Consider the following 144179-nt stretch of genomic DNA (forward strand, 5'->3'; position numbering starts at 1 on the left):
GGTGCATATGCGGTAAGCAGACAAACCTGCAGCATTTTCGGAGGTTTGGCTGCAAAATATTCTTTGCTGCATCCCACCCTGTGTCTGTGAATTTGATGGAGGCAGAGAGGGACGGAGTCTTAGGTTTATGTTTATGTAGGGGGACATGAGCGTTCTCAGCTTTACTTGTCTTGATGTATTTTTATGACCACATCTCCCTGAACCTCCTTTCACGAGAACGCCCCCCCACACCCTAATTCCACCTCTTCCATTGTAAGTGTAAATGTTCTGCATTGCCATACTGATGTACAACCAATTTCTGATCATACACAATGAAAATATACACAAGATAAGCCATGCAAATGGGCATACGTCTGCTCTGCATCAGCCCCTATATCAGTAAAGGGCAAGGGGTGACCATCTGAGCCTTCACTTGCTGCTCCCAGCTCTTTCCTGCCCTACTGTCATATTTGTTTGTTATAGCTTGTATGCTTACCTGCTGTGTTGCTCCAGATTGGTGTCTCTTCCATTGATGAAATGCATTGGTTTAATCTATTACTGAGAAATAAGCATAATGTTTGACCGTTTTGAAAGTTAGATGGCCATCTATTGTAGGTTCTGAAGTGTATCAGGTTTCCTATCACTGCCTATATCATACAATTGTGTGCAGCTAGGTTGGGATACGGGGTGTGGTGATATTGTGAGGGGATGTCATGGAAAAGCGTTGACTGCTCCTTCACCACCCATTCACCACTGTCTCTACCATGTCGACTGGGCAGTGCCCTCAAATCAGGACTGTCCAACTGAATTTGGGACAGTTGGGATATATGCTTCATGTATAGGTATGTAATTGTGGGAAAAGGAGAACTATAATGTTCTTGTATGTATAGGACAAGTACTGTAAATAGAGTGGTATGGTGAAAAGGTTCCAGGGAATGCCGTGAGAAAGACATTTTGACATAAACGGATCCAGGATGTGTGTGGAACCAGCTTTTTAAAACCAACAGAATTACAAGAATGGTCACTAGAATGCTAAAAGATTTTTATCTTGTGCTAACAAATTATTGCTTTTTTGTTTAAATTTACAGCCAAAGGTAAAACATGATTGCAATATTAACCCTTTAACTGTACACGTAAGTTCTGTTCACACATCTGTGTGTAACTGTATTTTCACTCCATTACATTCACAGTGCAGATGATGCTTGTAACAGAGAGAATGAAGAGCTCCATAGGGATTATTGAAAACAAAGCAATGGGGGAGGTGAGCAATGTGTAAACAGAAGTCTGTGTATTCCATATCGTGCTCTAATGCGCTTTGTATCATATTCAACAGAACTTCTATTTTTTTATTACAATGTGTCGCCTTGGAATACTTATTGGTCATGTATCTATAAAACTGAGACAAGTTTATACGTATATTTCAGTATATTCTTTGCAATGTTTTCAGTTCAAATCTTTAATAATTCATGTATATAGAGCAATAATTATATCATACATATTTTTTATTTATATATTTAGACAAAAAGGTTCTGGTTCAGAACATTTGTAATATCTAAAGTTTATACAATAAATAAACCATCCATTTATATTTGAAAGTGTAAAATTTGCTTTAACATGATGACTGATTGTCATGTACTTGTTTTTCTTTTAACCTGAATGAGATAGGGCTATTTAAATACAATGATCCTATAAACCCCAAAATAATATAGCATTATTACCCACAGAAACCAACCAGCTATTACATTTTATTAGTCTGACTACACTAGACTAAATGTTGATATCTGATTGGTTGTAATGGTTTAAAGTAGCTCATTGGTCTTTGCACCATTGTAGTAAAAAATAGACCCAAATAGATTGCATTTAACCCAGGACTCCAACAGAATTGTAGTTTAACTCTCCAGAGAGGTGAATTCTTCACTCTATCCTATTATGGGCATCTTAAACACTCCTCAGAATTGACTGCTACACTGCAAGAATATGAAAGCTACAGCTCTTGGGAATCAAAAGGCACTGTATCAATATGTATTACAGAACTCATCAAAATATAAAGATAAGGGAAAAGTGATTCTCAGAACACTTAGTAATGCTGAATCACACTGCAGGCGACTTCCCACATCTGTCAAACCGTGTAACACAATAATCAGTTCACTCATTGCATATTTTTAGGGCTTGGATGAAAACTGACTCAGTCTGAAATGATTTAGCTGACTACTAATTGCAGCCTGCTCCTGAAACATAAAAACAAGAAATAAGTGATTTCTTTTGCCAACAAGACTATCTATTTCTTGTTTTTATAATCTTCTAAATGGCAAAAGTTAGTATTCTGTAACTGCATGAGTCAGCACTGGTATTTTTAGGCATGACTTGTCAATGAGCACCCGCTGATCTCATTACTAGTTAGGATGTCCATGGTTTATGTCCTGTTCATTTGTGGGTCATCAAATGAATGGATGAAGTGACTGAATATAGCACCCACTCATGTGGCATAACTCTAGGATGGAATCATTTACATTTGTGGCAGTAAAATAACAAAGCTATATCTGACCAGCAGAAATATTATTCTAGTGTACTGCGTTCAAGGCAAATGCAAGGGCACTTAGTGCACTAGGCACCATCACCCTCTTGACGCCCAGCAGCACCCCCGTTTGTTATATGGTGCGGAGTGGCATCTTCTGTTTTTGGGAGTGTGGAGCTTGGCAGTGGCATCATAGCCAGCCGCCACTCTCCTACAGTATTACTAGCATGGAGAAGCAGCAGCAGGTAGTTGCTGATAACTGTTGCCCAATACCCATTTATGTAAGCGGCTTGCACTCAGCCGTGACAAGACAGTGAATGACTGGCATTATGGAATCAGCTACTGCCATTTCCATTTAAAGGGTCATAATTAATGACCCTTAATTTACATACAGATTATGTTTAACACTGTTCATCTGCTATTTAACAGCAGAAGTGTTAAAATTCACTGAATTTATGTGAGGAATAAGGTGGGTGAGTCATATGGAACCATACTGTTTTAGCACCACCAAGCTATTTTAGTAGTTCTGACCTAAAAAATAAATACAGATTGGTTTGCTATTGGATCACGGTATATTAAATTAAACATATCCACCCATTAATACACAGTTACTATGCTTTTCAATGGGTTAGTCAAATTCCAGTTGTGGATAACTTATCTATTTGATTACTAGGTACAGCTCTGAAAGAGACGCTCTGGTGCTGATCTATATCTGCAATAACAAGTGAATGATTGTTTTATATGCTTTCACAGCAGTTTGAATAAAGCTCTGTGCTACTGACTGTGTCATTGGCTGACCGCCATCAATACATCATCTTTTCAAGTACTTGCTCAAAAATGTTTGATTCACCAAATACTAAAACCCAACTGGTTATAATGTGTATTCTGTGGCTGCATTCGCTGATTGGCTGAGAGTGTCCAACTCTTATCCAATCAGTGCTTCACCTTTGTGTAATGAAGTGACCCACGCGGGAACTGTCAGATGTCAGGTAGCGGGGAACATAGTGTATAGCATGTCTGTGAGCTTGGGTGTTTGTGTTTTTATGTTTTGCCAAGACCATGGACTTCTACCTGGACAAGGGAACCAAGCACACCCAAGGACAAGGTAAGTGTAAAGTGTGAGTGTCTGTAATAAAGTGTTACAACATTTGTGTGTCCTGTTGTTCTTGCAATATTTTCTTTACGGTGTAACTATAGGTGCCAGCGGGTTTTTAATGTCCATATGTGCTGGCAATGGGATTCTCCAAGTGCCTTGCATGTCGGGGCATGCTTGCTGGGAACTGTACTTCCACTGTAAAGAACAATATTAAATCTATATTTTACACAATTACCACCAGGGGTTCCGGGAAGAGTCATGGGCTGCTGGTTTATGCTCAGGAGGAGGACCTCATTTTATTTTTCTGAGGATTTCCAGCCCTGGGCTGACCAGTTTGAGGCTGGTTTTACATTATGGCAGGGGGAAACCACTTTGTGTGTCTCCTTGCTATAGTGTAAGCCCCTGGCTGGTTCAGTCTAGTGCTGGCTACTGGAAAATAGGGGGGATTTTTCAGTACCAGTCTGGGCTCAGAGTTACAGGCCTGGTTATGCTATTTTTTGGGGGTAATTATAACTCTTTATTTAATCATGCTTTGATTTGACATTAGAGTCTATTGTAAAGTGAGCAAATCGACTGATCTTTTACACAACAGAAATCGCTGAGTGTCACCATCAAATGTAATTAGTCACTCAATCAAATCCACTGATTAGTAAATATGGGTTTTTAATGGTAAAACATTCTGGTGATGTCCAGCGATTACGTTTAAGTTAAGCAAGATTCTTATTAAATTTATCCCCTTAAGCTGGCCACACACTAGACCAACTTACATCCAACCATCCAACTAGTTGATTGGTTGGAATGAAATTCTGGTAAGGGATGAAAGCAATTTGCTCCCAAACGCCGGAAAATGGACAAAAACTGTTGTTTGAACAAATTGTTTTGATCAAACATTTAACAAACTTGTCTGACGACCATTTTCATCTGTTTTCTGGCATTTAGGAGCAAATTGCTGATCAACATTTATTCCCATACGTTACCAGATTTTCATTCCAACCAATCAACTAGTTGGCTGGTTGGATGAAAGTTGGTCTAGTGTGTGGCCAGCTTAAGAATCCATTCACAATGTCAGTTGTGTGTATTCTACTTTATATATACAGTATATATGCAGTGCATTTTCAGAGGCATTTTGCATTTTCTTTGTGACAATTGCATGGTTTTCTTTTTAACTTAATATGTGATATGATGTATGCATTAACAATACAAATCATTCAGTGTGAAATTCCCAATAACACCACTGAAATATAACTGCTTTGGGGGGAATTCAATTAAGCATGAGGGTTGCGGTGTGCGGCTGACCATATTGCAGGTAATTATGGGAGTGCTAGCTAAAATGGGGTGCAAGGAAAAATTAGGGTTTCCATCCTGAATAACGCAGGTTATTTTAGCGCACGTTGGAAACTTGCAGCTAATTGAATCCCCCCCTTTATGTCTTATAAAAAAAACAAGACAAGCAAAATAACAAACAAAACATACAAATAGGTAAACAGAAAATTTTTAGGTGCAAAATACAGTGTCTTTTTAGATTATTACTTGGCATGGGTATTTTGAAACCACATTAATAATTAAATAATTGGTCTTAGTAGACTTATCATTGATGAATACACTTGTGTCTGCTGCTTTCTATGTATTTTATCATTTGGAATATTGTTTTATAGATTTTAAAAGTGAAAACTGTGTCCCCCTTCAACTAATATATTCAATATAAATACCTTTTCCCACATAAATCTAGCTTACAGGGATGACTTCGTTCCTGTGATACTGGTGGTTACAATGAACAACTCCTCCAATAATGGATTCTTATTTGACCTCAGAAATCACATCTCATTGACACAAATATGCTTTGCTTTTTGTCTGCATGGGAATCGTTGAGCTCAGTCTTTTACATGACACTGGATATGTTTAATACCTATCTGCTCAGTATTAGAGTTTTCCCTGCAATTGATATCACCTTGCTTTCACCAGCCATGCCGAAGAAACAAAGGTATCCCCCCTTCCACTATAAAATACACTGAATTTGTAGTGAGAACATATTTCTAAAATGTGCTCTCCCAAAATTAGCGTGGCGCCTCACCTGCAGTACTAACTAGGCTTAGTAAGAGATGTTTTTCCATTGTTTTGTAAAGGCCATACTGCTGCATTGATAGCACATTCATAAAATATTTTACAGTCTTTGCTAAAAGGCAGTGATGCAGTTTTGTTGTTTTGGTTATTTATTGTAGCTATGTGCCCATGAACCGCCCACTGACTTGAACAGAGTATATAAAGCAGAATATTCTTTGTATTTTCAAATCAATTTGATTTCTACTTTACAGGTCAGGTTCCAGTTCTGCCATGGTCATTGTATCTACTCATCCTGATATATGACTGTAACATTTCATTCAATATCCTTTCAACCACACTATTCTATGCTATATAAATAATGAAAATATTATAATTAATATTTGAAAAGTGCAGTGGATGCTTCCATAGGTGGATTGTACAGTTGTTTAGCACAAAATTTAAAATATACATGTGATATGGAATATTCCACAGCACTGTACAGTGGAGAACACACACATACAAAATATGAACATACAAGGTAGACAAAGTAAATGCACATATGAAAACAACGGGTGGGGTAGTCCTCTCATGATAGAGCTTACAGTCTAGTGGGAAAACAGCACTGGACATGTGATTGTTTCCTAAGAGTGAAAACTATGACAGGAGGGTGTATTAGTAGTTAAGGGCATTTCAGTACTGGAGGGGTACCAGTAGTGGTGGTATACCAGTAGATAAGGCTGTACCACTACTGGAAGGGGTACCAGTAGTCAAGGGTGTACTTTAGTGAATAGTGTACTAGTAATGGAGGGTATACCAGTAGTAGAAAGTATTCCGGTAGTGGAGGGTATACCAGTAGGTGAGGGTGTACCAGTGCTGTAGGGTATACCAGTAGATGAGGATATTCTAGTAGTGGATGGTGTACCAGTAGATTAGGGCATAGCAGTAGATGAGGGGATACCAGTAGATGAGGGTCGTACCAGTAGATGAGGGGTGTACCAGTAGTGTAGGGTGTACCACTAGATGAGACTGTACCACTACTGAAAGGGGTACCAGTAGTGGAGGATATACTAGTACTGGAGAGTGTAAACAGTGTACTAGTAGTGGAGGGAATACCCGTAGATGAGGGTATATCAGTAGTGGAAAGTATAGCGGTAGTGGAGGGTATACCATAGATGAGGGTGTACCATTGCTGGTGGGTATACTAGTAGATTAGGGTATACCAGTAGTGGACGGTGTACCAGTAGTGAAGGATGTACCGGTAAATGAGGGCATACCTGTAGATGAGGGTTTACCAGTAGATGAGGGTGTATCACTACTGGAAGGGGTACTAGTAGTGGAGGATGTACTAAGTAAGATGAGGGTGTGCCAGTACCAAAGGTTATACTAGATGTGAACGGTGTACTAGTAGTGGAGGGAATACCAGTACATGAGGGTATACCAATAGTGGAAAGTATACCCATAGTGGAGGGTATTCCAGTGCTGGGGGAAATACCAGTATATGAGGGAACCCCAGCAGTGGAGGGTATACAAGTAGATGAGGGTATACCAGTAGTGGACGGTGTACCAGCAGATGAGGGTATACCAGTAGTGGAGTGCATACCAGAAGTGGATGGTATACCAGCTTTTAAATATTTACTTTGGGGAAAGTCTGAGGAGTTGTAAAGAAATGTAAATTGGGTTATGGCATGGGAGAAGTCTTGTAGGTGATAGTCATTAGTGGTTATTCTACCAAAAAGTGTGTTTTATATGTGTATATATGTAGGACAGGATATAATTAACATCTATAAATATCATATCAGCATCTATGTAAAAAGGAATAATGTACATGCAGCTTATCAATACATAAAGCACCCTGCATTGTGCACCGATATAGATACATACTCTTGTACATGTGAATATACTCATTTATTTGTAAAGTGCAATGCATTTTATTTCTATTTCATGGTTAAGTTAGTATGTAGTCAGAACTATAAAAAATAAATACCACACACCTTATCTGTAATAACTTATTGCAGGTTTTTTAGTATAAATGAGCTCTGATGTCAGAACTAAGTTGCAAAAACTTACAGCACATTGTTAATTATATGTAATAGCGTATTGCAGGTTAGTAAAAATAACATTGTTAATTATATGAAATAGCGTATTGCAGGTTAGTGAAAATAATTACTTCAAGCTCTAAAGAGCAAACTAATAACATTTCCATTTTCTCCCAGTTTAGCCCCATTCTTTCTGCTACTGAATATAAAAAAATCACAGGCCCTGTCTGGTACTGTATATATCTGAAAGAACATCTTTTTAAAGGGTACTCTAGCTAAATGAATAACTCTCTCTGGCCCAACATGTTTATAACCTCCTTACAATGGACTTTTTAGTTTTATTAGTATTTGCTGTACCCAACCAGCCATTTCAGTGCTGATCCAGTTCTGTGCAGTCAAACAGAGTGCATGTAAAATATTTGACAAGGTTACAGATTTGCACCTCCATGCTGTACTCCAATACACTGCAATGTGTTATATTTGAGGAATACAGCACATTTCTGAGTGTAAGGGAAACAGGAAAGCCCAGTCAAATTATTTCTATATGGGTTGTAGGCGTGCAGCTGAGCGGTGTAGATACAGTGCTGGAATTACTAGAGAGGTAGGTAGAAAAAGTCCCCTAAAAGTTGGATAATGAATTTAGTTTCATACACAGGAGCATTAGATGCCACAATATTCCTGCACTGACTTAATAGGAGTCTCACATCACTACTCTGTGATATTTGGGACCCTGTTTTTTACTCTCTATCAGGGATTTTCAACTCCAGTTCTCAAGGACTCCAACAAGTCATGTGTTCAGGATTTATGTTCTGTGGAAACAAGTGGGATAATTACTGACCAAACAAATGGATTAACTCATTTTTGCATAATGAAAAGAATCCTGAAAATATGACCTGTTGGGGGGTATTTGAGAATTGGAGTTGAAAACCCTGCACTATATAACTGTGTCTGTCACTTCTGGCTATAGCTCTATCGGTACTTGTGTACTTTACGACTCATTGCAGAGAGAACCAAATGAATGTTTTAAATGGCACTTTTGTACTTTACGTACACAAGTACCGAAAGTTGTCCCCACCTAAAGAAGAAAGTTGTCCCCTGCGCTCGCCACGCTTCGGGCTCAGTGGCTCGCTACAAGGTTATATTCCCCCTCTATGCCCACTTGGATGGTAGGGAATGACGCTGGACTCTGGGAATGCCACTGGACACTGGCTGATGACGTCAGGGTCCTCTCCATGAAGGAAATTTAGACATTACCACTATTGATAATAATGAGTGTAGGACACTTGGGTTCTCTGCAATGAGTACTGCTGTATCTCTTGTAAGCATCATTATACTGTCCCATTTACATCTACACTTTATATGTCAAGGATAGGGTTGGCTACAGGTTTTTTTATCCCAACGCTGTGCCTACAATTACCAACTAACCAGACCCAGGAATTAGCATTGCACCCGTGATCATTAACAACATGGACGTCAGAAACTAGCACCTATATTCACCAACTGTCTGGAAGCCATAATTAGCACTTTGGCTGTATCCCAGACACTGGCGGTTTTAGTGGCGGGCTAACAGGGCCGTCGCCCGGAGCGCCGTCCCCTAGAGGGCGCCACTGAGTCCCCGGAAGGAAAAAAGAAAATCCCATAATAAAAAAAAATAAACCAGCGCCAGTCCCCCCCGCGTTGCCGGGCGCCCACTGATATTTATTATCAGCGGGCACCCGGCTCCCTCCCTGCAGCGGCAGCTGAAGCTCACTCCAGAGCTCCGGCTCCCGCATAGAGCACTATGAGAGGGACGTCATGATGTCTCTCCCATAGATCCGTGGAGCCGGAGCTCACTCCTGAGCTCTGGCTGCAGCAGAGAGCACTATGGGAGGGACGTCATGACGTATCTCCCATAGATCCGTGGTCGGACCGGACGGCAGCGTACGCAGGAGCGGGGCCTAAGGTAAGTATTGTGTTTGTATGTGGGCATTACTACTGGGGGCATATCTATAAGGGGGCATTACTACTTGGGGCATGTCTATAAGGGGGTATTACTACTGGGGGCACGTCTATAAGGGGGTATTACTACTCGGGGCATGTCTATAAGGGGCATTACTACTGGGGGCATGTCTATAGGGGGGCATTACTACTGGGAGCATGTCTATAAGGGGGCATTACTACTGGGGGCATGTCTATAAGGGGCATTACTACTGGGGGCATGTCTATAGGGGGCATGCTATAAGGGGGCATTACTACTGGGGGCATCTCTATAAGGGGCATTGCTACTGGGAGCATGTCTATAAGGGGGCATTACTACTGGGGGCATGTCTATAAGGGGCATTACTACTGGGGGCATGTCTATAGGGGGGCATTAATACTGGGAGCATGTCTATAAGGGGGCATTACTACTGGGGGCATGTCTATAGGGGGCATGCTATAAGGGGGCATTACTACTGGGGGCATCTCTATAAGGGGCATTGCTACTGGGAGCATGTCTATTAGGGGGCATTACTACTGGGGGCATGTCTATAAGGGGGCATTACTACTGGGGGCATGTCTATAAGGGGCATTACTACTGGGGGCATGTCTATAGGGGGGCATTACTACTGGCAACATGTCTATAAGGAGGCATAACTACTGTGGGCATGTCTATAAGGGGGCATTACTACTGGGTGCATGTCTATAGGGGGCATTACTACTGGGGGCATGTCTATAGGGAGACATTACTACTGGGAGCATGTCTATAAGGGCATAACTACTGGGGGCATGTCTATAAAGGGGTATTACTACTGGGGGCATGTCTATAAGGGGGCATTACTACTGGGGGCATGTCTTTAAGGTGCATTACTACTGGGGGCACTACTATAGGGGGCACTAATGGGGCACTCCTACTGTGGGCACTTAGGGGGCATTCCTACTGTGGGCAGTACTATAGGGGGCATTATTACTGGGGGCACTACTATAGGGGGCACTACTACTGTGGGCATTGTATAAGGGGCACTACTAAGTACTGTGGGCCTTGTGTATAAGGGGCACTAATTTGGGCATTGTGTAAAAGGGGCACCACTTTGTGTAATCACATGAATAAGGGACTAATGTTTGGCCTAATTTGAATTGGGGATACTGTATTATAAAGGGAATTACTGTGTGAGGCACAATGTATTATACAGGGCATTACTGCGTATGGCATAATGTGTTATACAGGGCATTACTGCAAGTGGCATAATGTGTTATTCAGGGCATTACTGCGTGTGGCATAATGTGTTATACAGGGCATTACTGCGTGTGGCATAAGGTGTTATACAGGGCATTACTGCGTGTGGCATAATGGGTTATACAGAGCATTACTGCGTGTGGCATAATGCGTTATAAAGGCTATTACTACGTGTGGCATGATGTGTTATACAGGGCATTACTGCTTATGGCATAATGTGTTTATAAAGGACATTACTGCAAGTGGCATAATGTGTTTATAAAGGGCATTACTGTGTAAGGCGCATTACTGCACACGGCAATTATTCGCCACGAGGGGAGAGCTTGGGGGAAGCCCAGCACCTTCATAAGTGCTGGGCACGCCCCACAGTGTGATGAATTGGGAGTGTTCCGCAAGGACACGCCCCTTTCCGGAAGCGCGTGTGCTTTCAGCGCGCGCAGAGGAACGTCATCTAATTTTATTTTTTTTTTGGGGGGGGGGGGAGGCGCAACTGTGAACTCTCGCCCTGAGCTCCACAATGTCTAGAACCGGCCTTGATCCCAGAACATGTACAGTATTCCCACCAACGGCTCCAATTGCTATTCCACAACCTTATACAGGGTGTTTCACTCACTATTGGCCCCAGAGATTTTCTTATAACTTTTAAAGTAATTGACGTAATTTAGTGAAATGTGACTCAGACATACCTTGGTCTATGAGACATATGAGGAAGTTGTAAGTGTTGAAAGTGTTCGCCATTAGCATCCAAACCAGCTGTTCACGCACGCGCGAAGTGAAGGTCAGCTGTTCACCACTCTAGTCAGCAGTGCAGTCCAAAATTCAAATAGGGGAGCCACACCAACTGCCAATGAAGATGACAGTGAGGATGGCAGTTGGTGTGGTTCCCCAATTAGAATTTTGGACTGTGCTGCAACCCCACCTCTGGAGCCGCCACTGATAGTCAGTAAGTATTCCTGCTTCTGACAGTGGTGTTGTGTACTGAGGTGTCCACATTCATCATGTCTGTGTGTTACGTGCAGATATGAACCTTTATGGACTCAGTTTTACAGTACTTCTGTGCATGTGTCAAGGTACAATATCGTAGTCGCTCGCAGCGACTTTTTACTCGCATGTGATTTACAGTCAGGCAGGTATTGTGGTAGGTAATGGGGAGTGGTGGCAAAGAACGCAGGCATGTCACGACCATTTTTTAGGGTGTGTCATAGCCTGCATCAGTGATCCCATACGCAGTGAAAATGGCTTCGGCATCTCAGTTCCCGTGGCCATTCTGAGTAGCTATAGGGTTATATAGGGTTACTCTGAACTGTGGTAATAAAATGCTCTGCGACCAATGCTGCGTCTTTGTACTGTACGCAGATGCTTGGATTTACAAAACCGCGGGTTGGCGTCTCAATACAAATCCCATCGGCTGCGACATTTGCATATTTTCACTAGACATGAGCAGTCTGTGCCTACTCGGTTACGTTCGGAGCTGAAAAATGGCATCTTATTGGCTATCCAACTCTCATGTGTTTTGGACAACCAATCAGATAAATCCGAACTTGTGCCAATTTGGCGAAAAGAACTGATGGCCTGATTCAGAGCCGCTCGGAAGCGGCCGCTCGTTCGCTCTGAGCGATGTTCGCACAACTGCGCATGCGTATGGGTCGTAATGTGCCTGCGCAAACCAGTCATTGCGGTTGGAAATAGTGTGCTCATAAAACAGCAAGGGCCTGCTAATTTGATTGACAGAATGTACCGTTTGTGGGTGGTAACGGGAAGGTGCTTGAAAACGGGGGAGTGGAGATCCGAACGCAGGCGTGCCTAACGGTAAAAAGGGCGTTTAATGGGAGTGCATAATTAGTAAAGGAGCGTCATCGACCACGTCACTTGGTTGTCTTTTAGCCTGAACTGCTCGCAGTGATAGCGGTAAGAAAATCCTACCACAACCACTGCGAGCAGTTCAGATGCCTTTCGATGTTCCCAATTAATCTAATAAATACCGGAGATGACGTGTGATGCGAACGGCAAAGGGGCGTCTTTACAAAATAGCGATCGCATTTTTCGAACGCTCGCTCAGACATAGAGGCGTCAACACACAGCAAAGAGCGAGCGCTCAATTTAAATATCCGGCCCCTTTTTTAGAACGACCGTCCGCAAATAGCGTCCAGCTCTGAATCAGGCCCTGAGTTAGAACCGAACATCTCTAATTTTCCCACAGCATCTTAGTAAGATGTTGATGCTTTATCAATAAAAGATAATAATAATAACAATATAATAGGGAACCTAATCAAATTATCTTATTAGCATTATGCAAGGGAGCCATAAATAGGCCAGGCAGAGGACAAATATTAATTTGGCAAAAGAACCTTTCCAAGACCCTTAAGGGGCCTATCCATTAGGCGACCTGAAAAACTGAATGACTAGCGTTCAGTCCTTCAGGTTGCCTAGGTGCAGTGCCCGCACTGAACGGCTTTCACTGAACGTCATTCAGTGCAGGAGGCCTACCTCCTATCTGAGAACATGCCGTACCTGACGATCGTCGTCAGGTTGACGGGCATGTTCCACAGATAGTCGGCGTCGGCAAGGACCCAGCATGCACCCGCATCACTGGTCCTTGCTGGCTATCCAATAGACGACTTTCTGAACAATCCGTCCAGAACCTCCTGGTTTTGGTCGCATTGTTCAGAAAGTCGTTTAATGTATAGGCCCCTTTATACTCCAGTGTTTCTCTCTGCACCTACAGAATGCAATTTATTTTAAACATCCACATTAATAGGAAGAACAGATTTATACATTGAAAACTAAGGACAGACAACATATATGAAATTATTCATTCTTTGAGAATTAAAGGTATTGCAGTTTACTTTGGCATTTTGAGAGCTTTACATGTACTTTAATTAACTAAGCTTTGTACTGTACTTCAGATCCTGTGAAATTCCTCATAGGGCTCTTTGAGAGTATAAATAAACTATGGGTGGAAGGTCTGGATGCACCATTTACATAAAAGCAAAGATCCATCTGCACATTTGTGTTTCTTCGCTTGTATTTTGAGTTGCATGCTATTCTTGATATGTGCAACCTAAAATGTACCATAAAGATAGGAACAAAGACACGACAACCAGCATTATCAACTCTGAACTTTGCATCCAGTTTTTGTAAGTGCAATATGTATGTTTTGTAGCTGTGCAACTCAGAAAGAGACACTTACAGGGGCGTGCTTTTACTTGCGTCTGTATAAGACTAAATCAAGCCCTATGTAGGTATGAAGGCATATCTTTTCTAACAGTATTGCTAAAAAGCAATTTCTACAGATGTGTCCACATGCATCTTACCTCCTTGATCTACAATCGTATTAAACATAACGTGTGAGCGCTGTGTGACTCTATAGCACCAAGTGTCTTTTTCGTGTGGCTTTTTACCTTCAAATGTGTCTTATTCTCAAAATTATGTAAATAAGATGCACAAGCAGCTTCTGCTGATTAAAATGATATGCGGCATGCCTATATTCTGTGTGCGACTGTGGGTGTATCTTCATAAGAAATGCTACGTTATAGTCTCACAGCCGCTGACACTAAGAACCTCACTTATACTCCATGTTAATTGTAGAGTTTATTAGGAAGATTTTGACTATCATGGTTTTTAGGGCCTGATTCAGCAGCGATCACAACTGCGATTATGCACACAATCAGCCGATAGTTGCGTTCTGCGCATGCATATATATCGCAGTGCTCATGCACGAATACTCCACTGCGTTCGGGACTGCAATCGCAGTGACTACGCAGACCCATGGCAGAGTGATTGACAGGAAGTACCCTTTGGGGGTGGTGACGGGGGGTGGTCGCCGAAATGCAGGCATGCCAGTGCGTTTGAACGCCATTGCAGGGGCATGCATAAATTAGCCACTGTGATGCCATACTCACTGCGTGCGATGAGGTTATCAATATCTGAGTAAGGTCAGACCTTGTGCAAGTGTGCATGAGTCTGTGATTGTACTTGATGTTACCGATGATTTTGCAGTCTTCCTAAGTATTATGGATGTGTGTAAGGAAAGGTGGGCGTCCTTATGTTAGGCTGCGTTTGGCATACCCGATCACAGACATTAGCATATCTTCTCAGTGAGACTGCGTACAATATTGCGATCACAGTTGCAATCCGTACTGATTCAGGCCTTTAGTACTTAAGGCCTGATTCAGAGCCGCTCGTAAGCGGCCGCTCGTTCGCTCCGAGCGATGTTTGCCCAACTGCGCATGCGTACGGATCGTTATACGCATGCGCGAACCAGTCAGTGCGGCCAAAATTCATGTGCTCGCAAAATAGCGAATGCCTGATAATTTGAGTGACAGGATGAGGCGTATGTGGGTGGTAACAGGGGAAGGTGCTTGAAAACGGGGAGTGGAGATCCGATCGCAGACGTGCTTAAAGGTCAAAACGGGCGTTTTATGGGTGTGCATAATTAAAACAGCAGCGTCATTGACCACGTCACTGGGTTATTTTATAGCCAGAACTGCTCGCAAAATTGTGGTAGCAAAAACCAACCACAAGAATAGCGAGCAGCTCATACCCTGTTCGATGTACTCGATTAATCTAATAAATAGCGGACATGACGTAGGATGCGAGCAGCCAGGGGGCGTAGTTTCCCAAAAAACGACCGCAAGTTTTGTTCGCTCGTTCAGACCTAGAGGCGTGAACAGAACGCAAACAGCGAACGGTTCATTTGAATAGCCACCAGCCACCCCTATTTTCTGGACGAGCGAGCGCAAATAGCGACCGGCTCTGAATCAGGCCCTTAGAATTTTCACCTGCATGTACTACAAGTCTCAGCATGGTAGTACCTCTTATTATGTTTAAAATTAGGGTGTGCAGTCCAAGCACCCTCCCCGTTTCCTCTATACTTGTGTATATATTGTACACTTGAAGGCTGAGACTTCTTCTGTTTGGTATTTGCACCCCACCCATCTGCCCTTAGGTGTTTTTAATCAGCACAGGTTCCTACACTGCTGTCTACATATTAGAATGTGCACTATTATAGGCAAGTCCTGGATAAATTGACATAATGTGTTAGTATTAGGGATGTTAGGGACCCTTCTTATAGGGCTCACCTTGACGTGGTGGATGGGCAAACAATATTTGCACATTATTATCTGCAGCTTTTTAGAGAAGACTTCTTTTTGATGACTATCTGAAATCTTGTACTATACACAAATATATTATTAATTCTATACGAACTAATTCATAGGTATAATGAGTATGGCTAATAAACATACATTTTTATAAAGCTAGTATATCCATATAAAAATAACTGAAAAGTTTTTATAGGGAGCTATTTTTGTTCTATACAATCTGTCCCTAGTAATGTATGCACTATGGTATGGGGGTGAGGGAAAATGGTATAGATTAATAATGAACATGCTGCTCAATATAATAACTCATTATTATGATGCGGACCATGCTGTATAGCTTTTTTTATAATGATAGTTGCTAAATATACTGCTTTTAATAAGAATTGTTTCCTCTCCATATATTTTTGGTTATAAAAATTCTATGTTGTATATTGTTACTGAGCTTCTTAATGTTATAACACATTCAAATTAATATGCTTTGTTTTACAGTGATAGATTATATATGCGTAAATCAAGGCCACTTATTAACGTGAAGACTTTGTGCTTTATAATTGAACTCATCCAGCGCCCTGTTCCTTTCCTCGCTCTGTAATGAGCAGTGCACTAGCCTCAGATGTGCACTATGTAACTGCTTCAGGTTTCTCACTCTTTCCTCATTAGCAACAAACATGCTGCATCTTAGTAGCATTCCTGAAGTAACAAGATAATTATCCATTAGCGTAGTAAATATGAGGGGGCCAGCTTTGCTGAAGCTGAGAAACTCTAATAATTTGCCATAATGCTACTGTGCTGTGTGAGCTGCTATAAATATCTGTCTTATCTTTGTCATTAAACAGTCTCACTAGGATGGTAACTTCACAAAGGGCCTGAGTTACATCTCAACATATCTGCTATCTAAGGAAAAAAATTAAACTGTCTTGTTCAGAAATAAAATGTATAAGATTACATGAGGTTTCCTCATTCTGGCCTAAACCTTTTTGTGGGACCCCTCAGCAAAGCATGAGGATCTGTATGGCGACTGCATATGGTAGTGGCCACTTCACCTAGAATTTTTTATCCCTTTCAACACATTCAATTGTCAGCTTTTCAGTCTATAAGTTACCAATATGCCATCTCACAATGGCATAGGATACCCTTTGAAATCCCTTACACAGGAAACAGCACACCAGATGCCAGTGATGCATTGCTCTACAACACATTGCAAGCTGTCCCAGCTGTGACATTGTAGGGGAAATGCTTATAGACAATATCCTACATGCTCTCTGGCGTTAAGGCCACCACAGTATTCTCATGGCTCTCTGTCCCTGAGAGGGAAGCACACTTTATGTCCCTCATACTGACGTCTCTTGTTCGGCTTGCGGTTCATCTTTCTTTGGTTTCATTTTGCAGAACCCATGAAGACCGCAGAAACAGGCAAAGGTAAACTGAGGCATGGAATGTTGGCACTGAGGGTGATGTCCGGGGTACCTACAGTAGAAGAACAAAGTTAGACAATATTTTACTCAACATTCACTTTGTATTTATTTGTGATAGAGTGTTTTGCAAAACTGAACTGTAATACCTACTTATATTGGCATTTACTATTGAATGAATAATCTCCCCAAAATATCCCCACCCTACCACCATAGAGATAGTTAAACTAGGAATTTCCCCACCCTCTGTCTTTTTTGTTGTTGTTGTTTTAACCTAAGAGATTTTCCTCTGTCCCACCTAAAATTTCTTTTCATTCATTAAGCTAGAGTGCAAAATAGTATACATTTTAAAAGTTAATTAAAATTGAAAAGTTAACTGCATTTTAAAAGTTAATTGAAAAAAGTAAACAAAAATAAAAAATGTCAACATAGAAACAAAATTACAAATGACTAGTAATGAGATAACTGCAAATTATACCTCTTAGGAATTGAAATCATGTGATTTCCATTTATTTGCTTCTTGGGGATGTAGTTGGCATCCCAACAGTCAGGATGCCGACGGTCACAATACCGACAGTGGCATGCCGACTGTCAGAATCCTCGAATGTAAGTCTTAGGGTCATGGGGAGACTTAGGGTTAGGGCTAGGAGGAGGGGTTAGGCTGCGGAATGGGAGAGTTGTGGTAGGGTTAGGCTGCAGGAGGGGTGGGTTAGGGGGAGGGTAATTGACTGATGGGATGCCGCTAATACCCCTTTCAGACATCTCGAGAATCCCGGGAATTTGGCCTGCCTCGGCCAAATTCCCGGGTACCCGATTGTTATGTTCTGGGTTGTTTGTGGACCCAGGGTGGTAGCAGGAGCGATCACAGAAGCGGGTTTGAATAAAAAACTAGGTTTTTTAATATGTGCTTGAGTAGACATAAACTATGGCAGTAAATAAAAGTCCAGGAATATATAAATGTGAACAAGAGTTCTGTGGTAGGAGCAATAGGTTAATGTCCAGGTAGAAAAAATTAGAGCTGTCCAGGTGTGCAGGTAGTGAGACTGAAAATGATCAAGCAGGTATGCAGGTAGTGATGCAGGAAATAATAAGCCAGGTATGCAGGTAGTGAACTAAGGCAAATGAGCAGGATGTCAGCAGGCTCAGGCACTCAGGTATGGGCAAGGGTGATGGAGGAAGCGGCGTAGTCCAGCGGAAGCTAGGAGCTGACAGGCAGACTGGCAGACAGAGAAATCACAGGAACAGGATAAGCACAGAGAACTCCCTCTCAGCTAGGCTGAGATACACGTTGCACTGGCAATGCAAGGGAGCTCTGAACTCCCTTAAATCCCCAGTGCTCATCCGTGACTGGTCAGAGAGGAGCATGTGACACAACAGGATAGGGCAACTAGGTCACCTGACCGGAGACAAGATGGCAGCGCCCATGCCAGAACGGAACAGAAGCACCACCAGGCCTAACCAGACCAGAGGGACAGTATGCCCACACGGAACCACGCACAGCCAATGCTCCCCACCAGGCACCAGTGCCACCGCCAGACGCCCCTCGCCATAGTGTCCTCACAGGTATTACCCGTCGACTACCATGCCGAGAAACCCTGGTCGTGACACCGAGTCTGTCTGAAAGGTGCCTACCCGGGAACATGTTCCCGGGTAGCCGCCCCTGCAATCGACCAGGGTTTTTCCCGGGACTTAAGTCCCGGGAAATTACCCTGCTTCTGTCTGAATGGTGCTACCCGGGAATTTCCTACTCCTGGGCAGCACCAAGCAGCTTTTACATTGACAGCGCAGATCATCCTATAGGACGCTCTGCGCTGCTGCTCATTACAATGAGTTGACAGCACTCTGCGCTGCTGCTCATTACAATGAGTTGGCAGTGCAGAGCGTCCTATAGGACGCTCTGCGCTGCTGCTCATCACCCCCCGCACCGGTGGCTGTGGCGCTGACAAACGAGTCAGCGACCATGGCCGGGTCCTCACGCCGGCGCTGGAGACCGCCGGTGGTTTGCAGCCACAGCGGGCCGCCCGCACTCCCGCTGGACCACCAGGGTAGATAGGAGTTATTATATTATAGATAGGAGTTATTATATTAACTATTTAATAGAGGCTGCACTTTGATTGGATGGCTGCCTGCTGCATGATGATGACATCATCAGCGGCAGCCGGAGAGGGGATAGGTTAGCAAGAGCAGAGGAGAGGCAGGTAATATTTAAAACTAAAAAACCTGGCTTATGTCTGAAAGGGGTCTACCTGGGAATTTCCCGGGTAGACACTGCAGTGTGAAAGGGGGGTCTCGACCAAATACCCGGGAATTTGCACAGGAGAAATTCCCGGGTCTGAGCAGGAAATTTCCCGGGTTGTATGTCTGAAAGGGGTATAAATTGTATCTGGAAGTCTCCTTAAACATGCTTGATAATACAGGTGAAATACAAGCAAAGATACATATTTATGATCACATTTTATATACAGGTCTGTTTACTTCTGGCAGCTATAGACCTTATTGTAAACACCTCTTTCATGTTATCCCAAGCATTCTCATCTGGTGGGGGTCCTAAGTCACTCTCCTTCCATTTCTTGTAGATACTGGTTGCATTTGAGCAACTCAAACAGCAAACCTTAATATTGGGAAAGCACACCCTTAAGCTGGGTACACACGTAAAGATTTTCTGTCCAAACATCCAACTAGTTGAGGGGGAGTATTAACATAATAGTTCAAAGTAGGGGTGTGCACCGGACACTTTTCGTGTTTTGTGTTTTGGTTTTGGATCTGGATCTTTCTTCGTGTTTTGGATCTGGATTGGTTTTGCCAAAACCACCCTTCCGTGTTTTGGGTTCTGGGTTTTGTGTTTTGGATCTGGATTTTTTCTTAAAAAATAAAAAAAACCCGCTAAAATCACATAAATGGGCCTTTTTTTGTTCCTACGCTATTAATAACCCCAATAACATTAATTTCCACTCATTTCCACTCTATTCTGAACACCTCACACCTCACAATATTGTTTTTAGGCCAAAAGGTTGTACCGAGGAAGCTGGATGACTATGCTAAGCGACACAAGGGGGCGGCACAAACACGTGGCCCATCTAGGAGTGGCACTGCAGTGGCAGACAGGAAGCCAATCAGCGTTATGGTGCCCATTTGCATGTAGCACGAACCCGGGAGATCCGTGCTACATGCATCTGTGTGATTGGCACAGAGCAATGACAGGTCCGTGAGACCCGTCTGTGCTGCTGTGGTAAAAAAAAAAAAAAAAACCTGTGTAAAAAAAGAAAAAAATGGCGTGCACCCCCCCAAAAAAGAGCAACCAGCCCCGGGCATTAGTAACCCAGTGCTGGGTGTGCTTAAATACAGGGGACAAACGACGTAGGGGTCCCCTGTACTTAAGCACAACCAGCACCGGGCTAGTCAGAACCAGCGCTGGTTGCCAGAATACGGGGGACAAACGACGTAGGGGTCCCCTGTATTCTGCGCAACCAGCTCTGGGCTCTGATCCGGTCCTGGTTCTGGAAATATAGGGGACAAAAAATGAGTAGGGTTCCCCTGTATGTTCCAGAACCAGCACTGGACTTTTTCTAGCGGGGGGCTGATGCCACAGCCAGGGGAGCCCTTTCACCGGGCCCCCCAGCCGCAGCATCAACCCTGACCGCTAGTCAGCCCAGGCCGGGGATCCCTGGAGAGCTGGGGACCCCCCCAATAAAGGGGTCACCCTCTCCAGGGCACCCCAGGCCCAGGCTGATAGCCCGGGGCTATCCCCGCCACCCCTGGTGGCGGTGGGTGGCGGGTTGATTGTGTGGTGTGGTGTAAATAAAGAATATCAAACATTGTCTTTACAAGTAGAACTGCAAGTCCCAGCTAGCCTGCCCCGCATGCTGGTACTTGGAGAACCACAAGTACCAGCATGCAGGGCATTAAGGGCCCACTAGTACCTGTAGTTCACCTGTAAAAAAAATGTTTAAAAAAACACAGGACACACACACCGTGACAGTATAAGTTTATTAAACATACATACACACACACACATGTACACATACTCACCTATGTAACCTGTAGCATCGGTCCACTTGTCCGGTAAAGTATCCCTAGGGGACCTGTGAAAAAAAACATACTCACCATCTCCTATGCGAGGTTCTGTCCTCTTCGTTCCAAAGTAGGCATCCCCGGACTTGGCAAAAAAAAAAAAACGAAAACGCGATCCACGAACTTAGTACCGTTCTATAGAACGGTACTTCCCGAATGAGAGCTTAGCGGCGGGGTATCACCATGGAAACCCCGCTGCTAAGCGTTCATTGGCTGAGAGAGGTCATCTCCCGTCTCTCAGCCAATGAACGGCTCCCTCCATTGTAGTCAATGGTGGGAACCGCAGGGTAAACTTTAATAACCTTGCGGCTCCCAGCATTGACTACAATGGAGGGAGCCGTTCATTGGCTGAGAGAGACGGGAGATGGCCTCTCTCAGCCAATGAACGCTTAGCAGCGGGGTTTCCATGGTGATAACCCGCCGCTAAGCTCTCATTCGGGAAGTACCGTTCTATAGAACGGTACTAAGTTCGTGGATCGCGTTTTCGTTTTTTTTTTTTTGCCAAGTCCGGGGATGCCTACTTTGGAACGAAGAGGACAGAACCTCGCATAGGAGATGGTGAGTATGTTTTTTTTCACAGGTCCCCTATGGATACTTTACCGGACAAGTGGACCGATGCTACAGGGTTACATAGGTGAGTATGTGTACATGTGTGTGTGTGTATGTATGTTTAATAAACTTATACTGTCACGGTGTGTGTGTCCTGTGTTTTTTTTAAACATTTTTTTACAGGTGAACTACAGGTACTAGTGGGCCCTTAATGCCCTGCATGCTGGTACTTGTGGTTCTCCAAGTACCAGCATGCGGGGCAGGCTTGCTGGGACTTGCAGTTCTACTTGTAAAGACAATGTTTGATATTCTTTATTTACACCACACCACACAATCAACCCGCCACCCACCGCCACCAGGGGTGGCGGGGATAGCCCCGGGCTATCAGCCTGGGCCTGGGGTGCCCTGGAGAGGGTGACCCCTTTATTGGGGGGGTCCCCAGCTCTCCAGGGATCCCCGGCCTGGGCTGACTAGCGGTCAGGGCTGATGCTGCGGCTGGGGGGCCCGGTGAAAGGGCTCCCCTGGCTGTGGCATCAGCCCCCCGCTAGAAAAAGTCCAGTGCTGGTTCTGGAACATACAGGGGAACCCTACTCATTTTTTTCCCCTGTATTTCCAGAACCAGGACCGGATCAGAGCCCAGAGCTGGTTGCGCAGAATACGGGGGACCCCTACGTCGTTTGTCCCCCGTATTTTGGCAACCAGCTCTGGTTCTGACTAGCCCGGTGCTGGTTGTGTTTAAGTACAGGGGACCCCTATGTCGTTTGTCCCCTGTATTTAAGCACACCCAGCACTGGGTCACTAATGCCCGGGGCTGGTTGCTCTTTTTTTGGGGGGGAGGACGCCATTTTTTTCTCTTTTTACACAGGTTTTTTTTTTTTTATTTACCACAGCAGCACAGACGGGTCTCACGGACCCGTTAGTGCTCTGTGTCAATGACACAGATGCAAGTAGCACGGATCTCCTGGTCCGTGCGTGCATCTGTGTCATTGAAATACACAGCAGCACAGACGGGTCTCACTGACCCATCTGTGCTCTGTGTCACTGTCAATCACACAGATGCATGTAGCACGGATCTCACGAGTCCGTGCTACATGCAAATGAGCACCATAATGCTGATTGGCTGAGAGCCGTGACAGACGGCTCTGTCAGCCAATCAGCACTTTGCCCATTAAAGGCAAAGGCATTTTTTTTTAAATGGCCGCTCGAGGCAAAACCTCGAGATCCGACAGCAGATCTCGAGGTTTTGCCTCGGGAGAGGGATCCGGGGCAGACAGGGAGATCCGAGCTTGGGCTCGGATCGCCCCGGATCCCCGAAGTTCGGGTGGGTTCGGTTCTCAGGGAACCGAACCCGCTCATCCCTAGTTCAAAGCTGATTTGGAAACACGAAAAGAAAATATTGAATTTGTATACAAATTGTAAATTCAAAAGGTGTATGATAGAAATTTCTGTTGGTGCTCCTCTAGGATGATCAAAGTTGATCCAGCCTAGATTTAAGGAGAGTATGGAGCTGTCAATTAACAGGTGAAAGAGAACTGATCACAGATTCTAATGTTGATGACAGCTGTAGGGGAGATACATGATATTTGTGTAAACCCCAGAAATGTGACAAGCTGAATTTTTCTGAGGGTAAATATTCAATATCATCCCAGGAAACTATTCTAGGGGTAATTTACGAGGCCACAATTTACATCATGGCGGTGCATCATGGTGAGCAGGGGCCTACAGAATCCCCTTACCTCTGGGCCACATGGCGGACTATCCCCATGTTGTTTTACATTGCATATATCTACCAATACTCCTGTATACATAAGTGCTTATACTATGTAAAATATGTTACTTTCACTGTGTATACAACTGATCATTTCAAAATATTCTTGGGAATGAACGATTTATTACAGTTCCAAATGAGGATCATTGATCTCTATGCTATAACCAATCTGTATACAATGATGCTACAGGAAGTCGATGTTGAATAAAGGCCCAGCTCCCACCAGCCTATCCTCTCTCTCAAATGTCCATGTGCATGGTGACTGGCTGGCAATCTCTTCAGACAGGATTAAAAAACAAACTAAATTATTATAGAATAAGTTCTGAGTAGCCAAAACTTGATCAGGACTAAGCAGCACTGTGTTATTTTTATTTTGTGTATATTTGTTGGTCAAAACACTTTGCTGAATGTTTGCATTCATTAAAAAAGATCAAAGCATTGGATTTTTCATATTTAAAGTGCATTTGATAAGGGTTGAACTTCTTCCTGTCTGGAATGTTGTAAGTTTTGAAGTGGACGGGGATAGAGCAACCTGTATTCATAATGTTAGCAGCAGCAAAGGAATAGGCTGATCATTGGTGACCTATACACTTGTGCGATTATGTTATACCCCTTTTACACCAGAGCAAAAACCTGGGTTTTTGCTGGGTCTACCCAGGTCGCAGCTCAGTGTAAAAGGGTCCCTGAAAAATAACCTGGGTCAAGTGACCCTGCAATCCAACCCAGGTAGCTACCAGGGTTGGACCCAGGATGGACCCGGGTAATGGTGCAGTGTAAACGGTGCAACCCGGGTTATCTGACCTGGATCATGCCTAAAATGAGCTGATTGGTGGCTGTGGAGCAGTCACCTCCCACTTTTAATGACCTCACAGGTTTAGCAGGGCAGACCTGAGTTCAGTGTGAACAGGGCTGACCTGGGAGTAACCCAGATGAAAGGTGCAGTGTAAATGGGTCTGACCAGGATTGGAACCATGTCCAAAAACCCAGGTCGGACCTGGGTTTTTGGTGGAAAAGAGGTATTAGTGAGGACAAGGCTGCATGCATGGCATAACTACTGTTTAGTAGGTGCACATGGTGCAATTGCTATGGATCCAGAGGCTTAGGGGCTGGCTCCGGGACCCGGCTCACCTGGACCCAGTTCTTATAGCGGTCTACCAAGTTCCCAGACTAACCCGCCAAGCAATTGGGTCCGGTCTGAAAAGTTAGACTTGTCTGTGCTTGTTTAGGTAGCAGTCTCTCCCTCTCCCTCAGTGAACCATCTCCTGCATTTCCGTTTCACACTTACAGGCACAGCTGAGCTAATCAGTGAGCCTGGTACTGTCGCAAAGTAGGCTTCTCTTTGATTACAGCCTTTGGGAAGTGAACTGGTGTGCAAGGATTGAGTTTTCCTTTTAGGACTGTCTTAAGAAAATACAATGGTGCAGAAATTAAGAAGACCTCTCTTGTCTTTACACTCACTGTAAAGCAGGGCATACATGCACGCAGGGGGGTGTCTCTGAGTACCCAGAAACTCCCCTCTGCCCGCCAATCAGTAAGTGTAGTGCGGACTGCAGTAAGTGTGGTCCGCACTACACAGTAGCAATCACACCGCTGCCGGCGTGGTAGACAGATTCTCACTGGCTGCTGCACCCACTGCCGGAGCCGGTCTGGAGCTCACTTATGAGCTTCACCTTCTGGCTCCCACAGTGGGTGTTAGGAGAGACGTCATGACTTCTCTCCCATAGTGCGGAGCGGGCCGGGAGGATGGAGGAGCGGACAGCAGCAGGCGCGTAGATTCGTGAAAGGGTTTTTTTGTGTCTTGGTCCTATATATGTAAGGGGCACTGCATAGGGGTGGGGGCACTGTATAGGGAGGACTACTACTGGGGACACTATATAAGGGGCACTACTGGGGGTACTGTATAAAGGGCACTGCATATGGGGAACCACTAATAGGGGGGACTACTACTGGGGGCACTGTATAAGGGGAAATGCATAGGGAGACCACTACTGGGGGCACTGTATAAGGGGAAATGCATGGGGGACCACTACTGGGGGCAATGTATAAGGAGCACTATTGAGGGCACTGTATAAGGGGCTCTGCATAGGGGGACCGCTACTGGGGGAACTACATAGGGGGACCACTACTGGGGGCACTGTATAAGGGATACTGCATAGGGGGACCACTACTGGGGGCACTTTCACTACTGGGGGCCCTGTATAAGAGGCAGTACTGAGGGCACCATATAAGGAGCACTACTGGGGGTATTGCATAGGTGGACTACTACTGTGGGCACTGCATAAGGGGCACTACTGGGGGCACTGTATAAGGGGCACAAACTGGAGGGGGAGTGTCTTTAATAAATCATTCTGGCTGTATTTATTTGCCTGCTGCATTCATGTTTTTTTAGTGATAGAGGTATGTGTGTGTGTCTGTGTGTACCCCATCATAGGCTGAGTGGTATATTTTACTGTAGTGGTCCTAAATCCTGTGAAATCTCTCTCTGTCTCTCTCTCTCCTTTCAAAATCCTGCATTTGCCACTGCAGGGTACACATTAGATGACCTGTGTACCCAGCCGACCCACGTTGTGATGGACGACATATCGTGCAGTCCGTACACACCGCACAATCTGGTTAATGACGGCATGGTAGGTTGTTCACCAGCCGCATCCGAATGTATGGGGTCGTTCATCACATTGACAGATCGAGCAGCATGTACGGCAGATCTATCGATGCAATGAATGACCCTGGGGGGAGCGCACATGGGTCAACATTGTGTACACACTTGCTGATGTTGACGATATGTTGGCCCCATCCGCCGGATCGGGTGACATATCGTCTAATCTGTGTACCCACCTTAAAATGCAAATCTTCTCAGCCTTGAAGGTCCTGCAGACATGGGGCTGCCATTTAAGATTCAACACACGAATGGAGCAGTTTAAAAATCACCATTGGGAAATACGGTGAGATAAGGCAATTGGTCAATGGTATATGATCTCTTACTCAACTTCTATGTGGACTGATGCTGCCTAATGGGGTGACATTCCATTTTCAGTGAGTGATGTGTGTAGTGGAACTTATGTTTATGGGGTGTGTGTAGTGTGGCATAATAGCATAAACTGGAGGCAGTGTATTGTGGCATAATATGAACGGCGAGCACTGTAATTTTGCACAGTCTGGACTGGTGGCATTATAGTGTAGCATAATATGAACTGAGGGCACTGTAATGTTGCACCATAAGAACTAGAGACACTACAATAGGATCGCTCCCAGGGTCCCCCGCAGCTCACGCATGTGCAGAGGGACTCCCGGGTCATAAACCCAGAAGTCCCAGCACTGCAAAGGACAGCTCTTATCGGAAGAGCTGTCCTTTTGCTTAAATCCTCATGCATACGGTGTTACTAAACTCCAGTATGCATGCGATGATTGTCGGGATGCATAGCATATAAAATGTGATACAACCCGGTGTGTCTATCACAACAGCACTTTTGTGTGTACACTTATGCTGTAAGAGTTTTTATTTGCGCATATGCAGTAGCAAAAAAATTGCTCAACTACGTGAACATTGGCATTCTGTGCGGCTCTGAATCAGGCCTATTGTGATACATATCACACAAACTTCTTTGAACTGGTTTTTATGTTCAAATCATATTTAGTTCTTGGACTACTTCCTATCCACCTACCTTCTGAAAACTACCTGGACAATGAGCAGCACAGCAGGACTCATACAATAGAGTCACAACTATCTTGAATAACAAAGAAAGTGTTGGGAAGGTGTGAGATGGAAACAGACAAGTGAGATGAGGTAAGAGAGAGGTGGGGCAGACTATAAAAAAGAAAGATATATGGATTTGGGGTGTGTGATATTTTGTTGAAATTTATAATGATGACATGAGAATGTCGACAAGGTCATAAGGTTTATATGCTCACAAGGGATGTAGTTAGGAGACCGGTAGCTGCATGGCCACCGGTCTAAACTCCGACAGATTAATCCCGGCAAGGGATTTAACATAGGTGTCGAAATACCAATTCCTATGTTAATCCCAATGCCAAGGACGCCGGACCGATCGTCCTCTCTGCCGGGTAAGTATACACTTAGCCCAGGGATGGGGGGGGTTAGTTTTAGGGACCCCCAGGAGGACTTAGGGTTAGGCACCCCCCCGGGGAAGGTTAGGCTAGGGGAAGGGGAGGTTAGGGTGTTATGGTTAGGCACCCCCCTGGGAGGGTTAGGTTTAGGGTGCGGGGAGGGGGGAGCTAGGTTTAGGCACCCATGGGGTAAGGTTAGTGTTAGGCACTAGGGGGGGAGGTTAGGGTTAGGCACCCCTAAGGGAGGGTTGGGGGGGAGAGGGGAGGGTTAGGGTACTTACCTCGAGGTGTCGGGATTTCAACCCGGCGGGCTGCCGCTGTCGATAGTTGATTCGGCGGCTAAACATAAGCCGCCAGCATTACATACTGATTCCGCCCACAAGGTCAACATTAACCACGTCAACACCCATCACATCGTCACTGATGAAATGTTGACATGATCAGAATGTTGACAAAACGTCCCTGGTGGACTAGCAGTGACTTATCTGGTCCGACGGCTCCAGCGTTGACTTCTGGGTCGGCGGTCAGCTGATAAGAGGTGCGTATCGCTAACTGGGGACCATATATGATAATATAAAGAGAAGACATAAATACAAAAGCATATGTAAATAGAAGTAAATATAAATTGGGAATAGAACATACAGTCAGGTGCATAAATATTGGGACATTGACCGAATTTTCATATTTTGGGCCCTATTCACCACCACAATGGCTTTGAAATGAATCAAACAAGATGTGCTTTAACTGCAGACTTTCAGAAACTGAAGGGAAAATGCCCCAAGAACAAGCAGGAACTGAAGGCATTTGCAGTAGAGGCCTGGCAGAGCATCACCAGGGATGAAACCCAGCGTCTGGTGATGTCTATGCGTTCCAGACTTCAGGCTGTAATTGCCTGCAAAGGATTTACAACAAAGTATTAAAAAGTGAAAGTTAGATTTAGGATTGTTTAGTTTGTCCCATTACTTTTGGCCCCTTAAAAAGTGGGAGGCACATATAGAAACCGTTGTAATTCCTACACCGTTCACCTGATTTGGATGTAATTACCTTCAAATTAAATCTGAAAGTCTGCAGTTCTTGTTTGTTTCATTTCAAAGCCATTGTGGTGGTGAATAGAGGCCAAAATATGAAAATTCTGTCAATGTCCCAATATTTATGGACCTGACTGTATATATATATATGGGCTATTACTCTCTAATACTGCAACCTCTCATGCATTTAATAACATTATTTTGCACCACTCGCACAGGAATAGCTGTCAACCGTGGGCTTTCTGGTTTGTTTTCACTTACAGATAATTAAATAAGCATTTAGTAGGGTCAGGATGTTAAGAACCTAATCATACATAAGCTCTTTATTGATACATGTGACTCTTCAACATCACCTTTAACATCAATAAATAGAAATGATAATTGAACCAGTAAGATCTATGAATATTGTTGACCCATTAGTTTATATGATATAAATTAAAAAAATATCTAAATGTAGCACAAAGGGAGGAATTCAGTTAGCCGCGGTAAATTACTACACGCTAATTGATCACTCGGGGCTATATCTAATTAGTGCGGCCGCATCTGCAAATTTTTTCTGCAAATTTTTTTTTTCGGAACCTAGCAGGCTCCAAGAAAAAATCCCCAATAATTAGCTTGTTTTCTGGAAGATGCCAGCGAAAACACATAGGTCCGTGACGTTATCACGGATTGTATGTGTTTTCAGGGGGAAAATAAAGAGGGCTCTCATTGAATTGCCCAAAGCTAAAAAAAAAATAAGAAAAGTCCAGTTTTTTGACCCTGAAAGATTACCGGGGCTAATTGAATATCCCCTCCCCCCATAGGTGTAAAAAAATAATTTTAATTAAAATGTAATGAATGTCTGATCTCTACAAACATTTATTTATATAACCAGGAATATAGAAGCACAGAGGTAATTCTGAAGCAAATATAGCACCATTTGAATTGCCTTAGAAGGAAGCTATAAGAAGTTACCAGCATCGTCCCTTTGTTTACACTGCAGTATGCATCTTATTGTATGAAGTGGAGATGCCTTAGTCGACAGCCGGCATATATAATATTTTCCTGGAAATAATGCTTTAAGCATACAAAGGTCTGATAAGATAAAATTATTTTCCAATGGAGGATAAATACCGTGCACCTAATAAATTAGGTGTGTTTATATCTTCAACCAAAGGTCTCAGAGGTATTTTAGCCTTTACAGAAAGCCTGAGGTTTTCACACATACAAATAAAGGGATTTCTTCCAATGAGCAACAGTTCTGTTGTACAAAGCTACTCATTTATGGAGATTTATATATTATTATTATCCTTTATTTCTACTTCAGGGTCCATAGGGTATCCACAGGATACCTTGGGGTATAGGTGTGACGTCAGTCGCAGGGCACCAAAGAGTTAAGCTTTCAGCCTCCCAGGATGCACTAGGTCCCCCTCCTATACCCCGCCCCCGAGCCAAGGCACCTCAGTTTAGTTTGGTGCCCGGCCGGAGTCGGGTGCACCTGTTGGAGTGGGGGCTAGAAGAGCCCCTGAAGCTTATTCTTCATGCAGCTGTGGCTGCACAACTGGATGAACAGCATGGACAGTCAGTCCTGACGTCCATGCTGTCTTCCCTACACCCCGCCGGTACCAGAACGCCGGTACTGATCCGGGGATGCTGGTGGGCGTCTGGGGTCACAGCTAGCGGTGACCCCAGATGCTCCGGACCATGGCCGGATTCAAAGGGGACAGAGGTAAGCAGCGGGGTCCCGCGGTGGGTCCCCGCTGATCACATGGTCCTAAGTCCCCAGGCAGGGGGCTCCCTGGGGACTGGCTGCAGCGTGGAGCCAGGCGACCAACCTGCGCTTCCACTACCCCCTGGGACAGCGGACCGCAGCAGAGCGGTAGCGCTGCGGCGTCCCAGGGGTTAAATGCATGCCAGGGGAGCGCGCCTTCCCTGTCTCACAGCCGGCGCCTCCCCCGCTGCACACAGCCCTCTCTGCATGCTGCCGACTGGTCCTGTGGCAGCGCTCCTCCCCCAGGCCAGCCTCCTCTCTGCTCCTCGGCGGCCATCTTCTCCAGAACGCATGGTGAACGCTGCTGGAAGCGCTGCAAGGAAGCATCGTGGTCTGGGTCCCCCCGCATACCTCTCCTCCGCTGTGGTCAGGTCTGTGTATGCAGCGCTGTGTCCTACCAGGCCCTGTGTCTGTGTAGTTGAGTGATCAGCGCTGTTAGTGCAGGAATTGTTATTTTTCTGCATTGTATGTGACTGTGCTAGCGCTGCTGCCTGTAATCTTTTCTTCTCTAAACTGTCAGCTTTATTACTGTCCCTGTTCTTTCTGCTAAAGCCCTTGCGGTGCGGTGCTGCAGGGTGGTCTCTCGCCTATTTAATACTTAATTGGTGAGAGAGGTCACATACGTGGTGCCATCATGTCTGAAAGTGATTTTCCCCTCCGGCTACAGTGTACCACGTGCAAAGTACCGTTAGCGGAGGGGGAGGGTAGCGCGGAGGGCCTTTGCCGGCAGTGTTTGTCCATGGCGCGGCCTATTACGGTTACAGCACCGGTACAGGAGCCGCCCTGGGCTTGTTTCGCTCAGGCGTTAACAGCTTTAGTGGGCCAGTTAGCTCCGCAGCCCGCGTTTACTCCAATGGGTTTGTCCCAGCAGTCTGTGGTGTCGTCACCCATGCAGGGGTTCCCACGACAATTGGTGGTACCCCACAGTCTCCCTATTTCCCCGCTCCCGGGTTCTCAGGAGCCAGCGTGGGTTAACTCCCTGACGAGTTCTGTACAGCACTTGTCGGATGTGTTGCAAGGGGAGTCTGTGATGCGGTCTCATAAAAGGCCGGTGGCGTCTCTGTCCGCTCCTTATGAGGATGACGAAGGGACGTCTGATGATGGGGAGATTCTAGATCCTTACGATCAGGAACCTCTCCATACTAAGGACGCTGATGCTAAGTCCAAAGTATATATTCCTGGACTTATTCGGGCGGTCCGCACAGCCTTGGTGATTGAGGACGAAGTTCCCCCAGCGGCTAAATCTAAGTATGCCTTTTTCAAAGATGTGAAGGGCGATGCCACAGTCTTTCCTCTTTCGGGTCAGTTGGTGGACCATTTAGAGGAGGCGTGGAAACAACCTGGCAAAAGATACCAGCCGCAGAGACGCCTGGCGGTGGCTTATCCGTTCGCGGATAATTATTTTGCGAAGTGGGAATCCCCTCCACAGGTGGATTCTCACGTGACCCGTCTTGTCCGTAGTGCCACATTGCCGATGCCATCCATGTCCTCCCTTAAGGATGCTACGGACCGCAAGGTAGAAATCTGCCTGAAGTCCGCTTATTCCCTTGCAGGGGGGGCAGCACGGCCGGCTATGGCCATTTGCTGGGTTGCCAGAGCGATGGAGCGCTGGGCGGATTCATTAGAGGCTTCTTTTGAATCCGACTGTCCGGCCGATCAGGCGGAGTTGATTGGCAATCTCCGTGATTCGGCCACCTACATCAACGAGGCGGCTCTAGACATTAGTACTCTGGTGTCTAGAATTTCTTCAGCAGCGGTAGCTGCTCGTCGCACCTTGTGGCTGCGATCCTGGAAGGCGGACGCAGATTGCAAGAAAGGTCTGGAAGCGTTGCCGTTTACCGGAGAAGTTCTCTTCGGTCCGGATCTGGATAAGATTGTGGCCACGCTGGCGGCAGCCAAATCTGCCTGTCTCCCGTCGGCCGCTGCTCCTTCTGGTTCGGGACCATCGTCCTTTCGGTCATCTAGGGCCCAGGGCAGGCCCAAACCACAGTCGTTTCCTCGACAGGCTGGCCCTAAGAAATCGGTCAAGCCCCGGAAGCAGGCATGGAGTACCAGACGTCCGGCCCCCAAGCCAGATGACAAGCCTGCGGCCTGACGGTCCGGGCCTCCCTTTGGGGGATCCCAGGGTGGGAGGCCGCCTGCTACAGTTCGCCCAGTGTTGGTCGACTACTACGACAGACACTTGGGTTCTGGAGGTGGTTTCCCACGGATACGCCCTCTCCTTCCGGCACAGACCCCCGGCTCGCTTCTTCACCACGGGTCTCCCATCAGACCGGAACAAGGCTACGGAGCTGCGGAATGTATTGCACACTATGCTCCAGGCTGGAGTTATAGTGGCGGTTCCATTCTCCCAGAGGGGCCAGGGTTTCTATTCAAATCTATTTTTGGTACAGAAACCCAATGGGTCATATCGTCCGATTCTCAACCTCAAAGCACTCAACAAGTCTTTGCGGGTCCCGAAGTTTCGGATGGAGACCCTACGGTCCATCATTCTGGCGCTGGAACCTGGGGACTACTTGGTGTCATTGGACATACAGGACGCTTACCTGCATGTCCCTATTCTTTGGCGCCATCAACAGTTCCTCAGGTTTGCAATCAGCAGCGACCACTTCCAGTTTCGGGCGTTACCTTTTGGCCTGGCAACAGCACCACTTGTTTTCACCAAGGTGATGGCGGTCATGGCGGCTTCTCTGCGGCTGCAGGGAGTCCGCATGTTGCCGTATTTGGACGACCTGTTATTGGTGGCAGGATCTCCAGAGCTCCTGTTACGCCACGTGGACCTGACCATTGCACTGCTGCAACGGCACGGCTGGCTAATCAACTGGCAGAAGTCCACTCTAATCCCGTCTCGGAGGATTCTGCATCTTGGAGCCTTATTGGACTCGGGACAGCAAAGGATCTTCGTGACGGAGGACAAGATCTCTGCTTTACAGTCAAGGGTGCGCAGTTGTCTGCACAGCCGCCGGGTGTCCTTACACTCGGCGATGAGGTTACTGGGCTCCATGGTGTCGGTGTTCGACATGGTGGAATACGCCCAGTTTCACTCCAGACCTCTGCAGCACCTGATCCTGTCCAAGTGGAACGGGCTGACTCAGTCTCTGAAGTCCCAGACGATTGTGCTCACCCAGGAGGTTCGCCTGTCCCTTACGTGGTGGTTACAGACGACCCACCTCAACAAGGGACGTCCGTTCTGGGTTCCAAATTGGGTCCTGTTGACAACGGACGCCAGTCTTCGGGGCTGGGGAGCAGTTTCGGGTCCACACTTGTTCCAGGGCAGGTGGACGCCGACAGAAGCGGAGCTTCCAATAAATATCTTGGAACTCCGTACGGTCTTCAATGCTCTCCAGCAGGCACAGCGGTTTCTCCAGGGTCGCCCGGTGCAGGTCCAGTCGGACAACGCTACCACCGTGGCCTACATAAACAGGCAAGGAGGAACTCGCAGTCGGGCGGCTCTCGTAGAGGTCTCTCGGATCCTGGTTTGGGCGGAGCGCAATCTTCCGGCCATATCAGCGGTTTTCATCCCGGGAGTGCTCAATTGGGAGGCGGACTTTCTAAGTCGCCAGGACGTTCATCCGGGGGAATGGTCCCTGCACCCGGACGTTTTTCAACTACTGGTGGACAGGTGGGGTCTTCCAGAAATCGACCTCATGGCGTCCCGGCACAACAACAAGTTGCCGGTGTACGGGTCTCGCACAAGAGACGAAGGGGCGTCTCTGGTGGATGCTCTGTCCGTCCGGTGGACGTTCCGGTTCGCATACCTGTTCCCTCCGGTCTCCCTTCTTCCACGGGTAATCCGGAAATTCAAACAGGAAGGAGGGACGCTCCTGTTGATAGCTCCCGCGTGGCCCAGACGGCACTGGTTCTCAGACCTTCAGGGTCTGTCCGTGGACATTCCTCTGCGGTTGCCGCTACGACCGGACCTTCTGTCTCAGGGTCCTTGCCTTCACCCGGACCTAACTCGGCTGTCTTTGACGGCGTGGCTGTTGAGACGGCCATGCTGAGGTCCCGGGGGTTTTCCAGCTCTGTGGTGCGTACCATGTTACGAGCTCGGAAACCGTCTTCCGCGAGGATATACCATCGCGTGTGGCATACGTTCTTCCAGTGGTGTCGACCGAGAGGTTATGCACCGCGGGAGTTTCGTCTGTCTCGGATTCTCGCCTTCCTGCAAGCGGGACTAGATCATGGGCTTCGCCTTGCTTCTTTGAAGGTACAGGTTTCGGCCCTATCTGTCTGGTTTCACCGTAGGATTGCTACAATCCCGGATGTGCGCACCTTTATGCAGGGTGTTCTCCGCATTCAGCCGCCCTTTGTTCCACCTGTGGCGCCTTGGGATTTGGCTGTGGTCCTGAGGGCTCTCCAAGGACCGCCGTTTGAACCACTGGGCTCAGTGGATCTTAAATGGCTAACAGCTAAGACTGTTTTCCTTCTGGCCATTGCTTCGGCCAGACGTGTTTCTGAGTTAGGGGCTCTTTCTTGTAGACCCCCTTTCTTGGTTTTTTATGGGAACAGGGCAGTGCTCCGCACTCGGCCCGAGTTTCTTCCCAAAGTTGTTTCCCAGTTTCATATTAACGAGGAAATAGTTGTTCCGGCCTTTAACTCACCGGGTCTTTCCGTGGGTGAGGCCTCTTTGGATGTTGTGCGGGCCTTAAGGACTTATGTTGACCGCACTTCTTCGTTTAGGAAGTCGGACGCTTTGTTTGTCCTCTTTGGCTTCCGTAAAAAGGGTTGGCCTGCTTCAAAGCAAACTTTGGCAGCCTGGATCCGTATGGCTATTTCTGAAGCTTATCTTCATGAAGGCCTACCGGTCCCTCTTTCTCTGAAGGCTCATTCCACTAGGTCTGTGGGTCCTTCGTGGGCAGCTCGACGTGGTGCCTCGGCAGTTCAGATCTGCAAGGCTGCTACGTGGTCTTCTGTCCATACCTTCGTGAGGTATTACAGGTTTGACACCTTCGCCTCTCAGGATGCTTCCTTCGGGCGGCGGATTCTCCTTTCTGCACAGGAGCGTCCCCACCCTTAAAGGATACTGCTTTGGGACATCCCCAAGGTATCCTGTGGATACCCTATGGACCCTGAAGTAGAAAATATGAGATATGGTAAGAACTTACCCTTGTTATCTCTATTTCTACGAAGTCCATAGGGTTCCACAGGACTCCCGCCCTGTCGCACCTGTGCTGCAGATGGGCTTTGCTCTGGTCACCGGTTTTCCGTCTCCCTCTGGTGAGAATGTGATTCTTGTATGTGTCCAGATCTTTGTTCTCTCTCTTCCTTCTCCTCCTCCGGCCTATGGCTTGGTAACTAACTGAGGTGCCTTGGCTCGGGGGCGGGGTATAGGAGGGGGACCTAGTGCATCCTGGGAGGCTGAAAGCTTAACTCTTTGGTGCCCTGCGACTGACGTCACACCTATACCCCAAGGTATCCTGTGGAACCCTATGGACTTCGTAGAAATAGAGATAACAAGGGTAAGTTCTTACCATATCTCATATTTTTATGGGTCCACAAGGGATCCACAGCACCTTACAGATGAGCACAACAAGAAAAGAGTAACTTACAGCATGCTCACTGGCATTCCTTGCACCGCACAGAGGAGGAAGTGTAATGTGCAGTGTTTTAACTTAAAGACCGCACATTACACCTCCCCCTCCATGCGGTGCAGGGGCTGTGCAGCCTATTACTATAAAGCTGCACAGCCCTGACAGTCCGCGGCTGCCTCTCCTTTGAAATGTTTCAAGGGGGGGGACGAGCAGCCCCCGTGTTCCGACGCCCATGCTCACCGGCATTTTTGGCCTGCCGGCGCTTGGAGATAGCCTCATCTCCAACCGGCGAGAAACCAGGAAGTCCCCATGCTGTAAGCAGGTCCCAGGCCAGACAACCAGGGTTACCCGTTTACAATACAGGGTTGCACGGGTCGTTCTTCCCATGTGAAACCTTGCAAGCTACCCGGGTTGGATTGCTGGGTCACTCGACCCGGGTATCCAACCCTTGCCTCTTTTCCCATCTAGCAGAAATCCAGGTTAACCCTGCAATTACCTGGGATTCTGAAAGGGGTATAAGTGGGCGGCCACAGGGAGCTACGGGGGTGGTGAGGGACGGTGTCGGCTGCCTCTGGGAGACTTGCGTACTCTTCCAGGTGGCCGGGAGCACCACCCGATTTTCAGGAGCCTCCCAGCCATTCCGGGACAGTAAGCAAGTATGACTTACAGTACAAAACAATACAGGACAAGTACATGGTTTATAAACATTGCTGCATCCGTGATCATAACACTCAGATAAGCAGCAAGGTGGCAGCAACCAAGGGTTAGGTGCCATTGTAAGGAGTATATGATAGTGTAAGTAGGGGAAGAACACGGGGGAAGAGGGTCCTGCTCGTAAGATATTATATTCTAAAGGGGAGGGGCAGACAGACAGACTGGGGTGACACAGATGGAGTAGACAGTGAGGAAGGAGCATGGAGCATTGGGTTAGGATGAGAGCTGTATTGAAGAACTAGCTATATATAGATATTTGTACGGCTAAAGGGGGGTATCCACTAGACGATAAAGTTGAACGATTGAACGATAATGATAAAATCGTTCGATAATCGTTCAAACATCGTTTGCAAATCGTGCAGTAATTGTTTCTAACGATGTACGATGCTCGCTCCCGCTGGTCGTTTGATCGTCTCCTCCATCGACTGAACATGCAGGTCAATTTCACTTGATTGCTTACAAATCGTTTACACATCGTTCAAGCTGAACGATCAAACGATGAACCGCTATCTTCCCACTATAGCTGAAAGCTCTCAATCACAGATTGAAACAACATAGTTTATCGTTAGATCGTTTGCAAATCTTTTGCAAATTGTTCAGAGTGGAAGATCAAATTTCAAGGGAAAATCGTTAAGAGTTTGGACAGGGATAAAATCGTCTAGTGGATGCCCCCCATTAGTCTACAACGTTCTATTTCTATGTGCATTGCTGTTCCAGCTCATTTATAATCATAGATATCACCTGTATTGTCTTTGTAAAACATATTCAATTGGGATCTTATGCATTGGGGGGATGTGTTATGGTGCATACACACGGTCAGATTTTCCTTCAGATCTGTATAATAACGATTTTAAAAATCGTTCAATCGTTCATATCTGAAGGAAAATCTGATATATCTGACATGTTTGTCAGATGAACGATATCATATTTTGCGCAGCACTATTTGTATTGCCTATTTCCATAATAATGAATTTATCTATGTCAATTTATTTCTTGTCTGGATCTTCTACCTATACTGTTCACTGTATAGTGTATATGCATGAAATCCTGTATGTTGATTGCCTGTGTACAGCGCTATGGAAATCTTGTTTCGCCATAGAAATAAAAGTAATTTATTAAGAAAAATATGCTTCTGATATGTATTTTCTGTTGGCAATGCTTCTGATCCGTCATTCATATTTATTTGTTCATATTCTAGTGTATTTAACATTGGGACACATTAGCTTACGCCTTGTTGCATGCACATTTGGTGGAATGCTCTCAGCTGCGCAGGGAGCTTGTGGAGAAGCTTATAATAAAACTTGGTGACACTGAATGGTGAGTGTCCCCTGTGCAGTACATGGCTTTCAGACCTACGTGAGGTAGAAATGCAATCACATAGGAATAAAAAGCCATATTCCACAGCAGGGAGATCCCTGAAAGTGTGAACATTAAATTGTGAAGATACAATTCAAATATATATTCAGATGAATATATAAACATTAGCATACATACTTCATATTAACTTAGTGACCAGGGTTTGGACACTGGGTCCACAACCTATTAGCACAGTTTTAGCACAGTTGGGACTCTTTAACAGTACTCTGAGCCCTGGGAGTACTTATGGTGCGTGCTGGATTGGTGACGTGCACAGCAAAGATGCTGGTGGCGGTTAGGCAACATGTGAAACAGCTTAACCAGTTCATAGGTTTATTAACTAGGCATAAATACAAGTTGCTTTAGACACAGGGATAAAGCAGGTAAAATATAATTGGGTATTAGATGCAGCCTGGAGCAATTGGGAATGCTGCGCGCTGTAATGCACTAGGTGGAATTGGCGCATACACCCAAGTGGTGTGTGGCACTGTGACAAGCTAGACAAGCGGTGTTGGTACAGGGTGTTTGGGACAACTGTGGGGCCTAGTATGGCTATAACACTGGGAAGAGTTTCAGGGCACATCCGCTTAACATGGATTACAAGAAGAGAGACGCACAGAGAAACCGTTCATGCGCAGTATCGCATGTTGGAGGTTCGGCCACCTGACAGAGCTGCGGCAGGTCCTAGAGGCCACCGCCTCTCACTAATGGATGCAGGCAGCACAGAACGCTCTTCATCCAACTCCCTACCTCGCTCAAGACTGCCTCTCATTACATACACATTGTGAGCATCGCACAACTTTGACGTCCCACCTGTAATAAGAGACAAAGGAGGTTAAGCAAAGCAACATAAAGATAAATATTCACATATGTTCCAGTCCGCATTCCTACAAGAAAACATTCATAACATGAGAAGTTAAGGGGTCTATTTACTAAGCAGTGTTAGGATTAGGGGTGTGCACCGGCCACTTTTCGTGTTTTGTGTTTTGGTTTTGGATCTGGATCTTTCTTCGTGTTTTGGATCTGGATTGGTTTTGCCAAAACCACCCTTCCGTGTTTTGGGTTCTGGGTTTTGTGTTTTGGATCTGTATTTTTTTTTAAAAAAGCATAAAAACAGCTAAAATCACAGAATTTGTTGGTTTCTCTGCTCCTATGCTATTATTAACCTCAATAACCTTAATTTCCACTCATTTCCAGTCTATTCTGAACACCTCACACCTCACAATAGTGTTTTCATGTCCAAAAGGTTGCACCGAGGTAGCTGGATGACTATGCTAAGCGACACGAGTGGGCGGCACAAACACGTGACCCATCTAGGAGTGACACTGCAGTGGCAGACAGGATGGCAGTTAGAAAAACTAGGCCCCAAACTGTACATAATGCAAAGAAAAAAAAGAAGTGCAAGATGGAATTGTCCTTGGGCCCTCCCACCCACCCTTATGTTGTATAAACAGGACATGCACACTTTAACAAATCAATCATTTCAGCGCCAGGGTCTGCCACACAACTGTGGCTGAAATGATTGGTTCGTTTGGGCCCCCACAAAACAAGCTGGCAATTAATGTGTCCCTGCACAAACTGGCTCTACGGAGGCAAGATGTCATCCTCATCCTCCTCATCCACCGATTCCTCACCCTCTTCAGTGTGTACATCCTCATCCTCACAGAGTATTAATTCGTCCCTGCTGGAACCACAGGTCCCTCTGTACGTTCTGGAGGCTGGTCTCCCTGGAAGAGTTGATAATTCATTTTATGAACATCATCTTCTCCACATTTTGTGGAAGCAACCTCCTACGCCTTTCGCTGACAAGGTTCCCGGCTGCACTAAACACTCTTTCGGAGTACACACTGGAGGGGGGGCAACTCAGGTAAAATAGAGCCAGTTTGTACAGGGACCTCCAAATTGCTTCTTTTTCCTGCCAGTACAGGTACGGACTGTCTGACATGCCTACTTGGATGCTGTCACCGATGTAATCCTTTAACAGACAGACGCACGCTTGTCGCTGCTGCTTTGAGGATTCAAGTGCGGCTACAGCCCACACAATTCACAAAGACAGAAAAAAAAAAAGAATATTTTTATTGTTTGTGGAGCACACTTTGAGGGTTACACCACCCTTTAACAGACAGACGCACGCTTGTCGCTGCTGCTTTGAGGATGCAGGTGCGGCTACAGCCCACACAATTCACATAGACAGAAAAAAGAAGAAGAATATTTTTATTGTTTGTGTAGCACACTTTGAGGGAGTCACCACCCTTTAACAGACAGACGCACGCTTGTCGCTGCTGCTTTAAGGATGCAGGTGCGGCTACATCGCACACAAGTCACAAACACATTAAAAAAATAGTTTTTTATTTTTTGGAGCACTTTGAGAGTTACACCACCCTTTAACAGACAGACGCACGCTTGTCGCTGCTGCTTTAAGGATGCAGGTGCGGCTACAGCCCACACATTTCACAAAGACCAAAAAAAAAAGAACAATATTTTAATTGTTTGTGTAGCACACTTTGAGGGTGTCACCACCCTTTAACAGACAGACGCACGCTTGTCGCTGCTGCTTTGAGGATGCAAGTGTGGCTACATCGCACACAAGTCACAAACACATTAAAAAAATAGTTTTTTATTTTTTGGAACACTTTGAGAGTTACACCACCCTTTAACAGACAGACGCACGCTTGTCGCTGCTGCTTTAAGGATGCAGGTGCGGCTACAGCCCACACATTTCACAAAGACCAAAAAAAAAAAGAACAATATTTTAATTGTTTGTGTAGAACACTTTGAGGGTGTCACCACCCTTTAACAGACAGACGCACGCTTGTCGCTGCTGCTTTAAGGATGCAGGTGCGGCTACAGCCCACACATTTCACAAAGACCAAAAAAAAAAGAACAATATTTTAATTGTTTGTGTAGCACACTTTGAGGGTGTCACCACCCTTTAACAGACAGACGCACGCTTGTCGCTGCTGCTTTAAGGATGCAGGTGCGGCTACAGCCCACACAATTCACAAAGACAGAAAAAAGAACAATATTTTAATTGTTTGTGTAGCACACTTTGAGGGTGTCACCACCCTTTAACAGACAGATGCACGCTTGTCGCTGCTGCTTTAAGGATGCAGGTGCGGCTACAGCCCACACAATTCACAAAGACAGAAAAAAGAACAATATTTTAATTGTTTGTGTAGCACACTTTGAGGGTGTCACCACCCTTTAACAGACAGACGCACGCTTGTCGCTGCTGCTTTGAGGATGCAGGTGGAATCTAGACGGGATTTGGAACCGAGGACACACTACCTCCATCAATTGTCTAAATCCCACTGCACTAATGTCGGATACCGGACGCACGTCTAACACCAACATAGCAGTCAAGGCCTCAGTTATACGTTTTGCTTCAGGATGACTGCTGTCGTACTTCATCCTCATCGCTAGGGACTGTTGGAGGGTCAATTGTTTAGTAAAAGTAGTGATGTTCCTACTTCCTCTCTGGGATGATGAACAACTCCCAGCAGCAGCAACAGCACTAGGAGGAAGAGGTTCTTGATCTTTCCCTATTTTATTTTTATCGGAGAAAGTTTGGTCCTCCATTTATGTTATATTGATATATATACGTGCGGCTAAAGCGCACACAAACACAGAAAATATTATTTTATTTTTGCTGGAGAGTAGTGCACTTTGTGGGTTACACCACCCTTTAAGAAATGAGCCAGCCGGCTCTTTACTTATGGGACACAGGCGCACGCTTGGCGCTGCTCCTTTGTTGATGCACGTGCAGCCACAGTGCACACAATTCACAAACACAGAAAATAATTTTTTTTTTGGTTTGGACTGGAGTGTACTTTCGGGGGTTACAGCACCCTTAACGGTCAAGCCAGCCGGCCCTTTACTTATGACACAGGCGCACGCTTGGCACTACTTTGTTGATGCACGTGCGGCTACTGCGCACACAATTCACAAACACAGAAAATAATTTTTTTTTGGTTTGGACTGGAGTGTACTTTCGGGGGTTACAGCACCCTTTAACGGTCAAGCCAGCCGGCCCTTTACTTATGACACAGGCGCACGCTTGGCACTACTTTGTTGATGCACGTGCGGCTACTGCGCACACAATTCACAAACACAGAAAATAATTTTTTTTTAGGTTTGGACTGGAGTGTACTTTCGGGGGTTACAGCACCCTTAACAGTCAAGCCAGCCGGCCCTTTACTTATGACACAGGCGCACGCTTGGCACTACTTTGTTGATGCACGTGCGGCTACTGTGCACACAATTCACAAACACAGAAAATAATTTTTTTTTTGGTTTGGACTGGAGTGTACTTTGGGGGTTACAGCACCCTTTAACGGTCAAGCCAGCCGGCCCTTTACTTATGACACAGGCGCTCGCTTGGCACTACTTTGTTGATGCACGTGCGGCTACTGCGCACACAATTCACAAACACAGAAAATAATTTTTTTTTTGGTTTGGACTGGAGTGTACTTTCGGGGGTTACAGCACCCTTAACGGTCAAGCCAGCCGGCCCTTTACTTATGACACAGGCGCACGCTTGGCACTACTTTGTTGATGCACGTGCGGCTACTGCGCACACAATTCACAAACACAGAAAATAATTTTTTTTTTGGTTTGGACTGGAGTGTACTTTCGGGGGTTACAGCACCCTTAACGGTCAAGCCAGCCGGCCCTTTACTTATGACACAGGCGCACGCTTGGCACTACTTTGTTGATGCACGTGCGGCTACTGCGCACACAATTCACAAACACAGAAAATAATTTTTTTTTTGGTTTGGACTGGAGTGTACTTTCGGGGGTTACAGCACCCTTAACGGTCAAGCCAGCCGGCCCTTTACTTATGACACAGGCGCACGCTTGGCACTACTTTGTTGATGCACGTGCGGCTACTGCGCACACAATTCACAAACACAGAAAATAATTTTTTTTTGGTTTGGACTGGAGTGTACTTTCGGGGGTTACAGCACCCTTTAACGGTCAAGCCAGCCGGCCCTTTACTTATGACACAGGCGCACGCTTGGCACTACTTTGTTGATGCACGTGCGGCTACTGCGCACACAATTCACAAACACAGAAAATATATTATTTTTTTAGCACTTGGGGGGAGCACCCCTGATGGACAGAGCACCCCCTGGACAACACTACAGCACTCCTTTAGGACTGGGACACTGCACAGGACTTTGGAGTGGACACAGCCCCTATGGAGAACTGACTGCACAACACAGTCCAGCCAGCCCCTATGGACTTTGAAGTAGTGGACACAGCCCCTATTAACAACAGCAGCACAGCACAACACAGCCAGCCCCTATGGACTTTGAAGTAGTGGACAACAGCAGCACTACACTACACTACACTACACAGCCCTAACTCCCACCCTCCCTCTTCACTGTCCACAGCCGAGTGAGAAAATGGCGCCGACGCGGGTACCTTATATAGGATCCAAAACCCGCGAGACTCGGAAGGCGGGATGATGACGTTTTGCCTCGATTTCAGATCCGAGTCAGGCGGGAAAAGTCGAGCCTGACTCGGATCGGACTCGGATCGGGGGGGCTCGGGGGGGTTCGGATTTCAGAAATCCGAACCCGCTCACCCCTAGTTAGGATACAAAGTGAAATGAGATAAGGTGCCAGCCAATCAGCTCCTAACTGCCATCTCACAGGCTGTGTTTGAAAAATGACAATTGGGAGCTGATTGGCTGGTACCTTATTACCTTTCACTTTGTCTCCTAACACTGCTTAATAAATAGACCCCTAAGTCTTTTGTCAACATCTCAGCAATATTGTTTTCACTGGATACATGAACCATACTCTACCAGCTCCCTAACAAAGCAGTGTTTGATAGCAATGTATTTAGAGCTACCGTAGTGCTTGGTAGTAGGAGACAAATCAATTGCACCTTTATTATCACATGTAATATTGGTAGTTTTCTCTGGACTAAAAATGCCTAATTCGCACATAGGGCCTGATTCAGTACAGATCGCAAGTGCGAATACGGATGCAGATCAGGTGATTGTTTGCTATTGTGTATGCGTATAAGCCTCACTGTGTGTATGCTGCAATCGCATTGTGATTACGGACGCACAGAAGAATCCATTGCAAAGTGAGTGACAGGCTGTCAGAGTTTGGGGGTGGTAACAGTGGGGGAGTGGTCAGATTAACGCAGGCGTGTCTAACCATTTAAACGCCATTTCATGGGCGTGCATAAATTAGCCACTGTGATTGCATACGCAGCTTGAGTACTCACTTCGTGCGACGAGTCTTGCAGTTTCTGCAGCTGGTCAGACCTGCTGTAAATGCGTCCTATGCCGGCTGTGCTTTGGCAAGCATTAGCATATTTTTGCAGCTGTGGTCCGTAGGCGATTGCAGTTGCAATCACAATTTATACTTAATCAGGCCCATAGTCTCTTTCAGCCCTAATGCCTCTTTGGAAGTATCGGTTAGAGTCATATACTATTGTCCTCCTGCACTCCCCAAATAGCATCACAGAATGCTTGTAATTCTCTGTTTTCTTAAACATTAGCCTTAGGGAGCTTGTTTCATCCAGATACCTGAATATACACTTGACAGTCATCCAGTTCTTCCCTGGGTTGTTCATGCATTGGCTCATGCGGCTGACTGCGTGTGTTATGTCAGGTAGTGTACCAATGCTTGCATGCATTGGGGACCCTATGGCACTCTGGTAGGGTACCATTTTCATTTCCTCATTTGTAGTCAGATACACAGCTTTTGAGGTTTTCATTCTCTTATTGATGGGCATATTGACTACTTTTGGCAGGTCATAAAGGGCAGCTATAGCAATAACCATATGTAATGTGTTGGATCTTGCCACAGGCAAGAACATTTTTGGTAGTCAATGCCAGATCTTTCAATGAAGCCCTTGGCGCCATGTCGAGCTGTATAACGTACGAGGATTCTATCTGTGTTAAGCTTTTTACAAAGCCCCACTTGTTCTCTACATTTACTCGACCTGTCCATAACAGTCCATGTATCATTACAATCTAAGCCAGTGAGCTCTTTGTCTATAGCTGACATCCATTCTTGCCAGTTTTTGGGGATCGCAGTAGAAAAAGTTTGCATGCTCTTCATCATACCTTTTTAGGGTTTTTCCCTTATTATCCTGATTGAACTCCTGTTCCCCGACTGATCATCTGCATTTGTTGTCTCACTGTCTGACATGCTTCCAACTGCAGGCATGTCTAGCATAACAACTCTCTGTGGCGTTATAATATCTTGTCTATTTCCAGCTGGAGTAGTCTCGTGAAACACAATGCCTCCTGAGCAGTCTGTTTGCTTTGCTCTTTCAGAATTATTCACGGATATCCTTGTCACTATGCCACCTGGGGGATCATGTACACTGTTGTGCCTTAGGTAAACTAGTCTTCCATGCCACTGTTCTGTTGACCAGTTAGGTTTAGGAGTTAACTTCTCATGACATTTTTTGATGTCTAGGATATATTGGTGTTGACACCGGGCTGCTGCAGCAATTACAGTCCCTCTTTGGTTATACACAACACACCAACCTCTTGCAAATTTAATTCTCTTTTGTCCAACACACTAATGTCAATTATACTAGTACCTAGATCAGGCACAAATAGTACATCTCCCATGTCCGTGACAACTGCTTTGCCCTTCTCAAGAGTACAGTATTTGTTGAGACTTTTATTGCATTTAGGACCTTGTTGCCTATTCACCTGAGGTTTACTGAATCACCCCATTGCACGGCTTTAAAGACTTGAACCAACTTTTATTACGGCTAAAATGCTGTGTGGCTCCTGAGTTTATATACCAGCAGTTCTTTTTGTGGCTGTCTGCTACATTTAAAGCTGACTCATTCTCTCTGTCACATTTAGGTGATGAGGTGCCACTTGATATACTTGAACTGCACTCTGACATTTGAAACATGTATACTTTGTCTTTTTATGCTTTGTGCTTTTAGATAGAACAGAATATTTACCATTAAATTATATTGGTATACGCTTTTGAAACAGCAGTAACATAGCTTGTATAGTCTCTGTGGTTAGCTTCATAGTAGTAGACTCTATTGGCACTACCAAGAAGTCGTACTCCAACAAAGTTTTGCAGCATCACTATTGCAAACTACTCGTCATTACAATGACGCCCACTGAATTTGATTGCTAAGCGATGGATATCATTCTGTCTATATACTCATTCATGTCCTTACATGCACTAAGCTTGGTAGCATATAATGTATGCCTCAAATTTAATCCTTCTCATTAGCCCTTTATCTTCAATAGCCTTCTGAAAAGACACCAACATGACCCTAGTGGTGTGTGGGGCTGTGCTCCACTAGACAAGCAGTGGTGGTACAGGCTGCCTGGGGCACCTGTGTGGCCTTGTATGACTGTAATGCTGAGGAGAGTATCAGGGCACATCCATCTACATGTATGCCAAGGAGAAAGCCGCATGGAGAAGCCACACATGTGCAGCAACGCATGTCGGAGGTCAGGCCTCTTGACAGACTGCCAGCTCTCACTAATGGATTGAGGCTGTGCAGAGCACTCCTCATCCAACACCTAATACACATAAACCATTTACAGTACTTATAACTTTATCCTGATGCAGTCATTGCATACTTATCATCTCATCCTAATACACATCACAAACCTACTACATTAACCTAAACTACCACCATCACCTACTCCTAGTACACAGATATCCCCAACATGGCCATTTCTTCAGTGAAGCTGGGTGAAAACATTGCGTTGATAGGCTCCATCCTAGGAGTGTCAGTGATGACGTTTTCACAAAGGGCATTTTAAGAATTTGTGGGACTATATGTAAGATTAGTGCTTGGACCCCCCCACCCACTCAAGTCTCGAACAATCAGATGAAGGTCTGGATCATCCAGGAAGATTAGTGGGGCAGTATTGGAAGAGGGGGTGTCTGAGTCACAAAACCACTCTGTAGTAGTAATGGTAAGGTGCAGGATTCCACTTCATTCTCTTCTCTGTACTATATTTATATAATTTTATCTGCTAGACAGCAGAAGTGGAAAATGGTGGGTGCAGGATGGGAGTCAATAGTCCCCCTTAACTAAGGGACCTGTTTTTGTACACACTCTGCACTTATGATAGCTATACCACTGGTACTCACATTTCTTACTATTCCCCCATCATGCCACTTCCCACTTCTTCCAGCACTGTGGTCACTGCCTACAATAATTAGTTGCCTAAGTGCAGGGCGACTTGAGTCTCCTGAGCTCCTTCGTGTAACCATTGTAGCATGGTAACTGACAGAAAGTTCTATTTCTTATGTAGAAAGCCCTATCTCTGGGTATTTTTGCCAGAGAGAGGTCTTTGCCTTATATATGTTATGCACGCCTAGATCACGAGACGACCCCTGAGTACTAATAATGGTTTCACCTATAACAGCCGCCTGTTGTGACCTATGAGAGATGGGGAACGGTGCCGGACCCGGGTAAATAGTACCCGCTCACGGCTCCCCGCCCCTTTCGGCGCCCCTGTGTACGGGCGATCAGCTGATCACCCGTACACACTTGCCGATGGACAGATATGTCTGCAGATATATCTGTTCATCGGCTGTGCAGCACAGCCAATGCGATATGTCTGTGAACGACGTCGTTCATTGACATATCATCTGCATACACTGGCCGACGGGGGCACGATATACTGGCCGATCAATTGATCGGCCAGTATGTACCCAGCATAAGGCAGCCCTGGCCCTTGCTGCTGTAACCACCTTGTTACCACACTGTACCAGCGACCCTGGGGGAGGATACTGACATTAAAAATTTCGTACTGTATGAAGTCAAAACACAAAAGATATTCAAGGTGTATGAATAATTATGACATATTTGCTAAACTTTTATTCACACACTGATGCCTGTAGAGTAAATGGGACTCACTGTTGTAGCTCTTATAATTCCTATAATGAGTACAATAGAGGTTAATTGTATGAAATGTGATTTCAGATCCTTTCTTACTGTTCCTATTCAATAATACAAAAAGAGTTACACTGATAAAACCATTGAACTTCAATAAATGGTCACACATACACCTCTTGCAAATTCTGCCGTCCCAAAACTAGGGTTAAGTTAATGCAGTTAAAGAAATCTTATTAAAGATTGAGTCTATTACATATATATATATATAAAGGTCACACACTGGTGTCTACTGTAAAAGTTGTCAAAAATTAAAACTACTCTACCACCCACACAGTGGCGGATTTACATTTTTGGGGCCCTGAAGCCTGAACTGTCATGGGGGCCCCATTGCAGGCAGGAACAATAGGCCAACATCCAACAAGGTCCAAAAGGCCTTCCTGCCATTGCAAGGACCTTGAGACCAAAATGGCAGAGATGTAGAAACCCCCCAGAGAGTGAGAGTCTGTAGCTAGATAGATGTAGAAAACCCCCAGAGAGTGTCAGACTATAGATACAGTAGATAGATGCAGAATCCCCAGGAGAGTGACAGGCTACAGATAGATGTAGAAACCCCCCAGAGAGCGAGAGGCTATATATAGATAGAAACCACCAAGAGAGAGAGACACTGTAGATAGATATAGAAACTCCATTGAGAGTGAAAGACTGTAGATAGACAGATGTAGAAACCCCCCAGAGAGAGTGAGACTGTAGATAGATAGATGTAGAAACCCCACAGAGAGTAATAGGCTGTAGATAGATGTAGAAACCCCCCCAGAGAGTAGAGACTGTAGATAGATAGATGTAGAAACCCCCCAGAGAGTGGGACACTAGATCAAGGGTCTTCAACCCGTGGCCTGCCGATGGTTACTGTAGTGCAGACTACGCACAGAAACAAGCACACCGCCGCCACTGGCAGTGTGTTTGCTTTGGCAGCCAGCCAATGAGAGTCAGACAGACTCACTGGCTGCTGCACCCACTGCAGGAGCCGGGCTGGAGATCACTCATGAGCTCCATCTTCTGGCTCCCGCAGTGGGTGATGGGAGACGTCTCTCCCATAATGCAGAGCGGGCCCGCCCAGGAACACAGAGGAGCAGAAGGCGGCGAGAGCAGGAGCCGAAGCGGGGACTCAAGTAATTGTTTTATTATTTTTTTGTTTTCGTATGTGTCTTTGGGGGCACTGCATCGGGGGGGACTACTACTTGGGGCACTACTGGGGGGGAACCACTACTGGGGGCACTGCATCAGGGGACCACTACTGGGGGCACTGCATCGGGGGGGACTACTACTTGGGGCACTGCTGGTGGGGGACCACTACTGGGGGCACTACTGGGGAGGGACTACTACTACTGTGGACACTGCATCAGGGGACCACTACTGGGGGCACTGCATAGATGGGGGACTACTACTGAAGGCTTTACATAAAGGGCACTACCGGGGGCACTGCATAGGGGGGACTACTACTGGGGGAACTATATAAAGGGCACTACTGGGGCACTGCATAGGGGGGACCACTATTGGGGGCCTGCATAAGGGGCACCACTACTGGGGGCACTGTATAAGGGGAACTACTTAGGGCACTGCAGAGGGGGGCAGTTAAGGGACATAATTAGATTTGTAGAAGGGAGCAGTTATGGGTCATAATTGTGTTAGGAGGGGGCAGAGTCTAAATACCGCAGTATAGCTTAGTGGCCCTCAGCTTCGTCAAATTTTTTAATGTGGCCCACACTGCCTTAAAGGTTGAAGACCCTTTAGATAGATGTAAAAAAAAAAAAAAAATAGAGTGAAACACCACAGACAGATGGATGTAGAACCCCCCAGAGTGAGAGACTGTAGATAGATAGATGTAGAAACTCCAGAGAGAGTGAAAGACTGTAGATAGATACAGTAGATGTAGAAACCCCCAGAGAGTGAAATACTGTAGACAGATAGATGTAGAAACCCCCCAGAGAGCGAGACTGTAGATAGATAGATGTAGAAATCACCCAGAGAGACACTGTAGATAGATGTAGAAACCCCCCACAGTGAGAGACTGTAGATAGATAGATGGAGAAACTCCAGAGAGAGTGAGAGACTGTAGACAGATGTAGAAGCCCCCAAAGAGTGAAATACTGTAGATAGATGCAGAAACCCCCCAGAGTGAGAGACTGTAGACAGATAGATGCAGAAACCCCCCAGAGAGAGAGACTGTAGATAGATGTAGAAACACCCCCAGAGTGAGAGACTATAGATTGATAAATGTAGAAACCCCCCAGAGAGACACTGTAGATAGATGTAGAAACCCCCAGAGAGTGAAATACTATAGACAGATAGATGTAGAAACCCCCCAGAGAGAGAGACTGTAAGACTGTAGACAGATGTAGACCCCCAGAGAGAGAGACTGTAGATAGATAGATGTAGAAACCCCCCAGAGTGAGAGACTGTAGATAGATAAATGTAAAAAAAAACCAGAGTGAAAGACTGTAGATAGATAGATAGATAGATGTAGAAACCCCCAGAGATACACTGTAGATAGATAGATGTAGAGACCCCCCAGAGTGAGAGACTGTAGATAGATAGATGTAGAAACTCCAGAGAGAGTGAGAGACTGTAGACAGATAGATGTAGAAACTCCAGAGAGAGTGAGAGACTGTAGACAGATAGATGTAGAAACCCCCAGAGAGTGAAATACTGTAGACAGATGCAGAAACCCCCCAGAGTGAGAGAATGTAGATAGATAGATGTATAAACTCCAGAGAGAGTGAGAGACTGTTGACAGATAGATGTAGAAAACCCCAGAGAGTGAAATACTGTAGATAGATGCAGAAACCCATCAGAGTGAGAGACTGTAGACAGATAGATGTAGAAACCCCCCAGAGAGAGAGACTGTAGATAGATAGATGTAGAAACCCCCCAGTGTGAGAGACTGTAGATTGATAAATGTAGAAACCCCCCAGAGAGACACTGTAGATAGATGTAGAAACCCCCAGAGAGTGAAATACTATAGACAGATAGATGGAGAAACCCCCCAGAGTGCGAGACTGTAGACAGATAGATGTAGAAACCACCCAGAGAGACACTGTAGATAGATGTAGAAACCCCCCAGAGTGAGAGACTGTAGATAGATAGATGGAGAAACTCCAGAGAGAGTGAGAGACTGTAGACAGATGTAGAAGCCCCCAAAGAGTGAAATACTGTAGATAGATGCAAACCCCCAGAGTGAGAGACTGTAGCCAGATAGATGTAGAAACCCTCCAGAGAGAGATACTGTAAGACCGTAGACAGATAGATGTAGAAACCCCCCAGAGAGAGAGACTGTAGATAGATGTAGAAAACCCCCAGAGTGAAAGACTGTAGATAGATAGATGTAGAAACCCCAGAGAGAGTGAGAGACTGTAGATAGATGTAGAAACCACCCAGAGTGAGAGATTGTAGATAGATAGATGTAGAAACCCCCAGAGTGAGAGACTGTAGATAGATAGATGTAGAAACTCCAGAGAGAGTGAGAGACTGTAGACAGATAGATGTAGAAACCCCCAGAGAGTGAAATACTGTAGACAGATGCAGAAACCCCCCAGAGTGAGAGACTGTAGACAGACAGATAGATGTAGAAACCCCCCAGAGTGAGAGACTGTAGATGGATAGATAGATGTAGAAACCCCCCAGAGTGAGAGACTGTAGATAGATGTAGAAAGTGAAACCCCCGAGAGAGAGACTGTAGATAGATGTAGAAACCCCAGAGAGAGTGAGAGACTGTAGACAGATAGTTGTAGAAACCCCCCAAAGTGAGAGACTGTAGACAGATGGATGTAGAAACCCCCCAGAGTGAGAGACTGTACATAGATGTATAAACCCCAGAGAGAGAGACTGTAGATAGATTTAGAAACCCCCCAGAGTGAGAGACTGTAGACAGATAGATGTAGAATCCCCCCAGAGTGAGAGACTGTAGACAGATAGATGTAGAAACCCCCCAGAGTGAGAGACTGTAGATGGATAGATAGATGTAGAAACCCCCCAGAGTGAGAGACTGTAGATAGATGTAGAAAGTGAAACCCCCGAGAGAGAGACTGTAGATAGATGTAGAAACCCCAGAGAGAGTGAGAGACTGTAGACAGATAGTTGTAGAAACCCCCCAAAGTGAGAGACTGTAGACAGATGGATGTAGAAACCCCCCAGAGTGAGAGACTGTACATAGATGTATAAACCCCAGAGAGAGAGACTGTAGATAGATTTAGAAACCCCCCAGAGTGAGAGACTGTAGACAGATAGATGTAGAATCCCCCCAGAGTGAGAGACTGTAGATAGATAGATGTAGAAACCCCCCAGAGTGAGAGACTGTAGATAGATAGATGGAGGAACTCCAGAGAGAGTGAGAGACTGTAGACAGATGTAGAAGCCCTCAAAGAGTGAAATACTGTAGATAGATGCAGAAACCCCCCAGAGTGAGAGACTGTAGACAGATAGATGTAGAACCCTCCAGAGAGAGAGACTGTAGATAGATAGATGTGGAAACCCCCCAGAGTGAGAGACTGTAGATTGATAAATGTAGAAACCCCCCAGAGAGACACTGTAGATAGATGTAGAAACCCCCAGAGAGTGAAATACTATAGACAGATAGATGGAGAAACCCCCCAGAGTGCGAGACTGTAGACAGATAGATGTAGAAACCACCCAGAGAGACACTGTAGATAGATGTAGAAACCCCCCAGAGTGAGAGACTGTAGATAGATAGATGGAGAAACTCCAGAGAGAGTGAGAGACTGTAGACAGATGTAGAAGCCCCTAAAGAGTGAAATAATGTAGATAGATGCAAACCCCCAGAGTGAGAGACTGTAGACAGATAGATGTAGAAACCCTCCAGAGTGAGATACTGTAAGACCGTAGACAGATAGATGTAGAAACCCCCCAGAGAGAGAGACTGTAGATAGATGTAGAAAACCCCCAGAGTGAAAGACTGTAGATAGATAGATAGATGTAGAAACCCCAGAGAGAGTGAGAGACTGTAGATAGATAGATAGATAGATAGATAGATAGATGTAGAAACCACCCAGAGTGAGAGGTTGTAGATAGATAGAACGATGTGGAAACCCCCCAGAGAGCAAGACTGTAGATAGATAGATGTAGAAACCCCCCAGAGTGAGAGACTGTAGATAGATAGATGTAGAAACTCCAGAGAGAGTGAGAGACTGTAGACAGATAGATGTAGAATCCCCCAGAGAGTGAAATACTGTAGACAGATGCAGAAACCCCCCAGAGTGAGAGACTGTAGACAGACAGATAGATGTAGAAACCCCCCAGAGTGAGACTGTAGATAAATAGATGTAGAAACCCCCCAGAGTGAGAGACTGTAGATGGATAGATAGATGTAGAAACCCCCCAGAGTGAGAGACTGTAGATAGATGTAGAAAGTGAAACCCCCGAGAGAGAGACTGTAGATAGATGTAGAAACCCCAGAGAGAGTGAGAGACTGTAGATAGATAGATAGATGTAGAAACCCCAGAGAGAGTGAGAGACTGTAGATAGATAGATGTAGAAACCACCCAGAGTGAGAGATTGTAGATAGATATTAGGGGTGAGCGGGTTCGGATTTCTGAAATCCGAACCCCCCCGAGCCCCCCCGATCCGAGTCCGATCCGAGTCAGGCTCGACTTTTCCCGCCTGACTCGGATCTGAAATCGAGGCAAAACGTCATCATCCCGCCTTCCGAGTCTCGCGGGTTTTGGATCCTATATAAGGTACCCGCGTCGGCGCCATTTTCTCACTCGGCTGTGGACAGTGAAGAGGGAGGGTGGGAGTTAGGGCTGGCTGGGCTGTGTAGTGTAGTGTAGTGCTGCTGTTGTTAATAGGGGCTGTGTCCACTACTTCAAAGTCCATAGGGGCTGGCTGGACTGTGTTGTGCAGTCAGTTCTCCATAGGGGCTGTGTCCACTCCAAAGTCCTGTGCAGTGTCCCAGTCCTAAAGGGGTGCTGTAGTGTTGTCCAGGGGGTGCTCTGTCCATCAGGGGTGCTCCCCCCAAGTGCTAAAAAAATAATATATTTTCTGTGTTTGTGAATTGTGTGCGCAGTAGCCGCACGTGCATCAACAAAGTAGTGCCAAGCGTGCGCCTGTGTCATAAGTAAAGGGCCAGCTGGCTTGACCGTTAGAGGGTGCTGTAACCCCCAAAGTACACTCCAGTCCAAACCAAAAAAAAAATAATTTTCTGTGTTTGTGAATTGTGTGCGCAGTAGCCGCACGTGCATCAACAAAGTAGTGCCAAGCGTGCGCCTGTGTCATAAGTAAAGGGCCGGCTGGCTTGACCATTAAAGGGTGCTGTAACCCCCAAAGTACACTCCAGTCCAAACCAAAAAAAAATTAATTTTCTGTGTTTGTGAATTGTGTGCGCAGTTGCCGCACGTGCATCAACAAAGTAGTGCCAAGCGTGCGCCTGTGTCATAAGAAAAGGGCCGGCTGGCTTGACCGTTAAAGGGTGCTGTAACCCCCAAAGTACACTCCAGTCCAAACCAAAAAAAAAATTATTTTCTGTGTTTGTGAATTTTGTGCGCAGTAGCCGCACGTGCATCAACAAAGTAGTGCCAAGCGTGCGCCTGTGTCATAAGTGAAGGGCCGGCTGGCTTGAACGTTAAAGGGTGCTGTAACCCCCAAAGTACACTCCAGTCCAAACCAAAAAAAAAATTAATTTTCTGTGTTTGTGAATTGTGTGCGCAGTAGCCGCACGTGCATCAACAAAGTAGTGCCAAGCGTGCGCCTGTGTCATAAGTAAAGGGCCGGCTGGCTTGACTGTTAAAGGGTGCTGTAACCCCCAAAGTACACTCCAGACCAAACCAAAAAAAAAATTATTTTCTATGTTTGTGAATTGTGTGCGCAGTTGCCGCACGTGCATCAACAAAGTAGTGCCAAGCGTGCGCCTGTGTCATCATAAGTAAAGGGCCGGCTGGCTTGACCGTTAAAGGGTGCTGTAACCCCCAAAGTACACTCCAGTCCAACCAAAAAAAAAATTATTTTCTGTGTTTGTGAATTGTGTGCGCAGTAGCTGCACATGCATCAACAAAGGAGCAACGCCAAGCGTGCGCCTGTGTCCCATAAGTAAAGAGCCGGCTGGCTCATTTCTTAAAGGCTGGTGTAACCCACAAAGTGCACTACTCTCCAGCAAAAATAAAGAAATATTTTCTGTGTTTAGCCGCACGTATATATCAAATCGATATAACATAAATGGAGGACCAAACTTTCTCCGATAAAAATAAAATAGAGAAAGATCAAGAACCACTTCCTCCTAGTGCTGAAGCTGCTGCCACTAGTCATGACATAGACGATAACATGCCATCAACGTCGTTGCCAAGGCCGATGCCCAATGTCATAATAGAGGGCACATACAATCCCAAATGACAAAGTTCAGGAAAATGACCTTAAAAAAAACATTTAAATCAGCTGAAGAGAAACGTAAACTTGCCAATATGCCATTTACGACACGGAGTGGCAAGGAACGGCTAAGGTCGATCCCTAGTATCTTCATGACTAGTGGTTCAGCTTCACATGACGATGGAAGCCCTCCTCCCACTAAAAAAATCAAAAGAGTTAAGCTGGCAAAAGCACAGCGAAGAACTGTGCTTTCTAAGAAGATATCACAAATCCCCAAGGAGAGTCCAAGTGTGGTGGTGGTTGCGATGCCTGACCTTCCCAGCACTGGACGGGAAGAGGTGGCTCTTTCCACCATTTGCACGCCCCCTGCAAGTGCTGAAAGGAGCACCCACAGTCCACTTGCTGATATGCAAATTGAAGATGTCACTGTTGAAGTACAACAGGATGAGGATACTGGTGTAGCTGGCGCTGAGGAGGAAGTTGGCGAGGAGGATTCTGATGGTGATGTGGTTTGTTTAAATCAGGCTCCGGGGGAGACAGTTGTTGTCCGTGGGATGAAAAAGCCCATCACGGTCATGCCTGGGCTGAAGACCAAACATTCCACCTCTTTGGTCTGGCAATATTTCTATCCAAATCCGGACAACAACTGTCTTGCCATATGTACCTTATGTAAAGGTGGAATAAGTAGGGGTAGGGGACGTTAACCACCTAGGAACATCCTCCCTTATACGGCACCTGCAGCGTGTTCATAATAAGTTACTATCAAGTTCAGAAACTTTGGCTAAGACCGTAAGCAGTCCAGGGACACCTAAATCCCGTTGTCCTGTTGTATCCAAGCGCCTGCAAACCACACCGTCAACTCCCTCCTCGTCAATTTCCTCCTTAGTCAGGATCGGAAGTAGTCCTGCAGGCCATGTCACTGGCATGACTGACTCTCCTATCCCGGATTCCTCCGGAGGCTCCTGCATTGCAACGCCTCCTGCTGCCGCTGCTGCTGTTGCTGCTGCTGGAAGTCGTTCATCATCCCAGAGAGGAAGTAGGAACACCACTACTTTTACTAAACAATTGACCCTCCAACAGTCCTTAGCGAGGAGGATGAAGTACGACAGCAGTCATCCTGAAGCAAAACGTATAACTGAGGCCTTGACTGCTATGTTGGTGTTAGACGTGCGTCCGGTATCCGCCATTAGTGCAGTGGGATTTAGACAATTGATGGAGGTAGTGTGTCCCCGGTTCCAAATCCCGTCTAGATTCCACTTCACTAGGCAGGCGATACCGAGACTGTACAGAAACGTCAGAAAAAGTGTCCTCAGTGTCCTGAAAAATGCTGTTGTACCCAATGTCCACTTAACCACGGACATGTGGACAAGTGGAACAGGGCAGACTAAGGACTATATGACTGTGACAGCCCACTGGGTAGATGTATCACCTTACGCAGCAACAGCAGCAGCGTCACCAGTCGCAGCATCTCAGAAACGCCAGCTCGTTCCAAGGCAGGCTACGCTGTGTATCACCGGTTTCAGTAAGAGGCACACCGCCGACAACCTCTTAGAGAAACTGAGGGAAATCATCGCCCAGTGGCTTACCCCACTTAGACTCTCCTGGGGATTTGTGATATCTGACAACGCCACCAATATTGTGCGGGCATTACATCTGGGCAAATTCCAGCATGTCCCATGTTTTGCTCACACAATAAACTTGATGGTGCAGAATTTTCTGAAAAGCGACAGGGGCGTGCAGGAGACGCTTTGGGTGGCCCAAAAAATTTCAGGCCACTTTCGCCATTTAGCGACTGCGTGCCGAAGACTGGAGCGCCAGCAAACACTCTTGAACCTGCCCCGCCATCACCTGAAGCAAGAGGTTGTGACGCGGTGGAACTCAACCCTCTATATGCTTCAGAGGATGGAGGAGCAGCAAAAGGCAATTCAAGCCTATACATCCACCTATGACATAGGCAAATGAGGGGGTATGCACCTGACTCAAGCGCAGTGGAGAATGATTTCCGTGTTGTGCAAGGTTCTCCAGCCCTTCGAACTTGCCACACGTGAAGTCAGTTCAGACACTGCCAGCTTGAGTCAGGTCATTCCCCTCATCAGGCTTTTGCAGAAGCAGCTGGAGAAAGTGAAGGAGGAGCTAAGACAGAGCGATTCCACTCGGCATGTGGGACTTGTGGATGAAGCCCTTCATTCGCTTTGCCAGGATTCCAGGGTGGTCAATCTGTTGAAACCAGACCACTACATTTTGGCCACCGTGCTCGATCCTAGGTTTAAAGCCTATGTGGTGTCTCTCTTTCCGGCCGACACAAGCCTGCAGAGGTGCAAAGACCTGCTGGTGAACACACTGTCAGCTGAAGCGGAAGGTGACACGTCAACAGCTCCTTCTTCATTTTCTCCCGCAACTGGGGCTGCCAGGAAAAAACTTAGGTATCCTAAGCAACCCGCTGGCGGTGATGCAGGGCAGGCAGGACCAAGTTTGGACATCTGGTCCGGACTGAAGGACCTGGCAACAATTTCTGACATGTCTACTGTCACTGCATATGATACTGTCACCATTGACAGAATGGTGGAGGATTACATCGGTGACAGCATCCAAGTAGGCATGTCAGACAGTCCATACCTGTACTGGCAGGAAAAAGAGGCAATTTGGAGGCCCCTGTACAAACTGGCTCTATTTTACCTGAGTTGCCCCCCCTCCAGTGTGTACTCCGAAAGAGTGTTTAGTGCAGCCGGGAACCTTGTCAGCGAAAGGCGTAGGAGGTTGCTTCCACAGAATGTGGAGAAGATGATGTTCATCAAAATGAATTATCAGCTCTTCCAGGGAGACCAGCCTCCAGAACGTACAGAGGGACCTGTGGTGGTGGATTCAAGTGGGGATGAGTTAATACTTTGTGAGGATGAGGATGTACACACTGAAGAGGGTGAGGAATCGGTGGATGAGGAGGATGAGGATGACATCTTGCCTCCGTAGAGCCAGTTTGTGCAGGGACACATTAATTGCCAGCTTGTTTTGTGGGGGCCCAAACGAACCAATCATTTCAGCCACAGTTGTGTGGCAGACCCTGGCGCTGAAATGATTGGTTTGTTAAAGTGTGCATGTCCTGTTTATACAACATAAGGGTGGGTGGGAGGGCCCAAGGACAATTCCATCTTGCACCTCTTTTTTTTCCTTGCATTATGTACAGTTTGGGGCCTAGTTTTTCAAACTGCCATCCTGTCTGCCACTGCAGTATCACGCCTAGATGGGTCACGTGTTTGTGCCGCCCACTCGTGTCGCTTAGCATAGTCATCCAGCTACCTCGGTGCAACCTTTTGGACATAAAAACACTATTGTGAGGTGTGAGGTGTTCAGAATAGACTGGAAATGAGTGGAAATTAAGGTTATTGAGGTTAATAATAGCATAGGAGCAGAAAAACCTACAAATTCTGTGATTTTAGCTGTTTTTATGCTTTTTTTAAAAAAAATACAGATCCAAAACACAAAACCCAGAACCCAAAACACGGAAGGGTGGTTTTGGCAAAACCAATCCAGATCCAAAACACGAAGAAAGATCCAGATCCAAAACCAAAACACAAAACACGAAAAGTGGCCGGTGCACACCCCTAATAGATATATAGAATGATGTAGAAACCCCCCAGAGAGCAAGACTGTAGACAGATAGATGTAGAAACCCCCCTGAGAGACACTGTAGATAGATAGATGTAGAGACCCCCCAGAGTGAGAGACTGTAGATAGATAGATGTAGAAACTCCAGAGAGAGTGAGAGACTGTAGGCAGATAGATGTAGCAACCCCCAGAGAGTGAAATACTGTAGACAGATGCAGAAACCCCCCAGAGTGAGAGACTGTAGACAGACAGATAGATGTAGAAACCCCCCAGAGTGAGAGACTGTAGATAGATAGATGTAGAAACCCCCCAAAGTGAGAGACTGTAGACAGATGGATGTAGAAACCCCCCAGAGTGAGAGACTGTAGATAGATGTAGAAACCCCAGAGAGAGAGAGACTGTAGATAGATGTAGAAACCCCGCAGAGACACTGTAGATAGATAGATAGATGTACAAACCCCCCAGAGAGTGAGAGACTGTAGACAGATAGATGTAGAAACTCCAGAGAGAATGAGAGACTGTAGACAGATGTAGAAGCCCCCAAAGAGTGAAATACTGTAGATAGATGCAGAAACCCCCCAGAGTGAGAGACTGTAGACAGATAGATGTAGAAACCCCCCAGAGAGAGAGACTGTAGATAGATAGATGTAGAAACCCCCCAGAGTGAGAGACTGTAGATAGATAAATGTAGAACCCCCCAGAGTGAAAGACTGTAGATAGATAGATGTAGAAACCCCAGAGAGAGTGAGAGACTGTAGATAGACAGATGTAGAAACCACCCAGAGTGAGAGATTGTAGACAGATAGAATGATGTAGAAACCCCCCAGAGAGCGAGACTGTAGACAGATAGATGTAGAAATCCCCCAGAGAGACACTGTAGATAGATAGATGTAGAAACCCCCCAGAGAGTGAGAGACTGTAGACAGAGAGTGAAATTATAGATTGGTATATAGATGTAGAAACCCCCCAGAGAGCGAGATTGTAGACAGATGTAGAAACCACCCAGAGAGACACTGTACATAGATAGATGTAGAAACCCCCCAGAGAGTGAGAGACTGTAGACAAATAGATGTCGAAACTCTCCAGAGGGTGAGACTGTAGATAGATGTAGAACACTCTCAGATAGTGAGAGAGAATGACTGTAGATAGATGTAGAAACCCCTAGAGAGAGTGAGATTATAGATTGGTATATAGATGTAGAAACCACCCAGAGAGTGACAGACTATAGATAGATACATAGATAGATGCATAAATATGAGAGAGAGAGAAAGAGAGAGAGAGACTGTAGATAAAAACCAAAACTCACTCACTTCCTCTGTAGGATCCCAGCTATTGATCCTCCTGAGTGGGATCTCTGGAGTCCCCCTGAGTGAGGTCGTTCCCCCACGCTGTGTGCTCCCGCCTCTGAGCTGCATGCCATGCCTCAGTCACCTCAGCTTTCAGTTTGTGGTTAGCACTGCAGAGCCTACTTCTGGCAGATGGGACGGCACAAATGAAGATGTGAGAATCTAGTGGCACCTGGCAGTACTGCACTCAGCAGTGACACTGACAGCAGCTCTCTATTCTGTGCCAGACAAGCTCATAAGAGCCATCTTCTGGTCGGAGCTCTAGATAGAGTGTCTGCCAGCCAGTACTGACTAGAGGGGGTTTCTATGTACTCAGAAACCCCCCAACATGCACTACTGTAAAGAATATTCTAAGGTCAATATTAAGTACTTCAACCCATTGGCTTATGATTCTATCACTAAAATAACCTTATTTTAATAATACACACTTAAAAAACTCCATTGATTTTACTGAAAAATTCACTCATTAAAAATAAATTGCCTTCGGGTTAGGTGCCCTGAAGCCTAAACTCCATTAGTTTCACAGTAGATCCGCCAGTCCCACACCATAATACTACACAGCATTTAATCATGTAGAGAGATACAATCCTGTTTAGAAAATGAATTGATTACCATTAGTATATTATTCCCCTTTTCCACCTAAATTCCGGGTCTGACCCGAAGTTGGAACAAAGTTCCTATCCGGATCAGACCCGGAATTTTGCCGGCGCCGACTCGGGATATTCCCGAGTCAGCGCCGCTCACACCGCAGTCGGGTCTGCATAGACCCAGCTTTTGCGGAGTGAAAGTGGTCGCTTGGAGATGATATAATCTCCAAGCGCCACTGAAGTCGGACCAATCGGCCGGCTAGCAGCGCACTCCAGGTCATCGTGACCCGGAGTGCGCTGTTCTCACAGCAGGGTTTCACAGGCTAAGCCCGTGTTAAACCCTGCTAGTTGCCTGTGTTGGATTGCCGGGTCACTCGACTCGGCGATCCAACTCTCTCCCCTTTTACACCAGGGAGCTGCCCGGGTTAACCCTTCAAAAACCCGGGTTTTAGCTCCAGTGTAAAAGGGGTATAACAATCCTAAATATATTGTGTAAAAATTGAGTATACAAACACAGGTTGCCCAACAAGCAGGGCATAAACTTATAATGTCGTTAGTTCTCCCTTAGCAAATCTAACCCAAGTAAAGACTAGATCAAAAAGCAATACTTCTTACAGGATGGGACACCTAACCCATTTCCTTGTAATATTAAGACATTATCTACCATCTGATACTACTAGACAGACACCTACTAACTGCTCCCTTATCCTAATGTGCTGACATCCCTTATCATCTACCACATTAGAGCCTGCAGACATCATATACCTGTTGTTTAGTCCTAATAAATAGAGAAAAAACACATGCCACCTTCTATAGATAAGGCACACAAACCACATCAGACATCACATATATTTAATAATATTAAATAAAAAAACGAATACCTGTTGGAATACTTAATGGAGTAGCATCACGTACTCAAGGCTTGCCATTTTATTTAGGTAACAATATGAAATAAACTGCTTTTAAACATAGCATATAATTCAGAACTACACATGAAGCATAGAGCTTCTCAGGGGGCAGGAAATATCAGCCAGAAACATCTGCAAATCTGGAAAACTCTCACCTAGCTCTATGCCAGAGACCTCCCCACCTCTCAAGGCAGCCCCACATCTCGGAGGAGTAGATCCCAACAGCGTTAAGAAATCTCACCCTCGTCACATCCTTACCTGTTTCTGCATCCTTCCTCCCTTATCAGGCTATACTGAAACCCCATGCTTTCCCCATGCATCACTTTGTAGTAGTACATTGTTTCTCTTGCAGTCACCTTTCTCTTTCCGTATCTGTTTTCACTTTTATTTCATATGTGTGCTCTTTCCTTCGTCCTATTCTCCCAGAAAGAGACCCTTCAGGCCTGCACGAACACTTCAGATGTATGGAGGAGGGAGAATGGGGGGGGGGGTTTGAAGTGGGTGAGATTGGAGGGGGGAGTAGAGGGTTAGGGAGGCAGGGCTAGTGGGAAGGGGGGTCAGGTATTTTGCCTTCTCTATTCCTGAAGGAGCCAGTTAACAAAGGCACCATTCAGCTGTTTCTGGTCTGTGAAATAGAAAATGCAACAGGCTATTATGTGAGCCCCATCTCTACAGCTCCTAATCAGACCGCTGTACAGCTACTAAACTATGCACCTGCTTTCATCCCCTACTCACACTCAATCTCCACTCTGCAGGTGCAAACAAAGTTTCCTCTTATATATAATTTTTTAAGCCCAATAAATACATTTACAATAGAAAAGGATGGAACAGACTGAATAGTAACACACAATTCAATGTGCATTAAAATAATTGTTTACTAGTGGATTAAACATTTTTTTACATTATATTTTAAATACAAAGTTAAAGTCAGCAACAATGTTACTGTAACAGGACTAGAGCGCTGGCTAAAAATTGGCAGTTAGAAGCTTATAATATAATAATACATTCGAACTTGATTTAAAATAATTCCATGTGTGTACCCCACCTGATCCCTAGTGATCACAAACCCATCAGTCAGCATTCTGCTTACACTGACCTGCCTAACTGCAAAACTAGACCAGTGAAATGGAATCGTTTTCAGCTTGCGTTTCAATGCACTGTTCTCCAGAATAGGGGACTTCCTAATGCTAGAACATCCAACACTGGTTCTGATATAAAATCCCAGCAAGCTGTCTCTGATACAAAAATCCCCCCCCCCCCCCAAAAAAAAACTCATAAATCTTAAATTGTGTTATTGCCAACAAGCTGGAAATGACATTGTATTAAGCTCTATAAGCCTACACAAATGTATATATAAACTAGGGATGTGCGCCGGACCATTTTTGCCGGATTTGGATTTGGTTCTAATTCGTCGTCCGGCTTTGGATTTGGATTTGGATTTGCCAAACTGCGGTGACTGGCTTTGGATTTGGATTTGGATTTGGATTTTTTTTACAAAAATTGACAAAAAAACCTAAAATCACATAAATTGGTCTTTTTTTTCTTCCTAGAGTATTATTAACCTCAATAACATTAATTTCCAGTCAATTTAGACCATATCACAGCTTATAATATTGTTTTCAACATTATTGGCCAAAGGTTGCAGTGAGCTGACTGGTTACTAAGCGACAAAGCAGCGGCACAACGACACAGACACCACAGTATAAAGCACATCTATGACACATTGCCACACAGCAGTGGCAGAAATGAAAAGTAGTGCACCCACCCAGTGGGGTACGGCCAGCAGAATCACAGTACTTGTTTACATATTGGGCTACGGCCCAAGGAGTCACAGTGCACAATCTTATTCACATTACACCGCACATAGGGCCTGATTCACATTACACCATAAAGTAGTGTCTCTTATTTATGTTACGACACACAGTAGTGCCCCTTTTACACAATGCCCACAGTAGTGCCCCTTTTACACAATGCCCACAGTAGCGGTGTCCCTTACACAATGCCCCCAGCAGTGGTGCCCCCTATGCAGTCCCCTTAGTAGTAGGGTCCCCTATGCAGTGCCCCCAGTAGTATGCCCCCCATTAGCATGCCACCCAGTAGTATGCCCCCCATTAGCAGGCCCCCCCAGTAGTATGCCCCCCATTAGCATGCCACCCAGTAGTATGCCCCCCATTAGCAGCCCCCCCAGTAGTATGCCCCCCATTAGCAGCCCCCCCAGTAGTATGGCCCCCCCAGTAGTAGGCTGCCCCAGTAGCAGGCCCCCCTCAGTAGTAGGCTGCCCCAGTAGTAGCCCCCCTGTAGTATGGCCCCCCCAGTAGTAGTAAGCCCCCCCCAGTAGTATGCCCCCACAGTAGTATGCCCCCCCAGTAGCAGGCCCCTCAGTAGTATGGCCCCCCCAGTAGCAGACCCCCCCCAGTAGCAGGCCCCTCAGTAGTATGGATGCCCAGTAGCAGACCCCCCAGTAGTATAGCCCCCCCCAGTAGCAGGCCCCTCAGTAGTATGGACCCCCAGTAGCAGACCCCCCCCAGTAGCAGACCCCCCCAGTAGCAGAACCCCCCAGTAGTATAGCCCCCCCCAGTAGCAGACCCCCACAGTAGTATAGCCCCCCCCAGTAGCAGGCCCCCCCCAGTAGCAGACCCCCCCCAGTAGCGCCCCCGGCCCTTGCACAACTTTCACAAGTAAAAAAACAAACAAAAAAAAACGTACCTGATTCTTGATTCCCCGTCCGCTCTGCTGAGCCTGTCACACACTGCGGAGGGAGCCGGAAGACGGAGCTCATGTGTGAGCTCCAGCCGGCTCCCTCCGTGTAGCAGCCAATGAGAGTCTGTGTGACTCTCATTGGCTGCTGTGACAAACACACAGCTGCCGCTGTGGATCCGAGTCAGGCGGTGAACACCCGAACAGGGTTCGGGTGGACTCGGATCCCCAATGTTCGGAGCGGTTCGAATTCCACAGAATCCGAACCGCTAATCTCTAATATAAACCTACAGCATTTGGTAACCAAGCAAGGGAGACCTTTAAAGTGTACAATGAGTTTACTAGAACAAATGTGAAAAAAATATAGCTCAGGCTTTGCTATAAACTCCTATAGGCATTACAACCTATCCGGCTTTAGGATTCTGATTCCGAAGTTCTGCAGACATCATAAGAATTTGAAAGCCATGCATGCTGTGATATTATGGGGTATATTTACTCAAGTGTCGGTTTTTAGAAATGGAGATGTTGCCCATAGCAACCAATCAGATTCTAACTATTATCTTCTACAAGGTGATAGATAAATATTAAGTAGAATCTGATTGGTTGCTGTGGCCGGAGGCCGGCCCCACGTGTATAATGGCGGCAGCGGCACTGATGGGGTTAACACCCGTGCTGCGGCGCCATTTTTAAAAGGTTAAAAGGCGTCAGATGCCCATTGTAAATGTGTACTCTGCGCTAGACATTGAGTGTTTAAAGATAAAAACGTATTTAAAATGGTATATAGCAGGTCCTGGGCTACAGTGCTGAAGGGTGCAAAGCCTGATGCTGTGCACAGGCATGAAATGTGAAGGTATTTAAAATGTATGATTTTAAATGTATATTTTGTAGAGAAAATGCACTTCTTGAATATGCCTGTTTAAGACATGACAAGCTTGTGACTGCAGAAACTAGATGCTAATTGTCATTCCCTAGCAGGAGGTCTGATGAATAGAAAGGCTTGACTGCAAGTTTTCAGTGTGAATAGTGTCATATGGCTAAACCTTTCATTTACAGCACTTCCTTTGAAAAGGCAATAGCCAGCAAGGTTGATAAAGACAATTTGGTTGTTCTTAAGAAGACCCTTTTGATGTCACAAGGTTGGAAATGCCAAACTGATTGATACTTCCATTGGGAAGGATGAATGTCATTTACCATTTCCTCTGAAATGTTATATCAACATTTTAGGAGACAGTTATAATGTACGATAAATCAGTTTGTGTTTAAGTTTGGGTGGTAGATTAGAAAGGAGGAAATAGGGTGACTCCTTTGAAATGTAATACGTGGTTATTTATATAGAGGAACACAGGGCAGATTTACCCCCCTGTGATATTGTGTGTAAGAATTATATAAAAAGAGGGCCTGTGAGCCCTGTATGTTGTACATATCTGAAAATCCTTTGTGGAGAAGAATTGCTGATTGATAAGATTTCTTGTATGCAGATCTTCCCCTTCAATCCGAAGGGATGAGTCTTCTTTAAGACTTTGAGCAATAAACACCTTTTTGCCCTTACTTCGATTACATCTGTACCCTGCAACCAACAGAAATGCGCCAAACGCTATTCCGTTCTCTGGCTGTTCTGGGTAAGAGCTCAGCGTCTCCAAGTTCAAGCCCTCTGCCAAGCTACCGTGCAGACCTGGTCCATTGCGAGGGATCAAGAGGAATTAGCCGACACCAATCAGAGGGTGTGGCTGCAGCTAGTCAAACGCATACGCAGCAGAAGCGGTTCCATGTGCCGAGGTAGGAGCCTGATTGTATGTTAAAAGCGGTTCCAAGCGCAGCTGAAAGGAGCTTGGTGGTGGCAGCTTCAGTAAACGCCCACGGCGCAGTGGGCGGAGTCAGTGACAGGCGGTCACTGACGGTGAGTGGGAGTCCGAAAATGCTAACCCGTGACCAGGGCCAGCCTAGACGAAAGACGTTCCGGTCACAGTTGCTATGGGCAACATCTCCACTTCTAAAAACCTGTACTTTAGTAAATATACCCCAATGAGTCAAAGTGTGATTTATATTTTGTTTTCAATTTCTAATATTAATTAAATGTCATATATATGGTAAACTGATAATTTTTCCCTTTCAAGGTAATTACAGACCCTCCAACATGACCCCTTCCATCCGGTACAAATAACTCTGTTCCTGGACTACCTTCTTAATTGATGAATGCAGACACCTGTGCTGAAACACCTGTCTCATCTATTAATTAGTTCAACACAGGTGTCTGCAATCATTAGTTAGGTTGGAAGTCCAGGAGGAAAGCAATTTGTACTGGGTGGAAGGGGTCATGTTGAAGGATAGGTAATTACTCATTCAGTGGGAGGAATGCGCAGACCAACTGAGACCAATTAGTGCTTACAATCATGTAATTATGAGGCCTATTTATTAATGATCGCATTTGCAATGCGATCTGGGAGTGATATTAGAGCCCATGACCACATTGCACCGTGCGATTATATCGGCCAAATGTATTGCGAGCACCCACAGGGACAGGGGCTCTGAAAGGAGCCCATCCCTGAGATGTGCATGGAGTGATTTGACCACATCATACATTCCCTCTGTCATACATTTGGGGATACAAAATAATTGCGGTTACCCCCAAAAACAGGGGGTAACGGAATAAGCTGCATTTTTTTTTATATATATATATATGAACCCTAAAGAGAAAATCTCAGTTTTATTCTTATACTGTACTAAAAAACATATAGTTTTATACTTAGACTAAAGCTACACCAAAACAAAAGCAGTTGTGACCTTAAACAGTCGAAAGTTGCTCATACATGGTGAGTTAGTCAGTTAATGGCCCCATACATCTGCTTGCCATTTTTCCGATCGGACCAGAACCGCTGATCCACTGGTCGGAAATGCCAAACGGAGGCCATCGATGACCGCCGATCGGTAGGGGAATCAGTGAAATTCTTCATGCTGAAAACCCCCAATTTGCTGATCCCACTCATATTTTGGTCGACATCTGCAAATCAGTGAAATTACACGTTTCACTTATGTACCGACCCGTGGTCTGGGGATCAGAGAATTGGTCCAATACATTGCAGATGTATGGGGACCTTTTCCTGTATATGAATAGACAGGGGAGCATTAGTACAGCCAGAAAATGACCTCATACATGGCCACATGTGATCATTGTCCAAGGAAGACTTATTGTCGCATGCTAAAAAAAAACACTTTGACAATCATGAGAAAGGACATACATTGAAAGAAAGACATAGTGAAATTGCAAGGTCTTTCTTATGGATGGAATGAGGTCACATATTGGCCTTTGCGTGTCCATTATTGAGACAAGGGCAAATGTTTACTGGACATGCATGGGTAGGGTTGCCACCTATCCTGTATTTTACAGGATTGTCCTGGAATTGAAGGGCACAGTTTGTCCCGATTTTAGGTCTGTTTTTGTAGTGCAGTGCCGCTGGTGACTGTGTGAGGCAGAGCTCCTTCTCCGAGTCCAGACTGAGTGACAGATAGTGAGAGTGTGAGAGTGCACTCTCAGTCACGCAGCAGCTTGCAGAGGCTGAGCAACGGGTGCCTATCACTGTCATGGCCTCTGTATGCATCAGGAGCTCCTGAATCTTGCGGTTAAGGAATGTAAGGACTGAGATTTTTGGCATATGAGAGGTTAATAGAGCAATGGTTGGAGGTTTGAGAGAAGTTCATTATTTGTCTGCTCTCTGTCTTCCTCTTTTTCCCCGCACTTTCCCTGCTAACATGTTCTTCAATCTGTCCATAGTTAATAATTTCTCCCATTTATTCCTCACTTTTTTAGTGTGCAGTTCCCCCTCGTAACACCAAAACAGCTCTAACCCATTGAGGCATGGACTCCATAAGTCTTCTGAAGGTAATCTATAGTATCTGGCACAAAGATGTTACCAGCAGATCGTTTAAGTCCCGTAAGGTGCGAGGTGCAACCTCCATGGCTCGGACATGTTTTTGCAGCACATCCCACAGATGCTCGATCGGATTGAGATCTGGGGAATTTAGAGGCCAAGTCAACACCTTGAACTCTTTGTCATTTTCCTCAAACCATTCCTGAACAATTTTTGCAGTGTGGCATTATCCTGCTGAAAGAGGCCACTGCCATTAGGGAATACCTTTACCATGAAGGGATGTACTGCAACAATGTTTAGGTAGGTGGTACGTGTCAAAGTAATGCAGCCCATACACCAACAATCACAATGAATGATTCTGCGGTCTCACGATTTAACGATTCTCTGATACATGGTTGATTGGCAATCCTAATTCGCCAATTCTGATAATTTTTTGGTTGGCATAGGCGATTAGAGAAACAAATACATTGCCAATTTTTTTTACAAAATGCACAATTGATTGTTGACACATGAATGCCAGCACCCAAGGTTTCCCAGCAGACTATTGCCCAGAGCATCACACTACCTTGCCTTCTTCTCATAGTGCATCCTGGTGCCATCTCTTCTCCAGGTAAACTACGCACCTAGCCGTCCAGATGATGTAAAATAAAACGTAATTCATCAAACTAGGACTAGGTCATCTTTTTTTCATTGCACCATGGTCTAGTTTTGACGCTCATGTGCCCATTGTGGGGGTTTTCAGCAGTGGACAGAGGTCAGTATGTGCATGCTGACAAGTCTGCAGCTAAACAGCTCCATACACAGCAAGCTAGATGCACTGTGTGTTCTGACACCTGTCTATCATAGCCAGAATTAACTTTTTCAGCAGTTTGTGCTACAGTAGTTCTTCTCCCCGCATGTATCAATGAACCTTGGGTGCCCATGATGCTGTCGCCGGTTCACTGGTTGTCTTTCCTAGGACCACTTTTGGTAGTTACTAATCACTGCATACCGGGAAGGCCTGCCGTTGTGAAGATGCTCTCACCCAGTCGTCTAACCATCACAATTTGGCCCTTGTCAAAATCGCTCAGATCCTTACACTTGCCCATTCCTGATTTCCACACATTAACTTCAAAAACTGACTGTTCAATTGCTGCCAAGTACAGATGTGTCCTGGTCCAGCAGGAAGCTGGGTAAATAATCGGTGGGCCCCTTATGATTCAGAGATTCGCCCACTACCACAAAGGGGCAGAGCATAAATAGCTCCAAATGATTACAGAATTCAGTAGCAGAGATCAGCAGACGCCATCACTGTTTTTAGCCATTGCAAACTTAAAGGAGGTGGGGACGGAGCTTAAGTGCACTGCCCACCATCACTCATATCAGCTGGAGTCTAGCCGTCGGATCCTGAGGACTGGCGGCATTGGCAGCACTGACTGAAATTAATGGGACAGCACTGGAACACCCTCCAAATAGCCCAGACTTGGCGCCTTGTAATTTCTGGCCATTCCCAACCCTGAAAAAACATCTGCGCGGAAAGAAGTTCTCAACAGATAATGAAGTGAAAAATGCCACAGCTGCAACATTAAAAGTGATGTCACAAAACAGACTACTGCACGTCTTTGAATCGTTGAAATGCTGCAAAAATTTTTTATTGAATGTGAAGGACGCTACTTTGAAATGAAAAATATTCAGGTCCTGTGGAGTCATCTGAATTAGTCTCATTACTTTTCAATCTGCCCTTGTGTGTGTGTATATATATATATATATATATATATATATATAAATATATATATACAGTCAGGTCCATAAATATTGGGACATTGACAGAATTTTAAGATTTTGGCCTCTATTCACCACCACAATGGTTTTGAAATGAAACAAACAAGATGTGCTTTAACTGCAGACTTCCAGATTTAATTTGAGGGTAATTACGTCCAAATCGGGTGAATGGTGTAGGAATTACAACAGTTTCAATATGTGCCTCCCACTTTTTAAGGGACCAAAAGTAATGGGACTATCAACTCAAAAGCTATTTCATGGACAGGTGTGAGCTATTCCCTCATTATTTCATTATCAATTAAGCAGGTAAAAGGCCTGGAGTTGATTCTAGGTGTGACATTTGCATTTGGAATCAGTTGCTATCAACTCTCAATATGAGAGCCAAAGAGCTGTCACTATCAGTGAAGCAAGCCATCATTAGACTGAAAAATCAAAACAAACCCATCAGAGAGATAGCAAAAACATTAGGTGTGGCCAAATCAACTGTTTGGAACATTCTTAAAAAGAAAGAAAGCACCGGAGAGCTCAGCAACAACAAAAGACCCCGAAGACCACGGAAAACAACTGTGGTGGATGACAAAAGAATTATTTCCCTGGTGAAGAAAAACCCCTTCACAACAGTTGGCCAAATCAAGAACACTCTACAGGAGGTAGATGTATATGTGTCAAAGTCAACAATCAAGAGAAGACTTCACAAGAGTGAATATAGAGGGTTCACCACAAGATAAAACCATTGGTGAGCCACAAAAACAGGAAGACCAGATTAGAGTTTGCCAAACAACATCTAAAAAAGCCATTACAGTTCTGGAACAACATCCTATGGACAGATGAGACAAAGATCAACTTGTACCAGAGTGATGGGAAGAGAAGAGAAGGAAAGGAACTGCTCATGATCCAAAACATACCACCTCATCAGTGAAGCATGGTGGTGGTAGTATCATGGCGTGGGCATGTATGGCTGCCAATGGAACTGGTTCCCTTGTATTTATTGATGATGTGACTGCTGACAAAAGCAGCAGATTGAATTCTGAAGTGTTTCGGGCAATATTATATGCTCATATTCAGTCAAATACTTCAGAACTCATTGGACGGCGCTTCACAGTGCAGATGGACAATGACCCGAAGCATACTGCATAAGCAACCAAGGAGTTTTTTAAGGCTAAAAAGTGGAATGTTATGCAATGGCCAAGTCAATCCCCTGACCTGAATCCGATTGAGCATGCATTTCACTTGATGAAGACAAAACTGAAGGGAAAATGCCCCAAGAACAAGCAGGAACTGAAGACATTTGCAGTAGAGGCCTGGCAGAGCATCACCAGGGATGAAACCCAGCATCTGGTGATGTCTATGCGTTCCAGACTTCAGGCTGTAATTGCCTGCAAAGGATTTGCAACAAAGTATTAAAAAGTGAAAGTTAGGTTTACTATTGTTTAGTTTGTCCCATTACTTTTGGCCCCTTAAAAAGTGGGAGGCACATATAGAAACCGTTGTAATTCCTACACCGTTCACCCGATTTGGATGTAATTACCCTCAAATTAAATCTGAAAGTCTGCAGTTAAAGCACATCTTGTTTGTTTCATTTCAAAGCCATTGTGGTGGTGAATAGAGGCCAAAATATGACAATTCTGTCAATGTCCCAATATTTATGAACCTGACTGTATATATATATATATATATATATATACATACATATAAACATACACACATACAATATCTACATATACACAGTATATATATATATATATATATATATACTGTATATACACACAGTATGCAGCTATATATATATATACACACACACACACCCTCCAGTATTTGGCCACACCCAATTGTGGACCTCTGTTATTACATTGCCCTGTAGACCGTTCATACTCCATTCAGTCACTGACCTAGCCTCTGTATGCCATACGGCGTGAGATGCCTGGCGTGTCTGAGCCGCTCCAAGAGTTGTTGCGTACCGTCTTTTTAAAAAAAATGGCCTCTTATTCACATCACAGATGCAGTAAAACGCTACTCACAGTGTTCCAGAGATACTGGGCTGCGATACACAGGAATTAGTTTCAAACATATACAGAGTCTCAGATAAAGCACAATGGAACTTGGTGTGAGAAAAAGCCACAGCCGCTACAAATTCAGACTTCGCACACAGATGTAAAATGTTGTGTTGCTTCCAGTTATATTATTTATACGAATAAGATGCACATTTTGAGTGATAAAGAAACTTCATGCAGCCAAGAAATCTGGTAATGGGTGTCCCGAGAGGAGCTGCTTGGCGCGACTGAAACCACAGTGTATGAGGTCACATCTGTAGATACACTCCTTGACGGTGCCATTGTAAATAGATAATCAATTTTATTCACTTCACAAGTTAGTGGTTATAATTTTAAAGCTGATCAGTGTATAAGGGTAACCATTAAGCACTGTTATGTAATGAGGGTCTTAGTTTATGACAATGAGATTTTGGTTTAAATAAAACAAGAAAAGTTACATTTTGCAAAACAATTATCTGCAGTCTGATGTTTTGAGCAATTATTGTCAAAAGTTTACATTTTATTTATAGATATCAGAGACAATGTAATAAGAAAAAGGTAATTTTATGCCAACTCATATCTTTTCCCGCCTGCACAGAGGTAATTCAATACTAGCGTGTGACGGGGAATCTTTCTTCAGAGTCTCAGTAAATACCTCTTGTGTAATACAATATATCATTTTCATTCATCTGCAGTTTATAACCTTAGATTATATAGATTTCTAGGCTCTCTGAAAATTATCTGTAAGAATGAAAACTCAATAATCCTTACTTAGATCATTTTAATATATTTATATATATATATATATATATATATATATATATATAGAGAGAGAGAGAGAGAATTTAGAAACATGCAGCAACTCTGCTTAAGTGCAAAATATATTGGGAAGGTGTCATGTCATGGCGAGTGACTTCTTTGCTCTTAAGCTCATACTTGCCAATTCTCACAGAATGTCTGGGTAAGCCAGCTACCCACATCTGCCCACTACAGGGGCAAACGCAGGATTTCTAGAGGGGAGTTTCCAAATGTACGATTTTAGAGTACGTGTGCACAGCCCATGAAGAGTGAATAATTAGCACATTACAAGCTATAGTCTGCCTCATACAAAGTGCACAATACTGTATTATTATTATTATTATCGTTTATTTATATGGCGCCACAAGTGTTCCGCAGCGCCTTACAAAGTACATAAACAAATAATATGAGATATGGTAAGAACTTACCCTTGTTATCTCTATTTCTACGAAGTCCATAGGGTTCCACAGGATACCTTGGGGTATAGGTGTGACGTCAGTCGCAGGGCACCAAAGAGTTAAGCTTTCAGCCTCCCAGGATGCACTAGGTCCCCCTCCTATACCCCGCCCCCAGGCCAAGGCACCTCAGTTAGTTACCAAGCCATAGGCCGGAGGAGGAGAAGGAAGAGAGAGAACAAAGATCTGGACACATACAAGAATCACATTCTCACCAGAGGGAGACGGAAAACCGGTGACCAGAGCAAAGCCCATCTGCAGCACAGGTGCGACAGGGCGGGAGTCCTGTGGAACCCTATGGACTTCGTAGAAATAGAGATAACAAGGGTAAGTTCTTACCATATCTCATATTTTCTACTTCAGGGTCCATAGGGTATCCACAGGATACCTTGGGGATGTCCCAAAGCAGTATCCTTTAAGGGTGGGGACGCTCCTGTGCAGAAAGGAGAATCCGCCGCCCGAAGGAAGCATCCTGAGAGGCGAAGGTGTCAAACCTGTAATACCTCACGAAGGTATGGACAGAAGACCACGTAGCAGCCTTGCAGATCTGAACTGCCGAGGCACCACGTCAAGCTGCCCACGAAGGACCCACAGACCTAGTGGAATGAGCCTTCAGAGAAGGAGGGACCGGTAGGCCTTCATGAAGATAAGCTTCAGAAATAGCCATACGGATCCAGGCTGCCAAAGTTTGCTTTGAAGCAGGCCAACCCTTTTTACAGAAGCCATAGAGGACAACAAAGCGTCCGACTTCCTAAACAAAGAAGTGCGGTCCACATAAGTCCTTAAGGCCCGCACAACATCCAAAGAGGCCTCACCCACGGAAAGACCCGGTGAGTTAAAGGCCGGAACAACTATTTCCTTGTTAACCTGAAACTGGGAAACAACTTTGGGGAGAAACTCGGGCCGAGTGCGGAGCACTGCCCTGTTCCCATGAAAAAACCAAGAAAGGGGGTCTACAAGAAAGAGCCCCTAACTCAGAAACACGTCTGGCTGAAGCAACGGCCAGAAGGAAAACAGTCTTAGCTGTTAGCCATTTAATATCCACTGAGCCCAGTGGTTCAAACGGCGGTCCTTGGAGAGTCCTCAGGACCACAGCCAAATCCCAAGGCGCCACAGGTGGAACAAAGGGCGGCTGAATACGGAGAACACCTTGCATAAAGGTGCGCACATCCGGGATTGTAGCAATCCTACGGTGAAACCAGACAGATAGGGCCGAAACCTGTACCTCCAAAGAAGCAAGGCGAAGCCCATGATCTAGTCCCGCTTGCAGGAAGGCGAGAATCCGAGACAGACGAAACTCCCGCGGTGCATAACCTCTCGGTCGACACCACTGGAAGAACGTATGCCACACGCGATGGTATATCCTCGCGGAAGACGGTTTCCGAGCTCGTAACATGGTACACAGCATAGAGCTGGCAAACCCCCAGGACCTCAGCATGGCCGTCTCAACAGCCACGCCGCCAAAGACAGCCGAGTCAGGTCCGGGTGAAGACAAGGACCCTGAGACAGAAGGTCCGGTCGTAGCGGCAACCGCAGAGGACTGTCCACGGACAGACCCTGAAGGTCTGAGAACCAGTGCCGTCTGGGCCACGCGGGAGCTATCAACAGGAGCGTCCCTCCTTCCTGTTTGAATTTCCGGATTACCCGTGGAAGAAGGGAGACCGGAGGGAACAGGTATGCGAACCTGAACGTCCACCGGACGGACAGAGCATCCACCAGAGACGCCCCTTCGTCTCTTGTGCGAGACCCGTACACCGGCAACTTGTTGTTGTGCCGGGACGCCATGAGGTCGATTTCTGGAAGACCCCACCTGTCCACCAGTAGTTGAAAAACGTCCGGGTGCAGGGACCATTCCCCTGGATGAACGTCCTGGCGACTTAGAAAGTCCGCCTCCCAATTTAGCACTCCCGGGATGAAGACCGCTGATATGGCCGGAAGATTGCGCTCCGCCCAAACCAGGATCCGAGAGACCTCTACGAGAGCCGCCCGACTGCGAGTTCCTCCTTGCCTGTTTATGTAGGCCACGGTGGTAGCATTGTCCGACTGGACCTGCACCGGGTGACCCTGGAGAAACCGCTGTGCCTGCAGGAGAGCATTGAAGACCGCACGGAGTTCCAAGATATTTATTGGAAGCTCCGCTTCTGTCGGTGTCCACCTGCCCTGGAACAAGTGTGGACCCGAAACTGCTCCCCAGCCCCGAAGACTGGCGTCCGTTGTCAACAGGACCCAATTTGGAACCCAGAACGGACGTCCCTTGTTGAGGTGGGTCATCTTTAACCACCACGCAAGGGACAGGCGAACCTCCGGGGTGAGCACAATCGTCTGGAACTTCAGAGACTGAGGCAGCCCGTTCCACTTGGACAGGATCAGGTGCTGCAGAGGTCTAGAGTGAAACTGGGCGTATTCCACCATGTCGAACACCGACACCATGGAGCCCAGTAACCTCATCGCCGAGTGTAAGGACACCCGGCGGCTGTGCAGACAACTGCGCACCCTTGACTGTAAAGCAGAGATCTTGTCCTCCGTCACGAAGATCCTTTGCTGTCCCGAGTCCAATAAGGCTCCAAGATGCAGAATCCTCCGAGACGGGATTAGAGTGGACTTCTGCCAGTTAATTAGCCAGCCGTGCCGTTGCAGCAGTGCAATGGTCAGGTCCAAGTGGTGTAACAGGAGCTCTGGAGATCCTGCCACCAATAACAGGTCGTCCAAGTACGGCAACATGCGGACTCCTTGCAGCCGCAGAGAAGCCGCCATGACCGCCATAGCGTCCTGTATGTCCAATGACACCATGTAGTCCCCAGGTTCCAGCGCCAGAATGATGGACCGTAGGGTCTCCATCCGAAACTTCGGGACCCGCAAAGACTTGTTGAGTGCTTTGAGGTTGAGAATCGGACGATATGACCCATTGGGTTTCTGTACCAAAAATAGATTTGAATAGAAACCCTGGCCCCTCTGGGAGAATGGAACAGGCACTATAACTCCAGCCTGGAGCATAGTGTGCAATACCTTCCGCAGCTCCGTAGCCTTGTTCCGGTCTGATGGTAGACCCGTGGTGAAGAATCGAGCCGGGGGTCTGTGCCGGAAGGAGAGGGCGTACCCGTGAGAGACCACCTCCAGAACCCAAGTGTCTGTCGTAGTGAACGACCAACACCGGGAGAACTGCAGCAGGCGGCCTCCCACCCTGGGATCCCCCAAGGGGAGACCCGGACCGTCAGGCCGCAGGCTTGTCATCTGGCTTGGGGGCCGGACGTCTGGTACTCCATGCCTGTTTCCGGGGCTTGCCCGATTTCTTAGGGCCAGCCTGTCGAGGAAACGACTGTGGTTTGGGCCTGCCCTGGGCCCTAGATGACCGAAAGGACGATGGTCCAGAACCAGAAGGAGCAGCGGCCGACGGGAGACAAGCAGATTTGGCTGCCGCCAGCGTGGCCACAATCTTATCCAGATCCGGACCGAAGAGAACTTCTCCGGTAAACGGCAACGCTTCCAGACCTTTCTTGGATCTGCGTCCGCCTTCCAGGATCGCAGCCACAAGGTGCGACGAGCAGCTACCGCTGCTGAAGAAATTCTAGACACCAGAGTACTAATGTCTAGAGCCGCCTCGTTGATGTAGGTGGCCGAATCACGGAGATTGCCAATCAACTCCGCTTGTTCGGCCGGACAGTCGGATTCAAAAGAAGCCTCTAATGAATCCGCCCAGCGCTCCATCGCTCTGGCAACCCAGCAAATGGCCATAGCCGGCCGTGCTGCCCCCCCTGCAAGGGAATAAGCGGACTTCAGGCAGATTTCTACCTTGCGGTCCGTAGCATCCTTAAGGGAGGACATGGATGGCATCGGCAATGTGGCACTACGGACAAGACGGGTCACGTGAGAATCCACCTGTGGAGGGGATTCACACTTAGCAAAATAATTATCCGCGAACGGATAAGCCACCGCCAGGCGTCTCTGCGGCTGGTATCTTTTGCCAGGTTGTTTCCACGCCTCCTCTAAATGGTCCACCAACTGACCCGAAAGAGGAAAGACTGTGGCATCGCCCTTCACATCTTTGAAAAAGGCATACTTAGATTTAGCCGCTGGGGGAACTTCGTCCTCAATCACCAAGGCTGTGCGGACCGCCCGAATAAGTCCAGGAATATATACTTTGGACTTAGCATCAGCGTCCTTAGTATGGAAAGGTTCCTGATCGTAAGGATCCAGAATCTCCCCATCATCAGACGTCCCTTCGTCATCCTCATAAGGAGCGGACAGAGACGCCACCGGCCTTTTATGAGGCCGCATCACAGACTCCCCTTGCAATACATCCGACAAGTGCTGTAAAGAACTCGTCAGGGAGTTAACCCACGCTGGCTCCTGAGAACCCGGGAGCGGGGAAATAGGGAGACTGTGGGGTACCACCAATTGTCGTGGGAACCCCTGCATGGGTGACGACACCACAGACTGCTGGGACAAACCCATCGGAGTAAACGCGGGCTGCGGAGCTAACTGGCCCACTAAAGCTGTTAACGCCTGAGCGAAACAAGCCCAGGGCGGCTCCTGTACCGGTGCTGTAACCGTAATAGGCCGCGCCATGGACAACACTGCCGGCAAAGGCCCTCCGCGCTACCCTCCCCCTCCGCTAACGGTACTTTGCACGTGGTACACTGTAGCCGGAGGGGAAAATCACTTTCAGACATGATGGCACCACGTATGTGACCTCTCTCACCAATTAAGTATTAAATAGGCGAGAGACCACCCTGCAGCACCGCACCGCAAGGGCTTTAGCAGAAAGAACAGGGACAGTAATAAAGCTGACAGTTTAGTGAAGAATAGTTACAGGCAGCGCTAGCACAGTCACATACAATGCAGAGAAATAACAATTCCTGCACTAACAGCGCTGATCACTCAACTACACAGACACAGGGCCTGGTAGGACACAGCGCTGCATACACAGACCTGAGCCACAGCGGAGGAGAGGTATGCGGGGGGACCCAGACCACGATGCTTCCTTCCAGACTTCCAGCAGCGTTCACCATGCGTTGCAGAGAAGATGGCCGCCGAGGAGCAGAGAGAAGCTGGCCTGGGGGAGGAGCGCTGACACAGGACCAGTCAGCACAGTGCAGAGAGGGCTGTGTGCAGCGGGGGAGGCGCCGGCTGTGAGACAGGGAAGGCGCGCTCCCCTGGCATGCATTTAACCCCTGGGACGCCGCAGCGCTACCGCTCTGCTGCGGTCCGCTGTCCCAGGGGGTAGTGGAAGCGCAGGTTGGTCGCCTGGCTCCACGCTGCAGCCAGTCCCCAGGGAGCCCCCTGCCTGGGGACTTAGGACCATGTGATCAGCGGGGACCCACCGCGGGACCCCGCTGCTTACCTCTGTCCCCCTTGAATCCGGCCATGGTCCGGAGCATCTGGGGTCACCGCTAGCTGTGACCCCAGACGCCCACCAGCATCCCCGGATCAGTACCGGCGTTCTGGTACCGGCGGGGTGTAGGGAAGACAGCATGGACGTCAGGACTGACTGTCCATGCTGTTCATCCAGATGTGCAGCCACAGCTGCATGAAGAAAAAGCTTCAGGGGCTCTTCTAGCCCCCACTCCAACAGGTGCACCCGACTCCGGCCGGGCACCAAACTAAACTGAGGTGCCTTGGCCTGGGGGCGGGGTATAGGAGGGGGACCTAGTGCATCCTGGGAGGCTGAAAGCTTAACTCTTTGGTGCCCTGCGACTGACGTCACACCTATACCCCAAGGTATCCTGTGGATACCCTATGGACCCTGAAGTAGAAAATTTGACAATGGACTTACAGGAAAAAATAGGACAAGGACATGGATAATATACATTGATACATAAGTGACCATAACACCTAGATATGCAACAGAGCGCAAGCAACCAAGTGTTAGGTGCCATGGTGGGGGGTAAGAAGTAGGTGAAAGCAAAGTAAGGAGAAGCACAAGAGGGTAGAGGCCCTGCTCGTATGTAATACATCAGACCTATACAAGGTCACAGATCACAATAAGCTATTACATGTGGCAGTAGGAATAACCCGTCTGAGCTGAGTGGTTTTTTTTCGACTGTAGGCACCATTCCACAATATAAGTACCCTGCTATGAGGAGCATTGGAGAGACTGGGGGAGTTGCAAAAGAACCTAGCACTGACCCTAGACATAGATGTACACACTGGTCTCCTTATATACTGGATACAGTGTATAATACAGTATTTATTATAAACACCAAGTGATCAGGACAAGGTAAAGCACAAATACTCCCAGCTCATGTTAAGATGCCTGTCTCTTCTTGCTGGCAGCTGCTCTCAGGTGCCTCTGGTCCAGTGCACTGCCTGAGCGCTCAAATCCACACACACCACAGAATTTGTAGGAAAAACTGCTGCAACTAGGCATAAGCAGCAGAATGCCGGCTGTCGGGATGCCTCCTGTCACAATACTGACAGCAACATTCCGATGGATGGCATCCCGACAGGGGTCGGGTAAGTATACTTACCCTCCCCCTCTCTCCCCCTAACCCTCCCTTCTTGTAGCCTAACCCTCCCCATTAGTACCTAAATCTAAGTTTCCCCTCTTTGTGCCTAAACCTAACCCTCCCCCCTTAGTGCCTAACCCTAACCCCCCCCCAGGGGTGCCTAACCCTAACCTCCCCCCCAAAAAACCTTACGCTAACCCTGCTTACTTACCTAAACCTAACCCACCCCCCCGCGGCTAACAATAAGGGCACCCCGGTTTACCTTAGTTTAGGCACACGTCGGGATTAAGATAGGCATAGGTATTTCGACGCCTATGTTAACTGCCTTGTCAGGATTCCAGCGTCTGGATTGAGACCGTCGGTCTCATGACTACATCCCTAAGCAGCAGCTTCCTTCCATTCCTTAGACTGAATGTTGTGTCCATAGCGCTAGTAAAATTGTACTATAGACTAATAATATTGTGGTCATGATTTAGGCTGCTGGCCAGGGAAGGGGGTTTCCAGAGAACTGGAAGCCCCCCCCCTTGCATTTGCCTATGCATTACCCAGAAGTAATGGCTTAACAAGGCCATTTGTGTAATTTACACTCCCTCCCTTCCAGTGTAGCAAATGGAAACATTGTACAGCAAGGGGTGGATTGTGATTGTGAAGTCATGTGGTTCACAACACCAAGAACCCTCCACCATCTTCTCCTACATCTCCCTAGGGGCCCAGGAAAAAAGTTGGCAAGTGTGGTTTCCAGGCAAAATGTGTTTGGTACCTGCTGACAGGTGCTGCTCTGGTGGGATGGTTTTACACAGGTCTTTGTCACACACAAATTTTGGAAGTAAGTTTCTTAATTATGTGATTTGTATACTTTTGAGTTATTCCTGAAGCTGTATGTTTTCCTGTCCCTGCATTATTATCATCAACATTTTTCTATCTGACTGTGATATATCTTGGATTGATAATGCAGTAATTAAAAAAGTATCTCATATACAGTATTATCAATGTTATGCATTATGACATAATTAAGTAGGACAAGTCAGTGGTGGCTTATAGATTGGTTGTAGTCCTCTGTTGTATTTTTGTGGCACTCAACCTTCCTGTCAACCTCATATTGTGTGACTGGGGGCATCTAGTTAGAATATGCAGACAAATAGAGAAATCAGTTTCTTGTCTAATTCAAGAATATTAAACTAATTGCTCACTGGCTTGCACCTCCATGAAGGTGGCTTGGCTAGGTATAGAAAGCAACATTATTGGGCTCTGTGACAGGTGGCTGATCGTATCACTTGTCCGGCTCTACCTGTACATATTACCCCTTCGATCATATAGAAGGAAAAAGATTTTATGGATATGATCTGCATCTCCTGAGCATGTGTAAGCTATCCATACAATTACTGTACCATCTATTTTTCAGGTATCAAGGCTTTCATTCAAGATCCTATGTCCCAAGCGGCACCCCCTTCTCTCTCATGCCCTATGGCTTCATTTCCCCGCTCCCTCTCTGACCATGAATACATTGGCCTTTCAGTCACATTTGGATTATCCCTAACTCTTACCAAGCATCTACTGTAGATGTCAAGTGTCGGAAGCATTGCTGTCCATTGAGTATTTGCTGTCCTATCCAGTCTTATTAATATATATATATATATATATATATATATATATATTCAAACTCAGCAAAAATAAACTGTTTTGCTGCAAAGCTTTTGGCTGCCAGGTATACAATGTATTGCTCAAATAAATCACTTAGTTTCAGTTGTTGATCCCTGTGATTGGGGAAACCCATGGACACTACAGATAAATCAGATTTGTTTATTGGCCACTGTGCTCTACAAAACAAATACAGAACCGTGTAACCTACAGAGTGCTTTCTTGCTGCCCTATCATTACCTCTCCCCCTGTCCCAGCACATCCCTAGTTTTTTTTTTTAAACATACAAACACCTTCTACATCTTTTGACCTCACTCGCTACCTTGTCCCTCCATTTCTGTCTCCCTCCATTTGTGTTTCCCCTCTGTTAAGAGACGGCAGGATGGTCTGCGCATTTCACACTGAGAGCTACTGCTTCACCCTTTCACTGCCACAAGATCCAACAATACAGTGAGAACTCTGGCAATTGTCCTTTCTCAATGGATCATAGCAGCTGTTACTATCTTCTTTACTCATGATTCCCTCCCCATCTCTTCCTCCCAGTGAAATGATGTCTTAAATATGATACTTACAGTGTTCTGTATTCAAGCTGTGCCAGCTCTGTCTCTGTCCCCCTCTCTCTTTGTCCCTCTCTTGCTGGCTGCAGAATATGTTGTGCTGTGCTCTCCTCCGCCTGAGCCGCTCTTACAAACACAGAGGTCCCCCCTGTTTTAAAAGGAGGGGCTGTAAAGGACAGGCTAGATAAGGTGGGAGCATAAAATGATCACAAAAACATGTCACAAGTACCTCCAAGAAACATTTTGGTGACTTATCAAACACATTCCTACAAAAAAATTGGCTAAACAGCTCACATCATACAGTTGCTCCTGCAAATTGGATCATGGGGGAAGGCTGTCTTATTTTTGAGATGGAAACAACAGTGATTATTTGTAGGTGGTGCAGTACAGGAGTGAGAGGCTGAGCAGTGAGGTGTGTATGAGGGAAGGAATTTACGCTACTTCACACAATGTGGGTTTGTTGTGGCAATCAGAGGCGACTCCTGCTACTAGGGAATCTTCTTAGGTTTTTATTGGGCAAAGACTCATACACTTCTACACAGTTAAATAAACATCCACCTATTTTATACATAAGTATTAACACAGTATTGCGTAGTGAGACACAGCATTACAACAACGTACCTCATAAAATACTATAACAATCTAATAGAAATAACAGGTAACTAAGAGTACAGATTAAAAAATATCTAAGGCCCTGCTAATTAAACACAAAGTGTAAACATATGAAACAGCCAGGTATACTAATAATTTAATAAATATACAAGTAGGCACATGCACTAGTACACAGCTAAACCATGTACATAAATTGTTTACTGCTGTACTGATAAATGTATAAGAAAACAAACACACATGTATACTATAAACAGACACTCAGGTACACAGATTTCCTAGACATACAAATACACATAGGCATGCTTTCACATATTCATACAGCTTTAATATACACACTTAACCCACAGATCCGGAGATACCTACCTTCTCAGTGTTCTCTGCAGATCTCCAGCTTCATGTCACAGCTCCGGGATCCCACATACAGAGGATGAAGAGCAGAAAGGGGATGGTCAGAGCAGTGGAAATAACCAGTGGTAGGTAATGGGGAAGATAAGTAAGGGGGCAGCAAGGAGGCAGGTGAAGAGCAAGTGGGATTTATTTTGCACAAACAGGGATTGAGGGGGCAGTGGAGGTAATAGGAGATGGGGGAGTGAGGGAGGGTGAACAGTCACAATACATCCCAGTGGAAAAGCCTCAGGAAGATGCTACTACTAACCCATTCAGCACTGGTCTCTGTACAGGTTATTTCCCTATCACACTCCCTGCATGGATGTGCTGCAGAGCATTTCACAGAAAGCCACATTTAGGGGCACACACATATAATTCATCCAATCTGCTCAATAATGAAATCCTTAACCCCATGTGTCTGTACATCTCACTAAGCATTACAGTGTGTATAACTAACTTATTCCCAGGAACCTATTATCTGATGGATCACCGCAGGCTGTCCTTGTCATAGCACTTTCTGATTGCTGATACAGTGCAGTACATCTCACATATATTGTGACAATCCCCAGTGTTATGTAGTACCCCAGTGCACTACAGAACAACACAGAAACATATCATGAGATGTTACAAAAGCCTTCAGTAATCAAACACGCAGGTGCCAGGGTCTATTTATGAATTGTTGATATACTGGGGGAGAAGTCAGCACCTCTCCCAATGTCAGCACCTCTCCCAATTTAATAGTAGATTAGCAGAAGATAAATTGTTGATGTCTCTTGTGGTGCCTCATTTTCTGCCACTCGCCACCTTTCCCATAGACGATACAATATGATAGTTAGCGCCAGCCCTCTGCCACCATTGGTAAATAGTCCCCATTTAAGGCTTAACATTGATAATACTACTAAGTATTCAGTAAAAATAAAATACAGTAGTGCTATTAAGCATGAACATTTCCGAAGTGTATTATCCTGGAAACTCTGAATGAACTGAAAGCACTCTACAGATAAACAACTAATTTTGCAGATGTCATTTCATGTTTAAGGACAAAATTTCATTTTTAAAATTTGAAGCACAAAGGTAAAATACATTATTTAACATTAACCTGGTTTTCCAGTGTAACTGATTATAGACAGCTAGATCTATTTTTTAGGACAGTGGGACCTATTTATCAATAGACAACAAAGTTCCCATGGCTTATCCTTATATATTAATAGGGGATATCACTGGTTATAAGATTATGGGGTCTATGTATTAATAATCGTGGTACTACTGCGATTATTAATATTAACAGACCAACTCCAGGCATTTAGGAGAAGTCTTTCACAGGGCGGAATTCAATTGATTCCAGCCCCTATCGCGCCCGACGGAGCTATTCAATTGTTGCTCCTGTCGGGGCGCGGTCAGCTGCCAGCGCTACATTTCAGCTCGCAGCCCCAGGGGGATGAGAGCTGAAATGTGCGAAAAGCGACCTGTTTGGGCGCCCAAACATCACTTCTCGGTCGCACCCAGCACTTTTGTCGGGTTTAGCTGCTTTACGCGGCTAAACCTGACCTCTATGGCCGCGATCAGCGCGAAAAACGGCATCAATTGAATAGCGGCCTGCGATCTCCTGTCTCTTTAGACGGGAGATCCGGACCGCGTAATCAATTGAATTCCGCCCACAGTGTCAACTTCTGGGGCTGGCCAGGGGCTGTGGGGGAGAGATCAAAAGATCACTCTCCTTCTCCTGGAGCATGGTGTAAACTACAGGTGCTATACCCCCGAAAAGCTTTGCTTTTTGGAGTTTAGTACATAGGGGTCAGATCGTAGGCCCCATTGATAATAATGGGGCCTACGATCTGCAGTGCTAATTAGCAGTTTACCGGAGATTTTTGTACATAGGATCGATACATAAAATTATGCAGAAACTGCAGTTTCTGTATAATTTTATGTAAAAATCAGCTTGATACATATGCCCCTTGATTTTACATGTGGAAGCCTATTTAAAAGGCCCAACTTTGCAAGCCAGGTCACACATATGCCCTGCAAATGGTACGGTGAACTGGAAACTTAGCCCATACTGCTGAGGGCCAGTATTGCCAAAGACGCTGAGTATCTATAAATTATTTTTTATCGTCAGCAATCAAAATAAAAAAATCATATTTATCAATGCATATTGATAAATATTACCCAGTTCTAATGGATTATGATGCAACTCTAAAACCTTAGTGTGTAGTCATTAGAGTTACAATGATATCACTGACCCTGCTTCTGTGTATAGGTCTACCAATCCATACACTATTTCTGCACAGCAGGTCTGCCAAACTGTCACTCAAACACTGCGCAGTTATAGAAACACCCCCTCCTATAATGATAACCAGCTGCAGAGGAGTAAAAAAGAGCCTTGTGGACATATTTAGTTTAGCATAAACCAGAGGTTCCCAAATGCGATCCTCAAGGCACTCCAACAGTCCAGGTTTTAGAGATATCTCTTGTTGAGTACAGGTGGTTAAATCAAATTGGCTGAGGCACTAATTAAGTCACCTGTGGTCAAGCATGGATATCCTTAAAATCAGAACTGTTATGGTGCATACACACGATCAGATTTTTTCTTCAGATATGGACGATAACGATTTAAAAATCGTTCAGTCGTTCATATCTGATGAAAAATCGTTCATATCTGACATGCCTGAACGATGGACGATCAACGATGCGCGTTCCCGTTTGTCAGATAACGATATCTGACATCTGATGGGTTTGCAGTCAGACTTGGACGATTCCATTCATTTTAATGCAGTTAAAAATCGTTCAATCGTTCAAATCGTCCAAATCGTTCAAAACTTTGGTCAAATCGTCCAAATCGTTCAAATCGTTTAATCGTTCAGTCGTTCATCTGACAAATCTGACAAGTCTGACAAATCTGACCGTGTGTACGCTCCATTAAGCTGTATACATACACAACGATTTAGTTAATGAACGATTTTAGTAAACGATTTTCTCCCTTGAAAAAATGAACTAAAATCATTTACTAAAGTTGTTCATTTACTATGTTCATTTAAATGTAATGAACGATTTTTTAGAACTACAAACGATTTTTGCATATTCCCTTACTGAAAATCGTTGAGTTGACAAGTCTGACTGAACTACAAACTACAAACGTGAATGCGCATGAACGAAAATCGTTCATCGTTTGACTCAGAAAGTGAACGATTTTTACAAACGTTAAATGATATCGTTTAACGATAATCGTTCAAAAAATCGTTGTGTGTGTATGCACCTTTAGGGTGCCTTGAGGGCCGAGTTTGGGAAACTCATTTATTTTATGTCAATTATTGAGTCTTTGCCATATTTGAATAAATGTTTATTAACATCAAATACTGGCTTTGCTTGTTCTTTAAAGTAAAGCCTCAAATTCAATTGTTTGCCAAATGAGTAGGGATGATGTCAGAGGCTGACCAATGTGCAGTCCTGTACATTTCCATTGTAATGTTAAGGCCCCCATACATCAGCAATCTGAAAACCACAATTGAACAATTTGAAGATTTATTGCCCGATCTTAGGATTTCCCAATCGAGCAATCTGCGCCCATACACTACAGATCTTTTTCAGTGATTTGCAGATCGATTGCAGCAAACACAGATCTGGCAATCTTGAAAGGTCCATAATTTTGCTAGAAATGGTCTGCAAATCTGCTGATCATGTCCATACACTAGCAACCTACAGCCCCAATCGATCTGTGAAATCCAACATGTTGGACAATCTGATTAAACAATTCCAATCACTTTTTGGTTGCAATCTGCGATCTGTGAAGCCCATACATTGCAGATTTTTATACACAATCGATTGTAAATTGCACGATTGCTGCAACCCATCTCTGATGTATGGGGGCCTTTAGTAATGTCCCTAATTAATGAACACGCTTTGCTTGAGAGCATGATAGCTAAGATCAGCTGTGAATCAGTTGAGCAAAATAACATGTAATGAGGAAATGTAATCAATTTTTCATTACATCTTTGTCTGCAAACATGGGAAGCACAAGCTAAGGTCTGAAATAGTATTAGCAGTGCTTTTGTGGTGGGCAGTGTAGCTGTAGCATGACATGTCTGCACATAACTCTCAATGTTTTATCTTGGTATGTTAGCGTGAATAGAATTTATTATCTACAGTTACGATCACTGATACATATGGATGACACTTTAATTGCAAATAAATGAAGTGCTGAGCATTGTTTTGTACACTGGTAGCCTTGAATGAGTAGGCAATAGTATGTGATTTAGTGCACACAGATGGCCACTGAAATAGGTAACATCTGCCAGTTCACTAAAGGTGCGTACACACGTAGCGATCTGTCAGCGATACGATATCGCTGGCAGAGGGTTTTGCACCCTCCATGGTATGCTGGATGATCAATATTGATCATCCAGCACACCACTAGTTTACCGCCGACTATAGCAATCTGTGTAACTTGCCGAAAATCGAGCAAGTTTACCGGCATGCACGGCCGATGGACGATATCGCTATCGTCCATACGTGGCCGCGCATCGCTTGTCGAAGGTAAGTTGGTAGGGACCATTTAAAAGAACGATTCGAAAGATAACGGTTCAAATCGTCCTTTTAAATCACTACCTGTGCACGCACCATTAGTTTGGGGTGTATTTGTAAAGCTAATAAAAGTTCTTTTTTTTGTGTTTTCACCGGACAAAGGGCTTTTCTCATCGTCTCTCAAGTTATCGAAAAGTTAACACTGGAAAAATCAGAGATTTGCACTGCCTTTCTGTTCCTATATGCCTTTTTTTGGATGGATAAGTTTGACTGTGTGTGTGTGTGTGTGTGCTGACTAAGTGTGACTGTGTGTGTGTGTGCTGACTAAGTGTGACTGTGTGTGTGTGTGTGCTGACTAAGTGTGACTTTATGTATGTGTGCTGACTAAATGTGACTGTATGTGTGTGCTGACTAACTGTGACTGTGTGTGTGTGCTAAGTGTGACTGTGTGTGTGTGTGCTGACTAAGTGTGACTGTATGTGTGTGCTGACTAACTGTGACTGTGTGTGTGTGCTCAGTGTGACTGTGTGTGTGTGTGTGTGCTGACTAAGTGTGACTTTATGTATGTGTGCTGACTAAGTGTGACTGTATGTGTGTGCTAAGTGTGACTGTGTGTGTGTGTGTGCTGACTAAGTGTGACTTTATGTATGTGTGCTGACTAAGTGTGACTGTATGTGTGTGCTGACTAACTGTGACTGTGTGTGTGTGTGCTAAGTGTGACTGGGTGTGTGTGTGTGCTGACTAAGTGTGACTTTATGTATGTGTGCTGACTAAATGTGACTGTATGTGTGTGCTGACTAACTGTGACTGTGTGTGTGTGCTAAGTGTGACTGTGTGTGTGCTGACTAAGTGTGACTTTATGTATGTGTGCTGACTAAGTGTGACTGTATGTGTGTGCTAAGTGTGACTGTATGTGTGTGCTGACTAAGTGTGACTGTGTGTGTGTGCTGACTAAGTGTGACTGTGTGTGTGCTGACTAAGGCCCTGATTCAGAGCCGGACGCTCTGACAGAGCGCTCGCTTGAATCAGAGCCGTCCCTCTTAATTTTAGAGTGGCCTCCTGGGCGCTCGTATAGCTGTGGGTGACCACCCACAGCTATAGCGAGTGGCCAGGAAGATGGTCGCGATGGTCAAGACCATCGCAACCATCTGCCTTGTGATGAGACCCTTGTGGTAGGGTCTTGTTGCCGCAAGCTCTGGAGTGCTCTCGGCTGTATCAGAGCCTAGAGCACTCCCACTGACATCACTTGTGATGTCAGTGGGGCCGGCCCCAGACGGTAGGCGTTCCCATGGGAACGCCTCCGTCTGGGCAGCCACGCCCCCAGCACGCACACCAAAGGGGGCGTGCTGTCACTCACCATCGACAGCACGCCCCCTTTGTAGCGAGACCCATAGCGACAGCTTGCCCAACGCTATCCGGGTCTCGCGCATGTGCACGACGGAGCCGCCTCCGTCGCGCGCATGCGCACTGGGCTAACATCGGCCTGCTTGCGAGCGCTCACGAGCGGGTCTGAATTAGGCCCTAAGTGTGACTGTGTGTGTGTGCTGACTAAATGTGATTGTGTGTGTGAGGGTGTGTATATATAATATATATATATATATATATATATGGCTGCAGCTTCCGAGCGAGCGGTACGTGGCTTATCCCCGGAGGATGAGGAGCGGCTGACGGTGTTTGCCGGGTATACTTACATTAAACCAAGTGGTCCACAGCCCACTCAGTGTGATACACGGTACGAATGTTACATGTTTGCAGACAGGAATGTCTATGTTTTTATGACTAAAACTTTTATGCACTATGGAGAGTCCCCTTTGTTCTATATATTAACAGATTTTATATATATATATATATATATATATATATATATATATATATATATAATGTGTGTGTGTGTTAGAAGTAGACATTTTGATGTGGGGGTATGGAAATATCAGGGGGGCTTTACTTAGGCAGGCCAAATCCTGAGCCCCCTGATATTTCCATACCCCCACTTCCTCTTAAATACAGCACACATTCCCTCACAGTCACAGCACACCACACACCATAGCTCATAGCATACTTCACACCACAGCACACTGCCCACCTCACCCTGCTCTGCTCTGGTGACCGTGGTCGCGGCGCTCCCTTCCCTGGGCCCTTCCCCAATCTTTCTCCTTGGTGGCACTGGCATTTTGCATTCAGTGCCGGCTGTGAGCAAATGACAGCACGCGGTCCGGCAGCCAATTAGGGGCGGCCACGTGGCCGCCCCTGATTGGCTGCCAGTCCGTTAACCTTGATTGGCTCGCGGCCGGAGCCAAATTTAAACATGCAACTGCTTGGTGACCGGCGCTGAGATGTGATAGTCCCAGCGCCGGCCTCCCCTGATTGGCTGCAGCTCCACGAGCCATGATTGATTCGCGGCCAAAGATAAATTTAAATAAGCAGAGAGCAGCCGCTTGTTAACCGGCACTGGGACAGTCCTAGTGCCGGACGGGTGCCAAAGTGAAGTGACAGCATGACATACCATTTCATACCGGCACACTTCAAGCACTGCATATATATATATATAAAATGTAATTTGACAGAAGGTGAAAAACAAGCGCCTTATAGTGTAATAAATTCAATGTCATTGAAGTAAAAAAAGGTAATTATTATGTGTACCATATAGGTTTAAAAATCAGGCATGTAGTAGTTTACTGTGGTACACACCCCCAACATTATTGTTATGGCTATTTTTAAAATTGCATTCGCCGGTAGAAAAGCTGGGCCACTTGCTCTGGTTTGCCCCCCAGGCTGAAAGTTGCCAGCCAACCCCTGGCGTTACAGTATATACTCAGCAATAGGGACCTGTAAAGCCAGAAAGATCAAACTACTGTGCGCACTTCAATAAGACCCAAACACTGCCAGTGTTAGGCTGCTGGCACCACACCCTTGCAGAAGAGCTGTGTTTTTTGGAAGAGGAACTACAGCATAGTAAATACAAATACAACAATCTGTGTCACTGCGATAACAGGCAATACAGAATATTAGTGCTTGATGTTGGTAAATAGGCCCCTTTGTCTTTAATAAATACCCTTTTAAAGTCTACCTTCTTGGATGCTCCCTCAGTGTTGGCACACTGCTGTCCATTTTGACCTTTCCACTCTTGTTTCTCTGCAGAGCATTTCATAATTGGAAATCTCAGTGCAGCGCATCTGACTAATCTGAGTTCTCAGACCACTGCTGAGCACACATCTACTGAAAATGCCCTCTCTACTGACCCTGCCCTGGGAGTGGTATGGTTAATGACCAGGATAGAATGCAATATGTTATACAGTAACATGGTGTTCGTATTATGCTTTACTATAATACTGCAAAGTGGGATTTGGTACTGAATATAAACTGAAGGCAGAGTCGGCGAGTTCCTTTCTCCTGCCAAACTCTAGCAGTGCCAATTTCCTCCCACTTACTCTTCTTGCATAGATGAGGGGAATCCCATACCTATTAATGTCAGCATATCCAATCTGTACATAACGCATGCAGGAGTGCATGAAGGAAAGGTATTATACAACTGCATATGACTGAATTCAGTCATTAACCTTTTCTGCTGGAATGAAGGCACAAAGACTTATAGACATCTGCTCTCACTGTACAATATTCAAAATAACGTATTTTACATTGCAAACACATTGATAGCCAGGTAATCTACACACTATGGCCATATTTATACATATATTCAGTTAAAAATAATCTCTCCATTATCCAGAGCAACTGGTGATCAGTATCAGTTAATAACCCAATGGGGTTAAACTATAATAATGTGATTGTGCATCCATACAGCCGTTTCTCATTGTTTTGTACTGTAATGTTTCTCTTTTTCTGCTATTGTTCTTTTGTTATACTTTTCTAACTAGAAGAATCCCAGAGAGAAGATGTATACGGCAGTTGTTGTGGGCGAGGCCGTACGAGTTATGTAATTAGACCCCGTCCCTCACAGCAAAATGCTGTGAATATTACATTAGAGGAGTTGGGCCAGAATGATGCAATTATCATTGAGTCGTCTCATATTGGCCCCGCCCCCTCCAGTATTCTTCCCATCCTGAATGCTCCACTAGGAAGTGGGCAGGATGCATGTGGACTACCTACTCTTCCGGAAGCCAGGGAGACTCCTTAGAAAATATGGATTCTCCTGCAGCTTTCAGGAGAGTAGGTAAGTATATCCAATGTTTAACAAATTACTCACTTATTAATGAGACAAAGGTGAAAAACACCTGGTTTTCATTGATTTCCCAATGGATTTGCATCCCGCGTATTTACTTTCAGTTTAGCACATTAGTGTCCGGGTTTAATGTCCGGATTTTTTTATATCTAAAGCACACAAACCACCAGTCTTCTCAGGCAACATTTTAGAAAACTGCTGAAATAACGACTGCAAAAAAGAAATGAGTTGCCTCTGACAAGCGAGAATTGACAGCCAATTGGTCAAGGGTTGATTATGCTGCCTTAAAAAAGTAGAGATGAGCAGTTCAGTTTTGCTGAAAACAAGACACACCTGAACTTTGGGGTTCCGTGCCCATCTCTAATAAAAAAGTGCACTAGTGTACTTAAACAAATGTTTAAAAAAACAAACAACTTCACCTCCTCTACCACTGTGCATATCGGAGACAGGACAGAATACTGCAGATTATTATATAGATTATTAATTATATTGGCAGTACAAGTTGGTAGGTATGTAGCAGATGTAAACAAGGAGGTCAGTCCACACATTAATTGCAAACCAGACTAGGTTTTATTGAAGCTAACAGGATACAGGATACAGGTGAAGTTAAACACCAGTCAATATGATAAGGTATCAATTTCTCTTGGGCTAAGTACTATGCAGCCATACAGCACTGTGAGGCTCCAATAACACAGTGACAGGTTTGGACACATGTAGATCCTTTATAGAGCCAAGTAAACAAGGCTTGCAACTGCAGAAATATTCACTCAGAAATGTGATGTTTATTCAAACTAATAAGTCATGCACACAATTAAGTGACAGCTAGTAGCATTTAACCATTTAACTGCATGTCAACAATTTATTTGTATAGCTGTTCAAAATTGTGCAAATTAATTGTCTGCCTTTGTAGTTATTGTACAAGTATGTTTTTTAGTTAAAGCAAATATTGATTAAAATGAAAAGCGTGCAGTTCAGGTTCTATGCAAAATTTGGGATATACATAGTAATCAAGGTCAGACTGGCCACCTGGCACTTCTGGCAAATGCCAGATGGACTCCTTTTGGATGTTTTGGGCCAGTATACGTCCGGCCATGTATTTTTAGACATGGCAACAGAAATTTTGCTATAGGGCCTCAATAGCAGTGTCTCTACTCACTCCTGCTGGTGTGACGAGTCGTATGAGAGGAGGGATGGGGCTCATAAGTCTGAAAGGGGCCGCAGCACTGATGAACTCCTGAAGTGTGCCTGTGATTAAGAAGCAGTTCGCTGGAGGGATCATCCCTCCTCTCATCCCTTACTCACTCCACCAAAGTGTGTGCATTTGGGAGGCGGGCCCCATAGCAACCGCACCACTTGCACCCATGGTAGCTACAACACTGGCTGTGTGCGTTAAATGCCAGGGCCAATTTTAGTTCTGGTTCAGCCCTGATATTATTGGATCTGTTTTTTGTTTTGTTTTTTTACATAAAAGCAATATTTAGTAATCATGAGATGAAATATGTGCATTTGTAAGGATTCCAGTTTCTATGGAATCTGCTGAGCCTCTTTACACCCACAATTTTACAACCAGTTGGTAGTAATTGTTACTTGGCTATGATGGTAAATAAGACTGTTCTTGCTACATCTAGGTGCATATACAGGAAAAGTACATTACAGTATAAAGGTGAACCATTTTCATTTAAGAATAAAAATGTAAAATTAATTAAGGACCTGATTCAGAGGTGGGCGCTGTTGTGGCATCGAACACAAGTGGCCGATATTTTCAATCTGCACTTGTGTCCGTGCTGCACTGCAGATACGTTCTGATGATTACCACTGGGGGGCGCAGTGGATGTATAGAAGTGTAATTTCAGTATGAGTTTTCTTGGCGGTAACAGGGGGGTTGCTAGCCAGAAGCGGACATGCTGCGGACATGCTGCGGACAGCGACTGAAAATATTTTTGCAGTTGCACTGATTTTGGTGGTCATATGCAGATTGACATTCTGCGCTCATGGCTGACTGATGTGCCGACGGTGCGACTTTTTACACAAAACCAATAGAATCTCCAGAACCAAGAGGCACAGACCGCACATGAAGTGGACACAGGAGAAAGGAGTAGACACATTGGCAGATGTACTAAGCTCTGGAAAGTGATAAATTGGAAAGTGATAACCTACCAGCCAATCAGCTCCTAACTGATTTTTCAAACACAGCCTGTAACATGACAGTTAGGAGCTGAGATGCTGGTAGGTTATCATTTCCAATGTATCACTTTCCAGAGCTTAGTACATCTCTCCCACAGTCTTTTAATTTGTCTGACCATAGCCTGTGTTGCAGAAAGGAGGTTGCTTTCTAAGGTACTCTATTTTGTACCGACATACAGACACAACACATTTGAATGGGCGGTTGACTATTATACGTTTTGTCAGAAATTAAGGCTTCTTGAACACTTTTCTGATAAAAGATTGTTGACTACCAAGAATCCCTTTAAGAAGCCATCCATTTTCGACCCCCCTTCAACTAGTGCAAGTATTAACACATTCCTTAGACTGAGTCGGCATGATATCCAGTCCACAACCACCACACGCCTTTATGAAAAATTTCCCAGAGGTGAAAAGGATGCCATTAGAGCATTATGCAAAAATAAAGATCTTGTTATAAGAGCAGCTGATAAAGGTGGAGCCGTGGTAATACAGAACTGGAGTGACTGTGATAATGAGATCAGACATCAATTGGCTGATAATACCACCTATAAGCGACTAACACAAAACCCAATGGGAGGAGTGAAAGGTAAGGTTGACCAGGCTCTGTTAAATGGGTTGTCACTAGAGATGTGCGCTGACCCCCATGTTTTGGTTTTGGTTCTGTATCTCCTTGTGTTTTGGATCTGGATTTGGTTTTGCATATTTTGGTTTTGGATCTGTATTTTTTTTTAAAAATTGATAAAGTCTGCTAAAACCACATAATTTGGTTTTGGTTTAGGCCCAAAATTTGCACCAAGCTAGCTGTCTGACTAAGCTAAGCAGCAGCAGTGGGCGGCACAGACATGAGGCAGTTCAACTTCCAACATGGCGCATCAGGAAAAAATGTTTTATTATTCAAGAGGCCTGAGGGAGTTGGAGTATGTATGTAGTTGAAGGCAGGAACAGGAAGGGTTGATTGGTACTACATTACATTTTTGATTCCGAAGCAAATTTATGAGGGAGAAGAGGAGGGGAGGCATTTACAAAAAATATTTTTCTTATTCACATCAGTCCTTGCCCCAGAAGAATCCTTGAGTGCTATTTCTCCTGCTGCTGGGAGTGTATTTTCATCCCAGAAGGGGACCAGGAAGACTACTAATAGTGCTTTCAAAACACAATTGACTGTTAAACAATCCTTTGCAAAGGTTACACTTCACTAGAAAAGCATTTCCCACCCTGTACAGGGACATTAAAAAAAAACATAATTAGTGGCCTCCAAAATGCCATTGTACCCACTGTCCACTTAACCACAGATATGTGGACAAGCCAATGTAGAGCAAATGCAAGATTCAAGATTTAAGGTTTAAGTCTTACGTTTTGTCTTTCTTGAGAAACCTTGAGTGCTATGCCTGCTGCTGCTGGGAGTGAATTTTCATCCCAGAAGGGATGAAGACATTGTGTCTTTCTTCCCAACAGACACAGATCTGAAGAGATGCAAAGAGCTTTTGGTAAGCAAATTGTCAGCTCAAGTGGCACATGATGCAGCAGTGGCTTCTCCTTCAGTTTCTCCAGCAAGTGCATCTGCCAAGAAAAAAATAAACTTCCCCCAAAAAACACTGGTGATGCAGATGAGTCAACACAACCAAGTTTTTTCTTGTGCCCAGGCATGACAATGGGCTTTTCCTTATCATGGGCAACAACTGTTTTATCCACTGGTGCCTAATTTACACAAACAACATCCTCATCATCAACATTCTCATCATCAACATCCTTATTAGCGTCAGCTACACAAATATCCTGCTCATCCTGGTGCACTTCCACAGAAGCATCCTCGATTTCTATGTCAGCATGTTCACTTGTGCTTACATCATCATAAGAGGCAGAACCACCAGTCATAAATAAAGGCCAAGGCCTTAGACTTTCCTTGCCACTTCATGTGGTGAAACTGGCATATTGCCAATTTTATGTCTTTCTGCAGCTAACTTTCTTTTGATGTTTTCTTCTTTACCACTGTAAAAGATTGGTTCTTGATTTTAGATGCCCTGACTGAAGCCCTGAATGCCCTTGGGCATCATCTTTAGTAGATGATGTAGATGGACTGGTATCGTCATGACTGGTGGCACTGGCAGCAGCTCCAGCACTAGTATGTGGTTCCTGCTCTCCTCTCAAGTCTCAACTGATCGTTCCCCATATCAACAAACATGAATGACGTTATTACACTGCAGTATCAATGACCTACAGTGTCACAAGATTTTTTATGAATAAGAAAAGAATGACACACTGCGCTGCCACTTACAGTGTCACAAGATTATTTATGAATAAGAATAACACACTGCACTACCACTTAGTGTCACAAGATTAATTATTTATGAATAAGAATAACACACTGCGCTACCACTTAATGTCACAAGATTAATTTTCTCTTTCATCCACTAGAGGACACTGGAGGTGCTTACGCTGGGGTATAGAGGCGTGTATAACTGGAGCCGGCACTTTAAATAATTTAGAAGTGTGAAGCTCCTCCCCCTCTATGCCCCATCAGCCCCCAGTTTAGAAAATGTGCCCTTTGGAGCTGGTCACAATCTGCTGTGATCCAGCAATACATTATTATTTTTTATAGTTTTTTTTTAATTTATACATCTTTTTACAGTACCTTAGGTACCCTTCGTCACCTCTTCAAAGGTGGGGTCCGGGTACCTGGCACCCTGTCTTATTAGAAGCAGGAAGGAGTGCACAGTGCTTATATTAAAAAGCACTGACAGCTCCTTATTGCACACAGCAGGAAGAGTGCTGAAGCGATGCAGAGAGAGACCTCAGCGGGGACACGCAGTGAGTATCACTGCACATCCCCCGGCTCCCGCCCCGCTACCCAGCGCTATCTCTACACTTAGTAAGAAGTGCCTGCGCTGGGTTAGGAAGAGTAGCGCTACAGCGCGGCTTCCTGCTTCTCCCTCTCCCCACTGACAACACGCGCGTAGCGCGGAGGGGGAGGATATGATGAGCAGCCATTTTTTAAGCCCTCGAGGCAGAAAAGGGGGCAGAGCTTAGGCAGCGTGGGCTCTCTCTCTCCTCTAAGCGGCAAGCGGCTGTGTAAAACAGCGTGGCTGCCGTTTATTATTACTAATGCTGCATTTCTCCTTCAAACAGGAAGTGTGCAGTTTTTTAACAGGATCCTTGGCAAAGGATTACACAGAAGGCTGACCTGACTACATCCCTGGTACAGAGGCTGTGAGTATCACTGGGGTGTAAGCAGGGATTCTGATCTGTGGGAAGGGAGTGGGGTGTACTCCTCCTCTGTGTCCCAAACCAGCCTTGTGTTTATTCTGTTATTCTGTCTATACTCTGTCCTTCTGTGTGGAGTGATTGTGTGTATCCATGTCAAACAGAACTAAAGCTTCTCAGAAAATGTATGTCTGTTCAAAGTGTAACAACAAACTAACCAAGCCGCATGCCGCTGGGTCCACGTTATGTGACGCTTGTATAGCAATAGATCCATCTATGGCTATTACTGCCTCACCTGCTCCTCCATTGGCCGCTGACATGGTAGGTGTTATGTCAGACTTAGCGTCAGAGTTAGCTGAGGCACGTAAGTCTCAACCTCCCTGGGTGGCGGGGCTAACCAAGTCTCTAGACACCTTGGTACAGGTCATGGGTACAGCGGCATCTGCACCCTCCACTTCCTGCCAGAGACCGACACAAAAGCGTACTCTGACTACTGTTCTCCAGTCAGAGGAGTCGGACAAAGAAATTCTTGCTATGGAGGATACCGAAGAAGGGGAATTGGAGGAAGCTTTACAGGACGATGCCCCTCAGGAGTTAGAGTCCACCTCTCCTGGGGTGGAATCTCTAATTTTGGCGGTCAGAAGGACCCTGAATTTACCTGAGGATATAATTCCTGCACCACAGGAGTTTGAATTATTTCAAGAACAACCTAAGAGCTCTGCGGTTTTTCCGTTCTCACAGCAACTTCAGCAACAGCTCTCGGTGGCCTGGAAACAGCCGGATAAGCGGTTCCAGATTCCACGACGGTTTTCGTCTAGCTACCCTTTTCCATCATCCATGATGGAGAAGTGGGAAACACCTCCTCCAGTAGATGCGTCTGTCTCCCGTCTCTCAAAGAAAACAGCACTCCCAGTACCAGGAGCTACAGTACTAAAAGATCAGTCAGATCGTAAGTTGGAGACAACGCTAAGATCTATTTATACTGCAGCGGGTGCTCAACTTAGGCCCACCCTGGTTATTGCTTGGGTTAACAAAGCGGTGGTTTGCTGGGCTGACCAGTTAATTACAGGTTTGGACTCTGGTACTTCCAGAGCAGAGTTACGTCTACTAGCAGAACACATACGTGAGTCTGCAGTTTACATGGTAGAAGCTTCTAAAGATATCAGTCAGATTAGTGCTCGCATATCTGCTTCGGCGATTTCGGACCGCAGAGCCCTCTGGCTGCACGCTTGGCAAGCGGACGCAGAATCCAAGCGTGCTGTGGAGGGTTTACCATTCAATGGCGATATGCTGTTTGGCCCGGAATTAGACAGATGGATATCCCAGGCCACGGGGGGTAAGTCTTCCTTCCTCCGATCAACTACACCGGCTACCAGAAAAGCTTACACAGGACCTTCGTTTCATTCCTTTCGTGCGCCACATTCCTTTCGTGGTAGATCCAGCGGGGCTCCCTCCCAAGCAAGAGGTGGCAGAGGTAAAGGCCGCCCACACACGGTTGCACGCAGACAGGAGCCTAAGCCAGCTGAAAAACAGGTGGCATGACGGTCTTCCGTCCCACCTGGGACCACCTGCAGTGGGTGCCCGGCTGAAAGGATTTCAACATGTTTGGAACCAGACGTCTCCGGAACCGTGGATCCGCAGACTCATTTCCCTGGGGTACCGAATAGACTTCGAGGCCCCCCCTCCACCTCGGTTCTTCACTACAAGTCTGCCAATACCTGCAGACAAGGCCAGAGTTCTACAGGAGGCTATCCAGTCTCTAGTAGTATCATCTGTGCTCGTTCCGGTTCCAGAACATCAACGAGGTATGGGGTTCTACTCAAACCTGTTTGTAGTACCCAAACCAGATGGATCGGTCAGGCCCATCTTGAACCTCAAGTCATTGAACCTGTATTTGAAGATGTATCGATTCAAAATGGAGTCTCTGCAGTCCGTTATTGCGAGCTTGGAACCAGGAGAGTTCCTATTATCCCTGGATATCAAGGATGCCTATCTCCACGTTCCCATCTAGGAACCACACCAAGCCTTTCTGCGTTTTGCAATATTGAAGGATCATTATCAGTTTCAGGCATTGCCGTTCGGGTTATCCTCGGCTCCCCGCATCTTTACCAAACTCATGTCAGTCATGATTGCTCTCCTTCGGTCATTGGGAGTGAACATAATCCCTTATTTGGATGACCTGTTATTCAGGGCGCAATCGGTATCTCTTCTTACAAGTCATGCCCTACTGACATATCAGACTCTGACCCAACATGGTTGGATAATCAACTTCAAGAAATCAAATCTCAATCCGTCCCAGAAGCTCCTGTTTCTGGCCATGATCTTAGATACGGCATCACAGAGGATCTTTCTTTCACTAGACAAAGCCCGGGATATCCGGTTGTTAGTTCAGCTGGTCCTCAGGCCAAAGAAGGTGTCCCTCCTTCTTTGTCTGCGTCTCCTGGGGAAGATGGTAGCTGCTTTCGAGGCACTACAGTTCGTCCGGTTCCACTCCAGGGTGTTTCAGTTGGACCTATTGACATAGGGGTCAGGGTCTCATCTGCTGCTACATCGACAGATTCGTCTGAGCCCAACTACCAGAGTGGCCCTTCTCTGGTGGACACAATCCAACAATCTTTTAGCGGGCCGGAGATTCGGGGTGTGGGACTGGATCATCGTAACAACGGATGCCAGCCTTTGAGGATGGGGAGCAGTGGTCCTCGATTATCACTTTCAGGGTCGATGGTCCCCTCTAGAACAAAAGTGGCCCATAAATGTGTTGGAACTCAGAGCAATTTACAATGCTCTGATAGAAGCAACAGAGTTTCTAAGGTCTCGTCCGGTAAGAGTTCAGTCCGACAACACAACGGCCGTCGCGTACATCAACCGCCAAGGAGGGACTCGGAGTCGCATGGACATGCGAGAAGTAACTCAGATCCTCAGGTGGGCCGAGAGCCAGTCAGTAATCCTGTCGGCGGTATTCATCCCAGGTGTGGACAACTGGGGAGCAGATTACCTAAACCGCCAGGATATCCATCCCGGGGAATGGAAGCTTCATCCAGACATGTTCAACGCGCTGATACGTAGATGGGGATGTCCTCAGGTGGACCTCATGGCGTCACGATTGAATCATCAGCTCCTGGTATATGTGTCAAGAACTCGAGATCTGCAGGCGGTGGCAGTAGATGCTCTGACAGTTCCGTGGAATTACGACTTAGTTTACCTCTTTCCTCCGATTCCACTTCTCCCTCGACTACTAAAAAGAATAAAACACGAGTCAGCCTCTGTCATTCTCGTGGCTCCGAACTGGCCTCGGAGAAGTTGGTTCGCAGACCTTCAGTCCCTATTGGCAGACGATCCGTGGCCCCTTCTGCTGTGCCCGGATCTGCTACAGCAGGGTCCTTTCGTACACCCCAACCTAGCGCAACTGCGTTTAATGGGGTGGCTCTTGAAACCGATATACTAAGACGCAGAGGAATCCCAGACTCTGTCATTCCCACCATGCTACGCGCTAGGAAACCAGTTTCGGCTGCGCATTATCATCGTATCTAGCGTTCTTATATCTCGTGGTGTTCCTGTCGGGATCTTCCATCTAGGACTTTTCGGTTGTCCCGGTTTCTGCTTTTTCTTCAGACTGGTCTGGATTCTGGCCTTCGTGTTGGAACTTTAAAGGTGCAGGTTTCTGCCCTTTCCATTTTCTTTCAACGGAAATTGGCTCTCATTCCTGAGGTGCAGACGTTTCTTCAGGGGGTCTTGCGTGTGCAGCCTCCTTTTGTACCTCCGATAGCTCCCTGGGACTTGAACTTAGTGCTTTTGTTTCTTCAGTCATCCATGTTTGAACCTTTGGAAGAGGTTGATATTAAGTATTTGTCTTGGAAAACGGTCCTCCTCCTGGCTCTAGCTTCGGCTCGGAGAGTTTCGGAATTGAGTGCTCTGTCCTATAAGCCACCTTACCTTGTGTTTCATGCTGATAGAGCGGAACTCCGGACGGTAGCCGCCTTCCTTCCCAAGGTAGTGTCGGCTTTTCATATAAGTCAGCCTATTGTAGTACCGTCTTTGGTGGAGGACCCTGGTGGTTCTTCTACCTTGGATGTAGTTAGAGCTCTCCGCATCTATGTTGACAGGACTGCTTCCCTCCATAAGTCTGAGTCACTTTTTGTCCTCTATGATGTGGTTTGGAGGGGTTGGCCAGCGTCTAAGCAGACTCTGGCACGTTGGATTCAGCGGACTATTCATCAGGCTTATGTTGCTGCCGACCGCCGGCCTCCTTCGTCCATTTCGGCTCATTCCACACGTTCAGTGGGTGCGTCATGGGCGGCCGGTAGAGGAGCCTCCACGTCACAATTGTGCCGTGCGGCCACTTGGTCTTCAGTTCACACGTTTGTCAAGTTTTACAAATTTGATACGTTTGCTACTTCGGCATCCCGTTTTAGCCGTCTTGTTCTGCAGGTGCCGCAGAGCGCTCCCACCCGTGGGGAAAACTTTGGGATGTCCCCAGCATAAGCACCTCCAGTGTCCCCTAGTGGATGAAAGAGAAAATGGGATTTTGATACCTACCGGTAAATCCTTTTCTCTGATTCCACAGGGGACACTGGACGCCCACCTCTGCGCTCTTAGCCTGCCTGTTTGGTTTGTTACATATGTTGTATGTTTTGATTGTGTTCTCTCTCTTTTACTCTGCTTGTTCTCCATCTCCTCTCGGTCTCCATTTTCTAAACTGGGGGCTGATGGGGCATAGAAGGGGAGGAGCTTCACACTTCTAAATTATTTAAAGTGCCGGCTCCATTTATCCACGCCTCTATACCCCAGCGTAAGCACCTCCAGTGTCCCCTGTGGAATCAGAGAAAAGGATTTACCGGTAGGTACCAAAATTCCATTATTTGTGAATAAGAATAACACACTGCGCTACCACTTACAGTGATATCATTATGTTTTATATATAACGCATGTTATTTAGCACTTTGTTGTTGTCTTGTAGTCGGCGTGTAGAGTAATCATTTATCCACAATTGAGGAAAGAAGTGAAAAGAAAATATTAGACTGCGCTACCAGGCCCTGAATAACACTCAGGCCTGATTCAGAGCCGCTCATAAGCGGCCGTTCGTTCGCTCCGAGTGATGTTTGCACATGCGTATGGGTCGTAATGCGCATGCGCCAACCAGTCAGTGCGGTCGGAAATCGTGTGTTCGCAAAATAGCGAGTGCCTGCTAATTTGAGTGACAGGATGAGGCGTTTGTGGGTGGTAACAGGGGAAGGTGCTTGAAAACGGGGAGTGGTGATCCGAACGCAGGCGTGCCAAACGGTCAAAACGGGCATTTTAAGGGTGTGCATAATTAACAAAGCAGCGTCATTAGCCACGTCACTTGGTTGTCTCTTAGCCTGAACTGTTCGCATGATTGCGGTAGGAAATTCCAACCACAAGCACTGCGAGCAGTTCAGACGCCTTTCGATGTACTCGATTAATCTAATAAATAGCGGAGATGACGTATGATGCGAACGGCAAAGGGGCGTCTTTACAAAATAGCGAGCGCATGTTTCGTTCGCTCGCTCAGACATAGAGGCGTCAACAGACCGCAAAGAGCGAGCGCTCAATTTAAATAGCCCACCCCTTTTTCTGAACGAGCGAGTGCAAATAGCGTCCGGCTCTGAATCTGGCCCTCTGTTCTACGACTTATAGTGTCACAATACGTGGACGATAAACTGCAGTCTGGCCGGCAGTATCACCAAACAATAATAGTCCAGCTAAGTTGCTAATGCACACAAACACAAAAAATATATATATATTTTTTTGTGGATTGATATTGATATTATTAATTTACAGTAATTTCACTATTATATTTTTCACACTGGGGAAGAGCACCCTTGAATGAGGCAGCAGCACCTTGATGAACAACACAGACAGTACCCCTTTTTGATGGACAACAAAGCACCCCTGCCGAGTGCGGACAGATCACCTACGGAGTCACAAATACGTGGACGATAAACTGCGGCAGTGTCACTGTATAATAATAGCGCATCTAAGTTGCTAATGCACACACACAAAAAAAAGCACTTTTATGTTTTTTACACTGGGGAAAAGCACCCCTGAATGAGGCAGCGGCCCCTTGATGAACAACACAAACAGCACCCCTTCTTTATGGACAACAAATCAGGGGTGCTCTTCCCCAGTGTAAAAAAAAATAAAAGTGCTTTTTTTTTGCGCTTTAGCAACTTAGATGTGCTATTATTGTTTGGTGACACTGCCGGCCAGACCGCAGTTTATCATCAACGTATTTGTGACTCTGCAGGTGGTCTGTCCACACTCGGCAGGGGTGCTTTGTTGTCCATAATGAAGGGGTGCTGTCTGTGTTGTTCATCAAGGGGCTGCTGCCTCATTCAGGGGTGCTCTTCCCCAGTGTAAAAAAAATAAAAGTGCTTTTTTGTGTGTGTGCGTTAGCAACTTAGCTGCGCCAAGTGCGGACAGACCACCTGCAGAGTCACAAATACATGGATGATAAACTGCGGTCTGGCCAGCAGTGTCACCAAACAATAATAGCGCAGCTAAGTTACTAACGCAGAAAAAAATAGCACTTTTATTTTTTTTTACACTGGGGAAGAGCACTCCTGATTGTCAGAACATCCCCCTGGACAACACAGCACCCCTTTATGCAGGGCCGGATTAACGGGGGGCAACAGGGGCAGTCGACCCTGGGCCCCCACACGTAAAGGACCCCCACACATAAAGGAACCAGTTCCGCCTCCTCCAGTCCGGTGCCGCAAGGAGGCTCTATTTGCCGGGTGCCCACTGAGATTTTGTATCCAGCGGGCACTCAGCTCTCTTCCCATAGCGGTAGTCGGAGCCGGAGGCTGGAGCTCAAGCTCCGGCTTCCGGCTTCCGCAGAGCACTATGGAAGAGACATCATGACTTCTCTACCATAGTGCAGAGGAGCTGGAGCAGCCGAGAGGACTGGACGGCAGCGCGAGCGGGGCTCAAGGTAAGTATTAGGTTTTATTTTTATTTTCTGCAAGTGGCTTTACTACAGAGGGCACTGGTACTGGGGGAAATACCAGGGGGACATTACTACAGAGGGCACTAGTACTGGGGCAATACTCGGGGGGCATTTCTACTGGGGCATTTATACAGGGGGTACTACTACTTGGGGCAATACTTGGGCAGCATTTATACAGGGGGCACTACTACTGGGGCATTACTTCTGGGGGAATTTATACAGGGGGCACTACTAGAGGGGGCATTACTACTGGGGCTATACCATTGGGGGCACTACCACAGGGGACATAACTACTGGGGGGCATTACTATTGGGAGGACTACTACTGGGGGGCATTACTCAGGGGATTTTACTACTTGGGGCATTACTACTGGGGCACTATTACAGGGACCATTACTGCTGGGGGCACTAGGGGCATTACTACTGGGGCACTAGAACAGGGGGTATTACTACAGGGGACATGACTACAGGGGGCATGCCTACTGGGGGCACTACTAATGGGGGTATTGGATAGGGGGCACTGCATAAGGAGAAGCACTCCTTGGGGCACTGCATATAGGGCATCACTACTGTGGGCTCTGCATAAGGGGCACCACTGCTGTGGGCTCTGCATGAGGTCCCCATTGCGCATACCCCCGTTTGTCCACATTTAATAGGGGCCCCCACATGTTTGTTACCCACGGGCCCCCACAGAACTTAACCCGGCCCTGCCTTTATGGACTGCAGCACTAGCCCCTTGATGGACAGGACAACAACAGCTGCCCTTATGTCAGGGTTGCCTACTCTCCCCATTCGGCCGGGTGCCTCCCGATAAACGGTCCCCCGGAAAGGCAGGCAAGCCTCCCGACTGCCGCCTATCCACCCCAAGCCCCCCCGCGAATACCTGTTAAACCCCCGCTGCGTGAGGGTGGTGACATCATTCACGCTAAATCGCGTAATTTTGGCCCAGCCCCCTGCCCCACAATGCCTGTTTTATCGGGGTGGGGCCAAATTGACGTGATTGCATGACCCTGCCTCTGCCACACCCGCAAATGACATCTGCCCGCCCGACCACGCACCCTTTTGCCTGCCACCACCCTTGACCTGCCATTCTGGTTGCTCCCTCCCGGAAGGAGCAGCCAGATAGTTGTCAAGCATGCCTTATGTACAATATAATAGCACAGCAGCAGCTCCTTGATTGACAGGACAAGTGACAAAGCAGCTGCAGCAACCACTGAAGCCCCCTTTATATACTGCAGCCCCAGCCCCTTTATGGGCAACACTGCAGCAGCCTTCAGCCCCAGACCCTGGCAGGACAAGTTGGTCAACACACTGGCACAGACAGTGACAGCAACACTGACCATACGAGCCAATACTATTCATTTACCTGTTGGGTTTAGGTGCATGTGGGCGACTTTTGTGTACTGTGCTTATGCAGCTATACACACACGCTTTCTGGCTGAATGTGAATCCTAAGTACATGAGATGCTTTTCTGCATATACCTTTGCTTGCACTAACAAATGCTGCTGTTTCCGTTTATGATCTGCATTGCACTAACAGACCATCTTTTGACCTTATGAGAAGCTCTGAATTATTATTGTTATTTTAGCACATATATATGACTCAGTTGATCCTGGATTTGAGCATTTAATTCTCTTTTAATAGCTGTCCATTATTGTGATATAATTTTATTGTACTACTGTATCCATTTATTGTACTTTATGTGATTTCTGTAAGTGATATTAAATATTACACCTCTGTCCAGCGCTCTCCCTATATTTCTTCTTTCAGTGACAGCAACACGTCTGTTCAGTTCACCTTCCACACCCGTAGTGAAAATGGCGCAGATTACCGGGACCTTTATAGAATCCAAAACCCGCGAGAATCCGACAGCGGGAGTATGACGTTTTGTCTTGTTTTGAGATCCAAGTTACATGGGAAAACCCGAACCTACAGTAGCTCAGTTCTCGCCTCGGATCTGGAAGTTCAGGTGGGTCCGGTTCTCTAAGAACTGGACCCGCTCATTTCTAGTTGTCACAAAGTTGGATAGATGAGGATTCATTTAAATATTTAACTGTTGTTCACCTATTGTGCCCACTAATCTATACACTAACCAAAATCCACAAGGCACTGGATAAGCCCCCTGGGATACCTATCATCTCCACCTGTGGGTCTGCTAAAAAGTCTAGACAATATTTCTGAGGACGTAATGTTAGCCACAATGTATGTGTGTTCATTGTACACTATAATATCACATGCAGCTGGCTTGGAGACACTTACAATGGCTCTAACATCTGCACCAGACATTGGATTTACCGTTCATTATATAACTGACTTTGTTGAAATGGTGTCGTGCAATAATCATTTGATGTATAACAACACTACTTATTAGCAAACCTCTGGCACCACCGTGGTTCAAATTTGGCACCTTCATATGCTAACTTTTACATGTCCGCCTACGAGACAACATACATTCTCCCTACTTCACGCTAAAAAAACAAAGTTTTTTATAACGCTATATAGATGATTTGTTTCTACTGTGGAATAGCTCTGAGAATGCCTTTGTTGATATGGTTATCGATTTGAATGCTGTGAATGCAATATAACATCTAGTGAAATGTACATACATGACATTTACATAGACTCAAACAGGATTAATTTCCTGGACATCACTGTAATTAGAAAGTATGGTTGATTGCAGAACACACTGTTCTGGAAGGAGGCTGACAGAAACACTGTTTTATATGCAAGTAGCCATCTCTCAATGGCACTAAAAAACAGCCTACCAGTGGCACAATTCCTATGGGCCTAACTCAGGAATTCTGACAATGAAACCATATAACTATAGATTGTGGAGATTGGATAAAGATTTAATGATCGGGTATACGCAAGACAGATGGTACAAAAATGTATGGACATTGCCAAAGAAAAAACATTGTGCTCACTAGCAGGGATCACACTAAAAGTACAGGTAGAATGATCTTTGCAACTAAATTTGATAATATAGCTTCTGTCACAAGGAGATCTCTGTTCTGTAGTTAGCACATTGTATCCATGAATAGAAATCTAGGACTAAAAAAATACTCCACCACCTATGGTGGCCTATAAAAATAGGCCCTCAAGCCAACACTGGCACCTACACAACCATTAGCTGTTACATTAAAAACCTGGATGATATTGCTGTAGCGGCTGTGCAACATGCAGGGCCAGTAGCGTAAGTTCTTCCCAGACGACCGGAGGCAGGTTATAATTTGGTGCCCCCCTCCCCTAAAAAAAGGAAAATACCATGTATTGGGTGGCCGTGGCGGATGGTACACTCTGGGTACATATTTACAGCCCTAAGTGGGGTGAATATATTGTGGCCAATGGAAGAGGTGCCCCTTCAGTGCTGGCGCCCGGCGGCAGGCGCCCCCATTATATCCCATAGTTCTGCCCCTGTGCAGGACCCATATTTCCTCACCCCTATTCTGCGAAAAATATCAAAATCAATTACAAAGTACAATGCCTTCTTGTCCACATCATGAACATTCTGGTCTGCCCATATGGCCTTTATTATTTTGGAAAGGCTGACAAACCACCGAGCTTCGATCAGTCTGGCTTTGCAAAATGGTTAATCTGCAAAACCTATAGCTAGACATTTACTTGAAAAGAGGCACCAAGTAACCACTCTGAAATCTATATAATAGTGAGAAAGTGGGTGTGAGTGTGTGTGTGTGTGTCTGTCTGTCCTTTATGCATGGCCAGAGTTTTGTACCTAGCTTCACCAAATCTGCATGATTTTTCCTAGGTCTGAAATTCATCAGGGCCACAAACTGTCACACAATCCCATAAAACCGGGACACCTCTTAAATTATACAGGTTCTTGGGCTGAGGGGCTGGCTTCATACAAACACACTCTCATCTCCTCCAAAGTGCTGTGTTATGTCACTTTTCCAACAGCCACATACATGATATATAGAGTTAGTTCTGCCCTCTGTGTTTGCATGATAAACTTTGACATTTAACAGTGTGCATTATTAGCAGTACACTCAATGTCTCATCTTACAGCAGCTGCCCTGGAGGTCTTAGCAGAGTGCAAGGGGGGGTCGTAAGCAGCTTAGCACTTCATACATTCAGACTGTGGCAGAGAGCATAATCAACCCACAATCTTTGATCCTGGCAAAACTTAACACACAGAGATTACAAACAGCAGGAGAGATTAATCGCAGTCACATAGTACCACTGTGGGCGGGTCCCCTTCTGTCCAGGAACGGGACTCCAGTCCCGGCGTTTCCCCCCCTTATGGCAACCCTGATAAACATTGTCTTCAAAGTTAGTCTGCAGAATCTGCGATCTGGTCTGCTGTCCGGCACGCAGTCCAGCAGCAAACTATCAGTGATTGACAGTCTGCTGCCATTTCTGGGTGGGAAGAGGGTGGAGACGGCCTCCATTTCCCAAAATGGAGGTGTGTCGCCGCCGTTGTTTGATGAGTGGAAACGCCAGGATATATACGTCTGCTGATGGAGATTTCCTGGCCTCTTTTGATCATCTGAGGTGACCTCATTATCCAAAGGCATCGCAGATGATCCGAAGCTGCCTCCTTGGACGCAGCTCGGATCAATAATGCATACAGGAGGTGTGACGCTTCCTGCTGCATTACCATATTACAGTTGTCACAGCTGTTAACATGTTAGCAGCTGCAGTAACATATCCATCCGCACTAAATCACCCTCTCTGTTCTGCAGTGTTTTCTGAAACTCAAGTGATTTTGGAAACTATACTGATTCTGTTCTGCAAGTCAGTCTGCCCCTGATATACCCCTTTCTAAACAGTATGAGAATACACCATACTTGCTTACTTTTGGAAACTAGTTTCAAGGAGATTCTAGATGGAATGTGAGTTTGCATGACACGCCACTGAGGGGGCATGTCATGCTCCTCCTATGGCCGCTCGGGGGTGTCCTGCAGTGGCAGGTGGAAACAGGGCCGTATTAAGGGGGGGGCAACAGGGGTGGTTGTCCCTGGGCCCCCACACATGGGGGGCCCCCACACAGTGTCAGTGTAGTAGCAGATTCATGCAAGGAATCCCAGGCGACTGCTTAGAGCCAGGTGGGTCCCAGGGGTAACGCCGACAGGTTAATTGAGAAAGCATTTTCCAGTGGAACCTGAGCTCCACCGAAAATGTCCAAGCGCTGGGCTGTCTGAATCCCAGCAAGCTGTCAGTGATGACAGCTGCCGGGTGCCAGCTCCAGGGCAGCACATGCCTACATCCGGGTTTCCAGGACACACGCGAAGGAGTGAGCTGCTGCCTGTGCCTGCTGAGGTACATTGTATGTGTTGCTGGCATTGCCACTATGGGCGGTAGACTCCGGGTGGCTAGGGAAAGGGGGCGGTAGACTGCGTGTGGCCAAGAGGGGGGTGTCTATGTAGGCTCCGTGTGGCAAGGGGAAAGGAGCTATGTAGGCTGCTTGTGGCTTGAAGGTGGCCCCCACAGTCTTTGACCCTTAAAGTCAGCCAACCTGCCTTGCTGGAGTGCCACAAAGAGCTTGCTTATTTTGGCCAACTGCAGGGTACCTTTAGGGAGATGGTAGTACTGTCGGCGCACCCGGATATCGTGCCAAAGGAAATCAACTAGCTGATCCATCTCCATGTCACTCATGTTCAGGACCCTTGAAAGGGTGGCCACATGTTTCCGAAGCCTGGTGGAGGAGAGTACTTCCGGATGCTTGGCCCCACACTCCCGAGCATAGAGGTGAATGCAGTCGGATCCTCTGAGGTGTGACAAGGCGGCAGGTCTTGCAAACATGTAGACATTATCAGGACTGACACCACACTCTGCCCTTTAAGCTGTTCATTAATTTATTGCAATTAACACTTGTATATAACCATTAAGCTAGCTTAATACTAATAAATAACGACAAAGACACCACTGCATTGGTTTAAAGATCAATGTTATCTATTTATTATAATACATTTTTATTCAATAAGGGTGGCAAAGAAGGATGCTACCACACACCAGCTCCAGCCAATTGACTTTCTTAAAAAATTGGGGGACGACTAACACGCCCCCCCTCTATAACGGCATAACCAGCGATGTGCAGGACTCACCACCCTTTACACAGCACAGTATGGACGCTCCGTAAGGAAATGCTCGCTGTCCTCCCGCAGGGGTAGGACATACCCACCGTCTTTCAAAGGGGTAAGTGCCCCACAACGACCACTTATGCCACCTGTGGCCGCTGGCTAGTAGCACCTTCCCGCCTTCTGACACCTCATAACTTTACTTAAAGGTTAGTAAGACAAACAAACAGATAACTTTAAAAGCTCTGGGTGGGTTGGTGGGACTTCCAAACTGAAAAGAGGCTGTACCATATTCATATCTCTCCTTAAATAGCCCCTTCAAAGGTATACGCCCCAAAACCTACTCATAGGCCTAATCCTATGACCAATCAATACCAACGAACCAATTATCTACCTAGCAACAGGTTCCTAACCTCTAACCAATTACAAAAAATTAGGCCACTTATATTGCTTCATGCTTATGCATCCCTCAGCTTATTTAAGCTGCCCATCAATTTATTGCAATTAACACTTGTATGTAATCCATTAAGCTAGCTTAATATTAATAAATAACGACTGCATTGGTTTAAAGATCAAAGTTATTTATTTATTATAATTAATTTTTATTCAATAAGGGTGGCAAAGACGGACGCTACCACACACCAGCTCCAGCCAATTGACTCTCTTAAAAAATTGGGGGACGACTAAAATGCCCCCCCTTTATAATGGCATAACCTACGCTGTGCAGGACTCACCACCCTTTACTATGGCACAGTGTGGACGCTCCGTAAGGAAACGCCCGCTGTCCTCCCACAGGGGTAGGACATACCCGCCGTCTTTCAAAAGGGTAAGTGCCCCACAACGACCACTTATGCCACCTGTGGCCGCTGGCTAGTAGCGCCTTCCCGCCATAGCTAGGTTCTAGAAACCGCAGCCCGCCACCCTCGAACTTGAGAAATGAGAAAATATCCTTCAGGACTACTCCTAAACTGGACTTGGAAAGATACAACCCATCTGACCTAATCTAATGTAGACTCTGTAAATTCAACAACGGGTGTCTCATTACTACACACCCAGAAGAAACCAGAAACTTGAAAATGGCCGCATTAATCTTTTTCCTGGATTTGTCCTGGAACCTCGCTAAACAAACCCAGGTATCAACTCCGACCATACCACATGAACCTCAGGCCAGCGTGAGGCCACCTCTACCAAATCAACCCTCACTTTAAAAATAAGATCGATTCCTTTGACCTGCCCTACATCTTTGCCCCCAAGGTGCACAAACCATTCTGGCCTCCCCCAAAGTTGTCCCTTCCTGAAAATTAACTCCAAGAAAGCAGCCCACCTTAAACCTCAAACTCCTATTCATCTGACCCTTTGTCCCCCCAACATCAAAGAAGTCTTCCTAGCTAACGAATGACGTTCAGCCCAAAATATGTAGGAATGACCCACAATCCATACTTGCTCTGTTGATGTATGTGAAGCTGCAAAAGAAAAGACCCTGAAAAGTCAGAATCCTTGCCCAATAAATTCAAATAACTGAACGATTACCCAAGAACTGTGTTAGTGACAAACAAGAACCCAAGCGAAGGAGAAAACTTAAAAACCTCCCGTGGACCTTGATATTCAGCCAATTGTAATTTAAGCCCCCTCGGAGGAAAATTAAAAATCCCTTCACACCCCCAGTTTTTAAATGCTAGCCTTTCAAAAACTAATGGGTAAGCAGTGTTTTTGGGTTAGCGCAACAAGCACAACATCAAAACTTATCACAACGTACATAGAACATAAAAAAAAAGACTTCCAAAGGCCCTTCTCCTGTATAGCTGAAGTTGGCAAACCACTGGCCGCTGCGCAAGAAAACGCTAAATGCGAAAAGAGAGTGGGTGACGTAGTCCTCTATCTACATTTACAACTTAACCAGATAGCACTTGAAAACTGCTGCAATTTGAAATTTAGTAAGGGGTAGGGAATCCTTATGCAATAAAAATTGCCCACCTCCTGTTGGCCGCAACAGCAAATAATGCCTAGCTAAGCTAAGGGCAAATCTCACCCACTACATTACTTTCTAAAGACAACCACCGACCCCCACCCATTTGATCCGTTTTTTGAACGAGGAATCTTACAAAGGACTGCCACTCCCTTCAACACAACATTTTTTAAATAATAAACCTGTCTCCCCTGATCGCTTATTTGAAGCCACTAACTCACTTAATTCTAAAGGCCCCAAAGAAAGCAAAGGAAGAGTCCAATTAAAACAGTACTGCCTCGTATTCTGAATCTGCCACCGATTTCGGGAATACCAGCAGGTCCTGCCACAACCCCAAATCAAAGGGCCTACGGGAATCGGCCGGGGGAGGCTTTTCTAGTCCATCCTGTCTGTGCCTTGGACAGGCAAATTACATAGTGGGATCCTGAACTTGATTCATTTTAGCAAAGAAGGAAATCCCGGCTAAAACAGGAGCCACGGAAGATTTGGACCTTCCCCGACTATAGAACCGCTAAACTAATGCCTGCACATATTCCTCATCTGACTTACCCTCCTGCTGATACCTAATATGAATATGCTTCCCACTCGTGCCAAGCTGATAAATAGGTTCGCAGTGTAGCTGGCGCCAAGGATTTCCGTGACAATTCCGCTATGCCTGCTCAATAATCTGCCAGATATAAGGAGGAGCTTCAGGCACCAAAAAGTTAAACTTATCAAAGTTGAACCGAGACAAAGCATCTGCTATTTCGTTATCAACCCCTGGCACATGCTTTGCTATGAAATTGATATTAAACTGTAAACACTTCAAAACAAGGTGCCTTAAAAGACGAAGGGCCTGTGGTGAAGAGGAACGCTGGTTGTTAACCACGTGAACCACTCCCAAATTGTCGCACCAAAAGACAAAGCTCCGATTCGATAATTTTTTAGCCCACAGTTTGACAGCCACAATTATTGGAAACAGTTCCAACAAAAGCAAGTTGGCTGTAAAACCGTGAGAAAACCAAGATGGCGGCCAGGGAGCAGCACACCATCCCCCCAGGAAAAAATCCCCGAAACCGTAAGAGCCAGCCGCATCAGTAAACAACTGAATAACTGAATTCGACACAGGCCTGGAAGACCAGATCATTTCCACATTGAAAGTAATCAAAAATAAAGACCACACCCACAAATCATCCTTTATTTCCTTTGACAATCGTTTAGTGTGGTGCGGTTTGACAACACCTGCATTTGCCCTCTCTAGCTTCTGGCAAAAAACTTTCCCCATTGGAATTACTCTACAAGCAAAATTAAAGGAGAGGCCCCATGAGGGTAAGACAAATGCTGTATTAAGCGGAACTTCCCTGGAACTCTCTTGGCACCACCCCTAAAGTAAAAATGCACAAGCCAGGCATAGGCTCAGATGCGAAAGGACTGCACATGCGGCCCAAGTTAATTTCCGCTTCCACCTTTTGTCTCACCGCATGAGGTAATTCCCTTGCTGACCTTAAATTCCTGCGTGCTACAACCTGAACTAAATCGATAATGGGAAAATAGAAACCTGAACTAAACCCTTCCCACAAAAATTGAGCATCTCCTCTATTGGGGTATCTTGCCAGCCATTTATTCAATTCGGACAAAACTACTGTGAATGAAGCCTTATTTATTACATCTACTACCTGTACCCCAATCTGGCTCACTCTCCCCTGCTGTTGAGACTTGCACTCTTTAGCTGGATGACCTGCTCCACAATTTCTACAGGAGTGTCAAAAACAATTTGCTCCCCTGTGACATTTGGAGTCATTGTACGTGAAGCATTTACCCTTCTGCATGTACCCAGCGCCTGAATTGGAGACAGGGGTGCGTTTTTTATCCTGGCTTCAAGTGCATTCTTGCTCTGTTGTGTGACCTCCAACCAAATTTCCACATCTTTAAAACCTAAAGGCATGGTTGGGTTTCCGTCTTGTTTTCAACTAAAGTTTTTCTCGTACTCCCTCCATGCGTAACCCTTATATTTCATGAACATCTCGTGTACCAAAAATATGTATTTTAGAATGTTGGGATGGTCATTGGGCCTTGTCTCTAAATAAGATGCCGAAAAAACTAAGAAACCCTTAAGCCAGTGGGGAAAGCTACAGAAAGCGTTTTCTCCCATGCCTCCCGCCTTCCCCGCCTTTTCAACATCCTGCCTCATTTCCTCAGTCAACAAGAACACATCTACAAACTTCCCCTTTATCTTTTCCTTCATTCTTTTCCTTAACCCCCTAGTCACTGCTGTGTTTGCACAATGCACCATTTCTGAGAAAAGCGCCGGCTCAGAAGGAGCTCCTGATGAACACGCGTATTTCAGCATTGCAGCTTTGTTAGCCAACCTGTGCACAATTAATTTAGCTAATTTACGCGGGCGCTTGGGGGAACCTGAAATTTCACTGCTAGATAAAGATTCAGTTGATGAACTGACAGAGAACATAAGAAAAGCCACATGCTCACCAGATCCAGATGGCCCCGGAATCTCCAACGCGTCCACGTAGGTTGGTGCCACAGCACTGGCGGACTCTCCGGTTCCTGCTACTTGTTTGCCTACTGTCTGTTTCTTCCTCCAAACCGTTTCCTCCAGCACCATCTGCATGGCTGAAGTACTAGTTACAACTTCTGAACCGGAAACAGACATTGTTAGCGAATTGGGTATAACCAATTCTGTAGCTGGGGTAGGGGGAAGGGATGGGGGCACCGTATTGACTGGGACCAGAGAAAATGGAAGGGAGGTGGAGGGAAAGTAAGGACTGTGGGGTGGCTGGGGGCAGGTGAAGGTAGGTCGCTGGAATAGAGCTCGCAGGTGAGAACCCAAGTAACCAAGGACCTGACATTACATGACTTGATTGCCAGGGGTAATTGTATGGGAATGGGGTTTGTAGCACATGGGGAAAAGCAGGATACCGGTACGGTGTCTGGCTAAAAACAGGAACCGGCAGGAAATTTAATTGATATGGTGCTGAAAATGGTAAGAAATTGGGGGTGGGCACAAAATTCTGCTAGGTACTCGAAGACCATGTCAACTGTACAGCAGTAGGGGAGGAAACCAGTGCCTGCAAATATAGGTAGCTGGACGTAAACATTGGTATATGAAAATACTGCTGCCGGGCACTAGTGTCTGAGAGAAACTGTAACTCAGGCATACCAGATGGCAATGTGCTAACAGTCAGGGCCCTGTGCGAACCTGATGCTAAAGGCTGACTACAGCTGAAATTGAGGGATGTAAGCTCACTACCTGCATAGCTGCTGGGTGAACAACAGGTGGTGCTGATGCTGCATCTAAAATGGCCCCTGGAGCTTTTTGTGTAATGGCGGCTGCAGTTTAGAGAAAATAATGTGCTCCAGGGCTTTTGGGGGCTGTTATATATATCCCCACGTGTGTGGGGGGGTGCGGGCACCACGCGGATGCCCCGGGGGCCCCCCGGCCAGAGCACTTTTTCTGGCCTCCATTGACATGGCCGGGGATACCCAGTCCCCAGCTTTCATGTCATAAGGACAAGCAACCCATAGAGGCGAAAAGATCCCGCTGCTCATGGGAACCTCCGGGGAACAAAAACCGGAAGGGGCCGAGGAGGATTCGGGCACTATAAAGGAGGGCCGGGAAGCGGCGCCTCTGTCATGCTCCCCGGAGTAAGGGGAAAGGCGGGAGCCGGAGGACGTGAGAGGTGCGGGCATTGCAAGAGGAGGAGGGGAAGCGGCGGCGCTTCCATCCCACTCCCCCATGGCATGTAATGTCCCCCACATGCTGGGGAAGCTGTAGCCGACCGACACCTCCGACAGGCATCGAGGGGTGGGGGTGCTGAACGCTTATGACGGGGCATAGCCTTCAGTATAATAGGAGGGGGACTGCTGGGCAAAAGGAATGTGGCAGAGAAAGGGGGACAGTTTAATGTGAAAGGGAGGATTGAAGGAAATTAAAGCAAAGAAAAAGGGGGAAAGTACCAAACAATTAAATGTACAGGAGAAATTTTAACTAAAGGGAGAGAATAAAACAGTGTAACAGATAAGACAAAATTCTGAGGTAACATAAATCTGACACAGATTGTACTCAGCCTGACTTCCAAACTGAAAAGAGGCTGTACCATATTCAAATCTCTCCTTAAATAGCCCCTTCAAAGGTATATGCCCCAAAACCTACTAATAGGCCCAAATCCTATGACAAATCAATACCAACGAACCACTTATCTACCTAGCAACAGGTTCCTAACCTCTAACCAATTACAAAAAATTAGGCCACTTATATTTCCTCGTGCTTATGCATCCCTCAGCTTATTGTCTCTGTCAGGAGCTCTATCACCCTATGCATGCATGGGGATACGAGGACGGGAACTTTCCTGCCTCTCTTCCCGGGAATCTCAATACAGATGAAGTGCTGACATACAAGGCCGCCATCAGGGGGGGACTGCCGGTACTCTAGTACCGGGCCCGGAGAGAGAGGGGGCCCGGCTGACAACGGCAAGAAATGCATCGGGTGGCAGGCAGGGAGAAAGGGCATCAGCAGCGCTGATCTAGGACCGGAGCCAGCCGCGGCAGCCAATCAGGAGCAGCAACTCCTGAGCAGCCAACGGGAACGGCCGCTCCTGATTGGCTGCCGTTCCGCGAGCCAATCAGGAGCAGCAGCTCCTGATCAGCCAATCAGGAGCGGCGGATGCCGTTCAGCGAGCTGTGATTGGCTCGCGGCCGGCTCTATAGATCAAATGCTACAGCGCCGCTGATACTCGTGGCCGGCTCCAGTGACAGCCCATAGTTGAATGCCACAGCGATTATGCTCTTTCATTCTCTCTGCCTGCCTCCTGGTGCACTCCTTGCAGCTGCCAGCTGTGCCCCCTCTCTCTCAGGAGAAAAGAATGAAGAAAGCAGGTATGTGCTGACCCTGCCATGTGTCCTCCCCTCTCTTGTCCAGCTAGTCTTCCCTGCACTGTACCCCCGGTACGGCCAGCCTTTACTGCAGCCCCCCTCCCCAGTACAGCCAGCCTTTCCTGCACCCCCCCTCTGTTCAGTCTGCCTTGCCCTGCCCCTCCCCCAGTCCAGCCAGCCTGCTAAGTCCCGTCAGCCTGCCTTCCCTCAGTCCAGCCAGCCTTCCCTATGCCCCCCCAGTCCAGCCAGCCTGCCTTGCCCCTCCCCCAGTCCAGCAAGTCTTCCCTGTGCCCCCCTCCTAGCCTAGCCAGCCTGTGTTACCTGCTCCAGTCCAGCCAGCCTTCCCTGCAACCACCCCCCATGTCCAGCCAACCTTCCTGTCTTCTCTGCCCCTCCCCTACTGTCCTTTGCCCCCCTAGTCCAACCAGCCTTCCCTGCCCTTTGCCACCCCAGTCCACCCATCACAGCCTAGTGCCCCCCTTGTCCAGTCTTCCCTGCCCCGTCCCACCTCCTGACCCCTCCACCATGCGTAGCCTTCCCTGGTTTACCCACCATTTGAGGCAACACCCTGATATAACTCCACTCACATTATCCACAGCTCCGCTCAACTCTGACCTATACCCGGGGGGGAAGGGGGGCCTGCCTATTTTGTTGGTACCGGGCCCCAGAATTTCTGATGGCAGCCCTGCTGACATAGCCTCTTCTCCAGCTCTGACAGGGCCAGTGCCACATCACCCTGTAAGTCAGCAGTGTGCCGAGATGCAAACAAGGCGAGCCGCATCTTTAAGACCTCACCTTCCCTCCTGTTGTTTAAGAGGATCAGATGTGTGAGGGTTACCTTGGCCAGCAGCAACCAATGCTTTGTGGTGGGTGGGGTGGACAATCCCTCCAGGTACTCCTGCTCTCTGTCACTGAGATACAGGTGCATCCGCTTCACATCATCGGTGAAAGGTAGGAGGGGGGAGCATTACATTTTTTCTATTCCAGGGTTATCATGGGCGCAGCTGAAATCAGCTCACTCCACCTTGCCTTGTACATTTTTCTGAAGCCCCGAGCACTCTCCACAGTAGGGACATGGCCCGCCATAAGCGCCTGACACTCAACCATGCTTGATATCTTTTGCAAGCTTTGGGCCACCTTCAGAGCCAGTGAGTGTACCTGGAAGTTATTTGTAATTTCATCGTAGCCAGTCAGTCAGGCTCCTTACAGTACGAATTACAGGTAGTAACCTTTGTGGCGTGCAACAGCAATCTCCCCACCTCTCAATGCTTCTGCCGAATATACTCATGGTTATTGACATCCGATCCAAGCCGGTTATAGAGTTGGAGCCCGTACTGCATGATGCAAGGGTCACCATTGATTACTGGTACCACATCGTCATGAATCATGTCACACAGCACCTTCTAGAGGCCGGTGCCAACACTCGGTGGAACAGGGCTGACATAAGTGCAGAGGGGTCGCACTCTGGTCCTGCCAGGTTTGGGGTTGTCTGGTTCTTTCTTAAGCGGGCACCTTTTTACATATTGCCACAGGTGTTGCCAGAAAGGCCTTGGCAATGGACACAATGAATGAAGTCTTGGGGAGCCACAGAGCCTGGCATTATGGGCAAAGTTTCCCTGGTTGCAAAGCAGGTCAAGCTGTAGTCGCCTCCCCAGAACTTCTGCACAGCAAGTACCTCCCAGCGCTGGGTGTGTGATGCGGCGCACCTTGTCCAATGTGTTACCAGCCCACCTTGAACCCTTTCATGTCTGGAGTCCCAGTACATACTCATATGCTCAGTAGCAGCACTGGTGTGAAGCTGATCATGGGTTAACTGCACGCACCATATATCGCCCCATTATATATCCAGAGAAGGCATTCCCCCGGATGTCACGGCGCCGCTTCTGTGCACCCCCTTTTGCAGTGCACCACACGATTTTCCCTGGACTCTTATAAGCGATTCCCGGCCTCTGTGAAAGGAAGAGATGGTGGAGCCGTGGCCCCGGCCCCCACCACAATTCTGTTGCTCATTGCGGGGCCCGGGCAACACCATAGCCCAAACGGATACAGATTAAAGTAAAGCCTCTGTCGGGGGGGGTTCCCCAGACTCAGGAGCTGCCTCAGTTGGAGAGGCTTCCCCAGGATCCTGCATATGGAGAGGGTGGGGGTCGTGCCTGCAGCACCCGGGGGCTTGGGGAAAATATATCAATAAATAGAAAAAGGGAAAAAAATGCAAAAGACCCCCAAAGAAAAATACCCACCAGACCCATGCCGACTATGAAGCCCAGGGAGGGAGCCGATGCCAGGGAACCTGTACAACGAGGACCACCCCCTCCCACCCCCTGAGGGGGTGGAGGTGCCGCGCCAGACATTGGCCAAAGCTGCATGGGTCAAGTTCTTGGGATGGAGGGCGGCGGTGGATGCTGACCGCACCATCCACTGACCCTTCAGTCAGGGTGTGGGAAAACGAGTGGTCTGATGGTGCCCTCCCCTCCACCCCCAGCTGACTATTAAGCCCTGGAAAGGAGCTGCCGCTGGGGTAGAACCTGGATGAGTGGAACCTGGACCAGGGGATTACTCTGATTGCGCCTGTCAGCCAGGCTCTCAGGGACAGTGGTACAGGCTAGAGGGGTGGGCCCGATAAACCCATCCCTCTACCGCACCGAGCCCCACCAGCACTCCCGGTGTTTCCACACATCTCATCCCTTCCATGCCTTCCCCCATTTCTGTGGCAGGGAGATCATGGGCAGCACCTGGATCAGTTCAGAGTGGACCACTCCTGGCTTAACCCTCTTGCCTAATGTGGGGCAGCAGCGGGGTGGCCGTGAGCAGAGGCCAGCACAGCAGGGATCCTTCTTTTACTGTGGCCTTCATCCACACGCCATCCCGACACCCACCCCTGGGACAGAGACCTCCATCTACCAGGAGCACCCAGGAGACATAGGGGCAAACCTACCAAGGGGAAACCATCCTGAGTTCCCATCACAGCAACAGCTGTCCTCTCAGAAGCCATGCCAGGTGCAATTCTCAGAAGCGGAGGCAGGTGCAATGGATCCAGGCCAGCCACACATCTTCACTGTGCTCCTGTCTCATTCTTTTTTTTCTGTCTGCATCTCCATGCCCATCCACAAGGGTGGAAGGCTTCCCGGTGGCATGGCTTAATCTTTGAGACAAGCATATGCTTTTAACGGGATCAACCAGGTAGCTCTCGATGGAGAAGGCTGGGGACCGGCACCACACAGTCCCCAAACAGGTGCAGGTAGCCAGCACACAAAAGAGGTGGAGGCACACACCTGGGTGGTTCTAAGTAGGAAGCCAGATGGACTAAGCAGGCCCCAGCTGATGGTTGGTGGACCAAGGAGGGCAGGGCAAGCTGTCCCAGGGTGTGTGTGGTTGGATACGCAGCAGTCAGAAAGTTGCCTCAAGCCTCCCAGCTAAGATCCTCGCACAGTGGTGAGGCCAAGCCGTTGGCCCACAGGGGACCCCTCTCCCCAGACCCACCACATCCTGCTCTACACCTGACTGATTTCATCTTGACCCAGGGGGGTAAAGGGTGTAAAATGTGGGGCCATTCATCCACCCACATTCTAGCCTTCTGGCCTGATGGCATGCAGCTTCCACTGGCTCCCTCCGTTAAACCATGCACTCTTTCTAACGAATCATCTCTATTGACTATACTCACATCTTCGCATCTCTCTCACTTTTCTCTCATCTGCGAGATTCAACTCCTGCCTTCCTCCATGTGGGCCCGCCAGACACTTCCATGCAGCTGCCACACCAACAGCAGTGGTCAGCACACCAGGCCCTCTCCACAGAGGCTGTGGCAAGCTGGCAGGTGGCCGACCACTGGTCCCTTCCGCCCCGCCACACAGGGGTATTACCAACACTCACTCCGTACCAGGGAACTTATGAGCTCCACCGGGGTCTTGGGATGGACACCTCATATGCAAATCTGATGCTCCCCAAGCACCACTAGCAGCATCAGGCCCCTGAAGGGCTGGCAGGCAGAGCAGACCATGCCATCTGGAGTCAGACTGGGCCAGCCTGGCTTTGTCCCTGGGAAGGGTGAAGCTTAAGGCTGATATGCCTGGAGACCAGACACCCTAACATAGAGGGGTCACGGACATGCAGTGGGCTGATGGAGGGTCAAGTTGATGACCAGGATCTTTAGGTTCTGGCCGAATGACCGACCCTCCCGGCTGGGGCGCGGGATGCCACATTGATCAGGGTAACGAAGGCAGGATTTTTTCCATAGCCTCCTATAATTCCTGCAGAGGAATTCCTCCAGACGTCACGGTGCCACTGCTGCGTGCCCACCTTTTGCTGTGCACGTGCCGATTTACCCAGGCTCCTGGAAGTATGTCCCTGCCAATGGGGTCCAAATCCATCCTCATCGGGACTTCCAGGGCTGCAGTTCCCAGGTCGGCCACCGGGGGGAGCTGTTCCTGGGTGGAGTAGGTAGTTCAGAGCATGGCAGGTGGGAAGTCAGGGATGGCCTCAGTCTGTAGAGGCTCCCCCGGGCTCCTGGATCCCGGCCCCCGCCACACAGGGGTATTACCAACACTCACTCCGTACCAGGGAACTTATGAGCTCCACCGGGGTCTTGGGATGGACACCTCATATGCAAATCTGATGCTCCCCAAGCACCACTAGCAGCATCAGGCCCCTGAAGGGCTGGCAGGCAGAGCAGACCATGCCATCTGGAGTCAGACTGGGCCAGCCTGGCTTTGTCCCTGGGAAGGGTGAAGCTTAAGGCTGATATGCCTGGAGACCAGACACCCTAACATAGAGGGGTCACGGACATGCAGTGGGCTGATGGAGGGTCAAGTTGATGACCAGGATCTTTAGGTTCTGGCCGAATGACCGACCCTCCCGGCTGGGGCGCGGGATGCCACATTGATCAGGGTAACGAAGGCAGGATTTTTTCCATAGCCTCCTATAATTCCTGCAGAGGAATTCCTCCAGACGTCACGGTGCCACTGCTGCGTGCCCACCTTTTGCTGTGCACGTGCCGATTTACCCAGGCTCCTGGAAGTATGTCCCTGCCAATGGGGTCCAAATCCATCCTCATCGGGACTTCCAGGGCTGCAGTTCCCAGGTCGGCCACCGGGGGGAGCTGTTCCTGGGTGGAGTAGGTAGTTCAGAGCATGGCAGGTGGGAAGTCAGGGATGGCCTCAGTCTGTAGAGGCTCCTCCGGGCTCCTGGATCCCGGCCCGGGAATTCCCATCGGAGAGTCTCCCCTGGGCTCCAGGGGGACCGATAACCCTATTATGCCACCCCCACCCCCAGGGAGTCCGTTGCCTAACCGGGAGCAAGGGATGCCCGCCGGGGATTCCAGGCCAGCTACCTGGAAAGGGAACCTGGCTGCGGGTGCACCTCCTGGCTCCATGGGAAGGGGTGGGAGGGATCTGACTATTAAGCCACCCGGGGAGTCCCCCCAGCCTGCCCGCTGACTACTGAACCACCAACTATCTCTGCTGCCAGAGTCACCTGGGCTCTGCTCCGCGTGCCAGCTGCCAGGGACCTGGCCAAGTTCTCTGGGACTGGCCGGGCTGTGGGAAGCAGCTCTGCCCGCATGGGGAACCGGGAGCAAGGGATGCCTGCCAGGAATGCCAGGCCTGCTGCCCAAAAAGCGAACATTGCTGGGGGGCCTGCTTCCCCCACCCGTTGCTGCGCCCCCCGGTGGCCACCTGGTGACACTGCAGCACCTGGGGAAAATTTAAAAAATTCCCATGGCCTCTCTGCAGGCTCCCTCGCCGCTATCGCATGTGGGATGTAGCGGGCCAATCTGCCTTCCCCCACCTGCTGCTGGCACCCCCTGGTGGCCACCTGGTGACAGTGCAGCACCTGGGGAAAATGTTAAAAAATTCCTATGGCCTCTCTGCGGGCTCCCTCGCTGCTGTCACATGTGGGATGTAACAGGCCACTCTTCCTTCACCCACCCACTACAGCACCCCCAGTGGTCACCTGGTGACACTGCAGCACCTGAGGAAATAAAAAAAAAATTCCCTTGCCTCTATGTGGGCTCCCTTGCAACTGTCATATGCAGGATGTAGCGAGCCACTCTTCCTTCCCCCACCCACCATGGCACCCCCTGGTGGCCACCTGGTGACACTGCAGCACCTGTAGAAAATGTAAAAAAATTCCCATGGCCTCTATGCAAGCGCCCCCACCATTGTCACATGCGGGATTTAGCAGGCCACTCTTCCTTCCCTCACATGCCATGGTGCCCCCCAGTGGCAACCAGGTGATACTGCAGTACCTGGGGAAATGTTAAAAAAATTCCCCTGCCTGCCTGCCAACTGAACCACCACCTCTTTCCACTGCTAGACTCACCTTGGTGCTGCTCCATGCACCAGCTGCAGGGAACCCAACCAAGTTTTCCAGGACCAGCTGGGCAGCGGGTCACAGCCCCGCCTGCATAGGGAACTGAGAAGGCTGAGGGTGAGAGGGAGGGATGCCTGCCCAGGATGCCATCCCACCTGCCTGGAAAGGGAACCCAGCTTCATTTGGACCTGCTTGCCCCAGGGGGAGGGGGAAATCTGACTATTAAGCCCCCACAGGGAGTCTTCCCATCCTGCCTGCCAACTGAACCACCTCCTTTCCCCGCTGGCAGACTCACCTTGGTGGCACTCTGCACGCCAGTTGAAGGGGACCTGGCCAAATTCTCTGGGACCAGTCAGGCAGCAGGTCACAGCCCTGCCCACATGGGGAACTGGGAAGGATGGGGGTGAGAGGGAGGGATGCCCACTGGGAATGCCAGACCACCTGCCTGGAAAGGGACCTGGCTGCATTTGGTCCTCCTTGCTTGGGGGGGGGGGGGTTGGGAAAAGTTGACTATTAAGCCCTCCAGGGAGTCCGCCCAGCCTGCCAGCCAACTGAACCACTACTTTTTCCTGCTGCCAAGCTCACATTGGTGCCACTCTGCGCGCCAGCTGCAGGGGAACCGACCAAGTTCTCCGGGACTGGTCGGGCAGTGTGTCTACCTGTATGCCAGCTCACCTGCCTGGAAAGGGACCCCAGCTGCAGGTGGACCTCCTTGTCCCCAGGGGGTGAGAAAATTCAACTGTTAAGCACCTCGGGGAGTCCGCTCTGCTTGCCAACTGAACCACCACCTCTTTTCACTGCCAGACTCACCTTGGTGCCACTCTGCATACCAGCTGAAGGGAACCTGGCCAAGTTCTTTGGGACTGGCCAGGCAGCGGGTCACAGCCCTGCCCACACAGGGACCCGGGAAGGCTGGGGGTGAGAGGGAGGGACGCCCACCGGGGATGCCATCCCACCTGCTTGGAATGGGAACCTGGCAGAATTTGGACCTCCTTGCCCCTGGGGGAAAAAAAAATCTGACTATTAAGCCCCAATGGGGATCCAGCCCATCCTGCCTGCCAACTGAACCACCACCTTTCACGCTGCCAGACTCACCTTGGCGGTGCTCTGCATGCCAGCTGAAGGGGACCTGGCCAAGTTTTCTGGGACCAGCCAGGCAGCGGGTCACAGCCCTGCCTGCATGGGGAACCAGGAAGGCTGGGGGTTAGAGGGAGGGATGCCCGCTGGGGATGCCAGCCCACCTGCCTGGAAAGGGACCCCAGCTGCAGGAGGACCTCCTTGCCCCCGGGGGGTTGGGAAAATCTGACTATTAAGCCCCCTGGGGAGTCCACCCTGCATGCCTGCCAACTGAATCACCACCTCTTTCTGCTGCCAGACTCACCTTGGTGCTGCTCCGTGCGCCAGCTGCAGGGGACCCAGCCAAGTTCTCTAGCAGGACTGCCCAGTTATGGGCTCCATGACTGGGGGGTAATAGGGTCTGGAGGGCCCCTCCTGGATGCCACCCTCCATAGAAGTGTAGGTCGGAGCTTACACAAACACACACCCAACATGATATGCACACGGACACCCACAACAGTCTTGGAATTGTGATTCTCGGGAATGCTGGCTCATGGGGGCATGGCCCCTCTATCGCCTCCCAGGGTCCGACTTGTGGGAACCTCATTTCAGGTCCCCACCATGCTAGATGTCCTGTTAGTGTTGGTGTGTTGTCTCACCCAAGTCCCCAAAAATAGAGAATTACGAGAGCGCACACATGCACACACGCACACACACATTTGGCAGTGCTTGCCTATGGAGCTGCTGAGGTAGAACCACAGACACTCACCTTGGGCACAGGCATTCCTTCTCTAGCCTCTCCTCTGAGCTCCGGCCACCACCAAACTGACCAGAGCTACTCTCCACACCGGACCAGCTACCCCATCACTCCCCCTCTATGATGTCTTACGCCCCACGGGCTCCCAAATGCAGGGTTGAGAGGGGAGGGATTTGCCACTTCTGCCATAACCGCTGATGCTGGAGAACGAAGACAGTATAGTGTCTTCATGCCTGCCCTGCACTGCACTCACAAGCTCTGCTGGACTGGGTTGCTGACGCTGCCTGCCCAAGGACCCACGGTGCGTGTCCTGGACTCTTCTACATGCTCATGCCAAGCTCCGTCCACGTCGTGGCCTTAATCACTCATACGCAGTGCAGAATTCAGATGGTAATAAAAAGAAAAAAGCACTCAAATACTCAACCTGATTGTTTGTATCTTAATATGGAATAAAATAGTAATGCAAAAAATTTGTATAAAATTTGTTTATTCATATGTGAATTAAAATATTCCGTAATTGGTTGATCCCTATGAATGTCAATAGAAATTGACTATTCCCTCAAGGGGGATGCCAATTTTATAGCAGGTGTAAAGCTGATAAACACCTGTTAATTTTGTGTCTTTTAGGGATAAGCTCTCCGTATGTTCTCTGCTTCACGCTTATAACATACGTACCCCTGGAGACTGCTATGCAGTCATCAGTGAAGACTGGAGGAGATGTGATGTAGAATTCACTCACCACCTCGCTCTAACTCACTGCGGGTGGTCAGCCTCTCTTGCAGGGATTGACTCTTTATTACCAATTTATATTTTATAAAGGTGGACCCCTTTACATATCTAAAGTGCTGCCATACATCAATCTATTCAGTTTATCAGAGTGCAGCAGATCTTATCTAAATTACCAGAATTCAGATGGGGCTGCTGGATTCCGGGGGATTGGGAGGGCTGTGCGGGGCAGCAGGAGGCTGGTGGGTAAAATTGGAGCCTTCCGTCTGATGCGGGAGTGTTGGCAAGCATGGAATACAACTACCTGCACTGTCATTTACTCCTAAATTGCACAGTTATCCAGGTTATAGGCGAGGACAATGTAAAAAATGTGTACTTCAGTGTGCAGGTGTACCTCAGGGTCCAATCTTCAACCCAGGCAATGCCAGGTATACCAGCTAGTGTAGAATAATAGACTGGTGATTACTATCAGATCGGGGTGGAGATCGTGCCCTGATACTACACAAATGACAATAACTGTTTGTCGATCTTTCTGGGATGACAATGAACTTGGAGGTAGATTGCATTGCCTGAATATGAACATGTACTAGGAGCCTGATCCATTATGGATTGCTATTGCGATTACACAAGCAGACAGCCGATGTTACGTACTGCGCATGCATTGCAGTGCGCATGCACGAAGGCTTCACTGCGATCGTACTGCGATTGCAGAGAATACGTAGACCCATCACAGAGTGATTGACAGGAAGCGAGCGTTTGGGGGTGTTGACGGGGGGTGGTCGTGAAACGAAGGCGTGTCGGTACGTTTGAACGCCATTACAGGTGTGTGCATAAATTAGCCACTGCGACAGCATACGCAGCTTGAGTAGTCACTGCGTGAGGCGAGGTTAGCTATTTCCGAGTAAGGTCAGACCTGTTGTAATTGTGCATGTAATTGTAACATTGGGGCCAATGTTACTCGATGTTACTGATGTATATGCAGGATTGCAAAGTATTATGGATGTGCGAAAGCGGTAGTGGGTGTCCTGTGCTGATATTGAGTGTCTCTATAATAGCTTTGAGATTGCCATCATTAGCATATTTTTGCAATGGACCTGCGTTCGTAATAGCAGCTGTAATCGCAATAGCGATCCGTAATAAATCAGGCCCTAAATTGGTACAATCTGGACATGGAATAAAGACTTTAAGATTCATTTTTCCAATTTTTTCCATTTTTTAATTTCTTACATTTTCCTATTTTCTATGTTTCTATATGTATTTTATCTTATTTGTATGAGGAAGTACTTTGCTAGTTTACTATAATTGAAATGTTATTGTTAATTCTATAATGCAATTTGAATATGAATTTCCAATATGTATGCTATACTTGGATCCATGTACATACTGTATGCCCAGACATGACTTGATCAGTTGGTCTATTTGTGTCGGCTCTATTTAATACAATTAGTACTTATTTTATTATTTGAGATCAGTGGTGTAACTATAAATTTTGCTCCCCCCTGCCAAAAAGTTTCAGATGCCCTCCCCCCCAGCCATAAAACAAACACACCCAAAGATGATGTTTATGGTGTGTGATTTCATGATACAATAATGTCCCTTATGACACAATAAGTAATAGCCCCTTATAGCACATTATGCCACACCGTAATGCCCTTGTAACAAATTATGCCATTATACAGGCCCCCCTGGAGCAGTGCCCATTATGCAGGCTCCCCTGTAGCAGTGCCCCTTATGCAGGCCCCCTTTTAGCAGTGCCCCTTATGCAGGCCCCCTTGTAGCAGTACCCCTTATGCAACCCCCCCTGTAGCAGTGTCCCTTATGCAGCCTCCCTTGTAGCAGTGCCCCTTATGCAGACCCACCTGTAGCAGTGTCGCATATGCTTCCCCCGTGTAGTAGTGCCCACTATGCAGCCTCCCCCTGTAGCAGTGTCCCTTATGCAGCCTCCCTTGTAGCAGTGCCCCTTATGCAGGCCCCCCTATAATTGAGCCCCCACTCCCCAGTACTTACATGGCTTGCCGCCATCCAAGATGTCCCCCTCACTTGCGCGCTGACTGGATCTAACATGATAGATCATGGCATCACCCGCACACTGCATGACTGGGAACGCTGGCCTCTGAAGCGATCGGAGGCTTCCTTAGAGGCCAGCGTGCTCAGTCATGCAGTGGTGAAGCAATGGCCCCCGGTACCCCCAAGCCACCGTGGGGGCTGCGGGGGCCTTAGTTACGCCACTGTTTGAGATCCTCTTTTATTGGATAAATTCCAATACTTATAAATGTGGTTTTAAAACCTGTGGCTGACCCGTGTCTCTCTAACATTTGGTCCATAGTGACATGCATGAACACCTGCACATGTGGACCCCGTTATTAGATACCGGTTGTCACCGCTTTTTGCATTCCTGGATGACACAGAGTCACATTGCGCATGTGTACCCTGCAACAGGGATTCATGATTTGCTTAACTAAAATGCGTTTGAAATTTGTTTAGAGTTGACAAACATGATGTCATGTGTGTCAGCTTGTGTGTAAATTCTATAATGGCCATGACTTAGTGACATTTTTTGGCCCGTCTGCCAATCTGTAGTTGCGTTGATACTTGAAGAGCACCCCAGCCACTTATATTTATATTTTTCCCAAAGTGTCCCTGTTAAAAAAGTGCTGGAGCTGTTCCTAACAACCCAGTCCAGTCGGTTAAAAATGGAAAAAATAAAAAGAGTAAAAAGTTACTTAACTTTACTACTGGTTCCATCAAGCCCTGGTAGCAGTAGACTGCTTTGGCATTCTCGTGTTTGTAGAACTACGAGTGCAGCATACTTACAGCCTGCTTAGAATTGTACACTTTATCCTTATATTTTGCTTGCTTTAGTAAACATATAAATATTGTATTGTTTTGTGGAGTTTATTTGTCTAAGGGGACACACAGTATCAGTTACCAAAGTATTTAGAATACATATGAATTTTTTACATTTATTATACAGATAAATTTGCTAAGATTCGTGTTGGTTGAGATTGCAATCTCGGGTGAGTTTAACCATTTTTTATAACACGCAAATTTACTAAAGTAAAACTTGGAAAAGATTTCTCTTTTGAAACTGGAAATCTTGGGTGAGAATGCAAACACGAATCAATACACCATCGGCCAAACTCGCAAGTACTTCTCATGGAAAAAATGCAACTCGGGAATTTACCAAGAATTGTGATTAGAATCACTGGAGTAATTTCAGCAAACTCGGACTTAAATAGAAGTTTCAAATAGACTACCCCCTGAGCTGTGAGTTTGGCAGAAACATACACAGATGTTTCTGACTGTAATAAGGATGTAAATGTAAAAAAAAAAAAAAGATTTAGGTTCCCCCAAAAAAGCATAACCAGCCACGGGCTCCTGAGACAGTCCTGGTTTTTAAAATATGGGGAAAAAAACAAGTAGGTTACCCCCTATTTTTAAAACTAGCACCGGAATCAATTCTAGCCGGGGTGTAATACCACAGCCAGGGGACCCTTTCACCGGATCACCCCAGCCAAAGCATTAACACCCCAAGCTAGTCAGCCCAAGCCGGGAATCTCAGGGGAGGTGGGGACCTCCCCAATAAAGGGATCCCCCCCTCTCCCGAGCACCCCAGGCTTACGCTGAAGCCCAAGGCTCTTCCCTGAACCCCTGACCGGTGGGTGCAGGGGTAATAGTGTATAGAATAGATGAATACTATTTATTTTTTTACAGTGGAACTACAGGTGCTAGTGTGCCTGCCCTTTGACACATGTGGAACTAGAAGTGCCGGCTGGCGGACGGCACACGTACCCCCACTGTAAATAAAAAAGTTAAAAAACAGTACACACACACACCTTAGATATAACAAGTTTATTACACACCTAACACACTCCTCACACATACTTACCTTCTACCAGATGTTCACGTCCCTTTTTCAAAGTAGAATTCCCATGGTTTACCTATGAAAAAAAATTCCAATACTCACCTACCTCCTGGTACAGGTTGGTCCCCACGGGTCTTGGCAAAAAAACAAACCGAGTACCTGATCTATTTCGGACATTTATAGATGTATGTCTTATTACATAAATCTATACAACTCAGAATGACAGAATACGCGAGGCTTCTGTCATTCACCAGGGTCGCCAGTCAATCAGAGGCCTCTCTACATTTAGTGGCCTCTGATTGGCTGTGACCAACGTGCTGTTGACTGTCAGCCACGTGGGTCACAGCCAATCAGCGGCCGCTAACTGTAGAACTATAGATAAATTAGGTCCAAATAAATTATTGTAAAAGCTCCTGTTGCTGGATTATTGTGACAAGTTGTTTTTTTTATTTGCTTATTCTGAAATCGAATGTGCTTTTCTCTAAACAGCAGCAGAGTATGGACAATTCAGGTAAGTGAAGGGGCATGTGGGGCAGTCCAAGGAGGGGACATAGCAGGTGAGGACTATTTATACAACCTATTGGTGGAACCTAGATGGTGGGTAACAATGGAATTTGAAATGGAGGTTAGTCCACCCAAAAAATCCTTACCCAGGTTTGCAGGTTTATTGGTAACAGAAGTAACACAGAGGGCTAACAGCAGTAACAGTGGTATGCACGGTGAGGCAGGGTAACAGCGGTGGTCACTGGTGATGCCTATAACAGCGGTAATGCAGGTAATATTGATCTCACCTAGATGGGTGCAGGACTTGACACTCTGCACAGTGGTGTGCGCCGGGTTGCACATGCACAGTGCCTCAGAGACATCATCAGGGTCACTGGACAGTGCAGGAGTGCATTCCCCTCTAACAAGGGCACAGATAAGATGTAGGGCACAGCCTGGTGAGGAGGGGACATGTGAGGCACAGGTGATACTGAGGGATAAATGGAGGAAGGGGACTCAGGAGGTGATGAGATAACTAAGCAGGGGTGAGTTAGAGATATGGAGATAGGGTGCACTGAGAGAGCTATGGAGGGACGGTGAAATGCAGCAATGTCAGAAATACGATCAAACCCCCGAAAATGCAGTTTTTTGGGGTTTGACCGCATTTCTCATATGCACCAAGCTCCAGAATGCCTCGGTGTGGTGGGTAACGCCATCTTTAGAAAATAAATCTTCAGATGGCATTAACCTATAGAAGACTATGGGCTTCTAATCGTAAAAAGATGTAGGAGGGATCCATATTGGATCCCTCCAAGCCAGTGGCATCCATATTGGATCCCTCCAAGCCAGTGGCATATCTAGAGGTGTCGAGTGGGGCGTGTGCATCCGCCGTCCAGGGCAGTGCGGTCCGTGGCACTACACACTAAAACAAACACGCCGCTGGTATATTTGTGTGATACCCCAAAATTAAGGGGGTCATAATTATTAAACAGTCTGTGCCAAGTAAAGTGAAGTCATGAATGTTCCACAAAAATGTAAATAAATGTATTTTTATTAAAGATTGTTCTCAGATAAAGTAGTCAATGGGTACATGTGTGCCTGTGCTGCCCCTATATAAGGAAGAAGATGGTGCCATCCATACAGAAAGGCCCTGCAGTATTAGGGGGAGCACGAGCACAGGACTCTACCAAGGAGTCTGAGACAGGGGAGAGGTACCCCTGTTAGTCGCCCCGGTGATAGGTTGATAAGTCAGTGCGCAAGGACAGGTGGAGCATTAGCATGGCCTCGAGGGAGAGAGCAGAGAAAAAGTCCAGGATGTGGGAAGACTGGCAGTTGGTTCCAGTAGCAACGGCCGCAAACTGTCCCCCCCCTGTTGCGCTGTGGGGGACCTGAGTGAGAGACGGACGGCTGAGTTGCGGTCCTTAGACATCGTGGTAGCTGGAGGGATCGGACAGCAGGAAGCGGAAGCCTGTCAGATAGGAAGCCTGTCAGAGTGGAGGCGTGGCTGAGGTGGAGTCTGTGAAGTTGGCACATAGACAGAGGCGGGTCTGTCCTGGGCCCTCCGGAGGCGGTGTCAGGCACTGCGGAAGCCGTGAGGAGACAGCCTCATTTATCAACGAGTTTATATCTCAAAACTAATGGTAAATATCACTTTTTCTAATAAATGGTGCTCCAGCCAATCAGCTCCCAAATGTCATTTTTCTAACAGTTGACAGTTGGGAGCTGATTGGCTGGAGCAACATTTATCATAAAAAGTGATATTTATCACTAGTTTTAGTTATAAACTCGTTGATAAATGAGGCCCCGTGGTAAGAGACTCATACACACCACCCTCTGCAGCTAAACACTAGGAGAGGCCGTCACAACCGTTAGGCAACTGCAGCAGCCCCACCAAAGTAGTGTGCAGCAGAAATCTCCCCCAGCAGTAGCACAGAGAGCCACCTCTAATTAACCACTAATTACAGCACCAAGTAATCAGTCATCCTACCGACCCACAGAGCAGAGGACTTAATTTATTAAGCTAGTCAGCAGGGGAGTCAGTGTAAAGGAAGCAGGAGGACTCGTACACATTGAGCAAATAAAACCCTTGTCAGACTACAGGGAAAGCTTCAGTGGTGCTCACACTCATAACTATAAGAGCAGACAGCCAGCCGATCGTGTGGCTGAGTAAATCGCAACAAACTTGCAAGTTAAGTAACAGTAATAAAATGCCAAATTGTTGATACAGTAATCTAGTCTAAGAGGCTGTCAGTAAGGATTAATAAGGAGAGACAATTGCAACAGGAGCAAGTTCAGTTTGCGCAGCTTAATCTACTGTAGGTAGAGAAATCCCTGTTAAAGACAGTTTCAAGTTGGTGTTAGCATTCAACAACCCGGGCAACGCAGTGTACACCAACAGGACTTTTGGGACACATTAGTTCATCAACTATTTGTTTTCTGGCCAGAAAATAGTTAGCATACAGGATAATTAATTAGAGACTGTTATTGCTTGTCAAGACTGTTTGATATATACGCTGAGGGTATTGGTTATAAGCGTTTAAGATAAACTGTTGTTTGGAAAATATTGCATGTAGTAATCTTTTGGAATTAGCAGGAGGAGAGGAATATTCATCGATTGCCAGGAGGCTGTGTTCCCGTATTATAAAATTTGATTCGTTGTTTTGTTATTGTGAATGGTAATAGTAATTGAACTTGTAATTCTCATTGTAAAAGTGCAAATTGACCTGAGACACTTCCTGTATTGTAATAAAATACAAAGTACAATCATCTGAAGTCCAGTCTGCTTACCTCTTTACCTCTCTGTAAGTAAGAAATAACCCAGGGACCCCACTCTTATGATACATGTACCCAGTTTAGGAGTGTTACATTTGTTTTAGCACTGCAGCCAATAAGAGTCAGACAGACTTTTATTGGCTGCTGCTGCACCATGGCTGAAGCCGGGCTGGAGCTCACTCATGAGCTCTGCCTTCTGGCTCCCGCAGTGGGTGAAGGGAGAGACGTCATGTCTCTCCTATAGCGCCAAGTGGGACTGGAGGAGTGGACGGTGGTGGGTGCAGGAGCAGGGATTCGGGTAAGTATAATTATATGTGTGTCTGTGTGTATTTTATGTGTACAGGGCAATACTCGGCTCAGTTCTGCAAAACAGCACTACAGAGAGGTAATTATGACTATGAGTGCAGGGTGTGCGATGTGGGCCCCTCTGGGGCCCATGTGCCCTGCACACCCTGCACCCATTATAGATACGCCCCTGACTGGGGGCACTGCATAAAAGGCACTACTGGGGGCACTGTAAAAGGGCCATTGCATAAAAGGCACTACTGGGGGCACTGTAAAAGGGCCACTGCATAAAAGGCACTACTGGGGCACTGTAAAAGGGCCACTGCATAAAAGGCACTACTGGGGGTACTGTATAAGGGGCACTACTGGGGGCACTGCATAAGGGGCACTACTGAGGGCACTGCATAAGGAGCACTACTACAGGATGCATTGCATAAGGGGTACTGCTAATGGGGACATTACATCAGGGGCATTTCTACAGTTGGCATTCCATGAAGAGCACTACTACTAGGGGCATTGCATAAGGGGCACTACTACTGGGGGCATTGCATAAGGAGCACTACTACTGGGGGGGCATTAAGGTGAATATGGAATGGAAAGGAATGTTCCCAGAGTGACGAGGAACGCTGGTGTGTCATGTTGACACGCCCCCATTTTCAGTGGCCACACCCCTTGTGGCATGTGACCATGCCCAATTTTTCGATGCACGCAAATAGTTGATGGGAGGGGGCTCCATTTTTCATCTTACCCTGGGCTCCAAATATCTTAGTTACACCACTGCTCCCAGCACCCCCCACATCCTGCTGTGCATGAGCAGAAGGACACCAGGAAGTCCCTCACTCGCACAGGACAGCTCTTACTGTGAGACTTGTCCTTTGCATTTCTCTTCATGCATATCGCCATAATTAACACTGGCTTTCATGTGATGAGTGGCGGGATACATCCCACCTAGGGAGATATATGGAGGGGGTAATAAGAGATATATGGAGGGAGGGAGCTATGAAAGAGAACTTTGCATGACAGTGCTTTATGTTGATTGGCAGATAGAAATGAAGGGTATCAAGGGAGAGGGCCAATTAATAGCCCACTAGCAAAACATTAACAGGTACTGGTTGGTGTGAAAATGGGCAAGAGTATCCACTCAATGGGGGGAATATAATTCTGCGCAATGGACGCGATGTGCTTGTTCCGAAATGGCACATTGCTTCCACGACATCGCAAGTATTCCTTCACAAGGGAAAACTTACTATGTCAGCACTAATGTAAATGGCTGATATGTGTACAGCAGTGGCACATCTCACAGAATTGGTTCCTATGGGAGCATTAAAAAGTTAATTCTTCCCACTGAACAAAGGCAGATATGAAAATTTCACACAATGGGACATATTTATCAATATTATTTTTACTAAAATATTGTGAAAATGTGAGTTTTCACACCCTTTTCATATTATTTTAGTATCACCCAAATATACTAAAGGGCAATTGTAAGAGAATTTGCAAAATTCTCCTCAGAGCCCTAATTATCACATTTTTTTAGTAAGCAGATCACATTTCTCATCATTGTAAAGGGAAACACAATCTGCTCAGATTTAATAAAGCTGAATTGTGAAAAAAATAACGTGGAAAGCCTTATGATAATAATGTCACCTTGATAAGGTGTTATTAGGGCTTTCCCTTGTTCCACCGACTCCTGCTCTGCTCTGACAGGCCTGTGATCAGCCTTGTGTATCTAACTCTAAACAGACCACAAGCTAATCCCAGTGCAAAAAAAACCTATTTAAAATAGAAAAGAAAAATACCTACCTGCACCCAGGGACCGGTGATCTGGTGAGCTCTACCGGGATCTAGTCAGCTGATCGCCGGGCTCCTGCCTTGTGTGAAGTGCATCTCCATTTACAGTACAGCGCACATCAGATGAGCAGGGTCACTGATCAGGGGCCTGGAGGTAGAGCAGCTGACCGGAATACTGAGGAGCTCTAAGAAGTCCAGAGATTCGTAGGGACAGAGCTTCCTCTCAAGCTCTGCCATGCATGAGATATTTGATACATCCCTGCAATGTATTCAAATATTCGATTGAGAATTTGGGCAAACTTATCACATCCATTCTGCATCTGAGGGGCATATTCAATTAGGTGCGAAAAGGCTGTTTCTGCGGAAAAGTATAGACGGTGACGTAATTTCACAAGGCAAAAACGTATCCCCGTATTCAGTTCCAAAAACTTTTCGCCGGTGCGGAAAGCCAATGCATTGGAATAGGCAAAAAAGATTCACCTATGAAAGGAGGCGAAAATAAGTGCAGAATTGGGGTTTTGGGTACAAACATATGGGAACCACTCAGCACCCTTGGGACAGGCCCCCAAAGGTAAACTGTGTCAAAAAAAGTTTTAAAAATAGTTTAGAACACCCCAAAAAATGACTTTAAAAAACGGTGCAAAAAAGTATAAAGTTGGGGGACAAATTTAAAAACTAGCGAAATAGACTCAAGGGGGGTCCCCACTTATGCCCCAGGTGTTTTTAAAATTGCAGGTGGTTGCGGTAGGTAGATTTTTTACATTTTTAAAACTTCACTTTAGCAACTTTAAAATATGCTAGCACCCATTTTTCTGTACCCCAAATTTGTTGGGACTACTTATTTTTTGCAAAAAAAACCTGCTAAATGCTATTCTTCACCACTTCTGCAAAGACGCTAATTAGCAGCTATTGAGATAATTTAAGTACCCAAAATACCTTCAGCAGGCCTATTCGGGGGTATCTATAGTGATCCCCAATGTCAGTGCTTCTTTTGGGGGGCGTCAGGTTGATTTCCCCAAATCTGACAGGACTCTTTGCATGTTCCAAATTTGCCGGTCCCGCTTTCGCCAATTTCTAATTGATTACGGGGATAAGCAGGGACGTGCACTATACTGTTTCCCATGGAAAACCAGCGATGTCTGCGAAAAGTCTGGAATGCGAAAAGTACGGGACTTTTCGCACCTAATTGAATATGCCTCTGAGATGCGGATTGTGATCAATATGCCTCAATGCGTTGAAGCTCAAGACTGACATGAAATGGTTTGTCATCTTCCTTGCTTTTAGGATAAAAATGCACATTCATGCCCATTCCCATCAATCATTGTGCCACCCCACCCTTCCTAGTCTGTATATCCAGAATTGTGCTCCTATTCCCTCCTAGTCTGTATATCCATCATTGTACCCCATCCCTACTAGTCTGTATATCCATCATTGTACCTCCTCCCCTCCTAGTCTGTATATCCAGTACGGCTAGGGGTGTAACTAGGTATTTGAATGCCCCATAGCAAAAAATTGTAAGGGTCCCTCTGGTGGAAAATGTATATAACAAATGTAACTTTGACAAGGAAGATGAGCCTCCCTCAACTTTGGGCCGCAGAGCAGTTGCTCCCAGGGCCGTAACTAGGATACTGCGACCAGTGCCATGGCACAGGGCACCGCAGGGCAGGGGGCACTGTTTGGGCCTGTCAATTTTCCTGTTTATTATCATCCCTACTTGTAGCTTCCTCTTATTTTATTCCCTAGCATCTCCTGACCTCCCCTATCTCTTCCCTGGCCCTTCCACATGAGGCAATGGCCCCTTTTCAGATGCACTATCTTAAGTCCCTATATAAAAAAATGGATTCGCCAATGCTCTATCTGGCACAGGGCACCAAAAAGTCTAGTTACGGCTCTGGTTGCTCCCCTTGCATCTATGGTAGTTACGCCATGCCAGTGCCCCTTCTAGTCTGTATGTCCATCATTTTGCCCCCCTCTTAGTTTGTAAATCCATCATCATTCCCCCATCCACTCCTAGATTGTATAGCCATCATTGTACCCCTCCCTTCATAGTCTAAACAGCCATCACTGTGCCCCATCCAGTCCTAGTCTGTATATCCATCATTGTGCCCCCTCCACTCCTAGACTGTATATACACCATTGTGCCTCCCTCCACTCCTAGTCTGTATATACACCATTGTGCCCCCTCCACTCCTAGTCTGTATATCCATCATTGTGCCCCCTCCACTCCTAGTCTGTATATCCATCATTGTGCCCCCTCTACTCCTAGACTGTATATACACCATTGTGCCCCCTTCCACTCCTAGTCTGTACATCCATCATTGTGCCCGCCTCCACTCCTAGTCTGTATATCCATCATTGTGCCCCCCTCCCATCCTAGTCTGTATATCCATCATTGTGGCCCCCTCCCCTCCTAGTCTGTATATCCATCATTGTGCCCCCTCCCCTCCTAGTCTGTATATCTATCATTGTGCCCCCCTCCCCTCCTAGTCTGTATATCCATCATTGTGCCCCCCTCCCCTCCTAGTCTGTATATCCATCATTGGGCCCCCTCCACTGCGATTCATGCCTCATAATAGAGACAATGTAACAGTCTGCAAACTCCGTCCGTCTCGTAACAAAAGTATATGCACTTTTCTTGTATTGATTTGCAGTAGATGACGCACTATTGCTCAGTCGCCAGATGATAGTGTGGCGGTCTGTCGGCTCCGCCCATCTCGTGGCAAAAGAACCTGCACTTTCTTTGTACTAGACTGCGGTTGGTGACGCACTAATGCTCAGCCGCCAAATGGCATCCTCTGTGCTGCCGTCTACGCTATTTTGCAGCAATGGACAGGCAGGTCTGTGTTGTTCTGTGAATCAAGCGAGGCGCAATCTCTACACAGTGCTGCGGCAGATGACACAATGGACAAACTTTTAGATGGTGTCTGCTGTGCTGCTACCTGTGGTGTCTTGCAGCAGCGTGTTGGCAGATAGAGATGTCTCTGTGGGTCAGGCTCTGTCCAGCCCTGCTCCGTGCAGTTAGCCAAATGGCACTTTGACTCATCCTCTGCATGCGCCCTTGTAGATGTAAGTGTCTCAAGACCAGTACTTGTGGTGGTGATCTAAAAAAAAGGCACTAATTAGAGTCCCTGACTGGTTTCTTCCCAAAGGGATTTCCTCAGAGGGGTGTGTCATCATTGTGCCCCCTCCACTCCTAGTCTGTACATCCATCATTGTGCCCCCCATCCACTCCTAGTCTATATATCATTGTGACCCCCCACTCCTAGTCTGTATATCCTTCATTGTGCCCCCCTTCACTCCTAGTCTGTATATCCTTCATTGTGCCCCCCTCCACTCCTAGTCTGTATATCCTTCATTTTGCCCCCCTCCAGCCCTAGTATTGCATCCATTATTGTGACCCCAATCCCCTCCTAGTCTATTAATGCATTATTGCTCCCCCCTCCCCATATGTTTTATAGTCTGCTCCTTCACCCAGTATTTAACTTACCTGATCCCTTCTCCTCTCCCGGCAGCTCGGATCCTTCTCCATTCTCAGCCGCCAGTACCATCTCCTGTCTACACTGACAGGTAGCAGTAGCTATATCTGTCAGGTGCGGACCCACCTTTAGGTCTTGGGAAGTTTGAGACAGAAGCCTCTTCAAACTCGCAACGTAGAGGAGAAGACTTAGTAGTATCAGGGGAAACAAAAGACAATTTGGGAATAGTCTGAAACGTTTTGGTGAGTAGGTCTTGTAACTGTTAAAATAATTGAAGGAAAGTAGTCAGGAATGCAAGTTTAAAAGTGACAAAGGACTAATGAGTCTGACAACAATTGAGAGGGTGACTAGCGTACTCAGGGAAAAAGTCTTTAGCAGAACTAGACACTTGAGTTTTATTCTGATTGACGCAAAACCATGGCAGGGATAGGTTATTTGAGGGTGGGTATTTGAGGATGAGACTTCGAAAGAAATGACACAAAAAGAGGATTCACAGGTAAAGTTGCTGATGAAACTGGAACCACTGAAGCTAGAGTGGACTGAGCGGAAATTAACTGTTTAGAAAATTCTTGATTTTTCATACGAGAAGTGAGGTTCTGTATTGCCCCGGCACCTTGGCACCTTGGAGCCCCTCGGCATCCATTAGGGCCTGAACAAAGGACCTCATTCAGAGCCGGACGCTATTTGCGCTCGCTCGTTCAGAAAAAAGGGGTGGCTATTCAAATGAACCGTTCGCTCTTTGCGGTCTGTTCACGCCTCTAGGTCTGAACGAGCGAACAAAACATGCGGTCGTTTTTTTGGAAACTACGCCCCCTGGCCGCTCGCATCCTACGTCATATCCGCTATTTATTAGATTAATCGAGTACATCGACCAGCGTATGAACTGCTCGCTATTCTTGTGGTTGGTTTTTCCTACCGCAATCTTGCGAGCAGCTCTGACTATAAAACAACCCAGTGATGTGGTCAATGACGCTGCAGTATTAATTATGCACACGCTTAAAATGCCCGTTTTGACCTTTAAGCACGCCTGCGTTCGGATCTCCACTCCCCGTTTTCAAGCACCTTCCCCTGTTACCACCCACATACGCCTCCTCCTGTCACTCAAAATAGCAGGCATTCGCTATATAGCGAACAAACAATTTTCGGCCGCACTGACTGGTTCGCGCATGCGTATTACGATCCATACGCATGCGCAGTTGTGCAAACATCGCTCGGAACGAACGAGCGGCCGCTGACGAGCGGCTCTGAATCAGGCCCAAACTGTCACAACCTGACTCTGGGGATCTTCAGTCGACTGACTGGTGTCACAACCTGGTCCGTGAGATTCCAGTCCAGGGACTGGGAGTCGAGGGAACTAGGTGGGAAGGCATCAGAAAAACTACAAGAGGGTGTTGGTAGTGACTGATACAGGGAACACTGGAGAGTATTGGTAGCACAAAGGAGAATATCGGTAGTGACTGATGCTAATACCACTGGAGAGTAGCGGTAAGAATATCACTGGAGAATGTCACATAGAGAATATCACTGGAGATTGTCATGTAGAGAACATCACTGGAGAATGTAACTCAGAGAATATCACTGGGGAATGTCATGTAGATTATCGGTGAGAGACGATGTTGAAGAATAACAGTTAGAGTATTAGTGAGAACCGGTGTTGAATGCCCTGGAGAATATCGGTGAGAACCGATGTTGAATGACCTGGAGATTATCAGTGAGAACCGATGTTGAATGTCCTGGAGAATATCGGTGAGAACCAATGTTGAATCTCCTGGAGAATATTGGTGAGAACTGATGTTGGTAAAATTGTGTAATAATAGTGACCGATGGTGATTATACTGTAGATTTATCTGTAGAGTATCACTGAAGAATGTCACGGGAGAATATCATGGAAGAATATCACTGGAGAATATCACTAGTGAATTGCACTGGTGATTATCACTGAAGAGTAACACTGGTAATTTGCACTGGTGATTATCACTAAAGAGTAGCACTGGTTGTTTGCACTGGTGATTATCACTGAAGAGTAACACTGTGGAATCACATTGAGGGAAAGTACTGCAGACAATCACTGAAAATATTACTGGATATAGGGCCTGCTATTTGCGGTCGTTCGTTCAAAAACAAGGGGTGGCTATTCAAATGATCCGTTCGCAAATTGCAGTCTGTTCACACCTCTAAGTCTGAACGAGCGAGCAAAACATACGCTCGTTTATTTGATAAAAACACCCCCTGGCCGCACGCACCATACGTCATGTCCGCTATTTATTAGATTAATCGAGTACATCGTACAGCGTATGAACTGCTCGCTATTCTTGTGGTTGGTGTTTTCAACCGCTATTTTGCGAGCAGTTCTGAGTTAAAAAAAAACAAATGACGTGGTCAATGACGCTGCTGTATTAATTATGCACTCCCTTAAAACGCCCGTTTTGACCTTTAAGCACGCCTGCGTTCGGATCTCCACTCCCCGTTTTCAAGCACCTTCCCCTGTTACCACCCACATACGCCTCATTCTGTCACTCAAAATAGCAGGCCCTCGCTATATTACGTAACAACGATTTTCAGCCGCACTGACTGGTTCGCGCATGCGTACTAAAAACCGTACGCATGCGCAGATGTGCGAACATCGCTCGGAACGAGCGTACTGCTGCTAGCGAGTGGCTCTGAATGAGGGCCATAGTTCTGCAGAATGTCACTGAAGAAATATCACTGCAGAATGTCACTGAAGAAATATCACTGCAGAATGTTACTGGAGAATGTAAGCAGAGTAATGGTGCATACACACGTACAGATTTTCCTTCAGATCTGATCGATAACGATTTTAAAAATCGTTCAATCGTTCATATCTGAAAGAAAAATCTGACATGTGTGCAGCAATGAACGATGCACGTTCCCAATTGTCAGATAACGATATCTGACATCTGATGTGTTTGCAGTCAGTATTGGATGATTTCCATTAATTTTAATACAGTAAAAAATCGTTCAATCGTTCAATCATTTGCAAATCATTTGCAAATCGTTTGTAAATCGTTCAATCGTTCATCTGACATATCTGACCGTGTGTATGCACCTTAACACTGAAGTATATCACTGGAGGTCAGTACTCCAAAATAGCACTGAAGTACAGTATATCAGTGGATATCAGTACACAGAAATAGCACTGAAGTATAACACTGGAGATAGTCATTGGAAGTATTCAGCGTGGAGCCTGGAACGAAACTTAGCAGCAAGCAGCTTTTAGGTGTAGTGAAGAGTTGTTCAGGCAACTTCCTATTTCCTGGAGTCCTGCTTTATACCATAAGGTAGCTGTCCATTGGAGGAGAGAGTCAGCTGAGATCTGACAAAGCTAATATTGGATAAGGATCCTATCAGGTGATACAGAGGGATGTAGTCAGGAAGCCGGTAGTCAAAATGGCGACCGCCGAAATCCTGACAGTGAAAGCCCGACATGCGTCTAAATACTGATACCTATCATTTGCCCCATGCCGAAATCTCGATGCCCGGCATACCGAACGTAGGTAAGCTGGGCATCAGGAGCTCTTAGTCGCGAGGTGGGGAAGGGGGGCCGACACTCTACTCCAAAAAATGGATTACAAAGGACAGTCCCACCAAACATGAAAATAAGTACCAACGTGACCACACTGTCACCAACATAATGTGGAAGAGCTGGGGTACATCTGATGCAGTTTGGAATGAACCAAATACCATCTTGTGTAAACCTCAAAAGCGTTTTCCCGCAATGAAGTATTAATAGAGGACCCGCGGCCTAATGAGTGACCACTCCTCTTGAGCAGGGAACTAATGTAAGTCTGTTTACCAGGCCCCCTCAAAGACTTCTGTGTATCTATCCACGAGGGGTATGACAGAATGATAAAGGAGGGAGATAGCTCCTTGCTAACCTGCCGGAAAAAATAAATTTCCTTTCAAAGTATGTAAGGAGCATAGAAGATTGCGTATAAGATTGTATGAACCACTTTAATTGAAGGAATTGGAACTGAAGGGTCGGCAGTAGGTGATATATTGCAAAAGTCGGATAAGGAGCTTGTGGCAAAATCACCTCAATAGCAGGATTATTGGGTGAAGAGGGTAAGACTCAAGTCTCCCGAGGATGAGGAATTTGCAAGACACCCACATTTGATACTGGGTTTCTTACCATTACAGACAAATATATTACAAAGCATCTGATAAGAGGAGAGAAAAAACCCTAAGTCTGAAAAAGATATAATAATTGAGGTAGCACATTTATTTTTACAATATTGACCCGACCAAACCAGGAGATGAAAAGTGGGTCCCAGGTGACAAGGTTCTGGTTAATAGAGGTCTAGAGGCAATTCTAGTTTTAATGTGTGTCGCCAATGTTAGTATTATTGTGTAGTTTATTGTCAATGACAGTTTCTTTGTGGTGGGGAGTCCTATTTTTAATGAGTAGAGATAATATAAGTTTTAATATAGGGCACTGCTCATTTCAGTTTGCATGCCAATGCTAGTTGCAATGTGATTATCAATTTATCATGTGTTACCTTACCAATGCCAGATTTCTATGTGAAGTATGTCAAAGCAAGATGTAATGTATGCCGCCAGGAATTATTTTTATTTTTTTGTGTACTGCCCATTTTAAAATGTGGGATGCCAAACCTAGTTTTAGAGTGTGGTGCCAATTCCATTTTTAATGGTGCCAGTGCTAATTATATTGTCACTGCCAATGCTAGTTGTAGTATGATATGTCAAAGCTAGTTTTAATGTGTTTATTCAATGTTGTAGTTGTATTTTTAGGACATTATAGTTTTATAGTACAGTGCTGCTGCTGCTAGTGTCGATGTGCAGCTTCAGGGCTTGTTTTTATTCTTCAGGCATACTATAGCTGTTTTTATTGTAGGACATAATTTACATTTTTGATACCAATGTTCTTTGTAATGTGTGGTACTAATGCTACTCTTTATTTAATACAGCATTTATTTGATAATATTTGCAAAATATATAACAAATAAGCATTAATATGGGCATTCTTCCAGTATTGTCCTGTATTGTTTATAAACGTTATTAATTAGAGCAGGGGGTCAGGGAACTTTTTTACCTTTTACCCCAAAATATATTTCGATACGCTGATGTTACCCCCTTGATTTGAAAGGAAGGAAATCATACAGTAGTGCCCCCATATAATGCCCCTGTACTAGTGCCCTCATAGTTATGCCCCTGTAGTAGTGCCCCCATATAATGCCCCTGTAGTAGTGCCTCCATAGTTATGCCCCTGTAGTAGTGCCCCCATATAATGCCCCTGTAGTAGTGCACCCATAGTTATGCCCCTGTAGTAGTGCCCCCATATCATGCCCCTGTAGTAGTGCCCCCATATAATGCCCCTGTAGTGCCGCTTGTACAAAAAAAAGAACACTTACCTTAATCCCCGCTCCTGCATCTGCCGCCGTCCTGTCTGCCGGCTACTCCTCGGAACTATGGGAGAGACGTCATGACGTCTCTCCCATAGTGCGCATGGAGAGAGCCGGAAGCTGTAGTTCAGAAGAGAACTCCAGCCTCCGGCTAACGCGGTGCTGCAGGGAAGGAGCCGGGCGCCCGCTGGTAATAACATCTCAGCGGGCGTCTGGCATAGAGCCTCCCTGCG

At 46.5% G+C, this 144179-nt stretch overlaps 1 protein-coding gene across 4 annotated transcripts; it reads right to left on the bottom strand.

Annotated features, from left to right (window-relative positions):
• Positions 1–15452: 15452 nt before the first annotated feature.
• On the bottom strand, positions 15453–82292 carry BLACAT1 (BLACAT1 overlapping LEMD1 locus). Of its 4 annotated transcripts, none has more exons than XR_015879387.1 (3): positions 82148–82200; positions 60354–60514; positions 38440–39018 (listed from the first exon to the last, which is right to left on the bottom strand). XR_015879387.1 is itself a non-coding variant. In XM_088479661.1 (2 exons), exon 2 carries the CDS (start codon positions 17392–17394, stop codon positions 17293–17295), a length of 102 nt encoding a protein of 33 aa, XP_088335787.1. In that variant the 5' UTR covers positions 17395–17428; positions 82148–82292; the 3' UTR covers positions 15453–17292. The 4 variants fall into 4 exon arrangements, 1 of the variants encoding a protein (XP_088335787.1); XR_015879386.1 differs by lacking the exon at positions 82148–82200 and adding an exon at positions 62241–62503; XM_088479661.1 differs by lacking the exons at positions 38440–39018; positions 60354–60514 and adding an exon at positions 15453–17428 and having other exon boundaries at positions 82148–82292.
• Positions 82293–144179: the final 61887 nt, after the last annotated feature.

Source organism: Taudactylus pleione, unplaced genomic scaffold (assembly GCF_031769625.1).
Source record: "Taudactylus pleione unplaced genomic scaffold, aTauple2 ptg000242l, whole genome shotgun sequence".
NCBI classification, from domain to species: Eukaryota; Metazoa; Chordata; class Amphibia; order Anura; family Myobatrachidae; genus Taudactylus; species Taudactylus pleione.

What these genes read in the sequence shown, in the direction of transcription:
- BLACAT1 (XM_088479661.1), bottom strand. Translation starts at nt 17,394, where the DNA reads ATGCCTCAGTTTACCTTTGCCTGTTTCTGCGGTCTTCATGGGTTCTGC.